At 39.8% G+C, this 144,179-nt stretch overlaps 3 protein-coding genes across 4 annotated transcripts; all 3 read right to left on the bottom strand.

Moving 5' to 3' along the window:
- Positions 1-40,060: 40,060 nt before the first annotated feature.
- On the bottom strand, positions 40,061-40,717 carry LOC149160719 (uncharacterized). Its single transcript, XM_089434694.1, has one exon. The coding sequence runs from the start codon at positions 40,715-40,717 to the stop codon at positions 40,061-40,063; it is 657 nt and encodes a 218-aa protein (XP_089290820.1).
- Positions 40,718-69,164: 28,447 nt separating this feature from the next.
- Positions 69,165-133,790, bottom strand: LOC149160717 (staphylococcal-like nuclease CAN2). 2 transcript variants are annotated; one of them, XM_089436782.1, is made up of 9 exons: positions 132,981-133,790; positions 131,565-131,620; positions 71,394-71,508; positions 71,226-71,300; positions 70,918-71,105; positions 70,050-70,100; positions 69,766-69,925; positions 69,603-69,671; positions 69,165-69,481 (listed from the first exon to the last, which is right to left on the bottom strand). In XM_089436782.1, the coding sequence occupies exons 1-9, from the start codon at positions 133,128-133,130 to the stop codon at positions 69,359-69,361; spliced, it is 987 nt and encodes a 328-aa protein (XP_089292908.1). In that variant the 5' UTR covers positions 133,131-133,790; the 3' UTR covers positions 69,165-69,358. The 2 variants fall into 2 exon arrangements, with proteins under 2 accessions (XP_089292908.1, XP_089292907.1); XM_089436781.1 differs by having other exon boundaries at positions 71,196-71,300; positions 132,981-133,787.
- LOC149160718 (uncharacterized) lies at positions 107,906-109,881 on the bottom strand. The gene is made up of 2 exons (XM_089435395.1): positions 108,757-109,881; positions 107,906-108,639 (listed from the first exon to the last, which is right to left on the bottom strand). The coding sequence occupies exons 1-2, from the start codon at positions 109,781-109,783 to the stop codon at positions 107,987-107,989; spliced, it is 1,680 nt and encodes a 559-aa protein (XP_089291521.1). The 5' UTR covers positions 109,784-109,881; the 3' UTR covers positions 107,906-107,986.
- Positions 133,791-144,179: the final 10,389 nt, after the last annotated feature.

Genomic DNA, 144,179 nt, shown 5'->3' with positions numbered 1-144,179 from the left:
TACAGTAAGTCTATTATTACAGAGAATCAGAAGGAGAAAAAGCTACAGGAAGGAGAAGGTGCAGATAGCATTGTCCACCTGCCTAAAATCTAGGGTCTTCTCTCGCATCCAATATTCTCAAACACAATTAAATCACCTTGGTTTATTTTTCCACAGTGGAGAAGCAGGCAAAGGCTAGTGTATGCAGGATTCTACATCGCCCAACAGGGGAGCAATGGGGGCCGAGTTCTAGGCACCGACTACATACAACAACAATAGAGGTGCAGATCAGGAAAGGATGCACGCTAAGTGTTTGAAAAATCAATTGTATAACAATTGAAGTAATAATCCTTGTTTGTGCGGTATTTTTACAAGACCTCTGATGGACTTAGACATGGACGTCAACCAATTCCTTGAAATCCTGTCAGAGCCTCTTGCTTCACCTGAACCCGTAGTAATAGTGGTTGAGGGTCAAGGGGTACAACTTGAAACTAGGGTCCATGAAAAAGCCACGAATTGAATTTCTCATTCTAGACAGCCCAAGTAAAACAAATGCTGCAGAAAATGGAATTTTTGGAAACTGAAAACAACAAGCTCCGTTCATAAATACACACCCTCTCTAGCAGAGTTTCAGAGGTGGAAGGGGATACTTTATCCCTTAAGAAGATATTACATGAAAGCAAAGAGCAAGAAAATCTCCATACTCCAAATGATACGTTGCATGCAGAAATTCTCGACCTTAAAAGCAAGCAAGAAGAAATATGATCCCAACATGCCACCTTCAAACAAGAAACTGAGACACACATCAATTCTTGGGCATAGGTGGTTCGGGCAAAGGATAAAACTCCTACCCCTCTTGCAGCAATTGAGGAGGTGGTGCAAGCAAAACTTGTGGAAGAACGCACCAGACGAGCGAGATAATTGAATCTCAAGGTGAGAGGTCTACCCTTACCTCACTCCTCTCCGAATCCTATGGAAGTGGGGCCTAGGTTCCTTCAGGATACCCTTAGCCTCCCTGATATAGCTCTAGATAGAGCCTGGCTAGGCTATGACTTCACTCTCTTCCTTAGGTTTCAGACTACATCCGATCGACTCCGCGCCCTCAGGGCTAAGTGAAAGTTGTTTTCTCTCCCTAACAGGATTTTCTTGGGAGGACCTCACTTGAGCACAAATTGTGGAACTTAAATAATCCAGAGAACAGGTTATGGTAGCACGACAAGCAGGGAAATGGGCAATTATTAGGAATCTTCGAGCAGTCATTCGGGACTCCTTCCCACCTGGGTGGGAACCCCGAACTGGAGGTTCCAAATGACGAGCCCGCTTAGGGAGACAACAGGGTACAGGCATCTCTACTTGTTGTTGGAATGGAAATGGATCTTTCTGGTCATTGTCAGGACTTTTGTATGACGCTCTTGAATCAGCGAACATCATCTTCCTGTTCGAGACTCATGCAAGCCTTGTTCGACCTCTACCAGATATCGCATGTTACTATTGGTTCTTAGTTTGCAGGCATGAGATGAGGCACTCGGGAGGGGTCAGAGGATCAGGTGGAGTTGCTTGTTTGGCTACTAACTCACTCCGGAACAAGGTATCTTTGGTAGTTGAAGATGAGTTTGCCAGGTTTATGTGGATTTAGATTAGTGTTGGAGTCTCTCCTCCAAGGGACATCTACATTGTAGTCTGTTACTTTCCTCCATTCTCTTCACCATTTTCCATCCATAATGGTTCAAATGGGGACCCATTTATAGACTTTTACATTGGCATCACCCAGTACTATGATGTTGGGGAAGTCATCCTCCTAGGTGACTTTAATGTTCGTATTAGAGATCTCCATATCCCTCTCCATGATCAATTAGAGGATGTGTTTTGTACCCAGGGGATAGATCTAGATGGTAGATGAACAACAAATTGGATATGGATGATCCATCTATCTTTAGAGATATCAAGTTGATAACATATATTAGTAGCTCATAGGGTAAGGATCGCTATACTGGAAACTCTGCCCATGAGTAGTACGCTCTTGTCCATGCCAAGTTGTAGTTTGTGCCTACAGTTGTACGTGACCTGTTGTATGTCACATGTTGCCTCTATTGGGCTTCATCGAATGTTAGATGATGCTTTTGGGCCCACTACAGTTTATGGTAATCATCTATTGCAGTTGGGGGAATCACGGGAGTTGTTAATTTTAAATGGTCTCCCCTGTTTCCTGGACTCTCGTTTTTTCACGCGTCATCCATATGGCAGGGGTGCGAGTGTAGTTGATTATGTCCTCATTATCCAGAACTTGCTCCCTTTTATTTGCCATCCCTTGGTCTCTCCCATCCCCCTTGCTGATCATGCACTTCTTTCCTTCTCTCTCTGATTTGACCCTCCCCTTCCACCCCATCCTTTCCCTCGAGGCCCACCTTGAACCACCTTTCGATTTGACAAAGGTGACCTTGACATCTTCTCTTCTACCCTACATAAGATGCTCCCATCAGAGACCTGGTTATCTTTGCTTGATTATGCTTCCACTAAATACACCCATCTTTCATCTGACATTTGGGAAGCAGCAATCAAATCCTTCCCTCACTCCACTCGTTCCACTTCCATCTCCCGAAAATTTGGATCTTTCCCCATGAACAAATGGTACGATGACGAATGCAAGACTCTACATTGAGAACTTCGATATGATTTCACAACCCTTCTACCCTGACCTTAAAGCTTCTTACCATCGTCTCCTTCGTCGCAACAAACGACTCTCTGTCTCTCATAGAAGACGGGAACTTTCTGCTCTCCTGGCCCACTCTCCTAAACAATTCTGGCATACAATCCTTCTCCGACGCTCCCCTCTTCCATCTGACCTCGACCCTACATCCATGTTCTCTCACACTTCCAACCTTTATGATATTCCAGGGCAGTTCAAGGGTAGGGCCAAATTCATATTACCTCCCCACCCCCTTCCGGTTACCTATTCTCAGACAAAGATATTAGAGAGGCCATTTGGGTGATGAATAACAGCGAAGCAACCGATGAGGAAGGCCACCAAGCAGAGTTCTTTAAACACGGTTTTCGTTCTTTGGTTAGCTACTTGGTTGATCTCTTCAACCATATAGCCCGTGAAGGTTTTCCACCGGCATGGTCTCACTACATCATCCATCTAATCCACAAATCAGGCTCCATCTCAAATCCCAATAACTACAGAACGATCATGGTGGGTCACACGTTCTCGAAGTTGTATGTTATTGTCCTAAATAGGAAGCTCTCGAGTGACCTTGAGCAAAGACAAGTCAGAGCTAGGGGACATGTAGGTTTTTGACCAGCTCATTAGACCATTGACCACATATTCACCCTTCCCGTCATGATTGAGGAGGCACGAAAACTCTCTTCGAAAGTCTATTGTTGTTTTGTAGATTTTCGGAAAGCTTTTGACTCTGTTTCGAGGGAAGCCTTACTCCAGAGACTCAGAGATATTGGCTTCTCGGCAACCCTATTGACAACTATTACGCGCCTGTATGAGTTTTTCCTTGGTCATCTTCGCATGACTCATGAGATGTTTAATTTCATCTAAAGCACTATTGGGGTTAAATAGGGTTGTCCTGTTTGGGATCTATATTGATGAGTTGGAGACGTTTCTACACGAGCATATCCAGGACATTGATGGCTTCCTTCTTCACCATGTTCTGATATCTATTCTACTCTTTGCTAACGACGTGGTCCTCCTCTCCTCATCTCTAGAAGGATTACAGAGGCAGATGGATGCCTTAAATCTATTTTGCGATCTTCGACAATTGACGGTCAACATGGGTAAAACCAAGGTTACGATCTTCAATGGGGTGAAGAAAAATTTAGACCTTCACTTCCTATTTAGAGGGGAGGAGGTTGAGATCACCAGCATGTATACGTACTTGGGGGTGCAATTCTTAGGTCCCTGCTTCAGTTTGCGACCAACGCTTCAGCCTAAGATCAACAAAGGATATGGATCCTTAGCCCTTCTCAAGAGACAATGCTTTCGACATCACTTCCAGGACATCTCATGCAAGATGAGCCTCATGGACACCTTGATCCGTCCCACTGTTCTATATGGCTCAGAGATTTGGGGACCGTCTTTACTTGAGTCAGATTGGGCTTCAGTTGACAGAGTCCAAATTCTTCTTCTCCGCCACATCATTAAATGCAAACAAACAGTACCTCAGCACATCATCCTTGCAGAGTTTGGAGCTCAGCCCTTTCGGCTTGAGACAGTCTTCAATTTGGTCTCATTCTTGCATCATGTCCGGGGATTTGTAGACTCGATAAAGAGTAGGGACCGTTACCCTTACTTGGCATATTTCTCTTTTGAGAGTATTGTCCGTTCTACTCCCTCGGGCCGGGCTAGATGTTGGTTTACAGGAGTTTCAGATCTCTTAGAGTCAGTGGGCATTCAGTTGGATCGTCTCCCTCCTTTCCGATATTCCTTGGATGCTCCTGGTCACCTTCTACCTACTAGACAGGAGTTGAACAAGATCATCAGAGAGGACATTTACAGGCAGTTCATCCAGGTCACCTGGTTCAATCCCCCGGGAGGGTTGCACCCAAAGATGGCCTTCTACACTGAGCACTTCTTGGAGTTGAGAGATGGGCTCATTATTCGACCCCAATATATGTTTCACCACTGGATGCATGCTCTTCACATTCCTCTAGGCCAGTTCAGAGTAAGTTCTCATAGACTTCGGGTAGAGACAAACCACCAGATTGATAGACCAGACAGAATCTGCCAGGTATGTCATTTACGGGAAGTAAAGATTGATATGCACTTCATTTTTGGATGCCCTATCTAGTACAAGATCAAAGGAAGGTTCCATTGCTTGTTTAGAGACTCTTAGACCCTCACAGATTTTTTCAGGTATCCTGATCAAAGATGGTTGGCCCTATATATGATCGCGACATTTTTCAGGTTACTACCTTCAGACAGGGGCACCAAGAGACCAATTGATATTGTTTCATATCCAGACTCTAGATCAGTGAGGATATGTGGGACCTCACCCCGCCACACAAGATCTCAACAACAAATTTTGTCTTAGATCCGTCCCTGGGAGATGAACTAGGTCCTCCAAACCTCAACAATGCGCAAACTCCCCCAAACAATGATTTAATGGATAGTCAACACCTCCCACTGGCCCTTCATCGGGCCAACAAACTTTGTGGAGTTTTTTTAGTGTTCATTAGTCAGCCTCAGATGTTAAGAGAGATGGGTTTGATCCTCATACCCATTAGCCCCTGGATATTCTCCATCAGGGCATTCCATACATTGTATCTTTTATGTTCCTGCATTGTACCTTTTATATTCATGCATTGTATTTTTTATAGGAGATCGTTTGGTTCTCCTGCATTGTATGGACATCATTGTACTCAACAGTCCCTTTGACCTACTTTGTGGTCATTAGTTGGACATAGATATAATTATCTTATCTTATATTATCTAATGATTTCTTGGAGGCTACAATAGGGATGCATTTTTGCAGGGAATCTTTCCAAATTTGTTAGTGAAGTGGGGTGTAACTTTCCCAAATTTCTATTGAGCAATGCTACAACCACTCTGGCACTTAAAACTACAGAATTTATTTTGGACTTGGGGAAAATCCTAACCCAATCACAGATGCTTTTACGTTTGATAGTACTAGGTTTTCATGAATGCGATCAAAGAATGTTCATAAAACCATAATTACAACATGCATAATGGATATGGCAATCAATTAATCACAATTATATACATAAAAGTGGTACATGAAGCATCATTTATTTAATATTAACCAGTAATTTGTGTTTACACATATATACCAATAAGTATGTATGGTGGAATGCAATGAAAATTAATATGAGAAGATTCTTAACCTCACATAATTAGCAACTGCAATTATATGTGCATACAATAAATACACACATCATAATAAAATGAGAATTATAGACATTGGTACACAAAACCCTGAAACTAGGGTTCAATATAAAATTGTATAAATGACACAGCTCATAAGATTGAATACTTATATTGCTAAAATACATTAATTGGCTATGGGCTTTCCACGTTTTGCCTAGCCATAGACTGTGTGGTTCATGGTGAAGTGGGGTGTAACTTTCCCAAATTTCTATTGAGCAATGCTACAACCACTCTGGCACTTAAAACTACGGAATTTATTTTGGACTTGGGGAAAATCCTAACCCAATCACAGATGCTTTTATGTTTGATAGTACTAGGTTTTCATGAATGCGATCAAAGAATGTTCATAAAACCATAATTACAACATGCATAATGGATATGGCAATCAATTAATCACAATTATATACATAAAAGTGGTACATGAAGCATCATTTATTTAATATTAACCAGTAATTTGTGTTTACACATATATACCAATAAGTATGTATGGTGGAATGCAATGAAAATTAATATGAGAAGATTCTTAACCTCACATAATTAGCAACTGCAATTATATGTGCATACAATAAATACACACATCAGAATAAAATGAGAATTATAGACATTGGTACACAAAACCCTGAAACTAGGGTTCAATATAAAATTGTATAAATGACACAGCTCATAAGATTGAATACTTATATTGCTAAAATACATTAATTGGCTATGGGCTTTCCACGTTTTGCCTTGCCATAGGCTGTGGTTCATGGATTTCAACCACAGGTCACCCCCAAATTGGGGTTGCAACTCCATAGGAAACCGTAAACTAGAAACAATTGTACCTCCAAAATGAAGGTGCCAACCCAATAATCATGTTCCTCTAGGGCTCTAGGGCAAATGCTAAGGTGTCAACCAAACAATCATGTTGCTCCAAGGCTATTCAAGCACCCTCTAGGCCACAAACCAAAACAACTCCCAGTAGTTATTAAAACCCAAACTCAAGGCTCACCAGTTGGTTGCTCAAGACCAAAAGTCCAAACCATCGTTTGAACAATCATCAACATCATAAAAGTCACCATCCTAATAATAATGTCTCCAAGTATATATATTCTGTAACTACATGGTCTCTCAAAGCCATGTGGCACATCGAAGCCACATGGGCCCCAAGTGTTCATCTATCACCACCACCTACCATCCAACATTGTTGCCCTTTGTCATTGTGGAGTTGCACGCCCCCAATACTCTTTACCATGGAGTGGGATCCGCAACCAACCTATTTTCTATTATTTTATTATATTAAAATGTATACATGAGTTACGTCATATTTACAATCTTGGACCTCTAACCACAACCAAAATCGACATATATGCTTGGCCACACTGGCACACAAAATGACTCTGGCTCACCAGCCTAATATCAAGGTACATATATTTTACATCATAAACTAGCAGGGGTATTACATTCATTCCCCCCTTATGTTATCTATTGTCCTCAGTGTCCAGAGGGGGGTAGAGTGTGTATGACTTCGTAGACTTAGCAGTCAAATCGTTGCGCGGAGGTGGGTCCCTTGTCCCATAAACAAGGGGGTGTCATACACCAATTTGGTGTTTGGCTTGGCCGTGACCTTAAAATTGGATAATAATAATATACATGTATATATAATACATCAATAAAAAATATGAGGGTACTCTTCCCTCATTACATCTTCCTGCTCTCATTTTGCCTCATCATGACCGAGTAGGGTCCATTTTATCTTTACTGTGTTGATGACTCGATTCTAGAGCACCTTAACCATCTTGTCTAAAATATGTTTGGGTTGTACTTGGAAATCATCCTCTAGCTCCACCTTGATCATATGCCAATCAATCACATGACTAGTAGCGGGAATATACTTTTTAATCAAAGGAACATAAAATACATCATGAACATGCATGGATGCAGGTAAAACAAGTATGTATGTAACTAAACCAGTCCTTTTTAGGATCTCAAACAGTCCATAGTAAGGTGTTGTTAATTTAGCAAAATTTTCGAACTTTAATGAGCTTTTCCATGGTCTAACTTTTAAAAACACGTGATTTCCAACTTTAAATTCTCTATGAACTCTATGCCTATCTAAATAACATTTCTGCCTTTCCTGGGTTGCTTTAAGATTTTGCTTAATTTTTACAACCTACTTCATTTCTTTGAGCAATTCCAGGCCAACCATGAATCTGTCTACTGGATTTCTCCAACTGACAAGAGTATGACATATCTTTCCATATAACACTTCAAACAGACTCATTTGTAGTGAAGCTTGATATCCATTGCCATATGCAAACTCTACCAGATGTGGGTAGTCCTCCCATTTGAAATGTTTATCCATGACATACATTCGTAATATATCTTCAATCACCTAGTTAACATGCTCAGTTTGTCCATCGGACTTTGGGTGATACACAATACTAAAATTGAAATTAGTACCCAACCCTTTAAATAATCCCATCCCAAAATTAGAGGTGAACTTTGGATCTTTGTTCGAAATAATTGCCCTAAACACACCATGCAGCCTGGAAATTTCTCTCACAAAAATGCTAGATATGTTAGCAACTTTATGCATTAAATTCATCAGTACGAAATGAGTAGCTTTGGTAAGCTTATCAAGCACTACCATAATTGCAGCATGCCCTTTTATTGTCCTTAGAAATCTAGTAATAAAGTCCATCGACACGACATCCCACTTCCACTTAGGAATGGGTATGACCTACAACAAGCATGATGGTGCTTGTGCTCAGCCTTAACTCTTTAACATTCCAAGCATCCTGCTATGTAATCCAATATATCCTTTTTTAATCTGAGGCAAAAATACTGCTTCTTGACTATTCTAATAGTCTTCTGACATCCTAGGTGTCCTACATAAGGCACCTTATGCATCTCCTTCAGAATCGACTCTTTTCCCCCCTGCACATTTGGCACATATATATGGCCTTTATATAGAAGAACTTGATCTTCTCCAAGCTCATAATCTAAATGTTTTAGTTGTTTTTCCTCCTGTTATAAACTATTTTTTATGGCCAAACACTGCTAATCCAAATTTATAAATTCTTTAGCTTTGTATATTATATCAGGCTCACATATACTTATTGTTGAAACATGCATCAAATGTACTATTTGGTTAAGAGCATTTGCCACTTTGTTCTCCTTTCCTTTAATGTACTTAATCTCAAAATCATATTCTACTAACAATCCAATCCATCTGATATGTCGAGCATTCAGATTCAGCTGCTCAAACAAATGCTTCAAACCATAGTGATATGTTTACGTTTCAAATCTTCAGCACATAAGATAATGGCTCCACATGTTAAGAGAATGAATAATAATTGTCAATTCCAAATCATGTGTAGCATAATTTTTCTCATGGTCTTTTAACTTACAAGACTCATAACACACCACTTGTCCATTTTGCATAAGCACTCTTCCCAAAACTTCTTGACACACATCAATGCATACCAGAAAATCCTCATTTGGATTTGCAATCTTCAACACCAGAGCGCTTGTTAACAAAGCCTTCAAATGTTAAAAGGATTCCTCACATGTAAAGGTCCATTCAAATTCCAACATATATCTCAGAGTTACCACCTCATAGGGAAGTGAACTTTTCTATTGAGTTGATGTCGAGAGTAACACTAGCATCAAAGGCACCTTACATGATGAACACTCCATAGTTGGTGGAATTGAAGTTGCGGCTTAAGGAAATGCTTGATAAGGGATACATTAGGCCAAGTGTGTCGCCTTGGGGTGCACCAATATTGTTTGTGAAGAAGGAGGATGGTACTGTCAGGTTGTGTATTGATTACAGACAGTTGAATAAGGTGACGATTAAGAACGAGCACCATTTGCCACAAATTGATGACTTGTTTGATCAGTTGAAGGGAGTAGCAATCTTCTTGAAGATTGATTTAAGATCAAGATATCATTAGGTACGTATCAAACAAGAGGACATCTACAAGACTGCTTTCTGGACTAGGTATGGACATTATGATTTTGTTGTGGTTCCTTTTGGTTTGACTAATGCTCCAGCTCCTTTCATGTGTTTGACGAATAGTGTGTTGTGTCCTTATTTGGAAAAGTTTGTGATAGTATTCATTAATGACATATTGATATATTCTAATAATGAGGAAGAACATGCAGAACATTTAGCAGCAGTGTTGAGATTGCTAAGACAACAACAATTGTATGCCAAACTTAGTAAGTGCAGTTTCTTTCAGACAAAATTTCATTACTTGGGGCATGTTGTTTCCAAAGAAGGCATAACAGTACTGGACCCGGAAAAGATCAGAGCTATCATGGAGTGGGTAACTCCTAGGAATGTGGATGAGGTCAGATCATTTATGGGGTTAACAGGTTATTACAAGAGGTTAATCAGAAACTTCTCACGGATTGTCTATTTTATTACATCCTTGCGGAGAAACAGGAAGAAGTTTGAATGGACAAAGGAATATGCAACTAATTTTGAGAAGTTGAAGCATTTGCTAGCAAATGCTCTAATCTTGAAGATTGCAAATCTAGACAAATTGTTTGTGGCATGTACAAATGCTTGCAAGAGGGGACTTGGAAGATTCTTGATGTAGGAAGGATAGGTGGTATGTTATGAGTCAAGGAAATTGAATGAGCACAAGCATAACTATGTGACTTATGATCTCGAATTAGCAGCCATCGTTCATGCATTGAAGATGTGGAGACACTATCTTCTTGATAGAAGGTTTGTTTTGATGAGTGATGTCAGTGGGCTGAGGTACTTGTTTGACCAACCTAATCTGAATGTCAAGCAAGCTAGGTGGTTGGCTACACTCAATGAGTTTTACTTTGAGATCATGTACATTAAGGGTAAGGAGAACAATGTTGCAGATGATCTTAGAAGAAAAATGTAGGTAAATTTCATTGCAGCTATGAGTTGATATGGGACAACGGATCTTGTAGGCAAGACAACAGGATGACAGGTACCAACAACTTAAGCACAAGTTACAACAGTAAGGTACATGTGATTAGGATGTGGATTATCATCTCATGACTGATGGTCTGGTTAGATTTAGGGACAAGATCTATGTGTCAGACAACAATGAAATCAAGAAGCTTAGATTGAGGGAATTTCATGTTAAGTTGTATTCATATCACTCGGGATATCATAAGACTTTGACAGCTATAAAGGAATTCTACTACTGGCCAAATTTGAATAAAGAGGTAGTTGAGTTCGTCAAAACGTGTTTTGATTGCCAACAGGTAAAAGTAGAGCGCCAACATCCATGTGGTATATTGCAGCTAATTTTGATTCTGGAATGGAAATGGGAATTCATTTCCATGGATTTCATCTTAGGTTTGCCTAGGACATCTAGACAACATGATTCCATCATGGTTGTGGTTGACAGGTTGACCAAGGTAGCTCATTTAATTACAGTGAAGTCTATTAACTCGGGTAGTGACGTAGCACAAATTTTGATCAAGGAGATAGTGAGGTTACATTGTATTCCTAAGAAGATTGTGTCAAACAGAGATGCCAAGTTCACTTCCAAGTTTTGGAAAGAGTTGTTTGTGGGTTTGGGAACAAATTTATCTTTTAGTACAACTTATCATCCGCAGACAGATAGACATATAGAGAGGGTCAACAGGATTCTTGAGGACATGTTGAGGATGTACATCATGCATCAACATGTTGTGGCCAGCAACACCCCCCGTTAGTTCATTTAAGTGTTGACCAAAATACTAAATGAATGGGGACCCCTAGTTAAATTTTTAGAAAAAACAAGAGTTTCCTTTCCTCAAAATAAGGTTACCATCATGGGCTTAGGTAAGTCTTTTGAATATTTTAAACCTAAGTCTACGATAAGGAGAAAATCTTTAAAGTCGCGTTGCAAAAAGATAGGAAATACCTCCATTTTTCTTTAAATATCGGTATGCGCAAGATCCTCGTGTTAAGAATAACATCGCGTCGCAGCAAAGTAATACTCATAAAGAAAAACTTAAAGATTCACCGATCTGCGATAACGCCGATCGCAAGATCGCATATCGCAGAAATGAGCCGGTAAGATTTGGCAAACATCAAACTTCTGCGATCTGCGATGTTGCGATCGCTGCGATATTGCACCCTTGCGATTTGCGATAGTGTGGTTTGCGATGGTGCGATTTGCAATCGCGCGATATGCGAGGTTACGTAAGCAAATCATAAATCACTTCATTACGAATCCTTCGGGCACGCCATTCAAAGAAAAGCCACTTACCATAATCTGACTCGAAATCATGCGCTTTTAATGATAGTAAATGAATTAGTTGTCAGTTATTAAATGAATTAAAGACGCGTGCCTTTGTAGAGATTTACTTCACGTAAGGTGGCATATTTGATACATCTGTTGCATTTAAAACTCTCCCATCACCTTTCTGGATCAGTCATTTCCATTTCACTCGTAATTTGCAGGAACGAAGAGCTAAGACGATTCAAACACAAACGCAGGAAGAAATGGGAAAGAAAAATAAAGCTCAAAGCTCCGAAGCAAAGGAAAAGACGAAGGAGATGACGCCTTTGTATACAGACACAGCCTGTAACAGAGACGCAGGGATATCAACATGGGAAAGCATGTACAGGTTGCTAGAAGAGGAAAATCCTAGAATAATGAAGGTTGTTGCTGCCGCGGGCTCACAACGCTCTTCTGAGGCGTCCTTAGAGGAGCTAGCATGTTCATTTCTTCACAGGATAGCGGCAAGACCCAAAATTCTACCATATACGGATATGATCAAGTGGATACTGGATGATGCAGACATGAACAACAAACAATTCAAAGTTCAAGGACACGGGCTCATCGGATCGTTTGCTGCGCAAGATTTGAAGCTTATGTATCATCTTCCTGAACCGCAGGCGACCTATAACGCACAATTCGTTAAGAAATTCGCAGCGGAGAACCCAGACCTATCAGAGACCACCAAAGATTGGTCTAGAAAAGAGGAGCCGCTCAAAAAGGACAAAAACGGTATGTACAGCACTGGTTCCCTCACCTCTCCATATTGTTTTGCTGCGGCCATGCTTTGTAGGTTATTTGGGATGCCGGATATCAACAAGTTTTCGTCTGAATGGCTACCATTAATTGATGCTGCCACAAACGCCGATATTATAGATTGGGCCAAAATCCTTTCTGATAATCTATACACGGCTGTTATCAATTACCGGTCTAAAAGATCCACGTCTCAAAGGATCTATCCTCCTTTTTATCTGTCTGCATATGTTATGGATTCTGTTTGTCTTGTGTCTAAATTCCCTATTATGGGTTAGAAATGGACTACCCAGGACCCATTGCCTATCCATGTTTATCATAAGGTGTTATGGGATTCTCAGTTCGTCCCTCACTTCTACCAGATTTGCCACGGGCTTATTTTGCCCTTGTATAGAATAATGTATGATAAAGACCCCCCGAGGTGCTCCCTCGAGGCACAAATCGACATCATCCCCATCGCGAGATGGTTCGGGGAAGAATGGTTTACTTATATTAGAGTTTTTGGAAGCACTGTACCTCCACATGTCCTACCTCTATATATCCCTGATAAACTTTTGGCTTAGGAAATTGCTTATCAAACCTGTTCAGAAGGCGGCCTGACCAAAGACCTAAAAGACAAGAAAAAGGCCATATGGCCTCAATTTCCTGTAGCTTGTGGGGCTTTCTCATTGTTCGATGTAGGACACGCTTTCGGCGAAGTGGAGAATGTGACGTGCCTTCAATTATTTAAATTCCCAGCAAGGCCATTTGACCCAAATGATGTTGCCCAAGAGTTCACAACGAACGTCAAAATAAAAGTGTTCTCTGAAAAAAAAGATTTGTTTGATGATCTGTTTCAGAATAGAAGTTCGCTCCAAGAAATTTTGCGGGAAGCTCGGTTGAGGTTGTCTCCAGATGACCTCCAAAGATTCATGCTATACAGGGAAAGAAGGCTGGCCAATATTCCCCTAGAGAAGCTGCGACTACCTGCTAGAGAACCAACTCCAAGCATTAGCCTCAGGGAAAACTCTAGCACTTCCAGATCTAAATCCAACGCTGCGCAAAGAGTGCCTGAGCATACTAAAGAGTCTGGATACAACCAAGGAAAAAACGAAGAAATAATTAAAGATACAGCTCAGTCAAGTGCAATGTCTCAACAACAAGTTATCGCCTCCCCGCCAAGAGATGTCCCCCCTCCTATCATCGAAGCACCGCTCGTCACAACAGAACTGGACAAAGAATGGGAAACCTTCAATGAATTGATCAATCTTGAAGGGAAAGCCCCGAAAACACCTGTGAACAATACACAGGTAGTGCAAGAAGTGGTTCCGACCATAGTCAGCAGTGTCACAGAAACGGAGCACATTCCTATCGCTCCACCTTCTGAGATTCTACTTAATGTAGAAGAAATTCCCCCACTGGATGTATTCTATAGTCCCCAACACAAAGCAGTTGTAAGGAGACAGAGGAAGAAAAAAAAACTAGAAAATACACTGTCGCAAGATGCTGAACATTTGGACGTCTTATGGAAAGACCCCAACAATAACCCGATTGAAAACCTTACTAAGCTATCTCAGATCGCAGGAGCATATGCTTATGCAACTATTGATAAGGCATCGGAAGTTCAGCAACTATTGAAAGAACAAGAAGATCAGATACAGCAGCTACAACAACAGTTGCAACAAGCCAATGCTAATATTGAAGCTTCCAAACAGCTCGAGAAGCTGCAGGAAGACTTTCAACAGATGCAGATAGGCTATCAAAGAAGTCTAGACGAGAAAGGAAAACAATTGCAGACTTCACAAGAAATGCATAAAGATGAGCCTAAGCTGGCAGAATTTATTTCAGAATCTATTGGCTTAAATGAACAACTACTGCAGCAACAGGAAGAGTTGGGACGTAAAATATCATAATGGAGTCACTATTGTGAGCTGAGCGATAAAATCACCAATCAAGTGGCAGACTTGCGGAGTGACTATGATCAAAGTGACAGAAGGGTGACAAAATACTTAACTTGGCAGGATGATGATGAAGGGAAAAGAGCAGGTGCACCCAGGATAAACGAAAATCATAAAGAATTGCTCTTTAATAAATGGGACGATCAAATCAGGCAGGCGGAGCGAGCAGCGGAGACAGCGGCTACACAGGCAAGCATTCTTATCGACTGTGTAAATGAGAATTTACACAGGGCCAATTTAATCGCAGAGACCACCCCGGGGTACCTACCAAATAAGTTACAACTGGAAGCAGAATGGAAGCAGAAAGCGCAGGCAAAGGGGAGAGCAATCCAAGCATTAGCCAGGTTGAATTGGGAATGTTACTGGACGTACTTGGTCAAGCCGCACAGCCAATGGATGACGGTGAAATGCATCACAAACGCGGCTGAAAAAGTAGCGCCAGCTCTCGTAGATGTTGTTTTCGCAGCCCAGCTCAGCGCCGAAATCAGTCAGCCGACTCTCCTCAAGCCCATGCTGAACACTTGCAACTTTAAGGACCAAGTTCAGAAGTAGCCTTGTTTAGAATGTTGTTTTTTCTTTTAACTAGATTAGAAAAAGGACGGTCATTTGAAAACCGCATCCTAAATTTTGTAATAATACTATTATTAGAATTAGGAAGTAGTATTTTAACCCTTCTCATGCATTTAGAGAAGGGTCCAGAAATTTGTCAAAAACTTGTCCTCGGAACATGCACTTCTGCACCCTCAGAGGAGGTTTTGATGAATGGATGGATCAAGATTTATTAATGTTTGCATTTAATGTCTGCTACTGATGTTGCACTTTTGTACTCTTAGTAGATGTTAGAACAAGTAGAGATAAATCGTTATTGCTTGAAGCTTATGAGTGAAACCAGTCATAAATGGTACTTTTATCTCTTGACCAATTTCTGCTTATATTCTTAAAGTGATATGCAGTTTTCAGTTGTTTATATGTTAATGCATGAATGTGTGGGTTACCATTTGGCACTTCTGTATGGTGGAGTCATTTATTTGTGCTTGATATATGAATAACTTATTATGCGATATGCTGTTCACAATTGTTTTGCTTAACTTTTTATGCAGAATGATTTATCTTAATTGATTTCTATTCTTATGATAGCTGAATGATCTTTATTACTAGTTATTGTTCGAAATCTCTTTAGATCGCATAATAGAAGAAATACACCCCGGGTTAACGTAGATTAGATGTGTTGTTTCTCATTAGATTACAATAACATAGAGTTAGTTTAGAAGTTTGAATTAAATTAGATTAAAAGACTCCTAGATCAACATCATCCAACTCTACACACACACACACCCCTTAGATTGGGAAACTGGTCCCATTATCCCCAGTCGGACCCGCTATACCAAACGGATAAGGAGTTGCCAACCAAGGTCCGGACCGGGTGGGTATTCCCCTTGTTGTCAACCCGATTTTCGGGGCTTCAAAACGACATAAGAAGTGGGAAGAGTATCTTCAACTCGTTGAGTTTTCTTATAACAATGGGTATTAAGAATATTTGAAGATGAGTCTATTTGAGGCACTTTATGGGCGAAGTTGTAATACTCCCATCAGTTGGCGTGATCCAATGAATATAGTACCGATTGGACCAGACATGTTGGCAAAGATGGAACAAGAAATGTAGGTTATTAAGAGGAATTTAAAGGTAGCACTGGACAGGAAGAAGAGTTATGCATATCAACACAAGGCATTTAAATTTTTTTAAGTTAAGGAGCATGTGTACTTGTGCATTAAGCCCAAGAAGAGCTCCTTGAGGATTGGATCATGTGCCAAGCTTACACCTCAGTGTTGCGGGCCTTTTGAGATCCTTGAGAGGATTGGACCAGTGGCCTATAGGCTTGCATTGCCTATGATAATGAAAGTCCATGATGTTTTCAATGTTTCATTGCTTAAAATATACATGAAGGATGTTGATCATGTGATTGATTGGCTTGTATTGTAGGTGGAACCAGAAAGACAATTCCAGCCAGAACCTCAGTGCATTTTGCAATGAAAGATGCTCATGCTTCAGAATCAAAAAATTGATCAAGTTAAAGTGCAGTGGAAGCATTTTGGGCCCAATGAAGCTACATGGGAGATGGATGATCAGATGCGGGCTATGTATGCTTCTCTATTCGCTTGAGCGGATGTATTCTAATATATGTGTTTGGTCTTGTATATACACACACACACACACCACGTCAAGTTGTGTTATTGTTGGGGATTTTATATGTCGTTGGATTCCCTAAATTAAATTGTCAACCGAAGTTCGTAAACTTCGAGTTGCAATGAATTCTGGTTTAGATTCAAACTTATCCTATATAGTTCTAGTGCGAAATTAAGTACAAAATGCTCAAACTCTATTCCTAATAATCACGCTTAGAATTGCTGAAGTGAGGAAATGATCCAGGTGGATGTTGGTGGCCACCCACCTATCCCATTTGGACCCCCACAACTATCTCTTTTAGGTTTTTAGTTTCCTAAATTGTAGCACAATTTACTATTTTTAGCTGTTTTTCAGGTCCTGAACTTTCGGAACCGTTTTGAGGCCCTAAACGACGTTTTCTTGGGAAATCTGGGGGCAACATGGGTCCATGGACTGATGTTGCCCTTCCCAAAGTGGTAGTGCTCGGATAGATCTTTCTAATGAGCTATTGTATGCGTCAATCAGAGATCGTATGCCAAAGTTACGACCCCGGGAAATTGATGTACCAATTTACCCAAATGGGGCCCACAATTTGGTGTTTCATCTTCTAGGGTTAGGTTTTGGAATGTTAAGGGTTTTCCATTGTTTCTCAACAATAAATAGGCCTTCGAGCCTCATTGTAACATAGTTTAGAGGCATGAAATGAAGTATTATTTCCGCTGCATCTTTGTGTATATGGTTATCTCTGTAATTTGTTGCGTTCTTATTTAAATCTGGATCAGTGGTATCAGAGCGGTCTGCTTTTTCTCTGTTTTTCTTTGCATGTCCCCAACGAGGTCGGGATATAAGGAGTTAGGGCTTGAACTGGTCGAACCTTTGCAAGACCAGCCTCGCAAATCCTGACCGCCTCCCATGGCGGATGAGAAGAAAGAGGAGGGGGCAGGAGATCCTATCAAAATTTTGCTCGAAGAAGCACTCGAGTGACAAAGGAATGCGATGATGGATAGCTTTGCGTAGATCCTTCAACGGCTACCCTGAGGCGACGCATCAGCTTCCAACGGCTACTCTGGCAACGCCACACCTTTTAAGGTACAAGTTAATTTTGAAATCCCCATCTTCGAGGGTCAAATAGACGCAGATGCTGTAGATAAATGGTTAAATCTGCTAGAAGGGTATTTTTCTGTTCATGAATTTTTGAGTCGGGAAAAGATTGTTTTCGCTCTTCTCAAAGCAGCCCCCCATGTCAAGGACTGGTGGGAAACCTACTACGAGCAGAAGAATGAAAGCACAGGCTCACTATTTTCAGCCTCACCCACTTGGGATTCATTCCGGGATGCCGTCAAGGAGTAGTACTACCCTGTCAAAAGCTATGAGGACAAATACATCAAATGGACCATGGTGCGGCAGGGACGAGACCAAGATGTGCCAGAGTTCACCAAAATTTTTCATACCCTTCACACACAGTTGGGTATCAAAGATTCTGATCTACATCTGGTACTCAAATACCGCGGCTACCTACATAGATACATCCAGGAAGAGATGGAGTTCCTGAACGTCTCCTCGCTCGGCACGGCGTACCAATACGCTGTCAAAATCAAGCAAAAGTTCAAACATAAGAAGTGAGACTTTGGATCTGCAAATCCGAAGCCCAGAGAACAAAGCCAAGGCGGGGTGACTGAAGACAACCTGTCGAAGCCGCAAGAAAAGAACAACACCACAAAGCCGAAGAAGGACACAGGAAAGTGATGTGAGTTCCACAAGAGTCCCACTCATAACACAAGTGAGTGTCAGACCAAGCAGTCGCTGGTGGCCGAGTTGAAGGCTTCCAAATCATATGCATGTTCCGACCTTAAGCCAGAACTCGATAAGGGGAATGGCAAAGGGAAGCAGATCATTGATGCGGAGCCCAGCGCCACTGTTGCCACCGCCAAGATCCAGAAGAATGAACCCGAAGATCCAGAGGAGGGGGAGCGTCTTTTCCACTCACAGATGTGGGTGAAGGGTTCGCTGCTGCAATTCATTGTCGACAATGGCAGCCAAAAGAACCTCATTTTAGTAGAGGTCGTGAAGCAGTTGGGCCTACCGACTACACCACACCCGCAACCGTACAGTATTGTGTGGCTTCATGAAGGACGAGATCTCAAAGTTCGCCAGTAGTGCCGCCTTCCCTACAGCATCAAGCCCTTCACAGATGAGGTATTGTGTGATGTTACACCTCTGGATGTTTGTGATGTACTATTAGGCTAGCCATACTTGTGGAGGTGACATGCTATGTATGAGTCAAGGCCTCGTGCTGTCATTATTTCTCTGTGTAATTCATTATATAGGATACCGGAGGTAGCCCCACCTACCACCACCTCTTTGATCACTGCCAAGAAAGGTAGAAAGCTCATCTCCCAGACTAGGAAATTCATTTTTTGTCTGGTTCGCTCCCAAAGTAAGGGGAAGATCGTCACCACATCCATGACCCCTGCGAAGGGTTCCTCCACGCAGCAGTAGCAACAGAGGGATACAGTCATGACAGAACATAGGAAAAACTTCTCCTCACCCACAGGTGCAGCACACAAGTTTCAAGTGGGCAATAAATTTTGGTTGCATCTGCAGAAAGAACGCCTTACAAGAGCCCATCAGAAGCTCTGACCACTCCGACATGGTCCTTACAGCATTACCAGGGCTATGGGAAAGAAGGCTTTGGAGCACAACATTCCTCCATTCCTTCGCTTGCACCGAGTGTTCAATATGTACTGTTTTCGACCACGCTTCCCACCATTTCTGGACACATCAGAGATTGCAGGACAACTCACCAGGGACCCAACTCAGCAGAAGCTTCCTCATCTTAGGGAGGAACTCAACGCAATGGGGACCATTGCTTCCTAAGGGGGGAGGAATGATCCAGGTGGATGTTGGTGGCCATCCACCTATCCCATTTGGACCCCCACAACTATCTCTTTTAGTTTTTTAGTTTCCTAAATTGTAGCACAATTTACTATTTTTAGCAGTTTTTCGAGTCCTGAACTTCCGGAGCCGTTTTGAGGCCCTAAACAACGTTTTTTTGGGAAATCTGGGGGAAACATGAGTCCATGGACTGGTGTTGCTCTTCCCAAAGTGGTAGTGCTTGGATAGATCTTTCTAATGAGCTATTTTACGCGTCAAACGAAGATCGTATGCCAAAGTTACGACCTTGAGAAATTGATGTACCAATTTACCCAAACGGGGCCCACAATTTGGTGTTTCATCTTCTAGGGTTAGGTTTTGGAATGTTAAGGGTTTTCCATTGTTTCTCAACAATAAATAGACCTTCCAGCCTCATTGTAACACAGTTTAGAGTCATGTAGCCGCCACATCTCTTCTTAGAGATAAGCTACCATCGCCCTAGCTGGTTTATTTCCATTTCTGGTTGTAAGCTTATTTCAGTATTTTCCATTAATGAAATGAAGTGTTATTTTCGTTGCATCTTTGTGTATATGGTTATCTCTGTAATTTTTTGCGTTCCTGTTTAAATCTGGATCAGGACACCTATTTTGTTGCAATCTAAATTACTGCTAATGAAATCTATTTTGCATTCAAAACTGAAATCACTATTCTATTCTTAACTATGATAAATTAACTCAAAAAGTCATTCTGAAATAAAGTGGACAATTATCACTAACTATGTTCTCAAACCAATTTAACATTAACTATATTCAAAACCTTTACACAAGTTAATCCTCAAGGTAATATGAATCAAAAGTAAACTCAATAATAACTCAAATCAATCCCTATGCACTACTTAATTCAAAGAAAACTCAACATTTAAAAGATATAACTTATGATTTTTTAACTTTGAACCAATCTGAATCAACACACACAGCTTCGATTTATCTAATGATGAACAAGAATAAATCTAACTAAGGCTTACTACGAAATCGAATAAATAATGATCGATCTATTCAAACGATTATTGCACTAAATTCAAGTAAATCTCACATAGGAAATCAAGCAACTACACTGTAAATGACAAGCAATTCCCTAAATGTTAACACACGACCTATACTAGAAATAACACTCTGTCTCTAATCGATTCTGGATATTCGAACAGAGCATAAGCTACAAGAGTCTCGTGCCACTAATATATAGATTCATAAGCAATGAAACACTTCCATCCAAGACAAGAAATTCAATTTAAAACATAATAATTTACTCCTTCAGAAATTCATTTTAAATCAAAACTTCATTTTCCAGCATTCATGAACTCGGAAGAGTAACATGTATAGAGTATGCTCATAACAATGTTCCATAGGCTCGCGAAGACTCAATAGCGTTACACTTGTTATCTTTAACTAAGATCTATGAAAACTTCAAAGGAAACTTGAGTACGGAATTACATGTAGAAATTTTGAAAGTCACTAATGAAAGCCAATGAGAATTTAAGTGCAGTTATATCTAAAGAATCGAAACACACTTCCTACACACTAAAATTGTTAGAAGACTCGATCAAGGTTTGTGGTGGGCCATTTTCACAACCTAGAAGAATCCTAATCTAATTCAATACTTGCAGATTAAAGAGACATAAATGCTTAAATAAGAGTAAAAGCCGAGACAGTAATTATATTAAAAACTTCAGTAAAACATTAGTTTAAGAGTTCAGTGCTAACATAACAGAATCAAAGAGTGTCATGCCACAATCACCATCTTAGCCTAAGTGTGTATCTCTGTGTTCATATATGTGTGTAACTTTACATACAAAACATTGGGTCTTGTAAAGAGTTCAGGCCAATCAATAGTTATACTCGATTGACTAAGAGAGTAAAAATATCTGGGATCTAAACTAAATTAAGCCAAGTGAAATCTTCAGGATTATTTCACCCAGATTGTAACCGAACTATCCCAATCATGGCACTATCCTTGAACCAAAGAAACTAATTCCATGTTCAAGAACAAGAAGGACTATTCTGGGATGCTAATGGTTGACTGGTTGCTCGATGCTGAGTAGAGTATTGAATTAAGTGCAAATCTGAGTGCAAAATGGTTGCTTGATGCGTTGTTGGACTGGGTGATGGATCATTGATGACCTATCCACGCACTTCAAATGTCTGCCTATATTCAAGAGTCCTTCTATAGATTAGTCAAACTAAATCAAGAGTTATAAAGTTATTTAACATCTACCTAAACCGATCAAATGCATACGAAAATAACACTTATTAATAAATCTTACCTCCAATGTAAAGTAACACAGTTTAACTAGTGTGGAGTGGTTTTAGGGTACTAAAAAGGAGTAAAGTAAGGTAAATGATAGTAAAAATAGTGGGATAAGATGTGAAAAAGGGTACAAAAGTAGCGCCCAACATCCCCCCATGCATGAGGGAATGCATGTCCTTATGTAGTTGCCCTTTTCAAACTTCAACCAATGATAAAAAATTAGGTCATCCCTTCCTTCAAATTTCGTTGCGCTTACTAGGACTTCCAAACCATGGTTTTCCTTCACTAATGGTCATTGAAATCTCAGGGCTCGCTCATGTGCACTAAGCCTCTTGACAGGACTCTATTGTTTCAACTTCCAACTAATAAGGCACTTGTTCCTCAGGATGAGCACATCGTTCTTAGAGACTAGGGATAGATTCTTGTTTCGATATTTCTCGTTAACCGTCCACACATAATGAAACAATGTCTTATACTTATGAGCCTTTTCCTTAAGCTTTGCATTCTGTTTCTATAACTTAGCCACAATAGTTGTAAATCTCTGTCACCACAAACCGAGGCATTTTCAGCAGGTATGGTATGTTGCCGTGAACTACTCCCTCTGTAAGTCGACTCATCAATTGTCTAGCTCTTCTTAGATTTAGATGTCTGCTTCTTCTTGCCTGGACACTTGTTAGATGGACCTAGCTGTGGTGCACTGCTCAGAAAATCTTGGAAATTATCTATTGGTCCATCTTCCTCAGGCGGAAGATCCCTTTCTTCTTCGACTGCCCAAGAGGGGCTCTTCATCTCCTGTTCCAGAGAGGATAGAATGGTAACAGGTTCTCAGTCTTGAGTACTAGAAATGGATAGTTTTTGTCTAAACATGATTCTCGTGTGCTGCCGACCTTGTGATGAGGTCAAATTCTCTGATGCTTTCTCGTTCTGCATTGGTGTAGCACGCACTGATGTCGCTTCCTTCTCTTCCTTGAGGAGTTTTCTCTTTCTATTCTTAGGGGTGACATTAGCTCCATCAAACTGCTTTTCTGTTGGTGAGACAACAGGTTCCGTAACCTCCACCTGAGGCTTTTTCGTTTGCTCAACTAGGCTTCTTTGACTGCTACTTCATTATTAACAGGTTCATTCTTTTGTTGCTTACTTCTTTTGCATTTCTTTCCTTTCGAAGCCAGGGTCAATTTCTTTGTAGATGAATTAGGGTTTACATGCTTCTTCAGGGGTTTCACCAAACGACTTTCCTCCTTTGTAGACACAGGGGTTATCGTAGGGCTTTGGCCCTATTTAGAACTGGAATCAGGAGGAGCCTCGGCTTCTTGAACCAATTTCTTCGATCAAGGGCTAATGAGTCTCTGTCAACCTTTGATTTGGGTTTCTTCCCCCGAAAAACTTTCCACCAAAAACTCTTCCCAAGACTTTTTTTGTCTACTCAACTCATGAACAACCAACATCTTGATAAGACTGTGACGGAACACACTAGTCTCAAGGTTTTTAACAATTTACTGAACACCCTTGGCGACCTTATACAAACTTTTATGCAGAAAAACGAAAAATTGGCTTCTCGACCATATGAAAAGTGCAAGAGCAATCTAATATGATAAAGGAAAACAACGATATACCTCCCCTCATAGGTAACAAATCTTTGTAATGCAGTGATGAGTGGGTTCCATTCCTCCTCCATGTAGCTTCATAGGATCCCCTTCGACCAGTTGATGGACTTGTATGCCGGCTTAAGGAACTTAACACAATCATCTCACTCGAGCGGCTCTCCTTTAAATATTTCTCATCAATCAATGGCAATTTGGTTGCCATGTTTATCGACTTCTCGGTCACTTTGATTTTCAAACTCCCGACCCTTACAACTTTCCCATCAAAACTTGGCACGAAGGCCATTGCTACTATGTTGTTATAACCCTGGAATTTCTAAAGAAAACCCATCCATCCCTTCTCCTTGAACAACGCCTTACAATTAGCATGTTCTGAGCTCTTGGAAAATTGGGTGAATGTGGGTTCATGGTGATCAGAGCCCATGCCCAAGGTGGAGAAATGTTGATGGTTAGACGGGAAATACAAGGCTCACAGGTCAGTTCTCGACTAAAACTTAGCAATGAGACAAACAATTTTCATGTTGGGGTTCACATAAATTTAAATTCGTTTGAAACGACAATGATGGAATTCTGAATTGTTTGGTGTGGATTCAATGTGGTAATGATGAATAGGTAGTTGAAATTTGTACCACACGAGTAGAAATGAATGGGAAGGGTAGTGGGATAGGATGGTTTAGGATCAAACAAATATGGGGAAGATATGTAAATCATTACAATGAGAGGAGGTAGATTATTACAAAGTTCTATCATTCATATACTTTGAATTAGTCTAAGAAAATGTAAATTTACCCATACCTTGATTTGACTGCACATTAATATTCAGGAACTCGAGAACAATAATGACAGGGACAACTTGGTCTTTGGTTGAGTGTCCTCTTCATTTTATGAATCCAAGATGATAGACTTGTTCATGTAATTATAAATAATCTAGAGTACTTACAATTTACCATCTTCGTTAATTTTAATATTGCTAGGCTAAAGTTGATCCCATATACCTTTCCTGAACTTGATACGCAGATTTATAAGAAATCATTCAGTACCCAATTCAGTCTAAGAGTAGTATTAATTAAGTTCATAACCTTTGCACTTGCTCATTGAACATGGAAATTGTGAAAAATTGTGATTGAACTAAAAAGTGAATAGAAGACTTCTTTGAAGTTTCATGTAAGCTAACTGTAGAAATTGTGACTAAAATTTGACTTCTGGTTGCTGTAGAATAATATGGTGCCATCATTCCATGGATTTTGACTAGGCCTAGGATGATCATTGCCTGAGGCATTTCAATTTTTGGGAGTCTAAAATGCACAGAAGAAGACTCCAAGGGGGATTTCTTTTTTCGTACTTATTCTGTTGAGCCCAGAAAATAATAATTCTATACTCAGCAGATCCCTAACTACTGCTTCCTCATAAATTTAACGAGCCTGAGTCAGTCGATGCTTAGGGTATTCATTTTTAGAGAGTCTAAAGCACCCAAAGTAGACTCCAGGGAGTTTCTTTTCCGTACTTATTCTGCTGAGCTGGGAAAAAAAAATTATGTACTCAGCAGATCCCTAACTACTACTGTCCCATTAATATTAGCAAGTCTGGGTCATTCAATGCTCAGAATATTCAATTTTAGGGAGTCTGAAACGTTCACAGTAAACTCCAAATTGTCCTTTTTCGTAAATAATTTGTCAAGTTCAGATAAAGGAATAAACTTACCCTTAATGGATTTCCTCATTATTCTATGTGAGATGTGGAGGAAAACAAAAGGTTAGCCCAATGTTATATATATATCAATTTGAAGAACCAGCAGAAGTTGGGTCCCCCTTTTGGACCAACTCCATTTCTGGATCCTGCATCACATTCTACAAAAATTCTCAGCGACAGAGCTGACGGTGGTAGACTTTCAATCTGTGGCCATTTACCACAAATGAGGTATGATCATCATCGATGGTTTTTATCCTGACTGAGCCATTATCAAAAACTTCCTCCACTTCATAGGGTCCCAACCATCTGGTTGAAAATTTCCCTTTGAAATGTTTAAATTTGCTATCGTATAGCAATGCCCAATATCTTGGTTGAAAGACCTTTATCTTGATGTACTTATCCTGCCATCGAGGTCTCTGATCCTATACTAACATGGTCCGTTGAAAAGAATCTTGTCTGATTTCGGTTCATTCAGCTAAAGTATTCTTTGTTTTTGGGCCACATTTAGATCCATTCATAATTGAGTAGCTCCCCAGAATGTTTTTACCTGAAACTCAATGGGGAGTAACACTTGTTTCCCATATACTAACTCATAAGGAGTATGCTCCATGTTGTCCAATAAGCCCATAATGCTTCTGTTATAGCGGCTACGACCACCCTCCAAAATTTTGGCTTGCACCCAAATTCAGAGCCTCCCTTGAGAGTTTCACTTGATGGTTGCATACACTTGAGTTCACTCCGTGAGCTCGTGTGAGCCATAACACCCACCTTGATTGTTCATTTCACCCAAGCTTTTGCATGTTGGTGTCTAAGTCATTCTTGCGACCATGTTCTGGTTATGCTCAAAGTCTTTTCTTCGTGTGTACTTATTGTGTTCATTATGAAAGCATCTGTCGCACTCACACACGGAGTCACATTCACTGTCGCACAAGCGTCGTCACGGTCGGTCAACGATCAATCACGAGTGTTGCGCTTGTCGCTTGCACCGTCGGTCAGTCATGTTGAACATGTGTGTCTGGATGGTTTGAGTCGTCTCGTCGTCGATTCATGTGAGTGTGTTTGCATGATCACCTATGCATCTTTCGATTGTTCACACACTTAGTCATTCTTGTTGAAGCTTTGACGACCGGACTCCCCTCTAATAGCCAGAGGATCACCCCGCCATCGACTCGATCTACTGTCACCCAGAACAACGCAGAAGCACCAAGAAATTCTTTTCAAGTTTCACTGCCCGCAAGCAATTCAATCAACTTTCATGTTGACCACCCGAACAGTCAGACCCGACAATCACCCCAGGACTGACTCCCCTCAAAAATTGCGGAGAGGCCACTGACCTTGCCTGCTCAGCTGACTGAGGAAATTTCGCAGACAGGCCGGACAGACATCAAGTGCCCATCCTTGTCTACCTAAGAAAATTTCACAGTTTTCCCAGTCAATCCTCCCGACAGTCGACCAATTGCTTGTCCAGGAAATTGCGCAGTTTTCATGAGCAGGCCTTCTATTGCCCAGCAGTCCGCTCAACTTAGAAATTGCGCAGAGATGATCAACAGGTCAACTTGTCAACCTCAATGCAGTTTCCCTCGCCAGCAGCTCCTAGCAGCAGACTGACAGTTCCCTCCAGGAATTGCGCAGTTTCTGCTGCCAAGCTCCGAGCAACTGATTGCTTGTTCCCCTTGGGAATTGTGCAGTTTCTGCTACCAGTGACCCAACAACCAACTGCCAGTTCCCTCTGGGAATTGCACAGTTTTGACTGCCAGGCTCCCGGCCAGTTCCTCCCAAAAACTGCGCAATTTCTGCCTGCTGATCCTCCTTGTAGCCCGACCTGTTCCTCCAGAAAATTGTTCAAATTTTGCCTTCCAGTACCTGTTGCCCGCTCGTTTTGGAAACTGCGCAGATTTTTCTTACCTTGCTTTCTTGCAGCCCGGACTGTCCCTCCCAAAATCTGCGCAATTTTGCCTTCTAGCCAAGCCAAACCTCGCGAACAGTCACTTCCGACTTGGATTGCCCATCTTCATCACTCAATGACCCTTGCACAATTTTCATCAACGTGCCCAGAGCCATCATCCTGCTTCACAACCTTGCTACCTCACCCGGTCACTTGCATCCGAAATGATCATGTGTCATGGTAGATTAGGAGGTTTTTGGATTTGATGTCATCTCATCATGAGTGATTGCAGGCACATGTACACTAACAAACATCGCACGACAATGGAAGGGATGAACGAAGGGAGCACATGCAGAATGACATGTTCACCAACAAACGAATGAAATATGCATGCGAAGAGATGTGATCGCGAATGGATGATCACGCAAAGATGTGTTCACGGACAGACGGATGATCAAACATGCAAGATGTGCTAACAAACGAACGAAAGGACGAACATGCACCTTTCGCGAACATAAGAGCCTATCAAGCCTTCCAACATGCAAGCAAGGAACAACGTGCCAAAGCATCATCAAGCGAACCAAATACCATCGAAGACTCCACACACTTTGCCATGCGGAGGTGAAGCTATGCTACACCATGAAGACATCCATCACCTAACAACACTGTAGCTCGACATGCACTCCAATAGCAGCACGAATGTACCAACACTGTCATGTCGAGTCATGTCATGAGTCATGTCGCCCACATCTCTACTATGGGCTATGTTGTCAATCAATGTAATGTAACGTGGAAGTCCAAGAGACCCACTTGTTGTACAAAGAGTCATGCAAAGTTGAAAATTCCTAGAAGTCAAACAGTAATGATGGTAGTCGAACAACCACAAGGGTCAGTTTCACCCTTGCCTATAAATACCCCCTCATTTGTACATGCAAAGGACTTTTCACCTCAGCTCCTCCCACATAGCCAAGAGAGTCTGTAATTGCTTCTTTGAGGAGTAAGTAGTGGCTCCAGCGCCCCGCACTCGGGGTTAATGATGTATGGTGTAACGATGTGTCTTGGAACTTTCACTTCATTCAGAGGACTGCTAACAGGCCGACATGTTTTCACACATGTATTGTAACTGTTGTAAGACTAATCTTGAACACTTGTAATGCATGTTGCTTTAACCTGTGTTGAACACTTGAACTATTTCACTTGTTGTAATACATAATATGTTAATGGAAATGTGTTGTATATGTTGTTAATGTTGTCTCGCCCATGGTGGCTATCTCCTCGGACATCAGACAGACCTTTCACATAAAGCTTGTTGTAACAATTGTTGCACTCATTCGGACTCATCCATTGAGTGTTGTACGTGTTATCTTACCTTGTGTGTTGTGACTGCCGCATCTGTGTGGACTGCTCCTCCGGAAGCTGTGCACGTCCTGTTGTGTTGTGTGTTCCTAGCCAAGTTGGGACTTCATCCCAACCAACTTGGGACTCACTCTCACCCTCTCCCCTTACAGTGAAAGAACCATTGACACAAGTACACTAGCATTCACCAGGCAAATCCTTAAGACAATGGAAACCGGGCCATCATAATGGATGGGACTCCCACACCAAATGGTGTGAGGTCTAGTTGGGACTTCATACCAGGGTGATCCCCTGAATGTTGGTGGGTCTAGCACCATCAACATTTCTGGCGCTAGAAGGAGGGAAGCCAGTTGTATATGGTTGAACATCCCCTCACACTCATTCATCAACCATCTGGTCAAGGCAGTAACTCGCACTCCCTCTCACCTACATGCGACTCTGCAGTTGGTTACTCCTCACCTCCCAGGATTGAACATGAGATTCTGTATCATCAACTTCACTCCATCCGTCCCATCACTCGCCAATTCACGAAAGCAATCGAACTGATCCCAGGCATACATCATCTTCCATACGCATCAAGGAAGCCAAAAGCCACTCCCACAGGAGTTGTTGTATCATCGGTGGAAGAAGCAGTCCTTGCCACACTTGAAGGTCTGGCAGAAGCTATTGAAGACAGAGAGGAACCTCCGTTCTCCCGGCAAGACGAACAAGACACCCTTGTGATCTTGGGTCAGACTCCAATACAGAAGGTGGGGGGGAAGGTAGCAAAGGAGGCGGAGGTGGAGATGAACCAACAGACTCAGATGCAGAACCATCAGACTATGAAAGAAAGGAAGATGACGAAGAAGAAGAATAGATGGCCGACCCAAATCTTGAATGGATGACTCAGGGACCATTGTCTCTCCCGGTTGTTCTGCACAAGATGCTGAAGCGAGCAGAGAGAATGAAAATCAAGTTCAACCCTGATAGTACGGTGAAGGCGGAAGACCACTTAGACAAATTCTACCTACAGTTGCAGACCCTTGAGGTACGATATGACGACGTAGCATGTAGATTGTTTCCATGTACCTTGGATGGTCGCGCAACTACATGGTATCACAGCCTTCCACCGAACTCTATACAGAACTGGGGTGCATTCAAATACATATTCCTTGAGAAGTTCGTTGATGACAAGATCCCAGCCATGCTACTCAAAGAGTTGGAAAGCCTCAAGATGGAGGGAAAAGAAAAAGTAAAAGACTTCAATAAAAGGTTTACACATTTTTTGAATGAGTTTGCAGTGGACACTAAACCTCATGACTCCATCACTATTGACTACTACACATCCGCACTGCCAACTAGCATTGCGCAATTTGTCAAGCGAGCTGCGAAACCAACACTCTTGGAAAGTTGCGAAGAGGCTATTGTTTTTGAGAAAGACCTACGCGCAATCGAAGTCATCAAGGATGACGAATCAATGAAGGACTCCAAGGATGCAAGTAGGAAGCCCCAAGTAATGGCGAGCAAGGGCAGAGACAAGGAAGCAACCGATATTGAGACCCTCACTTGCCTTGTCAAGAACTTGACCACGGAAGTGTCTGAGCTCAAGCAACGGAAAACAGACACATTTGCAAGCAGCCATCTGCCCAGACAAAGACAGGCAAACAACTCATCGAGCGACTCATCAAGCAGCAACCAGTTTGCTTCAAAAACTGCGCAGAAGCCTGTGTTCCAACTCGAATAGTGCGCAAATCCTAAGTTTTGTTCCTTCCATGAAGAACATCACCCTGAGAAATCTTGTTCGGATTGGAAGCGAGTCGTTAGCTCTGTCTGCAGTCATACACTCGATGCGGAAAGCAATATGCAGGAGTAGCCGAAAGACACTAACGATGATGAAGAGGTTGCACCTGATGAAACATCAAGTTCTAGGCATGTGGTGAATGCATATCAGTGCTCACAAGTAATGTCGAAGACGAACACTGAGAAGCAGCCCCAAAAGAAAAATGATCATTACAATCTTAGGAGTAAAGGGGCTCCCCCTACACTTGGGGAAATGTAAGAGAAGGTGAGACTGTTGATGAAGAAGGCTGATCCACCAGCCACCCCAAAGTAGAAAACACAAAACAAGTCCAGGAAGACAGCGGCAGATAAGAGTACATCCATGAGCAGCAAGTTGCAAAACACTCCGCCAAACAACACGAACATACGTTCCACTCCAGACACCTGGGTGAGTCTACCACCTCTGGACTACAACATTGTTGATGACATGAAGAAAACTGGACTTAACATCAGTTTGTTCGAGTTAGCCAAGGTCCAGAGTGAGCGAGATATCCTGCTGCCTGCATTGGGACAAACAGTAATGGACAGCGCAACCTCTACCGGCAAGGGAGCAAGCACACCTCTCGGATCACTTTCCATTGTGCTCAATACACTCTGGATGGAAGAAGCAAACTCAGGTTGCCCCCCATTCCTAATTTCATTCAAAGTTTTTAAGGACAATGTTCACAACTGCATGGTTGATTCTGGTGCGACAACCAACGTCATGCCACTCTCCATCGCTAGGAAGATCAATGCGCAATGGAGCGAGACATCCATGCGAATCATCCAACTTGATCGAACATCAATACCATCCATTGGTGAATTGCGAGACGTGATCATCTGACTATCTCATGACAGTCGAGTCCACCAATGCATCAACATAGTTGTTGTGGACATACCGGAAGCATATGGTCTATTACTCAGTAGAGACTGGTCCAACAAGCTAGATGGATATTTTGCTACAGACTGGTCTCACATGTGGCTTCCGTACAAGGGAAAATGCAACCAAATCTGGGTGTTATCTGAGAGGTATATGAAACACAATGTCACTCCCCTTAACGGTGAGAACAAACCGTTGGCCTTCGCAGAACTTATGTTTGGCAACTGCCTCCTGGAAACAACATTGGAGTGTTATCTTACATGGCCAGCTCCAACCCCATCAGACGCACAGTTGGGACTCCTTCCTTGCCCAACTGATGGTAATGAAACCTGTACAGTTCATTGTACCAATAGTAGCAGCAGTACAATCATGTCAAATAGTCTGTGTATAAACAAGCTGTTGGCCATGGATTTTGACGAATCAAAGACATATGACGGCTCAAGGACAAGGATCAGGTATAGATCAGTCGCCCAAAACAACAGAAAATGCATGATTTCAAGCTGCTTGAAGTTCGAATGCACAAATAACATCGCTGAGCACGAAGCACTCATGTTGGGATTACTAAGAACCCTCAACGTCAACATGGTCACACTCAAAGTGATACTACACTTCGTGAACAATGTTGATACTGTCAAGCACATAACAATTGATATAGGTAAACATGAGCAATCTTTGAAAAGTGCAGCTGAGAGCAATAAAGGAAACCCCATCCCCGAGGGGTTGGGTTCTATCAACAAGCTCTATGATTTGCAGAACTTTGGTCAAGGACCAAGAAACAGTAGAACCCACAAGCCCACCACTACGAACGAACAAAGCAACTTGGGGACCAATCACAATCTGAAGATGGTCGGTCTTGGTAGAAACTATATGCCGCAGCAGTGGTCATCTTTTGACTTCCTGATCAAACAGTACCAGGATGTGTCCACGAGGGTAGATGACAACCTGAGTACATACGACACATGAATAACCCAACACGGGATTCCAGGTAAAGGAGGAGCCAAACCATTGCAACAAAAGTCAGGTAAAACACATATGTCGTTTGAACTCCTTATACAGAGAGAACTGACTAAATTTTTGGATGGTTGGGTTACTTGCAAATTTCGTCATCATACTTGGGTTTTTAATTTAAATTCTGCATGTAGGAAATCTGGGAAAATCCACTTATGCATTGATTTCAGGAACTTGAACCGCTCTCGGAATAAGAATAACTACCCCGTGCCATCATCCGAGCCTATGTTGCACGCAGTACCTGAAGTAGTGATGTTGTCTTCACTCAAAGGTCTTTTGGAATACCACCAGGTTCCGATAGCAGAGCCTGGTGGACTTACACTGGTCCACGAGAAGCTTGGCCCACACACGTATCGTTTGCAATCACTTGATGGGAGGATTGACAACCTTCCTATCAATGGCCAAGATCTCAAGCATTACTTCCAGTAGGCCCGAGCCGTGCATGTTCCATGTACATAGTCTGCTTGCTGCTTGTTGTTTGCATCCTGTTTGCTTTGCTTACTACATTTGTTTTTACTTTGTTTGTTATTCTTACTATTTTTGTTCATGTTCGTTTTGTTTGTTTAATATATTACTATTTTTTTTTTTCGGAAATAAGTGCTGCCAACTACTACGTTCTGGCTTTTGAATAGAGTATGTGGCTGAAATTTGAAGAAACTTGTGACACTGCGACACTTGGCCAGTCTTGTGTCTGTATTCTCTGTGCTTGGTTGTAACCTTAGGCCAATGAAGTTTTGACGGGAAATACGAATCGTCTACAAGGGAAGTTTTGGTCCAACCATGAATTTGTGTCCACACTGGGAATCCCCATGCTTGTATTTAGCCTTCTGCTTTGTGTGTTCAAGCTCATCCAATTAGTAGAAACGGAGAAGGGGAAAATCTAAACGAGCAAACCTATGTCAAAGGTCTTACATGCTTCTCTGAAGGAACAATCTCTTCTACTCTCAATAAGTCGGGATCCCTCTTCCACCCCAAAAAATAAATAAGTGCCTATGCACAGTCCTCTTGAAAAATACAAAGGCGAAAGAAGAGAAAGGCCTTTTGCGCAGATAGGTTAAGCATGCAACTCCACCGGGGTACTACCAGGCTCGTTGGCAGTGGAGCAATGTGTGTGTTCCTGCGTGACTCCGCTGGGGTACTGTCTAGGCCTGCTGGCAGCGGAGAAACACCAAAGATGAAAATTTATACTCTGAAAATCTTCAACTCACGAGCTAAACTACCCTTCCCGGATTCGAAACACTGTGATCAAACTGAAATTTTGATTGTGTTTGACTGAGTTGGCAAAAGGTGAACCACGTATGTCCATAAGGTAAGTGGGGAAGCCGAAGTAACCCACACAACGTTTCAATACTCCTCGAAAGACCAAGGCTCTGTGCTATCAATGAACCAAAATAAAGAAGTTGGAGTTCTACCAGTGTGTCGCCAAGTGTTGTAGCGGCTACAACCACCCTCCAAAATTTTGGCTTGCACCCAAATTTGGAGCCTCCCTTGAGAGTTTCACTTGATGGTTGCATACACTTAGGTTCACTCCGTGAGCTCGTGTGAGTCGTGGCACCCACCTTGCTTGTTCATTTCACCCAAGCTTTTGCATGTTGGTGTCTAAGTCATGCTTGCGACCATGTTCTGGTTATGCTCGAAGTCTTCGCTTCGTGTGTACTTGTTGTGTTCGCTATGAAAGCATCTGTCGCACTCACACATAGAGTCACATTCACTATCGCACAAGCGTCATCATGGTCGGCCAATGATCAATCACAAGTGTGACGCTTGTCGCTTGCATCGTCGGTTAGTCATGTTGAGCATGTGTGTCTGGATGGTTTGAGTTGTCTCGTCATTGAGTCATGTGAGTGTGTGTTTGCATGATCACCTATGCATGTTTCGATCGTTCACACACTTAGTCATTTTTGCTGAAGGTATGACAACCGAACTCCCCTCTAACAGCCAAACCATCACCCAGCCATCGACTCAATCGACTATCACCTAGAACAACGTAGTAGCACCAAGCAAGTATTTTCAAGCTGCGCTGCTCGCAAGAAATTCAATCAACTTTCATGCTGACCACCCAGACAGTCGGTCCTGACAGCCATGTTTTGGGAAGTTTTAGTGTCTACGGATAAATGCTTAAACCCCTAGACTAGTAGCTAAGTCTAGAACAACAATTTAAAGAGTTCTCTACTTTTCCTATGATCGATAGATTAAATAAGAAGCAAAGAAGCCTACCTGTGGCTTTCGCTTATTCCTTATCTCCCTTAATCAATTCTATTGCTCCTCTCCGTACTTAATCTGCTTGAAGAGTACCTGCACACAGAAGACAACAACCGATCAAAGCATATGATAATGATCTATTGATTAAACATAGCATGGAATCAAGTACATGATACACATATGAAAGCATAAATGAATAACACAAGCATATGGAAAAAGATTTGAACACTTTATTAGTAAAAGGAAGAGTTACAACCCATTGCTCGATTCAACATCACTCCTCCAGTTCAATCCCATCCTCTCCTCATAACAAGTAAGAAATTTTGACATCATTACAATACTTGAAATCAACTCAAGTCTCATACTAACAACATCTCCCTATAATTCAATAATTTCTAGCCCCTGATCACTTAGATGAGTGGTCTTTTTATAGGTGAATGAAGGAAGTTATGCCATAAATGGTGATAATGAATGCCCTCCCAAACTTAGAATTTAGTTCCATGGAGGAAAGGATAAGGGATTGATGTTCCTTAACTCCCTTCCTCATCCAAATACGAGCTCAAAGGAGTAGATAGCCTTGAGAAACTTCTAGAGGCATCCAATGGATAAGGAATCTTTCAAACCCTCATGGAAATTCACTCAAATTCGCCCAGTGCAGGCCAAAGAGGGCTCAAGTGCGCTGCATAGCACCCTATCAATGTATGGTTTGCATTGCAGCACACCCTAATGAAGGCCTATCTACGTTGATCTTCTTAGAGGTAGTTTCTGAATGATTTTGGTCATGGGACTTCTTGGGAAGTTAGGCATTCTGATGGTTGACTTCTTTAAGGCATGTAATAACCGAATTAGGGTTTGATGGGCCCTAATAGTAATAATCTGTAGGTTGGGGTTGATGTGCCCAAATGGATCTGTAACAAGCCACCCTGGGACTAAATCCCCTCAAAAATTGCGCAAAGGTCACCGACCTTGCCCGCTCAGCTGACTGAGGAAATTGCGCAGATAGGTCGAACAAACACCAAGTGCCCATCCCTATCTCCCTTAGAAAATTGCGCAGTTTTCCTAGTCAGTCCTCCCGATAGTCGACCGACTGCTCATCCAGGAAATTACACAGTTTTCATGAGCAGGCCTTTTGTCACCCAGTAGTTCGCTCAGCTCAGAAATTGCAAAGATGATCAGCCGGCTGACCTATCAGCTTCAGTGCAGTGTCCCTCGCCAGCAGCTCCTAGCAGCAGACTACCAGTTCCCTCCAGGAATTGCGCAGTTTTTGTTGCCAAGCTCCCAGTAGTTGACTGCCTGTTCCCCATGGGAATTGTGCAGTGTCTGCTGCCAGTGACCCAGTAGCCAACTGTTAGTTCCCTCTGGGAATTGCGCAGTTTTGATTGCCAAGCTCCCAGCCAGTTCCTCCTAAAAACTGCGTAATTTCTACCTGCTGATCCTCCTTGCAGCCCGACCTGTTCCTCCAGAAAATTGTGCAATTTTTTCCTTCCAGCACCTGCTACTCGCTCGTTCCGAAAATTGCGCAGATTCTTCCTACCTTGCCTTCCTCATCCCAGACTGTCCCTCCCAAAATTTGTGCAATTTTTCCTTCCAGCCGAGCTAGACCTTGCGAACAGTCACTATCAACTTGGATTGCCCATCTTCATCACTCAGTGACTCTTGTGCAGTTTTCATCAGCAGTGCCTGGAGCCATCATCCCACTTCACAACCTTTCTGCCTCTCCCGGTCACCTGCATCCGAAATTATCATGTGTCATGGTAGACTAGGAGGTTTTTGGATTTGATGTCATCTCGTCATGAGTGACTGCAGGCACAGGTACACTAACAAACATGGCGCAACAATGAAAGGGATGAACGAAGGGAGCACATGTAGAAGGATAGGTTCACCAACGGACGAACGAACGATGCATGCGAAGAGATGTGCTCGCAAATGGATGATTAGGCAAAGATGTGTTCGCGGACGGACGAATGAGTAAACATGCAAGATGTGGTCACAGACGGACGAATGGACGAACATGAACCTTTCGCGAACATATGAGCCTGTCAAGCCTTCCAACATGCAAACAAGGAACAACATGCCAAAGCATCATCAAGTGAACCAACGAACATCGAAGACTTTGCACACTTTTCCATGCGGAGGTGAAGCTATGCTACACCATGAAGACATCCATCACCTAGTAGCGCTGTAGCTCGACATGCGCTCCAGCAGCAGCACGAATGTACCAACAATGTCATGTCGAGTCATGTCGCCCACATCTCTACTATGGGCTGGTGTCAATCAATGTAATGTAACGTAGAAGTCTAAGAGACCCACTTGTTGTACAAAGAGTCATGCAAAGTCGAAAAGTCATGGAAGTCAAACAGTCATGAGGGTAGTTGAACAACCACAAGGGTCAGTTTCACCCTTGGCTATAAATACCCCCTCATTTGTACATGCAAAGGACTTTTCACCTCAGCTCCTCCCACATAGCCAAGAGAGTCTGTAATCTTTTCTTTGAGGAGTAAGTAGTGGCTCCAATGCCTCGCACTTGGGGTTAGTGATGTATGGTGTAACGATGTGTCTTGGAACTTTCGCTTAATTCAGAAGCTTGCTAACAGGCCAACACGTTTTCACACATGTATTGTAACTGTTGTAAGACTAATCTTGAACACTTGTAATGCATGTTGCTTTAACCTGTGTTGAACACTTGAACTATTTCACTTGTTGTAATACATAATTTGTTAATGGAAATGTGTTGTATATGTTGTTAATGTTGTCTCGCCCGTGGTGGCTATCTCCCTAAACATCAGACAGAACTTTCACATAAAGCTTGTTGTAACAACCGTTGCACTCGTTCGGACTCATCCGTTGAGTGTTGTACGTGTTATCTTACCTTGTGTGTTGTGACTGCCGCATCTGTGTGGACTGCTCCTCCAGAAGTTGTGCACATCCTATTGTGTTGTGTGTTCCTAGCCGAGTTGGGACTTCATCCCAACCAACTTGGGACTCACTCTCACGCTCTCCCCTTACAGTGAAAGAACCATTGGCACAGGTACACTAGCATTCATCAGGCACGTGAACCTCACTTCTCAAAGGCAACGCAGACCACTCTCCTGTGCTGACAAGCAAGATTTGAGGCAAATCCTTAAGACAATGGCAATCGGGCCATCATACCGGATGGGACTCCCACACCAAATGGTGTGAGGTCTAGTTGGGGCTTCATACTGGGGTGATCCCCTGAATGTTGGTGGGTCCAGCATCGTCAACAACTTCCAACAATTTGTTAGCCCAGTCGCCATGGTGAAGTTGAATTGTCTTTGTGAGGATGGACTCCAACACTTTATTGGTAGATTCAACATGTCCATTTTCCTGAGGGTCGTATGAAGTAGATTTTTGGTGCTTAATCTGGTATTTTTCAGTAATATCCTTCACTAGTTTGGAAGTAAATTGTGTCCCCTAATCGGTGACAATCTCTCTAGGTAACCCAAACCGAGTGAAAATGTCTTCAAAGAGGAAATCTAAAACAAACTTCTTAGTGGAAGAATATAAAGCCTTAGCTTCCACCCACTTTGTCACATAATCAGTACAAACTAATATGTATCTCTTCTTCTTGGACATGGTAGAAATGGGCCCCACAAAATCCAAAGCCCATTTTTCAAAAGGTTCTATTGATATCTGAGTTTGAAGAGGCATTTCATCAATTGGAACAAACCTCCCCATTCTTTGGCAGGCATCACAACTAGAAACAAACTTTTTGGAATCTTTGAAGAGAGTGGGCTGGTAATAAGTTGCATGTAGGACCTTATAAGCCGTTATTTTGTTTGCAAAATTGCCACCACAGGGTTCACTGTGGCAAGCTCTTGGGACATCATACATTTAATTTTCCCGCACACATCTTCTCATGATTAAATTAGGACCTATGCGGTACAAATCCACCTCTACCAAGAATAGTTGCTATTTCACTGCACAATATTATGTTTCTCCCTGGTGGATAGATTATGTGGCAATCTACCTGATACCAGATAGTTAGCCACATCAACAAACCAAGGAGTATGTGTTGAAACAACAAATAAATTCTCATCTAGAAAGTCATCTGGAACTAGTATTGGAGCTATGTGTCATGCAATATTCAGTCGGGACAAGAAGTTTACAGTTGAATTATCTCGTCCAGGCTTGTCAATCATAATGATATTAAATCCATGAAGTAAGAGTAACCATCTAGTAATTCTTCCATTAGTAATTGGCTTATTCATAAGGAATCTAATAGCAGAGTGATCAGTATGGACAAAAATTCATAGCCAGTAATATACTGTCTAAATTCGTTGATAGCATGGACTACTGCTAGTAATTCATTTTTAGTAGCTGTGTAATTTAGTTATGAAGGTGAGAGATTTTTTATAACAAAATAAATAGCATAAGGATTGTGATTCCCCCTTTGTCCTAACACAACTCCAAGGATTGTATTTGTAGCATCTGTACAAATGTAAAAAGGGAGAGACCAGTTAGGTCCTCTCAATACCGGGGCGGTAGACAATTTGTCCTTCAGTTCCTGAAAAGCATTTTGACAATCAGTATCCCATAGAAAATCAACATCTTTAGTAAGCAATTTAAACATAGGTGCTGCAATTTTAGTGAAATTTTCAATAAATCTCCTATAGTACCCTGCATGTCCCAAAAATATTCTTACCTCCTTTTGCGACATTGGAACTGAAATATGTGATATTACCTCAATTTTTGCAGGGTCAAATTTTATCCCTTCTTGTGACACATGGTGTCCCAAAACAATTCCCTTAGTTTGCATAATTTTACATTTGATATTAATAAGGGTCAAATGAGCTTCTTGACAACGAATCAACATTTTTTCCAAGTTCTCCAGAGCCTGCTAGAAATCATCACCATACATTGTGAAGTTGTCCATATAGATTTCCACACATTCATGTATAAGATCAGAAAAAATAGCTAAGAAAACTCTCTGAAAGGTAACTAGAGCATTGCATAGGCCAAAAGGAAGAACTCAATAAGCATAGGTGCCCCAAGGACAGGTAAAAGTAGTCTTCTCTTGGTCTTCTAAGGCTATTTGAATCTAATTATAGCCGTTGTACCCATCCAAGAAAGATGTACTTTTCCCCCGACAATGTATCAAGCACCTGATCAATAAAAGGCAAAGGAAAGTAATCCCGCAAGGTAGCTTTGTTCAACTCTCTGTAGTCAACACAAATTCGCCATTTCCCATTTTTCTTGGGAACTATGACCAAGGGAGATATCCATTTACTGTCAGAGATGGGATATATAAAATTCGCACTTAAAAGTTTTTGCAATTCATCTTTGACAATTTCTTTGAGAGTTGGATTCATTCGTCTTTGTGGCTACTTAACAGGCTTGATTTCTTCATTTGTGTAAATGTGGTGTGTACAAGTATCAGGATGGATCCCTTTCATATCTAAATAATCTGAAGCTAATGCTCTGGACTGTTTTGAATCATGTTTATTACCTGTTGTTTCTGTTGTGTACTTAATTCTATACCAATGTACATCGTTTTTCCAACATTGATTTTAACAGGTTGAGCACTTGCTTCACTGTTTTCTTCCAAGAATGCCATAGTAAATGATGCAAACACATTAGGTTGAAAACGTGTTCTTCAGACTGTTCTTGAAGTCCTATTGATTGTTCTAGAGTTAGTAAGGGAAGCATATAGTCTTCTTCCCCATAGGGATTTTCCAACCAAAGAGGTACTTCAACATCTAATTGGGCAGGTGGAAAAATAATTAACGTTTGAATTTGTGATCCATTGGAAATAGTCATTTCTCCATTTCTGCACCCAATAACATCATCAACAATGGCCATCCAAGGCTGCCCTAAAACTATTGGATGTTCGGGTTTAGTACTCTTTGGAGAAATTACGATAAAATCAATTGGGTATTCCCAGGAAGCTATTGTGACCATTATGTCTTCTAGGACCCTCACGGGTTTAACAATGGACTTATCTGCTAACTCCAACATAATGGGTGTAGGCCTTACTTCTTTTAATTGTAATAATGTCATAGTGTCAACAATCATTACATTCATGGCTGCCCCCAAGTCCACCAGAGTATTGGGCAAAAAAATTCCATTGATTTCTATGGTTACCACAGGTTTCTCTGGATCATCATATTTTGGTGGTAATCCAGATATCATTTCTGACATTTGACTAATTACTTTAATATCTGATTTTTACTTTTCTTTCTTCCTGGATTTTTTATGCAAAGATCCCTAATAACCTTGGTATAAATAGGAATGTCTCTAATAGCTTGCAGCAAAGGAATTTTTATGCAGACATTCCTCAATTCAGATTCCAAGTCATATTCCATGGGAGTTTCAGTTTTCTTCACGAGCAATCTCTCTAGACAAGGAGGCTCCCTAGGTTCTAAAAGATCTTGTGGTTCTTTTATTTCAGTGTTTTTCTCATTTTTTGTTTGTTTATTGGTTTTATCCCCAGGTTTTATATGAGGATCCTCTTGAATAATTACAGCTGATTTATTTTTATTAACCATTTTCCTAGATTTTAATCGAATTTCGTTTGAAGGAAAAACAATAATGACATAAGTGGGAAAAGGTTGCAGCTCAATATTTTGTACCAGATGAGGAGGTCTATTATTAGGATTAACAATTTCTTGTGCAAGTAGCTGTGTTGGGCGAGGAGGGTTAAATGATTGTTGCACTTGCTATGAATATGAGTTAGTGTTTTGAGGTAAGGGAAAGGGTTGTTGTACTGGAGGTGGTAGTGACAATGAAGGTTGTTGAAAGTAAGATGAATTATATCATTGCTGGAATTGAGGCATATTGGATGCATAAGGCATGCAGGGTGGAAATTGATACGAAGGGTATGGAGATGCTTGGTTATGAGGCTAAAATGCATTCCCATAAGGATTTCCTCTCAACCCTTGGTTCCAAGGTGAACTTTGAGGTGGTTGTGCAGGCCACGAAGGATAAGGTGGCTGAGGATTCCATGGTTGATTTTGAGCAAAACCTTGCATATTAGGGTCTTGATAAATATTATTGTTTGGCCCCCTCCATGATGGTTTCCTAGTTGATTGAGGAAACTCACTAGTCTCAGCCCCCCCTTTGTAAATAGCTTGTAATCAAGGAAGGGACAAGCATTATCTTTCAGCATGCTTACATCTACATTTAGGACAAAAAAATGTCAAGATAACCTATTGACGGTTCTAGAAATCTGTCAACCAAGGGGATCTCCCCGATATGAAGTCCCAACTAGACCTCACATTGTTTTGTGTAGGAGTCCCATCCGATATAAAGGTCTGGTTTCCATATACATAGAGATATGCCTTGGCTCTAGCTATCAACACATGAGAGTGTTACGTTGGTATCTTCAAACAACAAGGTAAGTGTGCCTGGTGAGTGTGTAACGTAATTGTGTCAAGGTTCTCTTACTACAAAAGGGGGGAGAAAAGTGAACCTCTAAGTGAGAGGTAATAATACCACCCAAGAAGAGACACATGCAAACCAAGAAGGTTTGTCCAGCATGCAACGGAATAGTCCACAACAGATGTGACAATCATTAAAACCAAAGTACAAGGGAAGACCCGTCCACCATCCAGTGGAGTAGTCCACAACGAATGTGACGGTCATTATAACCAGTAAGCGAGGAAGGTTTGTCTAGTATCCTACGGAGTAGTCCACAAGGATGAGACAACAATGATAACCAATACAACACATTCCCAAAAAAGTAAGTACTAAAACAATCGAAATAGTTCAACTATCTTAGTACATGTGAAACAAACATGAATTACAAATGTTGAAAGAATAGTCTTACAAACATCCACAAGACATGCATGAAAACGTGTTGGCCTGAACAGGCTTCTGTATTAAGAAAAAGTTCCAAGACACATATGTACATCATACATCACTAGCCCTAGTAGTGGGACATTGGAGCCACTCCTCGCTCCTCAAAGAACTGACTGAAAAATCTCTATGCTTTGTGGGAGGAACCAAGGTGAAAATTAATTTTCTCATACAATGAGGGGGTATATATAAACAAGGGTGATGCTTGACCCTTGTGACTCTTCGACTACCCTCATGACTATTCAACTTCCTATGACTTTTCAACTGACATGAATCTTCATATTCATGTGTGTCCATTGGACTTCCACTTTACATTACATTTGATTTACAATAGACATGGCTCATAATAGTGATGTGACCTTTGACAACTCATGACACGACTTGACATGACACTGCTGACATGGACTAGCTTATTGAGGTGGCAATGCCAAGTTGTTGTTGTTGCTAAGTGATAGATGTGTTCTTGGATGTGCTCTCTCTTCTCCTCTGCATAGCTTGATGATGTAGGGTCTTCAATGATCTTTGGTCTTCAGAGGTGGTTGCATACATGTGTTCCCTTTGCTTGTGCTTGATAGGCTTCTTTGTCCGTCTAGTTGTAAGTGAGTCTTCTAGCATGTTCACCCCTCCTCCTTCTTCATCGTCTTGCCATGATCTAAGTTCCTGCAATCCACTCATGGCGGGACGACAATCCAAAAACTCCCTAATCTAAGATGATACATTGTTATCCATGGACTGGGCCCGAGATAGGTGACAAGATGGGAAAGAGGGCCCAATAACTGTGCATTGCGCAGTTCCAGGTGACAGGGAGGGAGATTGGTCATTGAGACTGTGCAGAACGTAGCTCGGGCTTGGTTGAGGAACTTTTAAGCATAGTCTTCACTGTCAGGAAAATTGCGTAGAGGCCATTGGGAGATAGGATTGCGCATTTGGGACAGTTAGTGGCTGCTGCAAGATGGGACCCTGGGAGGCAATTCTACGCAGTTTTCAGAGGCAAGGCAGGACTGGGAAGCAAAGGAGCCTAGGAGGACATGTTTGTGCAGTTCTGAAGATCAGTGAGTCTCAGCTGAGGGAGGACACTGGGGGACATTTCTGCACAGTTTTGGGAGGCAAAGCAGGTTGATTTCTCGGCCCATTACGGGGTTCTGATAGACAGGGAGGGGGCTTGATGGCTGATTTTGTGAAATGTGCAGTTCAAGTCAGGCTTGAGGCATCTTTTGTGCAATTCTAAAAGGAAAGGTAGGCTGCTCAACTCCGGGATTACACAGTGCAACTGCCCTGGGGGATAGTCTCTGTACACTGTGCAGTTCCAGGCAGCAGAGAAGCATCACTAAGGGATGAAACTGAGTAGTGTGCAGCGTAGTTGGGGTCCAGTGAAAGAGAGTTGTCTGGTCGGAAGGATTTTTAGGAAAATGGCTAAGTGTGGGAGGTAAGTGAACTTGTGAGGAACTTGACATTGTGATCACACACTTAGCATACTTCGACGACACGACAACATAGGCCACCGAATCAACAAGACAAAGCATTACCCTCTACGAGATTGTCTAGAACTAAAAGCGACAAGTGTGACACTTGAGATAGACTCTAGGGCGACCATGACGACACTTGTGTGACAGTGCTTAAAACTTTGTGTATAAGTGCGACAAGTGTTTACATGGCTAGGACAACTTGTATGCACAATGACCAACCTTCGAGGTCACCAAAAAGGTTCACAAACATGACATAACAAGAAAACATGCCAAAAGACAACAGTTGATCCAACAAATGAAAGGGAGAAAGACACTTAGAGGAAACCCATGGAATGAATTTCAATGCTCGCAACCATGCATGTCATTGAAGACATAATGATATGACGATGATAAGAGGTCCTTCACGCTACACTAAGGGGTGTATTTAGAAAGACGTGTTTTGTTTTCCATACCTACCCTCTAAAGGGTTATGCATCAAACGTAGTCTTCATGCGGTCCCAATCTTCTATCCTACCTTGGGTTCCTTTGTTTGCTTATCTTTCTCATCAACTCCTTGAGAGTCATCTAGCATGTCATCCTTCTTTGTGGCCACTAAGAGACACAATTGCGCAATTTAAGCCAACAATGTCTGTTGTGGGATAAAGCCCTGGGAAGGCACACCTGCATAGTTCAATGGGCAGTGACTGTTGTGGGATGAGACCCTGGGAGGACACATCTGTGCAGTTTCAGGATGCAAGGCAGACTGGGTAGCTGAGATCCCTGAAGGAAAAAACTGCGTAGTTTTTGGAGACCTTGGGTTTCGACTGAGGGAAGGCCACTGGAGGAAGCCACTACACAGTTTTGGATGCCAAGGAAGGCTCGTATTTCTGCACATTGTGCAGTTCCAATAGGCAAGGGAAAAGCTCAAGGTTACAGATGCGAAGTGCGTAGTTCAGGAAAGCTGGATGAGGCTAGGATGTTAGGGAAAATCCAAAATTTGACTAAGTGCGGGATCAATGGAACTGATGTGAACAGTGATAAAACTTGACTATGATCACACACTTTAACACTTATTGATACAACATAAATCATCCAAAACATGTAAAAACATACTTCGCTAAATGCAACAACCTTTGTGGCAGCTTACGACAAGTGTGGCTCCAATGATAGACTCTAGGAGGATAAAGGCGACACTTGTGCAAGAGTGCGTGGAATGAGTGTGAAACATGTATATGTGATGAGAACAAATCCTTCTCACAAATATTTCCCCTTGAAGCAAAACAAACTTCCCTTTGCATGACAAGTGATAATACCCATGCCCAAAGATGACATACTATATAAAGATAAAAACGTGAATGACTCTTAAGATCGAAGAGGGGAGCTTGAGATCATTAACTTACCAATAAGTGACTAAGGAACGATTGATCACAGGATCCACAACAGGCTCTGAAATTTAAGTGTAGGCCAAAATTTTGGAGGGTGTTGCAGCCGATACAACACAACCTTTTCTTCTTCTTGTTTCTTTTTAATTTTTAGAATATCTAGCAGGCCACTAATGGAGTTTGGAATATTTGTTTTAAAGTTTTCCAAGAGGTTCCCCAACTCAACTCTAGTGAAACCACCTTGTACTGGTTTCAAATTCCTAGACACATAATCCCTTGAGTTGTCCCAAATCCTTTTGCCTACCTTAGCTTGACTTCTAGAATAGGTTCTGCATAATTCAGTTATTTCAGCAAAAGGCTTCGTATAGATATCACCAGAACTTAAGAGATTTAGTGTTTCAATGCATTATTCCCTTAACCATTTCAAAAAGACAACCCTAAAGGTTCTCTTATCCAGATTACTCACTCATGATTTGTGATAGTTATAAAGGAACCTCTCAAGGTATTCCTCCAAACTCTCATCCTCCATCTGTTGCATCCTAAAATATTATTAACATCTATGCTTTTATAGTAATCTTAATACTTCTTAAGGAAGACAAACTTCATGTTGTCTCATGAGTAAATGGTATGTTCTCCCAAACTCATGAGCCATCTCAGGGTTGAATCTTTCAAGGTGGTAGGGAATAACTTAAATTTGTGCGCATCATCATAATAATTATAAGTTTTGCAAAGAATATCAAGGTCAAACAGGAAAGATTTAGGGTCTTCAGAGGATGTATCATGGAAAAGTGGAAGAGATGCCAAAGGTATATTCTTCATAGTAATATTTTTGGTGATGTCCAGTATTGGAAATCCGAAGGTAGTCTCCAAATATTCTTCGTTTTCCTCAGGACCCCCTCTTGGCTCATCTCTCTGTTCATTATTCTTGTTAAGTAAAGTGTGGATTATGTCATTATCCCTATCATTGGCCCCACCATTATTTTTGTCGTTGTTTCAGTCACCATTTTTGTTCTCCTCACCACTTCCTCTATTAGCCATCTTTATTACAGGTTCAAAAGTAAGCCCAAGCACAGCATTCTAGCTAGAAGAAGATTCAACTGGATTGGTCCTTATATATCCAGTTCCCAAATCCCTTCGAGGTCCTCTTACTGTTGATTCTACTTGTGAAACTACCACCAATTATGTGCTCACAGCAACCCCTAAGATGATTTGTTCTTATTGTGGTGTACTTTGAGGTTGTGTTGCCTCCCCTTGATGTGATACTTCTTTTACTGAGGCCACCTTTGTGGTAGAGATTTCTCCCTCGTCTCTGATACCTGCATAACGATTAGCGAGATTAGTTGGGGGTGTTTTCATGGGACCAAATAATTCTAAAAATGATTTTGGGCTTTGAATAAATCTACCCTTACTATCTTTAGGCTTACCTTTACTTTTGCGCATAAGAAAAGAAAACACTACAGAAATTTATTAAAGACAATCAAACTTTGGAGCAACCCCACCATAGTGGATGTGTGGCTCTTCACTCACGTCTTACCATACACTCTTCACCCTCTAATTTCCTTGCAAAATCCTTACCACACATAACTCTAAAAAAAATATTACCTGGACTGTTTGCAACTCCCTAGAAACAACGACAAAAATGTTGGGGATTTTATATGTCGTTGGATTCTCTAAATTAAATTGTCAAGAGGAGTTCATAAACTTCGAGTTGCAATGCATTCTAGTTCAGGTTCAAACTTATCCTATATAGTTCTAGTGCGAAATTAAGTACAAAATGCTCAAACTCTATTCCTAATAATCACGCCTAGAATTGTTGAAGTGAAGAAACATATTTTGTTGTAATCTAAATTACTATTAATGAAATCTGTTTTGCGTTCAAAACTCAAATCACTATTTTGTTCTTAACTATGATATTTTAACTCAAAAACTTGTTTAGAAATAAAGTGAACAACTATCACTAACTATGTTCTCAAACCAATTTAACATTAAATCTATTCAAAACCTTTACACAAGATAATCCCCAAGGTACTATGGATCAAAAGTAAGCTCAATAATAACTCAAATCAATCCCTATGTGCTACTTAATTCAAAGCAAACTCAACATTTAAAAGACATAACTTACGATTTTCTAACTTAGAATCAATCTAAATCAACACACACAACTTCAATTTATCTAATGATGAACAAGAATAAATCTAACTAAATCTTACTACGAAATCAAATAAATAATGAGTTGTCTATTCAAATGATTATTGCACTACAATTCAAGTAAATCTCACACAGGAAATCAAACAACTACATTGTAAATGACAAGCAATTCCCTAAATGTTAACACACGGTCTATACTAGAAATAACACTTTGTCTCTAATCGATTATGGATATTCGAATAGAGAATAAGTTACATGAGTCTCGTGCCATTGATATATAGATTCATAAGCAATGAAACACTTCCATCCAAGACAAGAAATTAAATTTAAAACATAATAATTTACTCCTTCATAAATTCATTTAAATCAAAACTTCATTTTCCAGCATTCACGAACCTGGAAGAGTAACATGTACAGAGTATGCTCATAACAATGTTCCACAGGCTCGTGAAGTCTCAATAGCGTTACACTTGTTATCTTTAACTCAGATCTATGAAAACATCAAAGGAAACTTGAGTACGGAATTAAATGCGAAAATTTAGAAAGTCACTAATGAAAACAAATAAGAATTTAAGTGCAGTTCTATCTAATGAATCAAAAGACACTTCCTACACTAAAATTGTTACAAGAATTGATCAAGGTTCATGGTGGGCCCTTGCCACAACCTAGAACAAACCTAATCTAATTCAATACTTGTAGATTAAATAAACAGATGCTTAAATAAGAGTAAAAATCAATACAATAATTATATTAAAAACTTCAGTAAAACATCAATTTAAGAGTTCAATCTTAACATAATAGAATCAAAGAGTGTCATGCCACAATCACCAGCTCAGCCTAAGCGTGTATCTCTGCGTGCATATATGTGTGTAGCTTTACATACAAAACATTGGGCCTTTTAAAGAGTTCAGGCCGATCACATAGTTACAACTAATTGACTAAAGAGAGTAAAAATATCTGGGATCTAAACTAAGTTAAGCCAAGTGAAATCTTTAGGATTATTTCACCCAGATTGTAACCGAACTGTCCCAATCGTGGCACTATCCTTGAACCAAAGAAACTAATTCCATGTTGGGGAACAAGAAGGACTATGTTGGGATGTTGATGGTTGACTGGTTGCTCGATGCTGAGTAGAGTACTGAATTAAGTGCAAAACTGAGTGCAGAATGGTTGCTCCAAAAATGGTTGCTTGATGCGTTGCTGGATTGGGTGTTGGACCATTGATGACCTGTCCACGCACTTCAAATGTTTTCCTATATTCAAGAGTCCTTCTATAGATCAGTCAAATTGAATCAAGAGTTATAAAGTTGTTTAACATCTACCTAAACCAATCAAAGACATACGAAAATAACACTTATTAATACCTCCACTGTAGAGTAATGCATTTTAACTAGCGTGGAGTGGTTTTAGGGTACCAAAAAGGAGTAAAGTAAGGTAAATGATAGTAAAAAAAATGGGATAAGATGTGAAAAATGGTACAAAACTAGGGTCCAACAGTTATAAAGCTCCAATAAGAGGTATAACTTTCAATCTGTGGCCATTTACTTGGGCGAGTCGAAGTGCTGGAAAGTTGTTGGGCAAGTCGAAGTGCTGGAAATTTTTTGGGAAAGTCAAAGTGTTGGAAAGTTGCTACGAAATTTGAAGTGGTGGATAGTTGTTGGGGGCAGAAGAAATTGTTGGGTCGAAGTTGCAAAATAAATTGTTGGGTCGAAATTGCAAAAGACAGTGTTGGGGTCGAAGTCGTTGAAGAAGTTGTTGGGATCGAAATCGCTGGAAAGAAATCTCACCAATAAGAAAGGTTGACTTGATCTTGGAGGGGTCTTTGTCAAGGGTCTCAGGTCTTGGAATTTGTCATTTGAAGATTATATAAGAAGAGAAGAATTCTTGTGGGTTTTTCTCTCAAGTGAAGAGGTTTTGGCCCTCGTTGATCCCTTTTATCTTGTGTCCTCTTGTATCATTATTTTGGTAGTTGTTTGATGATAAGAACACTAAATATAATCAAGAGAAAGAAGAACCTAACTAAGTAAAAATACATCACAAACAATTATCAAAGTAAGAGTAGACACCTAATCTAGTTACCTCTAGATTTCTCAATGTGGTATCAGAGCTAAGGTGACAAGACAAGGAAAGGCAACGTGAAGAGGGACCATCAAAAGGAGTATCAAAAAAGGTCAAGACATCAAAGAGGACATTGAATCATCAAGAAGGGATACATAAGGGTTGAACAATCTAAGGAGCATCAAGAAGGATTATTCATTTCAAGGATCACACCATCTAGAAGCAATAATAAGTAGAAGATCTCTAAATCCTAACCCATCTGAAGAAGGGTTCTACATTTGAAGCAATCTTGAGAAGCTTGTGCATTTCTTAATCATCATCACAAAGAAGATCTCAATGACCCTTCCTCCTCTCAAAGAAGGACTAGACATTGAAGGATATTGAAGCCTCTACATCCAAAGGGAAACAAGAAGAAGCACTTCCATCATCATCAAGGAATCAAGGTGATATCCCTCTTCTTGAGTGGAACGAACAAAGTTCGTACCTTAAGTCAAATACTCCAGAAGACTTGGAATATAAAGATCTCCAATGAAAGATACAAGAATATATATTTAAATGTATGAATAAGAATGATGATGATATAATTGACAGTGAGGGTCCTGTATATATAGCTAGGTAAGCACTCTTTCACGAGCGGTCATGTCTCCTTAGACATGCCTCTTTGTTTAACTAATTATTAATTAACTAATCATTATTACAATTATTTATATTTATATTATTTATATATATTTTATTCGTAACATTGCCTTCCTCCTCAAAAAAATTTTGTCCTCAAAGCTTGTTGATGCAAAAGGCTTGATCTCTTTTTCGGTTTCGAATGTCTTCTCGTCTCGACACTGTCATCTTTGTTGATACAAGTCGATATGATCTTCTAAGTGACAAACAAAACTGTAGAAGGGATCAAACCATCCTAGATTAATCTTCTATGGAATATTCTAATAACTGGAATTTTGTAACGAATTGTCATCATAGGATTGTATTGAGGCTACATCAATATTCTTTGGAACATCAGTTTTTTGTTTCTGTTCTGAATGGACCCAATATGTAGTTTGGTTGAGTTGTCTACTCTCATGATTCGAATGTTGATAGGGAACTTTTTTGGTTTGAATTTCCCTTATTAGGTGTGTGGAAATTTTTTGATTTTCTTTTTGTGAGGATGTTGTTTAGTTGGTTATAGAACCATCACTTGGGATGTTCATCGCCTGAATTACAACATCTAAGTGTGTATTTTCTTCAACTTTCTTGTCTTCTTCTTGAGTTGTGACATTCATTAGATTGGTGTCTACTCCCTTATCTTCAACCTGGATTGTTATGCCTGGAGACTTTGATACTTCTTGAGCAAGTTGTCCTAACTTGTTTGTTAATGACTTTTTGTCCTTTTTAAGCTTCTTGATTTGTGTCAATAATTTTTCACTATGGTCTTTCAGCCGAGAAAATTCTTCATTTTTGTCAATGGTGATCTTATTAATTTCTTTTTGCATATTTTGTAGTACTTTTTTACCCTCTTGAAAAATTATTTTCGAAATATCTTCTATGTCTTCTGGTATTACTGAATTTGGCTTCATCGTAAGATCTTGTAGCGTTATCTTTTTTTATTTTTGTAAGAAAATGTCAAAAACTTCTTCTTTGTATTCAGGATGAAGGAAATTAGGGTTTTCATCCATGGAGATCCCAGAATAATGTCACCTTGATCATTACATAGAGATCGAACAGAGAATTGCGATATAAAAGTATAATCGTCAATGTTTAAATGTAATTCGATTATGTCATATTGTTTTCTACCCGAGCAGTCTAAGTTATCAATTATATTTGACTCCAAAATCACCAATTGGTTAGCAAGATTAGAGTTTATATAATTTTTCCCTTCAATGGGAGAGATAGAAATAATAACAACTTTTCTTGCAAGAGTCCCTTTAATTCTAAATAGCACTAGAGCAGCGCAACGTGAAGCTCCTAGAAATCTCCCTTCCTTCAATTCTAAAGTAGATGCCATTTTTTTTGCTTGTCAAATATATTCCCTTGCCCGACCCCCCCTCCCCCTTTTTTCCCTAATAATCCTCTTTCTTTTAAAAGGAATCTTAATATCTTCTCACAATAGGGTATAACTTGGCATTTAAATCCCTTTCTAAAAGGTGTTTGAACCTTATAACTCCTTATGTATTTCAAAAAGACAATTTAAATATTGTTTCAGTTGACTTTATATATATATATATATATAAATATATATATATATATATATATATCCTTATTCCTCCTTCAAATCTGAGAAATGAATCTTTACTAAATCTTTTTCTTTAAATGGGCATGGGATACTTTTATTTGACTTTCTACGCTTAGCCCTTTAATATTTCTATAATTCCAAAAGCTATTTTTTTATTTTATTTTATTTTGACAATATGTTCACCATATAACTCAATGACTTATTAATAAATTTGGATTATGACCAATCGGTATGTTGTATAGGGGCGACCATTCAGATTAGAGTTTTTTTTTTTTTTAAATAATATTTGCACTGTATAGGTTGTACGGAGAAACTCATGCTGGAAACTAACGCAAAGGTTGTACAAATTGTTAGCTTGTTGATGTGTTTTTTCAATTCGTTCACCCGACTTCAGAGTTGTGTTTGCCCTTGGCTGTGTATTGTTTGTGGATATTGTTGATTCTGTGGAGCAAATGTAGTGACTGGGAGGCAACAATGATAGTTAAGGTATGTCGGCTCTCGACCAGGGATGGTCGGCAACATCGGCAACATCTATAAGCCGTCGAGTTGCTGCGACTATGTTGTGGCGGCATTCACTCTGGTGATGGCGATCTGCAATAATGACAAGGGCAGGGTTTCACAGTTGGCGACAACTTCAACCTATCTGTTGGCATTTTGGCACAGGTATGGCGCTATGGTGCAGGTGTTGTCCTTGATGGCAACTCTCTTTGAAGATAGATCTCAGTCCAGACTACAAGAATGAAGAGAAATTTCATATACGCAGGTTCATTAAGCCCAAGTTGTGTATACACGCTGGTACGCTATATACTAAGTCGCGGATACGCAGGCTCGCTATATACGAAGTCGTGTATACACGCAGTTTCATGAACAGAAAAGAGCGTACATGTCGAGAAGCTTTCTTTTGGTCCGTGGTAGTTAGTCCTCGGTACTTGAGCCTATGATTTTGGACCAAGGTATCTCGACAGTCGTGTTGATCCCGAGTTTTGAAGTTGATGGTATTGTGTTACTATGGTTTTGGACCGTGGTATTGTGAAGGGCCTAAGGCTATATAAGGAGAAGAAGATCATTAGGCAATTGTATCGAAAAGTCTTGAATATCTAATGAAGAAAGAGATCTAGTATGCAGGTTCTGGGTTGATGATACATTGCTTGATCTGAGCTAAGGAGAGATCACACTGGTTGATGGAAGACTAGATCTAAGGATAGATCGGGATCAAATTGTTTGAAATGAACTATCTTTATATGGTTGATTATGCGTAATTTTAGATCTGCATACTGACGCAATGTTATGTTCTGGGTATGACTGATGTCTGGTACAGCTGCGAAGTTTTAAGAAAATACTTTTAGATCTGTACGCATGTTGGCTTCGGTAAAAACGCGTGTATACGCGGGTTTGTTTCATTAAAGTAGCGTATATCTTTTGAAGCTTAATTTTTGGGGTTGCAGTTGGGTCTGACTGTTATTGCAGAGTTCTGTAGTCTGCTCTGTGTTCTGGTGACTGGGTGTTGACAGGGTTTCAGTGGTTCAGTGATTCAAAGATTAATGATGCTAGTATTGGTTGTTTTGTGCTTCAATGATTCATGAATGAATCGTGGTATTCAAATTGTAATGTTGTGCTTCAGGAGTATCCAGTCTGAAAATTGATGAAAAGTGGTACCTGAAGGAAAGAAGATTGTAGGCCAGCACCTACGTACTAGTATCTTAGCTAGTACAAGAGCAAAGGGGGTTGGAGCTCCCTTCCAGGAGAGTCTGGAAAACGAGAGAAGGTTGTAGCCTTCTGCAGGTTGTAGCCTGCGTACTGGTATAAGGCTGCACCAGTACAAAAGATTGTAAACTGAAGTTTCTGATTAAAGAAAGATAGAGACGACTTGCAGCAGGTGGTTTTCACCCACATTGGGTTTCCACCTTATATCTTGGTGTTCATGTGTGTGGCTTTTGTGTGATGATCTGTTCTGTTATACTGCACCTATTTACTGTTAAAATGGTTAATAATGTTCTGATGCATTTACTGAAGATAAGCTAACTGAATCATAAGAGTTCTGGATATACGCTAGTTGCTTTAGACACAGCAGCGTGTACACGCGGGTTCACTTAACTGAAGTAGCGTATATGTTTCTGAATATGAAATTGAAAAAGTTTTATTGATCTGATAATACTGATTCACCCCCCCCTCTCAGTATTATTTCCAACAATTGGTATCAGAGCAGGGCCTTCAGAGAAGCTTGATCGCTTGAAGGTAGATCGTTCATCATGAGAAACTACGAGAAAGAAGCATCAATCAGGCCACCGGTTTTTGATGGGACAAACTTCAATTATTGGAAGGTAAGAGTTACTGCCTATCTTCAATCTCTTGGTACAGAAGTTTGGGACATCGTAGAGACAGGTTACACTTTTCCTTCAGCTGCTACTACAGATTCGGCCGAGAAAAAGAAATATGAAACAAATGCGAAAGCAGTCAGTACTCTATTGGGATGTATATCCCAATCGGAATTCATGAAGGTAATGCACTATAAATCCGCAAAAGAAATATGGGACAAAATTGTCACGAGCTATGAAGGAGACGAACAGGTAAAGCGTGCTAAACTTCAAACTCTCAGGATTAAGTATGAGACTCTCAGAATGTATAATGATGAAAGTGTGGCTAACTATTTCCTTAGGGTGGATGAGATTGTTAATTGCATGAAAAACTTGGGTGAAGAAATAAAAGAGGCTATTGTGGTTGAAAAGGTTCTAAGATCATTGTCCCCAAAATTTGAATCTAAAGTGTCTGCAATAGAAGAAAAGGAAAATCTACGAACTCTTACTGTCTCAGCTTCACGGAATTCTAACTGCTTATGAAATGAGAAAGGGAGGTCCATCAGACAGAAGAGAAGCTGCTTTCAAGGCTTCAGGCAAAGAAGATTATTATGAAGCAAGTCACGTGCCAGAAGATGAAGAAGAAGAATCAAATTTTGTCAGAAATCTTCAAAGGGGTTCTGGAAGGTTCAGAGGTAAGTTACCTTTTAAATGCTTTGCTTGTGGAAGAGTAGGTCATTATGCTGCCAAATGTCCTCACAAAGATAAGAATGACAAGGGAAAGGAACCTGTCAAATGGAACAAGAAACAGAATGAAAAGAAGAAAAGCTATTACACTCATGAAGATAGTGATGGTATTTCAAATAGTGACGAAGATGAACAAGGTAATAGATATAAACTTTTAATGGCTTTTGAAGATGATGACTACATGGATGCTATAGATGTAGAAGGCTTTTGTGAAGAGATGAATAATCTCAAAGTTTGCTTAGAAGAGAAAAGTGCTATTATTGATTCTCTACAATGTCAACTGGCTGAAAAGGAAAAACATCTTGAAAAATTGGAATGTGAGATTGTTTGTCTTAGAAAGGAGATTGAGAAAACAAAAGCGATTAATCTTAAATTTGTTAAAGGATCTGAAACCTTGGATGAGATTATCAATGTGCAGCGTTCTCCTCTGATCAAGACAGGTCTGGGATATAATGGAGAAACATCTCAAGCTTCTACCTCTAAAAGTTATCTTGATGCAGCAAGGAGGAGTGAGCAAAGGCCAAATAAAAGTCATCAGGTGAATCAGGGACAGTTTACCTCAAGAACAAATAAAGACTATCGAGAAATTCGGGGACAAGCTGCCTTAAGGACAAACAGAAGCTACAATCAGCCACAGGTAAAATCTTCCCAATTTGCCCCAAGAATGGATGTCAATAGAAGCTACAAACGGTTGGATGATAGATCTGATTATCGCAGAAGTTTCTTTAATGGCCAATGTTTTTCTTGCCATAACTTCGGTCACAAAGCAACTCAATGTGTTGCCTACAAGACAATCATGACTAGAGAAGCTCAAAAGCAAAGAAGTATGACTGGAACCATGAAAAGGACTTATAACAACTTTTCGGTTCTTGAAAATGAAGTTGAATGCTCTATTTGTAATAACTTTGGTCATGAAGACTCTGAATGCAGGAGCAGGTTCAGAAAAACAACTCAGAAGGAACAAACCTCAAATGTCAGAACATGGAGAATAAAGGAACTGCAACCAGAAAGATGTGGGATAGCCTTTTATGCAGAAGGTCAAGAAAGTCTATGGTACATTGACAGCGGATGTTCGAAGCATATGATAGGGGACAAAGAAAAACTTGAATCATATACCGCATTAGAAAAGGGAAAGAAAGTTTCTTTTGGAAACGATATCTCTGCAGCCATAAAAGGAAAAGGCGTTGCTCCGTTAAAAGAGAAGGTCAAAGCTGGAAATGTTTTGTATGTTGATGGATTGAAGCATAATCTTCTGAGTGTCAGTCAGATGTGCGATCAAGGAACAGAGGTAATATTTAGATCAAATGGATGTTGTGTTCGTGATCTTGATACAGGTGAAACAGTGATCAAAGGAAGAAGGACTCCAAATAACCTATACATATTTGAAGAAAGACAACAACAATGCTATTTGAGCAAGGATGATGAACACTGGCTATGGCATCGGAGACTGGGGCATCTAAGCTTTTCACAAATAAGGAAAGCATGCAGATATCAGGCAGTTCGTGATCTTCCAGATATCAAAATTCCAGACAACACCATATGCAAATCATGTCAGTTTGGAAAGCAAACCAGAACTAATTTTCCTGAGAAGGAAGGATCAGCTAGCATGCCTCTTGAGCTAGTACATACAGATACATGTGGTCCATTCAGAAAAAGAACACCTCGAGGAGAAGAATATTTGATATTATTCATTGACGATTTCTCCAGGTTTGTCTGGTTAGGACTTATGAAGCATAAAGATGAAGCATTCGAAAAATTCAAATCCTTCAAGGCCTTGGTTGAAAATGAATCAGGACACAAAATTAAGTGCCTCATATCTGATAGAGGTGGGGAGTTTACCTCGAATGAATTTTTCGATTTCTGTGAAGAACATGGGATAAGAAGAGAATTCTCTACAGCTAGAACTCCTCAGCAAAATGGAGTTGTGGAAAGAATGAACAGAACAGTCCAACAAATGGCTCGTGCTATGCTTGATGAATCAGGTACTCCCGCAACTTTCTAGGGTGAAGCTGCACATGCTGCGGTTATTATTCTCAACAAAACAAATGTCCGAGTAAACAGCACTCAAACCCCTCATGAGCTCTGGTGTGGTGAGACTCCCTCGGTGAAGCACTTCAAAATCTTTGGGAGCAAATGTTATATTAAGAATACTGATGAGCAACTTGGCAAACTTGAACCTAGAGCAGATGAAGGCATTCTTCTTGGTTATTCTCCACATAGCAAAGCATATAAGTGCTACAATAAAAGACTTGGCAGAATTGTTGACAGCATTGATGTTGTGGTTGATGAGAAGGGATACATTCCTAGGCAAGTTCATCATGAAGACATTGAAGAAGATGAAGGCTACCCTCAAAGACAGAATGATGAAGAAGAAGAACCTCAAGAAGAAGAAGAACCTCAAGAAGAACCAGAGGAGCAGACAAGAATAGAAGAGAAGACTCCATCCAGATATGTTCAGAAGAATCATCCAGAATCTCAGATTGTGGGGCAGAAAGAAGCAGGAGTACAAACAAGAAGAACAATTGCAGAAGCTTCAAGCTACTTGGCATTACTCTCTTCCACTGAACCACAAAATGTGAAAGAGGCATGCAAAGATGAATGTTGGATCAAAGCAATGGATGAAGAACTTGAGCAGATCGAAAAGAACAACACTTGGGAATTGGTTCCTAGACCAAAAGATAAGAATGTCATAGGGACAAAATGGGTCTTAAAAAATAAATTGAATGAAAATGGAAAAGTAATTAGAAACAAGGCCAGACTTGTTTGTAAAGGGTATGCGCAGCAAGAAGGAATAGATTTTGAAGAGACCTTTGCTCCTGTTGCAAGACTTGAGGCCATCCGAATGTTCCTTGCTCTCTCAAGCTTTCAAAACTTCAAAGTATTTCAAATGGACGTGAAATCAGCCTTTCTGAATGGAGACTTAGAAGAAGAAGTATATATCGAACAGCCAGATGGTTTCATTCTTGGGAATGATCCAAACCTTGTATGCAGATTGAAAAAGGCTCTCTATGGTCTCAAACAAGCTCCAAGGGCTTGGTACTATCGGTTGGACAAATATCTTCACCAACAAAGTTTTTCAAAAGGGTCAGCAGATAGCAATCTCTATATAAAAGTTGAAAATAACAAATTGCTAATACTTGTTGTGTATGTAGATGATATTGTCTTTGGCAGCAATGAAGAGGCTATGAGTCAAAACTTTGCCTTGGTTATGCAGAAAGAATTTGAAATGTCATTACTTGGGGAATTGACATACTTTCTTGGATTGCAAATCCAACAAAATGAAGGAGGTATTTTCTTGTCTCAAACCAAGTACTTCAAGAAGATCTTGAAGAAGTATGGCATGGAAGATTCAAAGCCAGTTTGTACCCCCATGGTTACAGGATGCAGCGTCAGTGCAAATGATGAATCAGCAGCAGTTCACCAACCAACTTATAGATCCATGATTGGGAGTTTGCTTTATTTGACAGGTACCCGACCAGATATTATGCATGCAGTAGGAATTGTTGGAAGATTTCAAGCCAACCCAAAGGAAACTCATCTTCAGGCAGTCAAAAGAATCTTCAAGTATCTTCAAGGGACTCAAAACTATGGCTTATGGTATCCTAGAGATACAGATCTCACTCTTCATGCTTACACAGATGCAGATTGGGCCGGAAGTGTGGATGACAGGAAAAGCACAAGTGGTGGTGCTTTCTTCATGGGTTCCAGATTAGTATCTTGGTTCAGCAAGAAACAGAGTTCGATTGCTTTATCTACAGCTGAAGCAGAATATGTGGCTGCGGCATCTTGTTGCACACAACTTCTTTGGATGATGCAGACCTTGCAGGATTTTCAAATCACTTGCACTCCACCAGTCTCTATCTTATGTGATAATGCAAGTGCAATTAACATTTCAAAGAATCCAGTCATGCATTCAAAGACCAAGCACATACCAATCAAGTATCACTTCCTCCGGGAACAAGTGCTTGAACAAAAGGTCAAGTTGGAGTATGTTTCTTCTAAAGAACAAGTTGCTGATATTCTCACAAAACCACTGCCTAGGGAGACTTTTGAATATCTCAGACAAAAGCTGGGAGTAGTTGATGCTTCATCCTGCTTCTGAAGCTTGTCTGTTCTAAAGAAAAGTTGGTATACGCGAGTTGTGTAAGGGATATCCGCGTACATACGCTGATTTATGCAGGTGAAGTCGCGTATATGGAGTTCTGAACAGCAAGGGCAGATTCTGGTTGGAGAAGGTCTGAGATGGGTATGCCAGAGTCCTTCAGGCACAATTTCAGGGGGAACAGCAGGCACAGTTTCAGGGGGAGCAGCTTAAAGTTTAATAAAGCATTGTTGGCAATTAGATGCTTTTGGTTCTAGTTCACAACTGTTGTTGGTTTCAGGAGAAGGAGCACAGAAGGAAATCTTGGTTGTTGATCTAAAAGATGATTATCAGATGCTGCTGGTGACTTTCATAAGTCTTGGTCTAGATTTTTCGTCTCTATGTCATGTATCTCTTTTGTGATATCTCTTCTATGGTGTCAAGGTCATGTAACGGCCTATGTTGGTTTCCCCACTATGCCTGGGATGAATGATGTAATGTAATTGGTTGTTATATGTAAATTTCTGATGTATCTGCTCTTGGCTGGGAGTATGGATGTATATATTGTCTTTTGGTGATAGGAAGGTCCTTTATGATGTATAAGTCTTGGTTCTTTTGAAGAACATCTTTTGCAGATCTTGCCTACAGTCAGGGGAAGCATGTTCAGCACAGCAAAGCAGAGATATCAGCATATACTCAGGGGGAGCACAGCCCTTTGCCCTTGATGACAAAGGGGGAGAATGATTCTAAGGATCTTGAGGTTGCCATCAAGTCCAAAGGGGGAGATTGTTGGCATTTTGGCACAGGTATGGCGCTATGGTGCAGGTGTTGTCCTTGATGGCAACTCTCTTTGAAGACAGATCTCAGTCTAGACTACAAGAATGAAGAGAAATTTCATAGACGCAGGTTCATTAAGCCCAAGTTGCGTATACACGCTGGTACGCTATATACTAAGTCGCGGATACGCAGGCTCACTATATACGAAGTCGCGTATACACGCAGTTTCATGAACAGAAAAGAGCGTACATGTCGAGAAGCTTTCTTTTGGTCCGTGGTAGTTAGTCCTCGGTACTTGAGCCTATGATTTTGGACCAAGGTATCTCGACAGTCGTGTTGATCCCGAGTTTTGAAGTTGATGGTATTGTGTTACTATGGTTTTGGACCGTGGTATTGTGAAGGGCCTAAGGCTATATAAGGAGAAGAAGATCATTAGGCAAATGTATCGAAAAGTATTAAATATCTAATGAAGAAAGAGATCTGGTATGCAGGTTCTGGGTTGATGATACATTGCTTGATCTGAGCTAAGGAGAGATCACACCGGTTGATGGAAGACTAGATCTAAGGATAGATCGGGATCAAATTGTTTGAAATGAACTATCTTTATATGGTTGATTATGCGTAATTTTAGATCTGCATACTGACGCAATGTTATGTTCTGGGTATGACTGATGTCAGGTACAGCTGCGAAGTTTTAAGAAAATACTTTTAGATCTGTACGCATGTTGGCTTCGGTAAAAACGCGTGTATACGCGGGTTTGTTTCATTAAAGTAGCGTATATCTTTTGAAGCTTAATTTTTGGGGTTGCAGTTGGGTCTGACTGTTATTGCAGAGTTCTGTAGTCTGCTCTGTGTTCTGGTGACTGGGTGTTGACAGGGTTTCAGTGGTTCAGTGATTCAAAGATTGATGATGCTAGTATTGGTTGTTTTGTGCTTCAATGATTCGTGAATGAATCATGGTATTCAAATTGTAATGTTGTGCTTCAGGAGTATCCAGTCTGAAAATTGATGAAAAGTGGTACCTGAAGGAAAGAAGATTGTAGGCCAGCACCTACGTACTAGTATCTTAGCTAGTACAAGAGCAAAGGGGGTTGAAGCTCCCTTCCAGGAGAGTCTGGAAAACGAGAGAAGGTTGTAGCCTTCTGCAGATTGTAGCCTGCGTACTGGTATAAGGCTGCACCAGTACAAAAGATTGTAAACTGAAGTTTCTGATTAAAGAAAGATAGAGACGACTTGCAGCAGGTGGTTTTCACCCACATTGGGTTTCCACCTTATATCTTGGTGTTCATGTGTGTGTGGCTTTTGTGTGATGATCTGTTCTGTTATACTGCACCTGTTTACTGTTAAAATGGTTAATAATGTTCTGATGCATTTACTGAAGATAAGCTAACTGAATCATAAGAGTTCTGGATATACGCTAGTTGCTTTAGACACAGCAGCGTGTACAGGCGGGTTCACTTAACTGAAGTAGCGTATATGTTTCTGAATATGAAATTGAAAAAGTTTTATTGATTTGATAATACTGATTCACCCCCCCTCTCAGTAATATTTCCAACACTATCGACAACATTGTGGGACTTGCAGTTGCATGGGACCGTTTGATAGCTACAACGTTTTACAGTGGACGAAAGTGGACGATGACTGTAGAATAATGTTTAATGTTTATTTTTGTTTGATATATGATTTGTTTTTCTATTTTTATCATTATATTATTTTTTAAAAATAATTTGTGTGTTTTTTGTATATATATATATATAATTTAATTATTTATTTTTAACTTTAATTTTTTTTTCAATATTTTTTTTTTAATGGCCAAGGGTCAATTGGCGAAAATGTAGAAACTCCAAAGCTTGTAGCGACACGCTTCAACGACAACGAAGTTGACGAATTTCGATGGCCGAAGACCTGAATCAAAGAACGAAGCTCTTGTGCAACGATTGAGCGACCAGAGGATTGAACGACTTTGATACCAAATGGAACGAACAAAGTTCATACCTTAAATCAAATACTTCAGAAAACTTGGAATATAAAGATCTCCAGTGAAGGACACAAGAATATATATTTAAATGTATGAATAAGAATGATGATGATACAATTGAGAGTGAGGGTCCTGTATATATAGCCAGGTAAGCACCCTTTCACAAGCGGTCATGTCTCCTTAGACACGCCTCTTTGTTTAACTAATTATAATTAACTAATCATTATTACAATTATTTATATTTATATTAATTATATATATCTTATTCATAACATTGAGTCAATGATCACTATTAAAGCATACTTGAAGGAAGACATCTTCTATTATCAACATCATCAAGAAAGGCATCAAGGAGTATATTCACTTGACAAGTATGTATCTTTATATGTATCTTTGGATCCAGCAAAATGATTTCATTTTGCAAGGAAAGGAAAAAATTGGTTGGGTCATCAAACTTTCTTGCATGGAAGAAGAGGAAAAATTTGATCCTCATAGAAAATGAAGTCGTTGGACTTGCTAAGGGTTCAATCACTTAACCTCTAAAGGAAGAAGCTCAAGCTTTAGCAAAGTATATGAAAGGGGAAGTAAAGGCTCAAAGGATCCTTATAGAATCCATCAAGGATCCCCTCATACCTTATCTATCAAAGTTGGAGACATCAAAAGAAATCTATGAGAAGTTAGTAGATTTTTTCTCCATAAGCATTGCTGGAGAAGTCATGTCTTTGGGAACCTAGCTATATAAGATGAAGATATCCAAAGAAGAAGGGATATCCTCATATCTTATGAGGGTGTCAGAAATAAGAAACCAGCTACAAGAATTGGGAGAAAAAATATCCAATAAAAAAATGACCACCATGGTGCTCATTGCACTACTTGATGAATGGGGCAACTTGTATCAAGCATCTATCGAAAGAAGGAAGCCACCCCATTCAGTGAACTTTGGTCATTATCTAAGATTGAAAAAACCAGGTTAAAGGAAAAAAAGTGAGGTAGAACCAAGCGAACAAGTTCAAGCATTTGCTGCCATGGCTAAAAGAAAAGGAAAGTATGAGAAAAAGAAGAAGATTGATATGTCAAAGATCCAATGTTATGGTTGTCAAGAATATGGGCAATACAAGAGAAATTGTCCTAAACTGAAGGAGGACAACAATAAAAGGAAAAAAATAATTGAAGCCCATATCACTGAAGAAATAGAAGAACTTGATGAGAAGAAATCCAAGAAAGAAGGGTTAGATTTTCACTATTCAGGTTTCTGTAACAAGAAGAAGTAGGAGGTGAAAAGACCTCTACCATGGTCAAGGATTGCTATGAGGATAAGAAGCATCGCAAGAATGATAGGATGCATCATATTAGGAGATGGCATCATACGATTGAAGCAAGAGCTCATGACATCATTATGGAAGCTTGAAAGGATAATTGAATGAGAAGTCTACGTGAACAATAGAAAGGAAGTAGCTCTTGGTAACCTCATTGAAAGCATAAGTAGTACTTATGGGTAGAAGAAAGTCATCTAGCATAGATTTCATCATACATCATCATCATTAGGAGCATTTGTAGGATGAGGAAAATCAATATCTTGTGTTGGAATCTTCATTAGAAGGTTCACCTCTCTTGGAAGAAGCAAATGTTTCACTGATCATTTCACCTTTCGTGGAATCCATTGTTTAGAAGGATGATGGTATGATCACAAAGGAGTGCAACATGTCAAGATGGTTGAAGCACTTTCAATTAAGGAAATGAAGTTGCCGAAGGAATTCTAGATGACCAAAAGAAGAAAAGAGGTATGTATATGTATATAGATTTAAGTCATGTCATCATATAGTTGCAGATAACAAGGGTGAATGTTCTACCTCATGAGCATGATCAAAGAAAAATGATCTCTTCCTTTGGAAAGATGCATGAAGGCATGGTTTACATATTGACAAGATGAAATCAACATAATATGTCCTCATATGGAATATGAGGTGTGATTCGTAAACTATCGTGGATATTCCACTGGACAGTTTGTCACAATAGATATGACAATATTATATTAAAAAACTGAAGGTCTACAATTATTACAGATTCATTAAACTTTAAGATCTATAAGCTTAATTGAAATTAGTGCATACATGCGAACAGAAATTATGCAAAAAAGTAGAGAACGACAAAATAAGCTCACACACACACATAAGACACAATATATGCTCTCTGGGAAACCCTTTCAGGGGAAAAACTCAGCTGGAAAGTGAGGCCGCTTCGCTCTCTTTCTTTCTCTGTAAATATGGCTGTATGCACAAAGAAGTAACGCTTGTGGCCTATGGGATGCTACAATGCACAAATAATTTGTGTGTGTGTTCTACCTCATATCTCTCCTGGCTATCTTTGCTCAACTATGGAACAAAATGCTCTTGAAAGAATGGAATGCCTCTTCCTTCTAGTGCCCCGCTTATAACACAACCCAATAACCTACTAGTGATTAATTTTAACTACATCAACTCTTAACTAGAGTTACAATATAAACTCTTCTAGAGTCTTTTACATCATAATCATGTGGCTATCCCCTTTCAATGAATAAAGGGGGCCGACGCAACATCCTCCCAAACTATAGGTGTGAAAACATGAAGGTCAACTTTTGAGTGGCATAACTTTTGCATACAAACATTGATTGACGCGCTTCTTGTGTCGTTGGAAAGATCTTTGTGTGTAAAATAACATGAAATGGTGTTGTGATAAAGCGGAAAATTTTTACCCCCAAAAAACTTCGTTTGATGTCTTAAAACACTCCTAGAAGGCTTTAGACCCTATTTTGCCAAACTGGGTCCCGCCAGTAAAATGGTCCTGTGAGCTTATTCCACCATTTTTCTACTCCAAATGCACTGAGATGGATGAAAAAAAATATAATGATCAAATCCAGATCAAGGTGGTTGACAAAGAGCAATATGTGACAAAAAGAAGAAGAGATCGTGAAAGATGCAACTATAAGAAAAGGAAATCAATATCTGATTACTTGGATAATTGGCTATGATATCTCCATAAGAGAAGGTATAAAGGCCCTGATAAGGTCTATAAAGTAAGGAGACCCTTGACATTGAAAATCTTGGAGATGTGTTTATGAATGTGCAGGTTGTTGATGTTACAAGAGGCAGATATCGTGATGAAAGACTATCACAAAAGGTTACTTTGATTTGATGTTAATTTTTATTTTTTATTTTTGAACATTTGGATAGGTTGATACAAGGCTACTGAAAACAAGTTGTAGATTTCACCTGTTGAAGAATGTAACTAGGTTCGGCCTTCATAATTGTATAATGTAATTTATTTATCAAAAGAAATTTTATTATGACTTATTAAAGCATGGGTTTCATACTTGGGTCATCATGTTTATAGGTCAAAGCTTCCGTTGTAGGCTTTTAAGTTTTATATTGAGTCAATAAAGTCATTGTCAATTTTATTAGACCCTTCTTGGGATTTTGTATCATGTAAAAAGTTTTCTTTTAGTCAAATAGGTCATTTGGCACCTCCACACCAAGTCAGCTCTATGATGATGAAATCGACCTACATTAGGAAAATTCGACCCATAAAAGAGGTTATATATAGATAGGTAGCTCGATCAATTTGCTCACTCACTCAACAAGTTCGATACACAAGAAAGAGAGGCAATAAAAAGTGTGAAATTCCAAGAGAAGGAAGAAGATTGTAGAGGAAGAAAAAGTCGAAGTGTTTGGGATATCTTTCTCTCACACGTGTGAAGTTACTGGGCTATTGTTGGAGTCAAAGTTCTGTTGTTGGGGAGGCCAAAATTCTATTGCTACCAGATCAAATTTTTAGGTCAAAGTTGTTTATGGGAGAACATCACTTGGAGAAGAAGGAAGGGTTGTCTTTGTGATTGGGAGAAGTTTGTATCTAGGTTAAAAGAGTCTTGGATTATCTCATCTTGTCTTTGAATCCACTGAAGGAAGAGTTCTGAGGGTTTTCCCCTCATAGGGGTTTTTTTCCTAGTTGTCCGCCTACATCTTGTGTCTCTTGTTCTTGTCATCTGCATATACACATATATTGGTAATTGCCTGATGAAACATAATATAATAAAGTAAAAGAAGCCAGCATAACTCACAAGTAATTATCAAAGAAGAGGAATCAAACCCTAATTACTACTAGCATTGATTTCTCAACATCACCTACAACTAGCACACATATGGTTGGATGGAAGATCCTGAAGGAAGCATGACTTGGAAGAGGTAGTTGTATGAAGAAAAGTCGGATGTGGATTAGAATATCACTTTCTGATGAAAAGAAGGATGACATGACTATTGGTTTAATCATATGGTTTGTTGAAGGAAAGTGACGGATGGTCAATGCCCTACGAAGAAGAAATAGAAGATGAAGGCTCCATAATAATGAAAATGAAATTCATGACATCAAAAGGAGGAGCTCTACAAGCAACTAAAGGTACCATGATCTCCATCAAAAAGCAGAGAGTTGCTGGAAACAAGTCCCTAGTTAAAAGGGAGCTTGGACAAATTCCTGGATAAAAGGGAGCTTTGGTAAATTCCTTTATAGGAATGAGCATATCTTCCCTAGTTGAGAAAGAGAGATAGACACATCATTCTTGTCTTCACTTCGTGAAGAAAGAATGGATGATTAGGTAAGTATCTGGAATCCGATACTCTTTGAGGATAAGGTAGGGCATCCAAGATAAGAGTAGTCTAAGAGGAAATTCCTTGAAGATGTATCATTCCAAGATAGGAATTGTCCTAGAAGGACATACCCCGTGAACACTCGGGTGGGGTATGTGCCTTGAGAGACAATGATGATGATGTCTATCAGTCATTGGTCTCACTAGCATTGTGCTATGATCTTGTGGAGAGATATAGTTGTTAGTTAAGGCCTTGCTATGTCACAATGTTGGTTGGTATGATGCAAAGAGATGGCTTACCAATTAGAGTCTTCTTATGAGAATTTTTTAGATTGAGAATATCCACGTACCTGGTATGGATTATAAATACCTCCTTAATTAAGAGGGAGTGTTGAATTATGTAACTAGGTTCGATCTTCATAATGACATGTAATCATGATTTTATGCATTTATTGTAAAGAGAAATAAATTTATTATTGTCATTCTTGAGGCATGGGTTTCATGCTCAAGGGAAATTTGTTTTTGGTCAAGCACCCATTGTTGAAAAATGGCAACAAGAAATTCTAGTTTAATTTGTCCTCGAGTTAAACTGTGAATTAAAATCGAATTCTATTCTCATTGCAACTTGTAAATAGTTAATTAAGTTTATTAAACTTAATTAGCTTCAAAATTTCGAGTTGGAAGTCTTTCTGAAGTCATGTATATGTTACCCCTATATTATAGGGGTCCAGGATGAGTTAAGTATGATTAGTTAACTCAGTTTACTGAGTTAACTCCAATTAAATTAGTTCCAAATTGTTTGAGGAAGTTAACAGTCAATTGATGGATTAGTGCACTCAACTAGTGCTACTCCAGTTCACTGTAGATTCTCTCATCAAAAACTCACACATGTCAATTTTGAGAAAGACCCGGTTGAGACTAGAGTGCAGGGACAATGTGCTATTTGTTTTAGATTTTTTTGAGTTGCACTGATAGTGCATGCAATCAGGAACTGATCCTTGAAGGGATTGTGCAGTTTTGAGTGCACTGATTTCCCTTTAAGATGGGTTAATCAACCATAAGAATTGTGCAAGGAAATAGGGACTTGGAGAGCTTGTGAATTGGCTAAGTGTTGGCCTAGTGCTTGCTTGTGAGCTGGAGATTGATTTTATTGAGTGTTGGGATTGTTCTTGTGAGAACAAGCATTGTAATCTCATTTTGATTTTCCGATATATGCAATACAAATAGTGGGGTTTTGAGATGTGGTTTTCCCCAGATATTTATTGTGTTATGTGTATTTGATTCTCTTCCTCTTGTCGATTATTACTTTGCTCGATCTTTATGTTCTTCCGTTGTAAAAAGTAAAGGTAGATTCTTGTCTCTTGATTTAGCACATTGCATGAGCTTGTGAATCTACAGGAAAATCTACACCTATTGAGTGCTTTTAGGCCTTGTCTTTGAGTCAATAAGTCACAAGATTTCTTGTCATGTATGAAAGACCCTTTCGGGCATGTTACATATTGTAAAGAAAAAATTATTTGAGTCAAATTAGAGTCAAAGATCCTCCAAGACCTTGTCATGGAGCCTCAAGCAAGTCGGCCTCAAGGAAACAATTCGTACCCCTAAAAAGCCTATGAATAAGAAGGAACTTGACCTCATTTGGACACAAGCAAGCAAGTTCGATCTCCTCAAGGAAGAAGCTGGAAAAGGACGAAAAAGAAGAAGAAAAGCAAGATCGAAGTTTTTGGGCCTCTCTCTCTCTTGTGTTAGGGTTTCTAAAGTTGTTGGGCAAGTCGAAGTGCTGGAAAGTTGTTGGCCAAATCGAAGTGTTGGAAAGTTGTTGAGCAAGTCGAAGAGCTAGAAAGTTGTTGGGCAAGTCAAAGTGATGGAAAGTTGTTGGGCAGGTCAAAGTGCTAGATAGTTGTTGGGATCGAAGTTGCAGAAGAAACTGTTGGGTGGAAGTTGCAAAAACTGCTGGATTGAAGTTGCAAAAGAAACCGTTGGGGTCGAAGTTGCTAGGATCGAAATTGCTGGAAAGAAAGCTCATCGAGAAGAAAGGTTGACTTGGTCTTGGAAGGGTCTTAAGTCTTGGAATTCATCATTTGAAGATTCTATAAGAAGAGAAGAATTCTTGTGGGTTTTCCTCTCAAGTGGAGAGGTTTTGGCCTTGATTGATCGTCTATATCTTGTGTCCTCTTGTTTCATTGGTTTGGTAGTTGTTTCATTATAAGAACACTAAATATAATCAAGAGAAAGAAGAAGCTAGCTAAGTTAAGTAAAAATACATCACAAGCACTTATCAAAGTAAGAGAAATCACCTAATCTAGTTGCCTCTAGATTTCTCAACAAAGGCTACAAGTTTTGCCAAATTATAATGATTAAATAATGGTTGGTTCACTTTTAATTTTAAGGTAAGTCTTTAATCAAACCAAGAATACAAGTTTTGTCCAATCACTTTACTAAAATCATGTTAAAGAACTTATTCACATGAAATGATTGAATACTAGATTGATTTCATTTTAAATTCTAAACATATTAAGAAAACTATTTTGAAAAAAATGGGCAGGAAAAAATCATATGGATGTCTTATAGAATGCAAATCTTCGCAAGAATCATCCATTTTAAATTCTAAAAGCATTAAAAAATTTATATTGATATCTTATTAGTATGCAAGTGGGACAAGAATTTTTGTTTTATTTTCCAAGAAAAACATAATTTTTTATATTTTAGAGGAAATAAAAAGGTACTATCTTTTTGGCCGCACAACAGCACACTAGATAACTTAAAAATTAGGCTGAGAACAAAATTTCAGATATATCTTAGATCTTAAAGATATCTTAAAGTTTACCTAATTCCTATTTAAACTTGATCAAATGGATTAAAAATAAAATAGACAACACATCATTAATAAACATATGTGAGATGGAAACTAACCCTTTAAACATGATCAAATAGTTTAAAAACAAAATAGACAACACATCATCAATAAACATCTGTAAAATAGAAACTAACCCAACATCTAATAGCAAAACTTCCTTGAATAACATATCCACACAATTATCCTCAGAAAAATTATCCACACAATAATCATTCATTTTCATTTTTGGTTAATGTTGAAATCCATACCAACGTTCCCAATACTCAAGACTTTGAAAAAACAAGTCAATGATCATAAATAAATTATCTGTAAAAATACAGCAGCCCTATTCAGACTGTCCACAAGCAGCACTAAAAATTGAAACCTTAAAACTTCATTGTTTACCCCTCCTTAAATTGTTTTGCATTTCTTTGTGCGTTTTCCTCCACTCCCAAGGTTTCTGAGGATTGGATGAAGCCCATAATCCAACACGGGCAGCACGGGCCTCTTTCTCCCACTGAGTCATCCAAAAATTCATGCATAACATTATTCAATTAGAAATGGGATGCTAATTAATGCTAACCAATCCTGATTCCCTACTATTGATATAGGCCAGGATCAAGATCACAGATTCTTACCATGGCAAACTCTGGACGCTGATCATACTTTTTGTAGTGCCATGCACATCCTTTCTTTAAAAGAACTTCCTGACAAGATCGAATGCAAATGGTTCTGCATTAATAAAATTGTACGCCTTTTCCCGAAATCCAATTATTGGCCCATAGTAATGCCGAAATTCACCTGAATAAAAACGTCTTTGCTGTAAATATCTCCCACCAACCGATCATATTGGTCGTTGCCATAGACAACGACTCGCAATTGTTCCCCCTGTACCAGACTAAGCAATGCCTGTTTTGCCTCCTCCCCGTAAGGCATTTTGAGCTCTGGTGCATCAACTCCTCTGCAATTTTAAACAGTTTCTGTAGGACTTCAAAATTTCACCACCAGATCTATTAATCTTTGAAAGCATTGCATCAGCAAAGTTATAAACAAAAAAACCCAGAAATTCTACTTATATTTTCAACCTCAGCCGAATTCGATATATGTGCGCAAGTATATCTCCATCATCGAATATCCTGTAAATAAACAAAAACACAGATTTGACCTCACAGTGGCATTGTTTTTCGTCGCTAAAAATCAATGTAATTCTCAGCCTGGACTTCTGTTCTTGGCATTTTCAGAGAATTTTAAATTGAAAATTTTAACAGTGATGTTCGTTGACACGTTTTAATCATGGTGTCCACATTTGCCATTAAGATTGCACCAAGATAAGCAAGGTGCTTTTTACTCTGGTTACAAGTACAGAAAGAAGTGAGTTACATTCTACAGCCTGGATGGAGGTGAACGTGATTTATAACTCTTCGAGTGTGCCCAATGCATTGAGTGTATAGAATGTGGACAGAACTATTTAGATTAAATGTAAAATGCAGATTTAGATAACCAAGTTTGCAAATTATTTTATAAGTTTGCAAATTATTTTATTCTGTAACTTTGATATGCATTTTAGAATTTAAATAGGTTTAAATTACAATATAGATCCATCTTAACTCCAGATATAATAATTACATTTTAATAAGAAAAATAAGTTTATGCCTTGATAATGAAATGCTCGATAATAAAATAATATGTTCCTTGAGTTTCGAAGTTCAAACCTCCTTATGAGTCAGCCAACAGAAAAAATAAACACTGAGAAGGATCAAAGAGAATTTGATTGAAAAGCTTTAAAGTTAAATGGATATAGCTGGTGTGTGTTAGGCACCTGGCTTCTCTAAATGTAATTGGAGTTCCTAAAAATATACATTAATATCCGGAACAAAACAGGAAGTGGAATAATGGAAGCAACTCAAACTTCAAGTGTAAAATATGTGAGTTTCTAACAGAGGAAAAACAAACCGATATCCTTCATTGGAAATGCATTTCTTTAATGCGTCAGCTATCTCATAATCCCGTCTTGCACGAGCTTCGCGCCTTTGAATAGTTGCCTCGTGCACCGAGATAGGGACATCCGCTGACTCTCTAGGATTCCGTGTATCCACATATACAGTGAGGCCATCACCATCTCCAACATCTTTGGCATTTACCTGTACAGATTCACTATAAGTGTACAAGGAAATAATAGGGAAGGGAAGAGCAACATTAATAAATTGACAATGACTGTATTAACATCTCACTGGAAGAGTATACAGCTCAAACTTCGGTACATCGTCTGGCCGTTTCTGTGCAACCCTTTCTGGCACCGCAGTAGGGTATGGAAGCCCATAAAATGAGAACAGGCCCTACAAAATGTTAGGATCTGTGCTTAATTTACACTGGAGAAAAAGAACATAAAGAAAATGAGGACTAATGGCTTGAAACTGTAGGATATATACCTCTACATCGACCTTACGATGTCTTTGCAATGTTATTGCAATAAGTATTGCTGCTTCTTCAGCATTACTAGGGGGTGGTTTGGCTTCTTTCCATGCTGCTAAGATTTTCTTATACCTCCAGAAATAAATATCGAATAGTATAAGTCAAAATCCCATGAAGCAACTTCTATTTTGGCAAACTTTAAAGTGCAAAAACCTCAAAGGACATGATTCAGATTCTGCATGGTGGGTGTAGTATTTTGGTTAGATACCATGAGCAATATTGTTTCTAATGGCTTCAATGTTGGGAGCATGCTAGGCAATTAAATATAATCATTGTTTACCTTTCATAAAAACAATCAATGTTTTTAATGGAGTTATTTATTTATGGCTTGGCACCAGTGGGTAGCTTCCTACATCTAGTAGCTAGAATAGCTTAGCAGATCTAGGCACTAGTTGATAACAGTTCATGGACTTCTAATATATATTGAGTGCTTCCAACTGCTTCGCCATTAGATCACATGATGTTGCCCTGTATAGTAATTTTCATCATTCAAAATTTTATTTGAGCTCTACATGACACCCTTAATTTTCCCAGTCTAGGTTTTATCCTGCCAAACTTAATCTGTAAGGAGAAAACAAGTATTCTAATGCCAATAACAGGAATCTGACCCGGCAATCTAGCCATAGATTAAAGTTTTCCATGGCAGATGTGTCTACTGAAGTATACTTGGTTGTGGTATTCTGAAATGGATTTCTACTTATAGATAAATATTAGAGAATTTAGACAACTTGGAGCACTGATAAGTGCATGCGTGATGCTTCCTTATGAGATTAACAAACTGAATTTTTAAAATACCGCTTTAACTAGTAAACACTTGGATGGTGAATCTTACTGTTGGCATGTGAGACCAAGGATATGGAACTGCTTGCTGGAAGTTTCTGCAGTTAGATTTCTTTAGGCTATTCAAATTTCAGTCACAAATGTCAGTTTTATGAAAGATATACATACTCTTCACATTGGAGCCAAACTGAACATGATAGGCATCTTTGTTTATGTAGGAAGGGTTGTTGGCTTAGTGGGGCCTGACTCAAGTTCAGAAGTGATTTAGCCAAGCAAATCTTGGTCCTATTGGCCCTTTCAGCAACAATCCACGGGGCGTGGACTGAGGTCTCACCCAAAGTAGTATAGGAGGGTGCTAGAATCAGGTTTCCGCACCTTGGGGATGTCTGATATGAGGTGATTGGTATGCGGTCCAGCCTTCGCGCTTCCTATGCTATGCGCACCAGCGGGCACCCCGCGCCCTGCGATACTGTCTTCGCGCAGTTCTAGCCGTAGCGCGAGCCGTGTTATTTACCCAAATCCTCCTTAATTAGGCTTTGTTAGCTGATTACTTAGATTATTTTCACAGAGTAAACTTCTCTTTATTAACTTTCAATCCCAAGTACAAACCCAACTCCGCCTTGCGCACTCAGCTGCAGGGGTCCGCGCACTCAGTTGCGGACTCTACTAGGCCTCTGGGCACTCAGCTGCAGAGCCTCTTCCTACTATTATGACCCACTACACTTTATATCTCACTCTTCACCTTGAACCATGCCTTCACTATTCTATCTGTCTTCGACTCCCTTTACACTTAGAGCCTCGCTTTATTTATACAATCCCATAGTCCGCGGACCATGAGTAGGCCGACACAACTTTACCTTAATTTACAATATTTTAGGGCAGACAACTCTATGACTCATCCTAGACCTTGCGCTCCGCACCCGCAATTCGCGGAGTCTTACAATACAATTGACTAAAACTTGGGCTTTGAGCCCCAAAACATGCTGCGGGGGATCCCATGCCCAACAGGCCCCCAACACAATCATCGTGACTCGTCCCGAGTCACTGTGCTGGTGCAGCGATCTTGGCACGGAGCCTCTCCAACTATGCTTGTGTTGTGCGAAGGTCCGCAACGCACTGTTCTGCTGTCTACTGGATCTGCTCTGCTCTTTCTTCTGAATCCTCCACGTCTGACTCGTATCTCTTCGTTGGTGCCAGCTTCTGGTGCTTGTGTTTATAGTCTCGCGCCCTTGTCCGGCTCCGTGGGCCGCGAAGACTATACTTCGGCCAATTAGTCACAGAGTTGGCCCACCCATGTAGGGTTTCAAGCAGCTGCCGTTGACCTTGCCGAGGAAGGGTTCGCCATTAAGTTTGACCTCTTTTACCACATATGGTCCCAGCCAGTGCATTTTGAATTTTCCCGGAAATTTTTCAAACTTGCTATCATACAGTAGTACTAAGTCGTTTACCTTGAAAGTGCACAACTTGATATGGCAGTCGTGCTAGGACTTTTCCCACTGTTTTTGTACCTGCTGATGAAATCCTACCAGAAATCGTTCTTCCTCGAGTTCTTCTAATTGCGCGAGCCTTTCTTCCAGAGCTTCGCGGTCCGTCATGCCTGTGAGTGCTGCTATTCGCAGACTAGGGACAATGTATTCCATCGGCATGACTGCTTTTGTACCATAGACCAATCAGAATGGTGTATGTCCCGTCAATTTCTTGCATGTTGTCCTGTATGCCCATAACACAACAGGTATGCGCAGGTCCCAGTCGTCCCACTGCGTGTTACATACTTTGGTTAGTGCAGTCTCTAGTATTTTATTGAATGCTTCTATTGTTCCATTGGCCTATGGGTGGTATGGTGTACTTTTTTGGTGATAGACCTAGAACTCTTATGTGAGCGCGCTGATGGTTTCATTCATTCAAGAAATGCGTCCCGCAGTCGCTCATTAAGATTTTTGGACAGCCAAATCGTGTCAACACGTTTTCGAACAAAAACTTTGCAGTTGTAGCGGCCGTGCAGTCTTTGACCGGTTGTGCTTTCGCCCATCGTGTCAGGTACTCCGTCGCAGTGATGATGTAGCGTGCACCCGTTTTTCCCTGAGGTTTGATTGGGCCCACAAAATCGATTGCCCACTTCTCGAAGGGCTACAGTGTCATTTGGGGATTTAGTGGCATCTCGTCCCTTCGTGATGGTTTTCCCGTCCGTTGACATATGTCGCAGGCCTTACAGTGTGCTTTTGAATCCTGGTGTAGGGTCGGCCACCATAGCCCTGCGCGAAGAATCTTTTGCGCGGTCGCGCGTCCTGCATAGTGTCCTCCTGTAGCGCCCCCATGTGCTTACGCGAGGATTTGGCCTCGCTCAAATTCAGGTACGTATCTTCGCAATATGTCATCATTGCCCATCTTGTAGAGGTGCCCCGCGATGACAAAAAAATCCGCTGCGTGCACCACCAATTCCTTCTTCTGTTGGATTGAGTACTCCTTCGGCGCAGTTCTTGTTGTTAGAAAATGGATTATATCTTCGAAGTGTCTGTCCGCGACGCGTACTGCAAAGAGTTGTGCATCAAGTAGTCCCTCCTCCAGATTTGTTGGTTTCTCACCCGTCTCAATTCGTGACAAGTGGTCTGGTCCTACATTCAAGCATCTCGGCTTGAATATGACCTCAAAATCATATTCCTGAAATAGTAAAAGCCATCTGCATATGCGGCCCCCCAACACAGGCTTGTTCACCAGGTATTTCAACACGTAATGGTCGGTGTACATCTTGAAATGTCCGCCAAGCAAATAGTGTCGGTATTTCTGGAGCGCGTACACCATTGCCAACCCTTCGCGCTCAGTAGTAGAGTAGTTCTTTTCTGCTTTGGACAATCTTCGACTCGCAAATGCGATCGGGTGATCCACACCCTCTGCGCCTTCCTGTGTGAGTACGGCTCCCAACGCGATACATGACGCATCAACATGCACATGAAATTCCACGTCCCATTTCGGGAAGACCAAGATTGGCGCAGAGGCCAGTTTCCCCTTTAGGACATCCAAACTCTTCATGCAATCATCATTCTAGCAGTATGTAACATCTTTTTTCAAATGATTTTCCATCGGCGTTGTTATTTGGGCATAACTTTTGATGAAATTCCTATAGTATCCAGTGTGTCCCAAGGTAGCGCGCAGTTGTTTAACACTTCGTGGTGCTTCCAAATTGAGGATAACAGCAATCTTCGCAGGGTCCACCATCAGCCCTTGTTTGCAGACCACATGTCCCAACAGGTTTCCAAAGGGAACGAGGAATGTGCACTTCTTTAGGTTCAGCGCAATCTGGTGTCGCCGGCAAGTATCCAACATCAAATGTAAGCTTGCTATGTGGTGCTTAACTAATCCAAAGACAGTCCAATCATCCAGATAGACCTCCAAGAACTTGTGGATGTATTCTTTGAACGCCGCCACCACTATGCGCGAAAATATTGCTGGTGCGTTCTTCAGTCCAAAGGGCATAACAGTGTACTGAAAGCAGCCCCATTCTGTTGCGAAGGTCGTCTTGCTCCTATCTTCTGGCGCGATCTTGATCTGATGGTATCCCGAGAACCCATCTGTGAACGAGTATGCTTCTTGGCCGCCAACATTCTCTAGTACTTCATCTGTGAATGGTGTTGGGAATGGATCGTGTACACAGGCATCGTTCAACTTCCTTAGGTCTATGCATATTCTTATTTCACCCTTCTGTTTTTTCTCCTGCACTACCATAGGACTCACCCAATCAGATTCTTCCACTGGTTCAATAATTCTGGCTGCGAGCATTTTGTCTAATTCATCACGGACCTTTTCTTTATACTTTGGGTTCAAGCGGTAAGGTTGTTGCTTGACTGGTTTCGCGTCCAGTTTCAGAGTGATCTTCATCATCCCTAAGTCGCTAATGATCCCTTTTAAGTCCGTGATTTTGGTCGGGAACAAGTCTTGGTATTCGCGGAGTAACTCAGCGACCTTATCTACCGTAGCATCATCCCAATAGTCCCCAAGCGTTGCATACTTCGGCTCCACTTTTGTGCCAATGTTTACCTGCTTTGTTTTTAGCGATGCGGTAATGTCGAGGTCTTCAAGTGGCGGTCCGCGAACTTCGCGCGAGCCTTCTATTTTTGAAATGTTAATGTTCTGTGGGTCCTCATCATCTTCCTCAACATTCACGTTATAACACTCCAGTGCGCTACTTAACTGCATCGCCCATTCTGGCTGAAGCACTTCCATTGGCTCCTGTGGTATTTTAAAGATAGCAGCTTTCACCGCTTGTAGCGCATCATCCACAGTATCTGACCAACGATCTTCAAATGTGAATGTTAACAAGAAACCCTCGTGCAACACATCCCATTCGCTCGCACCATGGCAAAGCTCCGTCTCCGTATACTAATTCATGGGTATGACGTCCAGGATATGGTAGAATAGGTGCACCCACTCAGGCTGTGGTAGACCTTGGTCCATTTCGCGAGGTGCGTGCGTGGGTCATCTCGTCCATCATATTTGTCTTCTAATCGTAGTTGCGGTTTCCCAAATCGTAGGCGCATCATCCTTCTGCATCCGTGCCAGTCCTCAAAATTTCCTTGATGTGTACCCCACCATCGTGCGGGTGTTGCGCGTAGTGCCCACTTCAATGCATCGAACTGTTGTTGTTCCGGTATTGCGCTTTCAAACTTGTTCAGGAATTCATCCACCGCTGTCAATACATCATATGTTGGCAGTTCTCTTGCCTCTGTTGTTACGCAACGCAGTGATCTAACCATCATGTTGCAATTCAGCGTCGTTATTTCGTGCAACTGATTCTGCCATCGCTCTATTGCTTCGTCTGAGTCCGAAGTGCAGTAGCTTTCGTGCTCCCACGAGATCCTCCCATCTGCAGTCGGATTTACCCAATCCTGATCTTGTGTAGTTATCTTATAAATACAATCAAGATCATCATTGCGCACTGGTTCAGTGTAGCGCGCTCCTTTGGCTGGGTCCAGTGGGACTACTATGCGTAGTGCCTTTTTCTCAAAGATCATTTTTCACTTCTTCAGGTTGATGACTCCGTTCATATCGGTGGCCCAGTGTATTCCTAACAGTGCGGGATAGGGATTGCTGTCATCGACAATCCCTATTACTTCAAAATCCCCTTGCGCGCTCGCGCCTTCAATATCGACTGTTACCCCTTGCAACCTTCCCATGGGCAAAATCTTTTGTTGGTTCACCATTCATAATTGAATAGGGGACCATTGTAACGTGGGCCTGCCCATGCATTCCCATGTCTGCTTCGGTAATACATTCGTGTCCGAACCTAGATCTAGAATTACCTGATCCATTTCATACTCACCAATCTGTGCAGTCAACCTCATTTCCCTTCCAGTGCGCAATGCATGCTTCCCCAATTTTCGAACTACGCGTGGTTCTCCTGACCCCGCACACCTAGTGATCAGTTCCTGTAGTCCTTTAACTGCCTTGTTGTCACGCAGTAGTTTCATGCATGTCTCCAGAAAGGTAGTGAGCATTGAAGGATCCATTCCTGGCTCTGGTTGATCCTTACTTCCTGAAGTGGAGGCCTCCGCGAAGCTCTTCTTAGCTTCCATAAATGTCTCCTTTGCGCGTTCTAAGTCAAACTCGAGTTCCTTTGCAGGAGCCTTGCGAACCCACGTACTTTCCTCTGGCTACTTCCCTGTATCCTCTCCCATGGTCGTACCACTTCTGAGCATCATGTTTACATTCGGGTCCTCTTCGCGTGGTTCAGACCTCATCATTTGTATATTCTGAGTCGGGGGAGGTTGGAATACCCCCTTTTCGCACATCCTCGTGATCAACGTAGGACAATCTATTGTTTCATGATCAAACTGAGCACAATACGTACAGGATATCCTTGTCGGGTTGGTACAATCGCAGGCATAGTGCCCTGGTCCTCCGCAATTGTAACAAATTAATTGTCCGTGACCCCTTCCTAGTCCCATTCCACCTCGTCCTCGACCTCGCCCCTGAAATCCAGCACGTGCCATCCCCGCATTTGGGTCGAGGGCTCGTGTTTCGGTCTGCATCCTATAGGCAGGGGTCCGATCCATCATTAGCTCGTAACTGCGGCAAGTGCGCTCATCGTGGCCTACCGACCTGCAGAAATTACAAAACAATTGTTGGGGTGTCTGTGTATACTTCTACAACAAATGACAATTATCCATCGTGTGTTTCCCTCCTATCTGACAGATTGCGCACCATAAAGCAGGTGCCGCACTCAGCCCTGCTTGTGCCTCTGGTCTCAACGGCATTGGCCCTCCTCCTGCCAAGTAGTTTGTGAATACTGGACAGTGATCCTTGTCATGGCCCTGGCCCTTGCATTTTATGCACCATACTTCCTCGCGCGCCTCTGGTCGCGATGCCCTATCCTGCTTCAAACTTTGCATTTCCAAACATAGATTCTGTAGTTGCACGTGGATTTGTTGAACTCCCAACCCAGGGTCTCATGTAATCTCATTGCCATTTCCAATGCTTCGACATGGGTAGAAAGTTTCTGCTGTGACAGCGCTGTCCTCAAGTGCAGTGTCAGAGATGCTACAAACCATGCGCGATGCTGTCCATCTGTCAACGTCATATTGGCTTCGTGGATTGTACTCTTCAACCGTTGATCCAGATCCCATGGGGTCTCGCCTAGGAGCATCGCGATCTCTTTAAACCTGATGATCGATTGTGTTTCTGATTTTGCCCTACTAAATTCCCTGTTCAACGCGTTCTGGATCTCTGCTATCCCTGCGTTTGGGTGGTCGTTGGAGTGCTTGATATACCATGTTAATGTGCGATCCTACAGCGCATTCACCAATGTAGCCTTCTTAATATTGTCGTTTGTAACACCTTGGGCTTCCCATACTGCTCTTACCACGAACCAGAATTGGTCCGGATCTTCATTCCCTACCCCTCTGAATACTGGTAGTTTGATCGCGCTTGCCATACTGAACTGTGGAGGTGGCAGAGGTAGAGTGGGTGGACATGGAGGTGAGGGCGGTGAAGCAGGTGGTGATGTGGGTGGAAGTGGTAACCGCGGAATGTGTTGCCTTATCAAACTGACCGCGCTTCTCGGAGAGACCTTCGTGAGCTCTTCCTTGCTCTCTCGCTTCCCAAACATTAATGTATTCACATGACCCTTTTTTCACACAATAGCATCTTAATCTAAGTATTCAAAGATTTAATATACTTACCTCGCGGTCCTTTGAGAAAGCGTCGTTCTGCCTTGTTGTAGCTCACTGTTGTATCTACCACAAATTCAGTAATGAATCCCCCTATTATCCGGTCGAGCCAATGGTCCACAGCTCGCGTGATCTTATCTTCTGATGCTTCTAATCTGCGCATTGATTTTGGGATCTACACTATCAGTTTGTCGAGCCTACACCTTCCTTGGCTGTCGGCTAACTTCACGATCCACTCATACAGCTTAGAAGGAAAGGATGCAAAGAAAATCTCGTGGATTTCCGTATACACATAGCGCTCCAACCGCTTTTCCTTGGATACTTGCGGAGTTCTATTTTCCTGTGTCGCGAACTCGTTAATCTTCCTGTCCAACCACTCTTCAATTTCCTTCTTTGTTAGGTTCCAGTGGCATGACATCAGACATCTCTTATGCAGATTCCAGTCCTGACAACGAAACCATTTGTTGGCTTAGTGGGGCCTGACCCATGTTCAAAAGTGATTTAGCCAAGCAAATCCCAGTCCTACTGGCCCTTTCGGCAACAGTCCGCGGAGCGCAGACTGAGGTCTCACTCGAAGTAGTATGGGAGGGTGCTAGAACCAGGTTTCCGCACCCTGAGGATGTCTGATATGAGGTATTTGGTACGCGGTCCAGCCGTCGCGCTTCATGTGCTATGCGCACCGACGGGCACCCCGCGCCTTGCGATATGTCTTCGCGTAGTTTTAGCCGCAACACGAACCGTGTTATTTACCCAAGTCCTCCTTAATTAGGCTCTGTTAGCTGATTACTTAGATTATTTTCATATAAAAGCATTCATACAAGTATTTATCTAGTGCACGCCATAATTAAACAGAGTAAAAGTAATGCATGACATCAAAATACAGATTCAAGAACAGATGCATAGAGTAAACTTCTCTTTATTTTCTTTCAATCCCAAGTATAGACCCGACTCCGCCTTGCGCACTTAGCTGCAGGGGTCTGCGCACTCAGCTGCAGACTCCACTAGGCCTCTGCACACTCAACTGCAGAGCCTCTTCCTACTACTATGACCCAGTACACTTCAGATCTCACTCTTCACCTTGAACCATGTCTTCGCTATTCTATCTATCTTCGACTCCCTTTACATTTAGAGCCTCGCTTTATTTATACAATCCCATGGTCCGTAGGCTAACACAACTTTACCTTAATTTACAATATTTTAGGGCCAACAACCTTATGACTCATCCTAGACCTCGCGCTCCGTGCCTACAATTTGCGGAGTCTTACAATACAATTGACCAAAACTTGGGCTTTGAGCCCCAAAACATGCTGCGAGGGATCCCATGCCCAACAAGGGGGTTTTTGTGTGACCACTTCTCTCATCCCCGGATGTGTGCTGACTCCAGATTGATGATGCATGTGTTGAAAAGGTAACTAGTGTCGGTCTTCATAATGCAATACATATCATATTCATTATTATTATTTTTGGTCAATGCATGTTCTTCACGTTTATAGAGCTAAAAGAGTAAAAAATAATTTATTATGAGTCAAAAAAAAGTATTTGAGTCAAGTCCCATTTGGATTTTTGAAAGAAAAGAAAGATAGTTTTTATTTTGAGTCAAAGAGTCAAACAAAGACCAAGTTGGCCCTCCTTGGACAAGTCGGCCTATGTGGCAGGTATTCGACCCTCCTGGACAGCTATATATAAGAGTCAACTCGGCCCCTTGGATTCATTCACTCACACATCACATCAATCATCAATTTCTGTGCCTAATCAAGAAGAAAGAGAGCCAAAGTAAGAGGAAAAAGAAGGAAGTCAAAGGAGAGAGAAAATCAAGTTTTCTACCTTGTTTCTGCTCACACATACAAAGATTGTGGCATTTCTGAGGCAATTACAGGGCTGAAATTCAGCCTACACTGCAGGTCTGAAAATTCTGCGATTTTGACCAGATATCAGAGAATTTGACTAGTGTTGACTTTCATTGACTTTGACTTGTTGGAGGAGACTTGGAGGGTTGACTTGGAATCTTTGTGGCTGTTTTGGTCTTGGTATTGGGTCTTAGATATCTCATTTTGATCTGATTCTATAAGAGAAGGATTGTTGGGTTTTCCCACTTGTGGGGTTTTGTCTTGGCTTGGAGCCTAATTTCTAGTGTTCTTTGTCTCTTTGTGATTTTTATGATTTGAACATTCATATAATTGCTTGATGAAGAGAACATAAAAGTAATAAGAAGATAGCTAATATTCACAAGTAATTATCAAGAAAGAGGAATCAAGCATTAAACTATCTCGCACTTGGTTTCTCAACAACATGCACCTTTGGCCAAGGCCCCTGCATGTTGATTGCAAGACTGTATTTTGGTTCACTCGTATATTACATGCCTGGGATGACTTGAGGACCCAAGTGGTGCCTTTTCAGGTGATAATAGGTAACTGATTTTTACCTTGTATATCCGTTTATACTTGGATATGCCATTGCTTTTGGCAATTCAGTTGAGAGCTCTATCACACTACAACAGTTATTGATCTTCATCAGCTTTCTTTACAACCAACATATATGTATATTCATTGGTGATATTCTAGTTTGTTGTTTATTTGATGCTTATGCACATCAGAATCGAGTAATGGATGTGCAGTTTGGGGACGTTTATCTTTATCATTGTATTCAAATCCAGCATAGTTCTATCAATTAAATCTGTCAATGTTTTGATTTATTTTAGTGTTCTTTGAGTTGTGTTTCCCCCTTGATATGTATGGTTCATTTTTCATTTTCATGGACCTTTATTCTCTCACCAAGCACAACAAAAGGCCATTGGAGTTCCATAGCAGTAACATATTGATGGAGGCTTTTCCAAGTCAACATTAATGGATGATATGAGCAGGAAGGGAACCCTAGAACAGGAATTCCCTACCTTATTGAGCTCCAAACATGGCACCTGGCAAGACAATTTCCAGAGGAGCAAAACACTCTACCTCGAGGGAGACCTGAGCATGACAGGGGGCAAGGAAAGAACCAATGGAGGAACAACCTAGCTTGTACCACTGTTTTGGTTGAAGAGATCACTTGATGATGAGCATTCCACTTCTAAGTGAGCATCAGGGCTGCTTGATCGGTGTCTACCCCTTGCAAACCGGACATTTTGTGCGAAAGGGCTTTACAAACATAATCAACTTTATGGGTCATTATACATTATTCGAGGCATATTCCACAGATTTGCAAGCGTCTTTCCTCTTTGAGGAGAACTTTGGAGGCAAGAACACATTATTTAAATTTTAATCCACTTTCAAATATTTGAAGGCATGCTTTAGCTTTTGGGATATTTGGGGGTAAGGACACATTGTTCAAGGCCTTTTCTACATATTTGGAGACATGTTTCACCCAATGTTGCACGAAGCGCCCCCCTCCCCCCCCCCACGGTTCCAAGCCCCGAAGCGCGTCTTTCCGAAATTCGGAAGCGCCGCTTCCGAATTTTTTGCCGCTTCCTAGAAATTCGGAAGCGTGGTACGGAAGCGCCGAAGCGCGCTTCATACGGCACTTCGGGCGTCGGAAGCGTGGCGCTTCGGAGGAGGAAGCGTACGCTTCCCGTACACTTCCATACGCTTCCGGAAAAGCGTTTAGAAAATCGTTTTTTTTTTTTCAATTTTTTTTTTTTTAATTTTAGGTGAGTTTGCTTGTTGGGAGTGGGTCCACCTTGGGTTAGGGTGACGAATGAAGGGGAAAAAAAATATAAATATAGTAGATGCTCCCTCATGGTAATGTTAAATTCTTAAAGTAAAAGTGACATTCTCCTTTATTTTTCATTTTCATCCTTTTACTTAAATTTTTAACATTACCATGAAATGACTCAGAATGTTTGAGAGTGGTTCCAGCCTCATTGGACTTCATATGGAAAAAATAGAATTTCATATCCTATTCAAAATTCAGCAGACTTAACAGTTTTCAGGAATTCAGGATCAATGGGATTGTGGCATTTCATTAGATTATATCAAGTATGAAGGTATGCGATTAGCATTTAATCAAGAGCACCAAGCCCTATATGTACCCTAGTGTTGGTGGTGTTAACTGTTGAACTCCTTTGTCACGCGGCACGCCCTTAGCAAAAAATTACCTTTCAATCAAGTCAATATCATCGATCAAGCATGTTAAGTTTTTTCTACCATATTTTAAGTCTTGAATTAGGTAGTTTGATCAAAATTGGGCAATGTTGACTAATATCCCTAGACAATCGAGGTAGAGGCAAAGGCTAGACAAGAGGAGAAGAATCTAGATTCTAGATGGTTGATGCTCGAATAATTAATCATTAATGTACAATGGATGTTATATCTATCTTGATTTATGCAAAAATATGCATGTTTTCATGTCTTCTACAATTAATTTGCTATTTGGGATGTTTGTTTTGAGTATAAATGCAAAAAAATATAAATATATATATATATATAGCAGACGCTTCCGCGGACACTTTGCTTCCTAGATTTTTGGAAAATGACGCTTCCGCGTCCCCGCTTCCAAAAAACGCTCCGCTTCGCCCTCGCTTCGTGCAACATTGGTTTCACCTTTGAGAGGGGCTTTACAGTGAGAACACTTTGTTCAAGGCATTTCAATTTTCTACATATTTGAAGGAAAGATATTTGCATGAAGAGATGCCATGTGGCATTATTGACCCTCAAATGAATAATAAAAACATGTTTTAAAAGGATCTCAGGAAATAGAAAGATGACGAGTGACAATATGGACCCATTTTATTCATTCATAAGGAAAAAAGGAATGCTACACTCAAGGAGGATTATAGGGCCTTTTAAAAAGAAATATCAATTTATGAATTAGGTTTTGATTTGAAAAATATAAATAAAGGATAATCATTGTCTACAGGCATGGTTGGAATTATGGGAGTTCCCCTCTTTAGTTGAAGATATTTTTGGAGGAAGAAGTTAAGGGACATTTCAATGTGAGGTTTTTTTTTTTCATTTTGATGGCTGGAAATTACTAGTACAAATCTATTGGAATAATATTTGTAGAAGGGCTATTTTGTGCCAATAAGAGAACATTAAGATTGAGGTGACGCCCCCCCTATAAAATCTCAATTAGGGCTGTTTAATCTATTTTGAGGGCTTCCCTAGTTAGGGTTTAAAGATTAAGAGTGGCATGTTGTTAATTTTAGGTAAGAATGGTATGTTCTTTGCTTAAGAGCAATTTACTTCAATTTCTTTACTAGCCCAATATCAATATTCAGTTTAGCAATCACAACAGCATGATAGTAACATAAACATAAACAATAGAAGACAAGCCAAGACAAGAGGACACAAAATGTGTCACCAGCTAGGGACAAACCCCAATGTGAGGAAACCTTTGATCAATTCTTCTTATATTCTTCAATAGTTCAGCAGAGAGATATAGTACAAATTTACAAATGTGATAATTTATGACAGCAGCAGAATGTTGGAAATAATACTGAAAGGGGGGGGGGGTGAATCAGTATTATCACATCAATAAAACTTTTTCATTTCCATATTCAGATTCATATATGCTACTTCCACAACTTCTTATGATTCAGTTAGTTGATCCTTAATGAGTGCATTAGAACATTATCAACTATATTAACAGTAAACAGGTGCAGTAAAATAGAACAGATCATCACACATAAGCCACACACATGAACACCATGATATAAGGTGGAAACCCAATGTGGGAGAAAACCACCTGCTGCAAGTCATCTCAATCTTTTTCTTAATAAGAAAATCCTTTTACAATATTTATGTACTGGTGCAGTCTTATACCAGTACGCAGGCTTCTACCTGCAGAGAGCTACAACTCTCTCTCGTTCTCCAGTCTCTCCTGGAAGGGAGCTACAACCCCCATAGTTCTTGTACTAGCCGATCCATTTACTAGTACGCAGGCTGCTACCTGCTACAATGCTCCAAAGTTTTCAACTGCTACTGGAAGGGAGCTACTACCCCCTTAGCTCTTATACTAGCTAAGATACTAGTACGTAGGCGCCGGCCTACAATCTTCTCTCCTCCAGATACCACGTTTCATACATTTTCAGACTGGATATTCCTGGAGCACAACACATAATCTGAAAGGCCACGTTTCATCCAATTTTCATACTGGACCCATTAATATCATTGAAGCACATAATCAATCAATCTTCTGAATCACCCAAACACCAGATCAATACATATACAAGAATAATATATGTGTTAGCACCCAGATCTAGTCCATCAGATCACGCAAATATGAGTCATTATGATCCTGATCCAATATTAGTTCTCATCCATCAATACTGAAGCTAAACACAATCAACCAAACAGGATATGCAGAATACTGACACCTTTAAATTGTCATCAGAACCCATCAACAACCAGAACCACCTGTGACTTCAAATATCATAGCTCAAATTGTATACGCTACTACAATGAACCAAACCTGCATATATACGCGCTTACACCAAAGCCAACCCACGTACAGATCTATAAATATTCAAACATGACTTGCAGCGATTTCAAACTTAAGTTATACCCAGTTCAAATCATTTTTCAATATACAGATCTAGAATAAGCATAATCAAATATATAGAGATAGTTCATTTCAAACCATTTGATCCCGATCTATCCTTAGATCTTGTTCTCCATCAACCGATGAGATCCCTCTTTAGCTCAGATCCAGATCTGCACCATAACCCAATCACAGTATTCCAGATTTAGCACTTTATCAGATATTCAATAATTCAGATGATGCTTTGCCAAATGATCTCCTTCCTCTTTTATAGCCTTAGTCCTTTCTCAATACCACGGTCCAAAACCATAGGATCAAAAAAACTGTTGGACTAATACCATGAACCAACCATGAAAGTGCGTGAGATCAACACTTTTGGATGCAATACCACGGACCAAAACCATAGGATCAAAAACTGTCGAACTAATACCATGAACCAACCATGAAAGTGTGTGAGATCAACACTTTTGGATGCAATACCACGGGCCAAAACCATAGGATCAAAAACTGTCGGACTAATACCATGAACCAACCATGAAAGTGTGTGAACTTTTCTCTTGCATGAAAGTGCGTAAACTTTTCTCTACATGAAATAAACTTTTCTCTGCATAAAAGTGCGTGAACATTTCTCTACATGAAATAAACTCTTCTCTGCATAAAAGTGCGTGAACTTTCTCTACATGAAATAAACTCTTCTCTGCATAAAAGTGCGTGAACTTTTCTCTACATGGAATAAACTCTTCTCTGCATAAAAGTGCGTGAACTTTTCTCTACATGGAATAAACTTTTCTCTGCATAAAAGTGCGTGAACTTTTCTCTACATGAAGGAAACTTTGTTGCACTATAATTTATCAAATAAATTTGCTGCACTATAATTTATCATTTGCGTGATTTGCCATCAAGGACAACATATGTATCATAAGGCCAACAATCTCCCCCTTTGGACTTGTCATACTGAGAATTGTCATCTGATATCTCTTCCGTAGATTCATCTAGATATATATAAGTGAGTTGATCTTCTATGAGTTGTTTGCCATCAAGTACAACACATACATCATAATGCCAACAATCTCCCGCTTTGGACTTGATGGCAACAATACCAAATCACTCTCCCCCTTTGACATCAAGGGCAAAGGGCGAACCAAGATATTCTCTTTCCTAGAAAGGCATTCCGCTGTTCATACTCCCCCTGAGTACCTGTTGAAATCTCTGAATGAGCTCCCCCTTTGTATATGCCAAGGTGTACCAATCTGTCCGTGCTACATGCTGAAAGCTCTACTCTTGCGGAATTGTGTTGTTCATGCTCCCCCTGACTGTAGGCAAGATCTGCAAAAGATGTTCTTCAAGAAGAACCAAGACTTATACATCATAAAATACCTTCCTATCACCAAAAGACTCAATACATACATCCATCACCCAACCAAGTGGGGATCATCCACCCAACCAAGTGGGGATACATCAGAAATATGACAACCAAATACATTACATCTTCATCCCAGGCATAGTGGGGAAACCAAAATAGGCCGTTACATGACCTTTGACACCATAAAAGAGATACATGACCTAGAGACGAAATATCTAGAGCAAGACTTATGAAAGTCACTAATAACTGATAGCAGCAGCATCTGTCAATCACCATTCAGATCAGCAATCATGATTTGCTTCTGTTCTTCCTTTGCATTTGTTCCATCTGAAGCCAACAACAGCTGTGAACTAGAACCAAAAGCTTCTAAGATAATGTCAACAATGCATCATTAGAAGTTTATCTGCTCCATAGCATCTGTCACCAGCAACTTGTATTAGTGCATGAATCATCAAGGTATGTCCGTATCAACTCATCCTTTTGAACAGAATTCTGTATATACAGAATCATTCTATCATATGTGAGAAACACCATAGCCATCCAGATCTGCATGGACCAAGTATCATCAATTGGGAATATCAATCAACATATGTACGAAACAACCTATCATCATATAGGTAAGAACTCATCATCATCAAGTCTCCAACAATGCAACTTTGAATAATCATCCATGTATACAACCAACAATCCTCATCCATATATGTGCTAAGAACAATAGGAATCCTGCATCATAACTGTAATATATGATCTTTATGCATATGACGACAACAGCATATGAGTGACTCATCATCAAGTAAAGAAGATGTGAATTCAAGCTATGTACTTCTCCTTATCCATGTAAGCACCATTAGAGGATCAACCACAAATCTGATCTAAATATCAACTATGTAACCCCAAGAATCATCTGAACAACTCATAACCATATCATAGCAAGATGAATCATTTATCCATATAAGCATCATCACCAAGGACTATTAACCATAATGCCAACAATACATTAAAAGCATATGCTCCCCCTAAACCTGTGCCATCTTGTTTACTGTCAGATCTGATCATTCATATCAGCAAGAAGTATCAATACATCATCATTATCAAGTTAGAAACAAAACACTTCTAACCATCAAGTCATTTCCACACATCATCAGCAAATTGTAACCATTATCAAACAACGCAAATAATAAACCGAATCATGACTGATCCTTTTCCTAAACCTGTCCCTACTGCCTTTCCTCAAACAATCATATACGCGACTATGCCATAACCAACTCGCGTATATACGTGACTTTTCTTTAAGAAACTTGCGTATGAGATTTAGGACACTGAAGTTTTACACTTCCAGCTCCCTCTAATTCTGTTATGTCTGTATGTTGTGCTGTGCCGCCTCTTTCTGACTGTACTTCTTTCTTCTTCCACATCTTCAAGTGTGATGATGATGTTTTCTCCTTTTGGTATGGTGCCCATACTTTGTTCCTACATTCCTTAGCTATATGTCCAAGCTGGTTACATGTGTAACATCTTACATGTCTCATATTTCTTTTATAGCAATCAACAGCTCTATGACCAAACATATTGCAAGCAAAGCAATATCCATTAAAGTACCTTGAATGTGATGATCTTTCTGCATGATGGTCTTGAACCCTTCTTCTTCTACATCTGGCTGCAACATGTCCAAGATTATGACATACATAACATTCAACATTATTCATAGGAGGAGTAAAAGATTTTCTTTGAAGAATTTATTTCCTTGGTTGATGATGAGATTGACCTTTCATATCCTTATTGAGCATTTCAGATTTTGCAGTAGAGTCCCTTGTCTTACTTTGTGAACTAGATTCACCTTCAATAGATTCATGAAAACCAAGACCAGTTTTGATAGCAGGAGACCTTTGACTACTAAGAATATCATCCAAGGCTTTAGTACTATCTTGAAATCGTAATAGTTTATCCTTTTCTTCTAATTTACCTTTCAAGATATTTACCTCAACTTAAAGTTGTTCCTCCTTTTCTAGACATTGCTTCTTCATGTCTTCTTCAACTTTCCTTCCTTCTTCCAACTGATGCCTTAGTTTGAGAATCTCCTTTTCTTGTTCTTCATTCAGATCCTGCTGCATTTGACGAGTTCTGAAGGCACATTCCAGTTGAGATTTTAAGCTGATATCTTCGTTTACCTGTTTTTCAATAGCTTGGAGTAGATATTTATTCTGCTTCTTTGATTCTTCAAGATCTTCCTTTAGCGAGCGGATCGTGGCTTCAAGACTTTCATAGTAACTGGATCTATCTCTGAGTTTCTTGATGGTTGTGCTTCTTTCATTGACTTCATCTCTTAATGATGTCACTTCACCCTGCAACTTTTGACATTGATTTTCCTTGTCCTTGAGTAACTTTCTTACCTTGTTTCCTTCCTCTGATTGAGCTTTTAGTTTGGTAACTTCTTCTTTGAAAGCACATTCCCTTTTGTTCAATAGATCTTGTTGATCTTTAATTTTGTCTGTAAGCCTTCTAAATACTTCCTCTATTTGATACTTTTCTTGCTCACCCATAAAAGCAAATTCAGTTGCTTCACTATCACTTTCATCTTTTCCAAATGGATAGATAGCTGGAACATCAGAGGATAGCAAATTCATACCTGATAGTTCATCTTCATTATGAAATGATTCTGAATCTGATTCTGAACCTGAAGAGCTTCTTATACCTAATCCCCAATCGATTCTCCCACTGTCATAGTTCTTTTGAGATGTCTTCTTCTTCTTAGGTGCTTTCTTCTTAAGCTTCTTTCCCATAGTTCCACGGATCTCCTTCAAGCGATCAAGCTTCTACCAAAGGACCTGCTCTGATCCCAATTGTTGGAAATAATACTGAGAGGGGGGGGTGAATCAGTATTATCACATCAATAAAACTTTTTCATTTCCATATTCAGATTCATATATGCTACTTCCACAACTTCTTATGATTCAGTTAGTTGATCCTTAATGAGTGCATTAGAACATTATCAACTATATTAACAGTAAACAGGTACAGTAAAATAGAACAGATCATCACACATAAGCCACACACATGAACACCATGATATAAGGTGGAAACCCAATGTGGGAGAAAACCACCTACTGCAAGTCATCTCAATCTTTTTCTTAATAAGAAAATCCTTTTACAATATTTATGTATTGGTGCAGGTCTTATACCAGTACGCAAGCTTCTACCTGCAGAGAGCTACAACCCTCTCTCGTTCTCCAGTCTCTCCTAGAAGGGAGCTACAACCCCCATAGTTCTTGTACTAGCCAATCCATTTACTAGTACGCAGCCTGCTACCTGCTACAATGCTCCAAAGTTTTCAACTGCTACTGGAAGGGAGCTACTACCCCCTTAGCTCTTGTACTAGCTAAGATACTAGTACGTAGGTGCCGGCCTACAATCTTCTCTCCTCCAGATACCACGTTTCATACATTTTCAGACTGGATATTCCTGAAGCACAACACATAATCTGAAAGGCCACGTTTCATCCAATTTTCATACTGGACCCATTAATATCATTGAAGCACATAATCAATCAATCTTCTGAATCACCCAAACACCAGATCAATACATATACAAGGATAATATATGTGTTAGCACCCAGATCTAGTCCATCAGATCACGCAAATATGAGTCATTATGATCCTGATCCAATATTAGTTCTCATCCATCAATACTGAAGCTAAACACAATCAACCAAACAGGATATGCAGAATACTGACACCTTTAAACTGTCATCAAAACCCATCAACAACCAGAACCACCTGTGACTTCAAATATCATAGCTCAAATTGTATACGCTACTACAATGAACCAAACCTGCATATATACGCGCTTACACCCAAGCCAACCCATGTACAGATCTATAAATATTCAAACATGACTTGCAACGATTTCAAACTTAAGTTATACCCAGTTCAAATCATTTTTCAATATACAAATCTAGAATAAGCATAATCAAATATATAGAGATAGTTCATTTCAAACCATTTGATCCCGATCTATCCTTAGATCTTGTTCTCCATCAACCGGTGAGATCCCTCTTTAGCTCAGATCCAGATCTGCACCATAACCCAATCACAGTATTCCAGATCTAGCACTTTATCAGATATTCAATAATTAAGATGATGCTTTGCCAAATGATCTCCTTCCTCTTTTATAGCCTTAGTCCTTTCTCAATACCACGGTCCAAAACCATAAGATCAAAAAAACTGTTGGACTAATACCATGAACCAACCATGAAAGTGCGTGAGATCAACACTTTTGGATGCAATACCACAGACCAAAACCATAGGATCAAAAACTGTCGGACTAATACCATGAACCAACCATGAAAGTGCGTGAGATCAACAGTTTTGGATGCAATACCACGGGCCAAAACCATAGGATCAAAAACTGTCGGACTAATACCATGAACCAACCATGAAAGTGTGTGAACTTTTCTCTTGCATGAAAGTGCGTAAACTTTTCTCTACATGAAATAAACTTTTCTCTGCATAAAAGTGCGTGAACATTTCTCTACATGAAATAAACTCTTCTCTGCATAAAAGTGCGTGAACTTTTCTCTACATGGAATAAACTCTTCTCTGCATAAAAGTGCGTGAACTTTTCTCTACATGGAATAAACTCTTCTCTGCATAAAAGTGCGTGAACTTTTCTCTACATGGAATAAACTCTTCTCTGCATAAAAGTGCGTGAACTTTTCTCTACATGGAATAAACTTTTCTCTGCATAAAAGTGCGTGAACTTTTCTCTACACGAAGGAAACTTTGTTGCACTATAATTTATCAAATAAATTTGCTGCACTATAATTTATCATTTGTGTGATTTGCCATCAAGGACAACATATGTATCATAATGCCAACAATCTCCCCTTTAGACTTGTCATACTGAGAATTGTCATCTGATATCTCTTCTGTAGATTCATCTAGATATATATAAGTGAGTTGATCTTCTATGAGTTGTTTGCCATCAAGTACAACACATGCATCATAATGCCAACACAGAAAAGCCCTAACCAGAAAAGTCAACGCTGGTCAAATAGGGCAGAATTCTTCCTCTAATAAACTTGGTCAAACCCAGTCAACTTTGGCATCCAACAGCAAACCCAAACAGTCCAAAATAGTCTGAAAAAGTCCAGTCAAATGCTGGTCAACGAAAGTCAAACTGTAGCCAGATCTAGGGCAGTCAACGCTGGTCAAATGGGAGGTCAAATCACCTCGATTTCAGTGCCCAGATTTGCAGCCTGCCAAGGAGAAGGTCCTCACCCAAATCCGCAGTCAAGAGGAGGTAAACGCTGGTCAACGCAGTCAAACAGAAAATGTCTTCCTTTCCTTTGCACGTGTGAGAGACAACTGCTAGATTTGCGTACCCAATCAAGTGAGGAGAGAGAGATGAGTGAAGATGAGATGACAATAAAATGACTTGAGATCTCCTTTTATACTATGTTACCGGATCTGTGGAGTTTGGCCCTAGTTGCCAATTTTAACACTCCCTCTCAACTAGGGAGAACTCCATCTGCTAATCCATCTGCCAGTCAGTACTATCTCTGCCATCAATGCACTGCTCTGCTCTGCTGAACTATGAAGAAGAAGAAGTGATCGAGAATGTATCATACCATTCTCTATTGACCCAAAGTCAGTCCTAGAAAAGAGAGTGTCTCATACCACTCTTACTGACCTGAAGTCAGTTCCAATCAAAAGAGAGTGTGTCATACCACTCTTACTGACTCGAAGTCAGTTCCAATTGATCCTAGATCAATATCGGTCATCCTAGCATAGGGAGTACAGCAGTACACGATGCGTCTATCGGTAGTACTATGGTCCCTATACTCATTTCCCTACTCATTGGCCAGATGAGAGGTACTTCCCATGAGTCTCAGACTGCATGCGTAGGATGTCTTAGCAGGATAAGGATGAACCACTCATCCTGTGTACATGTCGCCATAGGGTATCACAAGGGAAGGTTGAACCACTCACCTTGTACACAACAAACCACTAGGGGAAGGTTGAACCACTTACCCTATGGTTGCTCATCGCTCCAAGAAGCACCCCAATCCCCCCGGAGCTCCTAGAGCTCAATGTCCATATCATACAGGACCCTCAGAAGAGGGTCTCTCCACGACTCCAAGTCGTTCTCAGAAGGCCAAGAACTTGAACTTCCCTAGGGGCTTTGTCAGAATATCGACGACCTGCTCATCAGTCCCAATGTGATGGAGCCTTATTGCTCCTCAATGTACCATATCCCGGATAAAGTGGTACCTGATATCTATATGCTTGGAGCAATCATGAAACACGGGATTCTCTGATAATCGGATCCGACTCTGGTTGTAGCAGAGGATCACGGTGGTATCTAGCACATGTCCAAAAAACTCACTGAAGAGCTTTCTCAAGCAGACAACTTCACATGAGGCCATACTAGCAGTTATGTATTCGGCCTCGGCGGTGCTCAAGGCAACAAATTTCTACTTCCTGCTCATCCAAGATATCGAAGCAGAACCCAAAGAAAAACAACACCCAGAAGTGCTCTTGCGATCCACCACATTGCTAGCCCAATCAGCATCAGAATAACCATGCAGCCTCAAATCTCCGACAGTGTATCTCTGTCCATGAGTAATTGTGCCCCGAAGATATCTCAGAAGATTCTTGGCACCAATCCAATGTATATGATGAAGCTCAGCCATATATTGGCTCAACGTATTAACTGCAAAACATATGTCCAGACGGGAGTTCACTAAGAACATCAGTGCTCCTATGAGTTGACAATACTCAGAGGCATTTCCCAATTCAGGTCTAGCCACACTACCACATAACTTCTTGAAGTTAAGTTCCATCGGGGTAGTCATATGCTTGCGTCCACCATCCCAAATCTTTCCAATATCTTCACAAAATATTTTCCTTGAGATAGGAAAATTTCTTCTAGGTTTTGCCAGACCTCCAACCTTAGGAAGTCGTGCATCAATCCTAGGTCCTTCATCTCAAATTTAGAAGCCAACTCCCTCTTACATTTGTGAATGAGAGGGCATGCACCTGTCAGAAAGAGGTCATCCACATAAAGTACTAGTATGAGAGATTTATCATCTTCAACCTTAAAGTAAAGGTTCGGATCGGATTCACTTCTAGTGAATGTCAGCTTCATCAGATAGCTATCAATCCTCTCATACCAAGCCCAGGGTGCTTGATTCAAGCCATAGAGAGCTTTCTTCAACCCGCATACATGAGATTCCTGGTCATGAACCTCAAACCCCTCGGATTGTTCCACATAAACTTCCTTTTCGATCGAACCATGCAAGAAAGCAGTCTTGACATCCATCTAATGTAGGTTCCATCCTTGCGAGGCAGCAAGGGCTATGATCGAGTGGATGGTGGTGTATCGAGCAACAGGTGCAAATATCTCATTGTAATCTACACCTTCCTTTTGAGAGAAGCCTCAGGCAACAAAACGAGCCTTGAACTTTTTTGCACTTCCATTAGCTCCACGCTTGATTTTGTAGAGCCACTTAGAGGTGACAACTGATTTTTCCTGGGGTCTAGGGACCACATCCCAAACATCATTCTTCATAATAGACTCATATTTTTCATTCGTAGCATCCTTCCATACTTGTTGCTTCACAGCTTCTTCAAATGATGAAGGCTCATTTTGAATGATAGTGCTCATGACGGTCAAGTATCCTTGATACCTGTTCGGCTTCTTGCTCTCATGGAAAGTCCCCCTTGGTGCAATATGTCTCTCGGCATCTTCGAGAGTCTCCCTAAGCCATGAGGGTCTCCTCTTGGAGGAGGAGGGCTCTTGGGGAGGAGGATCAATAGGATCCATAGGTTCATCAACATCAGGCATCGTCTTGTCCTCTTTTTCACCCTGTTTTCCGGTGTCAGCTTCTTTGTCCTTCCTTGGGATAGGAAGGTTGTTGATCTTGCTAAGGGCCATATCTTCGTCAAAGGTGACATCATGACTTATCTCAACTTCCCTTTGACCAACCACATAAATTCTATAACCCTTAGAATTTTCACTATAGCCCACAAAGATTCCTTTCTTCCTTGATGCACCCAATTTGCTTCTTTTCTCTTTCGGCACATGAAAATATACCAGACTTCCGAAAATTCTAAAATGAGAGACATCGAGTTTCTTACCAGTGAATATTTCTTCGGCAGTCTTGGAGTCCAACGCTTGATGAGGGCATCGGTTTTGAACATACATAGTGGTATTTGCAGCTTCGGCCCATAGAAACTTTGGAAGCCCTTGATCATGAAGCATGGCACAAACAACTTCTACAATAGTACGATTCTTCCTTTCAGCCACACCATTCTGCTCAGGAGTGTATGGTGTTGTAGTCTCCCTCTTAATGCCAGCTTCTCTGCAATAATCATGGAATTCATTTGATTCGTACTTAGTCCCATTATTAGTCCTCAATATCTTGATTCTCTTCTCAGATTGATTTTCGATCATGGCTTTGAAGTGACGGAACCAGGTGAACACTTCATCCTTCTTTTTCAAGAAGTAGATCCAAGTCTTGCGAGAATAATCATCCGTAAAGGTGAGATAATATAAGTATCCTCCCAAAGAGTTTACAGGCATCATACCAGATATGTCGGAGTGGATCAACTGCAATATATCTGTGGTCTTGCTATTACTTGAGGGGAATGGTCCCCTTGTAAGTTTTCCTTCGGCACATCCCGGACATACACCTTCATGCTCTACTTTGAACTCGGGCATACCTGTCACCATCTGTCTCACATCAGGTAGGGCCTTATAATGAAGGTGGGCAAACCTCCGGTGCCATAGTTCAGATTGTAGAGATGAGTCACAACACATGGCTCCCAATGGACTTCCTCCAATTTGATATAAAGTGTCAACCCTGAATCCAAGAGTAAAAGCATCTTTAAAATTCCTTTTCCAAACACGTACCTTTCCATCGATGAACGCCACCTTGTATCCTTTGTCTTCCATCGCCGAAATGGGCACCAAGTTCTTCTTGAGATCAAGTACATATAGAACTTCTTGTAAATGAATAGTGTTACTTTGATTCAATTGAAGGGTAACATTCACTACTCCCTTTACGGGATAGGTGGCATTGTCTCCAAGGATAATCTCCAAGTTTGTCTCCTTCTCTATCAAATTAGAGAGAGCTTCCTTGTATCCAGTGAAGTGCCTTGAGGCGCCACTATCAATTAGCCAATTCCCCAAAGTGTCCGTGGAGAGGTAGTGGAGAGGGTCGATATAAGATAGTATTCCTTTTGTTTATTGTTAACAACATTTGATTCTTCATACCTGGAGTCCCTTGCTTTCTTGGAGGGTTGACCATTTCCTTGATGTCCTGCATTCCTTTTTCCTTTGAAATTGAACCTACCATTCCTTTGATTGTTGTTGAAGTTGCCCCTGGAATGATTGTGATCATCATCATGTGATGTGTCCCTTCTATTTGGACACTCCCTTGCATAGTGCCCAAACTTATTGCAAACAAGCATATGCCCTTCCTTCCACCCTTAGATCCAATCTTTCCATTGAAATGACCTTTAGACCCTGCATTGTTTCTCCTTTTGGCATGAGCAGAGAAAACAATGGGGTTACTTCAATTAGAAGGCATTTCTTGCTCCACCATTCTTGTTTCTTCTTGAATGCATCTCAACGTCAATTCTTCAAACCCTGGAATTTGATCATTATTAAGAATAGTGGTTCTAAATATATACCACTCGGGTGGGAGTCCTCCAAGGGTAGTGATAGTAAGTTCCCTGTCAGGAATGACCTCTCCAATCGAAAGTAGATCATTCTTGATCTCAATGATCCTTAAGAAGTAGGATTGAATATCCTCGTCCTTGCCCTTCTTAATATCCTTCAACTTATTTTTGAGAAATAAAATTTGATTTGCATCACTAACCTTGAACATGCTGACCAACCTGTCGTAGATCTCCTTGGAGGTGTTCAAATCGGAGATGTAGGCCACCAGACGCTTGTCAATGGAATCTCTGATAATCTTCTTCGCTTTGACTTCAGCTTTATTGTACTTGGTCTTTGTAGCAGCCAATGCATTTGAAGGAGGCTTAGGGATTTTACCCTTCACATAATCCAACACTTCTTGTTCTTCCAAGGTCAGATCAAGAGACATCTTCCATCCATGATAGTCAGACTTTTCACGGAGCTTGTCTTTAGCCGGGAAGTGGGATGAGGAACCCATTGAGCCTTTTGTCCTTGTCCAACTGTCTTCAATGATTGCTCTTTCACTCTTGCTTGGGCTTTGTCTTCACCTCAGCTTTGATACCATGTTAATTTTAGGTAACAATGGTATGTTCTATGCTTAAGAGCAATTTACTTCAATTTCTTTATTAGCCCAATATCAATATCCAGTTTAGCAATCACATCAGCATGATAGTAAAATGTAGATAGAACATAAACATAAACAGTAGAAGACAAGCCAAGACAAGAGGACACAAGATGTGGCACCAGCCAGGGACAAACCCCAATGTGGGGAAACCCTTGATCAATTCTTCTTATATTCTTCAATAGTTCAACAGAGAGAGATAGTACAAATTTACAAATATGATAATTTATGACAACAACAGAAAAGCCCTAACCAGAAAAGTCAATGTTGGTCAAACAGGGCAAAATTCTTCCTCTAAGCAGCTCGATCAAACCCAATCAACTTCGGCCTCCAATAGCAAACCCAAACAGTCCAAAACAATCTGAAAAAGTCCAGTCAAATGTTGGTCAACGAAAGTCAAATTGCGGCCAGATCTAGGGTAGTCAACACTGGTCAAATGGGAGGTCAAATCACCTCGATTTCAGTGCCCAGATTTGCAGCCTGCCAAGGAGAAGGTTCTCACCCAAATCCGTAGTCAAGAGGATGTCAACGCTGGTCAATGCAGTCAAACAGAAAATGTCCTCCTTTCCTTCGCACGTGTGAGAGACAACTACTAGATTTGCGTACCCAATCAAGTGAGGAGATAGAGATGAGTGAAGATGAGATGATAATAAAATGACTTGAGGTCTCCTCCTTTTATATGCAATGTTGAGGATGAGCTGGGGGTTTGAATGTCTGTTTTGCTCGCTCGCCGACCTTGACAATTTGTCAATAATACAAATAAATTCATATCTTCATTTTTACATGTTGGAATCGGATGATTTTTAGATCAATTCTACACCTCTCGGAGAGAGGAATCCAAGAAAAATATCAGCTGTCATAAATAAGATGACCTGTTGGGTCCCTATAATACTAGTGATTACCCCATTACTATTGTAGTTATACCCCTTATTTATATTGTTGTGCCCCTATTATCCCCATATTGTTATTTATGTGCCCCATAGAATCCCTCTATTGTTATTTTTGTGGCTTTATATTATTATTGTTAGGTCGGCTGGATTATATTGTGACTCCTTAGACTCCTATATATAGAAAGGAGGTTTTGTCATTTGAATCATCAAAGAATTGTTCATTTATGTAATGTAAAGGAGGTTGCCCCCTCGAAGAGGCTGAATTCTAAGGCGTTGATCTATCTTTTCTATCTTTTCTTGAGCTGGTTTCATAACATTTGGTATCAGAGCTTTGGATTCTAGGGTTTCGCTGCTCCAAACAGGTCATCGTGGCATTTTCGCTATAAATTTTTTCTGTGACGTTTCAGAAGTCGCAAAAAAAACCCATTTGAGAAGAAATCGTGCTGAACCTTGGGTCCGAATTTCAGAGCTTTTACGCGATATTTGCGGAGATATGATCTGAGGAAGTTGGTCTTTTTGCAGACTCCTGAATTACATTCAAAACAGGTGACCTGGGGAAAATCGTCATAACTTTTTCTCTGGGGATCGGATTGAAATTTCGTAAGAAGGTACAGAAAGAGGACGGACTGTAGTTTCTTGTATGCGAGTTTTAGATCCAAAGGTTGAAACAGTGACTCGTGGCACGTCATACAAGTTCGCTCTACTGAACTAGTCTAAAAGCAAGTCACTGTGGGAGATTTCACATAACTCTTCCTTGGAGAATCCAATTTGGGTCAGACTTGTGGCATTGGAAAGAGGACACAGAGGGCTACTACAGATCACAAATTCAGAACTAGATGATTGGAAAGTACAGAGATACATCAGAGGCAATATCGAGCTCCTACAAAGTGAAAAAAGGTGTGTAGATTTTCTTAAATTTTTGCTTAAGCTTGGTTTGAAAATTTATTTTGAAGGAATTCAAAGGGCATAGTAGAGCATTATTATCGGTAACTGATGCCCCGAGGAAAGAAAATGCAAACACCTAGTAAGGAACCTGAAAGCTCTAGCATGACTCATGAAGAAGAGGAAAAAATGCAACATGATATATCAAAATTACAAGACCAAGTGCAACAACTGTCCCTTGCACAAAAAGGAACAGAATCTAAGATGGATGGTTTAAAGAAAGATGTAGAAGCTAAGATGGATGGTTTAAAGAAAGGTGTAGAAGCTAAGATGGATGTTTAAAGAAAGGCATAGAAGCTAAGATGATTGACGTGGAAGCTAAGATGGATGATTTGAAGATAGATTTGAAGACAGACATGGACGAATTGAAGATAAATATGAATAAGTTGCTACAAGAAATGGTCCCTAAGGGTGAAAGGGTACTAAAGGAAACTCATGATGAGAACAAAAGAAATGTTAATCATGATTCCATAGATGCTAATGTTGGATCGAAGAATCACCATATTCCAAAAATCGATATGAGGAAGTTTGATGGCAAGGATCCCGCCACATGGATATTACAGATGGAGCAATTTTTCGATCTCAATAATGTGCAAAACACACAAAAGGTACGTATGGCAACTGTATATTTGGAACCAAATCAGTTTGTATGGTATCAATGGCTTTGTTCTCGTAAACAATTTATCACTTGGGCAATTTTTACGGAAGAATTGATAGCACATTATGAGGATACAAAAAGCAACACTTTTTTTAGCCAATTGATAAGTCTCAAACAAAAGGGTTCAATAATGGAGCACATTGAGGAGTTCCAAAAATTGAACATAAGGGTAAAAGATATTCCAGAGGAGCATAGGATTGATGTGTTCATAGGGTCTTTAAAGGATAATATCCAACATGATGTTCGCCTTTGGGAACCTGATTCATTAGAGAAGGCATTCAGGTTAGCAAGAAAAATGGAAAGCAAAATTATGGCAACTAGGAAGCATACCACTCACAACTATAAAGACGGAAGTGTTGTTGCCCCTAGTCTTCCACAACCTACAAGGTTGACACCACAACAATTGGAAGAAAAAAGAGCAAAAGGGCTTTGTTACAATTGTGATAGCAAATACACAAAAGGTCATAAGTGTGCTGAGAAGAAATTATTCTACATAGATTGTGAAGAGGAAGAAGAAAAGGAGCAAGAAAGGTCAAAAGAAGAGGATATACTCCAGGAACAAAGCCTAGATGAAGAACAAATAAATCCGACCATATCTTGTAATGCATTGGCGGGAATTACCACTCCTCAAACCATCAAGATAGAAGGACAAATCAAGAAGAAAAAGGTAATAGTGTTGATTGATTCAGGAAGCACCCACAATTTTATTCATTGTAGGGTAGCAAAAGAATTGAATTGCTTCCTATATCCAGCACCAGAGTGTCAAGTGATGATTGCAAATGGAGGAACAATAAATTGCTCTGGAAAGTGCCATAATATCAAGCTATCCATGGGAGAATATGTATTGACTAGCCCAATGCTTTCCATTCCAATGGGAGGTGCTGATGTTGTACTAGGAGTCCAATGGCTACAATCCTTGGGTACAATAGCTTTTAATTTTCAAGAACTTTTCATCAAATTTTCTACGGAAGGAAAGGAAGTTGAATTAAGGGGTATTGCAGGGAAACCAGGAAAGATAATCAGCTCTAATGGCATGACAAAGCTTCTAAAAAAGGAGCAAAGAGGTGTAATTGCACAATTATGTTCGCTAGATGTTTCCACATTGGAATCATCTATTTCTCCAGATCTCCAAAAAGTCCTGGACAATCATTCCAAGGTATTTGAGACTCCCAAAGGTCTCCCACCTATGCGTGATCATGATCATGCTATTCATCTGATTCCAGGAAGTGTTCCTCCAAACATCAGGCCGTACAGATATCCCTATGTCCAAAAAAGTGAAATTGAACGTATGGTTGCAGAAATGCTAGAGGCTGGTATAATTCAACCGAGTCAAAGTTCTTTCTCAGCTCCAGTAGTATTGGTGCACAAGAAGGATGGATCATGGCGCATGTGTCCAGATTATAGGGAGCTCAACAAGCTCACTATTAAAGATAAGTTCCCCATTCCTGTCATTGATGAATTACTGGATGAATTGCATGGATCAATTTACTTCACCAAGTTGGATCTTCGTTCGGGATATCATCAAATCAGAATGAAGATTGAAGACATTCCGAAAACGGCATTTAGAACTCATGAGGGTCATTATGAATTTTTGGTCATGCCTTTTGGCCTTACCAATGCACCTTCAACATTTCAAGGTTTGATGAATTCAATTTTCAAACCATTCCTTAGAAAATTTGTGTTAGTATTTTTTGATGATATACTAATCTACAGCAAGTCTTGGAAGGATCATGTTGAACATGTTGACAGGGTGCTACAACTATTGGAGGAGAAACAATTATATGCAAAAAGATCCAAATGTTTCTTTGGAGTCCAGGAGGTGGAATATTTGGGTCATATTGTATCTCATGAAGGAGTTAAGGTAGACCCTAGCAAAATTAAAGCCATTAAGGAATGGAAAATCCCCACATCCATAAAGCATCTGCGAGGATTTCTTGGGTTGACAGGGTATTATCGCAAGTTTGTTAAGAATTATGGGAGAATAGCAGCACCTCTAACAACATTATTGAAGAAAGATTCATTTTCATGGACTCCGGAAGCAACAAAGGCCTTTGAACATCTTAAAGAGGCAATGTGCCAAGCACCGGTCTTAGCTACACCGGACTTCACAAAAACCTTTATTGTGGAATGTGATGCTTCAGGAAATGGAATTGGTGCTGTTCTAATGCAAGATGAAAGACCCATTGCTTTTGAAAGTCGTCCAATCAAGGGAAAGTTTTTAAGCAAAGCTATTTATGAGAAGGAAATGTTGGCAATACTCCATGCACTTAAGAAATGGCGACCCTACCTAATGGGAAGACACTTCAAGGTAAAAACGGATCATGATAGCCTTAAATACTTTTTAGAACAAAGATTATCCTCTGAAGAGCAACAAAAGTGGGTCACAAAGATGTTGGGTTATGACTTTGAAATCATCTACAAAAAAGGGAAGCAAAATGTGGTGGCAGATGCACTCTCAAGAAAGGATGAGGATGTGGAAGCATTGTTGTGTGCCATTTCTATTATCCAACCAGATTGGATAAACGAAGCAAGGGAGGAATGGAAGAATGACGAAGAAGTGTGGGCACTTATTCGAAAGCTACAACAAGATTCCAGTACTTCTGATACATTTAGCTGGCAAAATGATTCGTTATGGTACAAAGATCGCTTATACCTCTGTAAGAATTCCCAGCTAAAACAAAAGATTCTTATGGAATTGCACACTTCTCCCTTAGGAGGGCACTCAGGATTTTTAAAAACTTACCACAGGGTTAAGAAGGAATTTTTTTGGGATGGCCTTAAATCAGATATTCAAAAGTTTGTGGCGGAATGTTTGGTTTGCCAACAAAATAAAGTTGAAACAATTAAGACACCGGGTCTATTACAACCTTTATCCATTCCAAGCCAACGTTGGGAGGAGGTTTCAATGGATTTTATCACAGGTTTACCCAAGTCTGAGGGAAAGAGTGTCATCATGGTGGTAGTTGACAGACTTACCAAGTATGCACACTTTTGTGCATTATCACATCCATTTAAAGCCAGTACAGTTTCTACTGCATTTATGGAAACAGTTCAAAAGCTACATGGAAACCCAAAGATTATTGTAAGTGACAGAGATCCCATTTTCACTGGAAATTTTTGGACAGAATTATTTTCTTGTCTTGGTACTCAGTTAGCTCATAGCTCATCTTATCATCCTCAATCTGATGGGCAAACTGAGATAGTAAACAAATGTTTGGAAGGATATCTTCGTTGCTTTGTATCTGATAAACAGACACAATGGGTCAAATGGTTGCCTCTGGCTGAATGGTGGTATAACACTTCCTTCCATACAGCAACAAAAATGACCCCATTTATGGCACTTTATGGGTATCAACCACCATCCATCACATCATATTTAAGAGAAAATTCTAAGGTTCAGGCAGTGGAACATCACATCGAACATCAACAACAAGTCCTCCAACTCTTAAAGGATAACCTCGTGTTGGCACAAAATAGAATGAAACAACAGGCAGATCAACATCGCAGTGAAAGAAGTTTTGATGTAGGTGATTGGGTATTCCTACGGCTACAACCATATAAGCAAATGTCCCTAAAGCAAGCTAAGAAGGATAATAAATTATCACCAAAGTATTATGGTCCGTACAAGGTGTTGCAAAAGATTGGTACTATGGCATACAAATTGGAGCTTCCTGCAGCTTCTCGATTGCACCCAGTTTTCCATGTTTCATGTTTAAAGAAGGTTATAGGCGACAAGCTCCCAATTCAAACAATATTGCCAGAACTTGACGAGGAAGGAAAAATTATATTGGAACCGGAAGCAGTCACAGAAACAAGAACTCGACAGCTACGAAATCGATCAATTTCAGAGTATCTTATCAAGTGGAAGAACTTATCCGCTGAAGATTCCACATGGGAGGATGAGAATTTTATGCAGAAGTATCCAGAACTACTCAAGCGTTGAGGACAACACTTTTTTGAAGGAGAGGGGCATGTTGGGTCCCTATAATACTAGTGATTACCCCATTACTATTGTAGTTATACCCCTTATTTATATTGTTGTGCCCCTATTACCCCCATATTGTTATTTCTGTGCCCCATAGAATCCCTCTATTGTTATTTTTGTGGCTTTATATTATTATTGTTAGGTCGGCTGGATTATATTGTGACTCCTTAGACTCCTATATATAGAAAGGAGGTTTTGTCATTTGAATCATCCAAGAATTGTTCATTTATGTAATGTAAAGGAGGTTGCCCCCTCGAAGAGGCTGAATTCTAAGGCGTTGATCTATCTTTTCTATTTTTTCTTGAGCTGGTTTCATAACATGACCCATGTGGATTTTGGCCCTAGTTGCCAATTTTAACACATGTCATGGCTCTGTCAATCTTTTGGTGAAAATTGTTAGACTAAACAAAGCGCAGCTGAAATAATAGAAACATACACAGCACAAACAAAAACCTCACAAAAACATAACACAGAGATTTAACGTGGTTCACCCAACCAATCTGGGCTACGTCCACTAGAACAGAGGCATCGGCAATCTTATTATTCAAAGGAGATTACAACAATCTAATAATTCACACATGCTCTCAGCTCTCCCCTATTTTGTTGAAATTTGGTACCGGAGGACAGGTGGTTCCCTAAGGCTTTGATCTTTGGCCTAGGGAAAAGTGTCCAAAAGAATTTAATTTTTCTCCTAAAGTGACTTTATAATTTTATAAAATTAAATCTAATTTAAAAGTGACTTTAAGTGATAAAGTTACTAAGTCTAATTTTAAAGTGACTTTTATAAAGTTAATGAAAAATTAGAAAGAAAAAGTGACTTTGGAAATAAATGACTAAGTGGGTCTTTATTAAAGTGGGGTGAATTAAAAAATAGAAAGTGAGATTTAAATGAGCATTTAATCTCAGCCATTGATCTAAATCTATTTCAGCCATTGGATTTAGAGATCACCCAAAAGTCACTTGGATCACCCAAAAGTCACTTGGAGTTATATTAAAGGAGGAAAAGGAGGAAAAGGTCATTCATTCTTTCATGAGCAGATTGGGAGAAGGAGAGCAAGAGAGATTTCTGAGCAGGGAGGAGAAGGAGACAGCAGCTTGGCACACATTCCAAGGCAGCAGTTGAACAGATTTGTACAGCTGATTCAGCACATAGTGAAAAGCAGATTTTTGCACAAAAATCGAGGAGCAGTTTGCTGATTTTTCTGCACACAAAACGGAGGCCGTACAGCATTTATTGCTGTCCTGTTTGCTGTAATTTCCAGATTGCTGTGAGGCACGGGAAAGGAGATAAGTTGTAAATTTGCTTGCTAATTTTTTGTTGAATAATTCTCACTGTAAAAAGGCAATTTTCAGAAATAAAAAAGAGCTCTCAAACTGGTTTTCCCCAAGAGTTGTAAGGGGTTTTTCCAGGGTCAAGTTGACCAAAAATATCAGTGTTTTAATGTGTTTTAATGGCTGTTTTTTATTGCTGATTTTTAATTCTGCAATTTCCAGCATTCTGAAAAATTTCCAGAATTTGTGTTTTCAGCAATATTTATTTTTTTCAGTCTGTTAAATGTATGGTTATGGGAATGGGCATTTAACTACATGGGAGAAATAAGGAGAAACTGAAAACCGGGGTGGGAAAACATAAATTTCTACATGGTATCAGAGCTTGAGTGCTGAAGGGCAGTTTGAGACAGCAAAAGGAAAAATTACAGTTGCTGATTTTTCACTCAGAAAATTCCAGCAAGCTGATTTTTTTATAAACAGCAGTTTTATCTTTACTACAGCAGTGCTATTTTTTCAGTTTTAGGATAGCAGGATGTCATTGGGATTGAGGGTGGAGGATAGGCTGGATGGGCATATAAATTACAGTGTTTGGAAGGAGAGAATGCAGAGTATCTTTGAGGAGGCAGAAGTCTGGGATATCATGGTGCATACCGCACAGAACCCTGTTGTTGTGCCCACTGATGTTACTCAGTTGGCTGAGTATAAAAAGAAGAACAATAAGGGTAAGAGGCTGATTCTAGACGGAATCAAAGACCATTGCTTTCCTCATGTGAGAGGAAAGAGCAATGCCCATGAGATGTGGACAGCATTGTCCAATCTCTACCAGAGTACCAATGAGAACCGGAAGATGGTCCTGAAGGAGAAGCTGAAGAACATTAAGATGGGGAATGATAGTGCAGCTGGATATCTCACAAAGATTACCAATGTGAGAGATGAGTTGGCAGCGATTGGAGAGGCCATTCCACCCACTGAGTTGGTGCGGATTGCAGTGAATGGCCTCCCCCGTTCATGGTTGAACTTTGCTGATGGGGTTTGTGCACGTGAGACCCTTCCCACATGGGAGAGGTTTTGGGATGATTGCATTCAGACAGAGATCAGGAAAGGTCAGCTTGGGGCAGCCAAGCCAGATGAGCAGGATGAGGATGTAGCACTGGTGGCAGGAGGCAAGAAAGGCAAAGGGAAGAAGCAGGCTTCCACAAGCAGTGGTGGAGGCAAAGGCAAAGGTAAAGGTAAACAGGGGAACACACAGAAGGACTATTCCAAGGTGAAGTGTTGGAATTGTCAAAAGATGGGACACTATGCAGTTGTGTGTCCGGAGAAGAAGAAAAAGAAGGGGAAGAACCAGGACGTGGCAGCTTCAGCAGAGATTGAGGACTTTGCTGGTCGTTTTGACCGAGAGTTTGCGTTCACTACATGTGAGTCCTCTAGTGCAGGATCACCTGCTACACAGGTTCAGATGGAGCATGCTTTTCCCTCGATTAGCGGAGCATCTTCAGGTATCTGGTATGTGGACAGTGGGGCTTCACGTCATATGACAGGAGTCCGTGAGTACTTCTCAGAGCTTTCAGAGAGTGGCACTGATATTGAGGTAGTACTCGGTGATGACAGAGTTGTTAGAGCAGTCGGGGTGGGGGCAGTGACATTTCAGAGGGAGTCCAAACCTCCCTTGAAGGTGTCAGAGGTTCTTTATGTGCCAGGGATGAGGAAGAACTTCATATCCGTCTCAGCTTTGGAGGACAGAGGATATGAGGTACTGTTCAGGGGAGGACAGGTGTTGATGTATCCCAGGGGCACTCCAGCTGATTCAGCTAGAGTGATAGGTGTACGCCATGCAAAGGTGTACAAGTTTGCATTCCAACCCCTTTTGGCATTGAGCAGTAGTGCCGACAGCAGAGCTAGCAGTTCTAAGCTGTGTGAGATTTGGCACCGCAAGATGGGACATATGTATCATGGAGCCTTGAGGACATTGCGGGAGGTCACTACAGATGTCCCAGATTTCAGTACTGATCACTTTGATACTTGCAGAGGTTGTGCGATGGACAAGTTTGCCAAATCCCCTTTTCCCAGCAGTGACAGCAGAGCGACGGGGATACTTGATTTGATTCATTCCGATGTGAGCGGTCGGATGTCTCATGTTTCCTTGAGTGGATATGAGTACTATGTTATATTCATTGATGATCACTCCAGGAGAACCTGGATTTATTTTTTGAAGACCAAGAGTGAGGTCTTCAAGCGGTTTCAGGAGTTCAGAGCTCTTGTGGAGACTCAGACAGGTCGAAAGATCAAGTCCTTGAGGTCGGACAATGGAGGAGAGCAATGTTTTACAAAACGGACTCGGATTCGGACTCGGCCGAGGATCGACTCGGAAACGGAAACGGAAACGGCAATGACTCGGCCGGCTCGATTTCAATGACTCGGTCGTTGTAAAAAATACATTAAATATTTATTTTTTTTATAAAAAAACATAATTTTAAATATTTTAAACATAATTTTAAAGATTTTCATTCAAGTTTCCAAACACACAACATTATAATATACATGGAAGACAACATATGATCAAAGTAGGCTCATGAACCAATCCATTATATCAAAATGGTACGGTGTACCCAATGGAAATAGTAAATACATAGTCAACTGTAGTCTGTCATACATGATCAAAGACTCAAGAGTCAAAACAAAATACAAATAACCAAGGAGGCTAGTAGCTACTGGCTACTGCCAGAGGAGCCAAGATCATCTCGACCAATCTCTGGATCATCATCATCAGAGCCAGACAAGGGGCCCCATGGCTCCTCCTCATCATCATCGTCTCCAACTGCAACTGTAGAAGTGGTGCCAGTACCAGTACCACTAGGCTGTGAAGCAGATGCAAGCTGAGATAGAGTACAAATGCGGCTGCGCTTCTGTCGTGGCTGAGCAGAGGAAGGCGAAGCACCTACAACTGGAGTCCTACTAGCTGGCTGTGAGACTGAGGCTGGTGGATTGGGATCTGCATTCAACTGAACACGCTGCAGTGGATCTCCAACATCAATTTCATCAAGATCCTCATCAGGATCAAACTCTGGTAGACGACTCTCCACTACCCAATCTGATGTTGGATCAATGTCTTCCAACACAATGGGATCTGAATCAGGTCTTTTGTTCAGCAATTGGTTCCGTCTGAGCCGAAGGTTGTATTGGACAAAAACTAGATCATTCAACCGTTTTTGCTCCAAACGGTTTCTCTTCTTTGTGTGAATCCTCTCAAAGACAGACCAATTGCGCTCACACCCAGATGCACTGCAAGTTTGACTCAAAATACGAATTGCAAACCTTTGCAATTCAGGGCACTGGCCACCAAAGGCCTCCCACCATTGTGCTGCAAAAAACATAGGAGTGTAATGAATTATGAGTTAGATGAAGGCTGAAGCTCAACAAAATTACAAATTATATCTAACTTGAAATTGAGAAATTGAAAATTGAAATTTTTGTTTACCTGGCTCATCTGCTTCTCTTGCAATCTTTGCTAGGTTCTTCCCAAAGGTACCTGTTGCATTGCTGAAGGATGTGACCTGCTGATGTATCAGTAGCTGATCAGACTCCGATGGGACCATGCGCTCAATGCAATCAACCAGTCCATCTCTGACCTCCCCCCTCAAAGCTCCTGACTCCTTAGCTTTATAATGATACCGTGGGTTCAAAAAATACCCAGCTGCATGTATAGGGCGATGGAGTTGATTGTTCCATCTTTCATCAATGATTGCCCAAATGGGCCCATACTTTGCCACTCTATCCTTGTATGCTGCCTTTATTTGCTCCTTTGCTTGATCCATAGCCTCATAAATGAAGCCCATAGCCAACCTTTCCCCATCCACCAACCGCAACACCTTAACTAGTGGCTCAGCAACCTTCACAATCTCTGTTGCCTTTCTCCAAAAAGTTTCATCATGGACTTTCCTTCTCAATTCTCTGCCTTCTGGTTTGTTAGACCAACTGCTATTATTCCAATCATCACTGGAAAACATCTTTTGCAAGTTTCTATGTTGGGAAAGCATAGATTGCAATGTCAAAAAATGTGTAGCAAATCTAGTGATGGCAGGCCTAATAATATCCTTGCCTCCAGTGTGTTTCCTCATGATACTCAAAACCAGTGTATGATTGTAGATAAATTTTGTTATGCTTTTGGCATTATCTACAGTGTTTCTGACCCAATCTAATTTCCCAATATCCTCAAGCATGAGGTCTATGCAATGTGCAGCGCATGGGGTCCAAAAGATGGTCTTGTGTTTTTCCTCTAACAGTCTACCAGCAAGAACATAGTTAGAGGCATTGTCTGTGATGATTTGAACAACATTAGCCACCCCCACACCCTGAATAACCTCATCCAATAGCTGAAACAACAAGTGGCCATCTTTTACCTTATCAGATGCATCAACTGATTTTAAAAACATGGTTCCCTGTGGGCAGAAGACAAGAAAGTTTATGATGGTACGGTTTCTTTGATCAGTCCATCCATCTGACATGATGGTACACCCTGTTCTTGCCCATGATTCCTTGAAATCTTGCAAATACTCATTAATTGATGTAATTTCTTTCTGCAAACGAAACCCCCTTAGCTCTTGCATAGCAGCATGTATGGCCTCAAACATAGGCTCATAATATGGTGAACGAGCAGCATTAAAGGGGATATCAGCATCATACCACCATCTAGCTATGTAGTCACAAGCAGTCTCCCTCAATTCTTTCTTCCAATGGTCATCTAAAGTGGGCTGAGAAAGACCTTTACTAACTTCAGGACCATGTGCATCTGATGGAGAGGAGCCTGAGTGAGTGAAAAAACTTTTGATAGTCCCATCACCCTTCATTCTACCCTTTCCCTTATCTTGAACAGAAGCAAAAGAGGGAGGAACATAACGGAAAGGGTTTGATGCATCAGTTTGAGGGATAGAGGAAGAACCCTCAAACTCATAGTGGGGGTTGGCAGCCATCATTCTTTGTATCTCCCTCTTCCTCCCAATTTCAGCCTGTATCTCTTTTTGCCTAGTCTTTTCTTCTTGAAATTTTTCAAAGCTTTCCAACAAAGTCTTTCTAATCTCCCCAATTTCGGGGATTTACATGCAGTAATATTGCCTTTAATCCCTGCCAAGTGTTGTTTCAGCCTATGAATCCCCCCAGGACCTGACTTAATTTTCCTATGGCAAAACTTGCAACACATCTCATCATCAACCATTTCAACATATGCCCAAGCAGCATCTTTTGCTCTAGGTGCCATTTTTTGACTAGGAAAACAATCTGAAAATGAAAAATAAAAATAAAAATTGATTCAATGTTCATTTATTTGACTAAAAACACTCTCTAAGCTATCTTTATATGCACCTAAAATTTAATAAGTAAAAACAGATTTATAGAGGTGGAAAAAAATACCTCCAGGCACAAACTGCCTCCTCAAACTTGCTCCAAAAATCAGCTCCTCAATGCTGCTCCAAATGGCTGCCCAAGAAGCTCCTCACTCCAGCTACAATGCTCCTCCAAGACTCCTCACTGCTGCTCCAAAACAAGCTCAAGAACTGCTCACTAACTCTCAAAGAAGACTCTCACTCAAATGCATAAGACTGCTGTGAGTGAAATGAGAGCATTTGGCTGTCTTAAATAGAGTTTGGGAGGGGGAAATGGACCCCAAATGCATTTAACTAATCACATAAACCTTTTCATGTCCACAAACCCTAACTAAATCAGCTCCAAATCAGCAAAAAAGTAATTTTTTTTAACTGAAATCGCTGCCCAGCCGGTTCCTATTGGCTCGGCCGTTTTTTGACGGGACCCGGCCGGGTTGACCGGGTCAGCTATGACCCGGCCGAGTCATTGGCTGACTCGGCCGGGTCATAGCTGACCCGGTCACCGAGCCGGGTCAAAGGGCCGTTTTGAAATTTTTTTTATCAACCCGGATCGAAACGGCCGTTTCCGTTTCGGTACGGCCGTTTCGTAAAACAATGGAGGAGAGTACACCCTTGGAGAGTTTGCTGATTATTGTGCGGAGGCAGGCATTAGGAGGGAGTTCACTGTTCCTTACAACCCCCAGCAGAACGGGGTTGCGGAGAGGAAGAACAGATCCATCATAGGGGCTGCCAAAGCTATGTTACATGATCAGGGGTTGCCATTGTTCTTGTGGGCAGAGGCCTGCAACACAGCTGTTTACTTGCAGAACAGGAGTCCGCATCGTGCCTTGGGGCACATGACTCCGGAGGAGGCTTTCTCTGGGAAGAAGCCTGATCTTGGTCATCTTCATATCTTTGGATGCATTACATACTCCTATATACCCAAGGAGAAGAGGACCAAACTAGAGCCCACCGCAGAGAAGGGTATCTTTGTGGGCTACAGTGAGACCTCAAAGGCCTTTCAGATTTACATTCCTACACAGAGGAGAGTTGTTGTCAGACGGGATGTGAAGTCCGAGGAGGACAGGGCCTTTAGGAGGTCACGGGAGTTAAAGTATCTGGATCAGCCAGACCCTCAGCAGCAGTTGAGTCAGTCGCAGGGATCCAGTGGGCAGGGATCAGGAGGATCCGGAGGTACATCTATGAGGATGTCAGGTCCATCAGTGAGCAGTGGCTCGCCGAGCCAGAGGGGTGGTGCTCCGGGCAGCATGCAGAGCAGTTCACTAGGGAGTCCACTAATGGACAGTTCACACGGTACCTCAGCTTCTACAGGTTCAGGTGCAGGCAGGAGGACAGCAGACAGACAGTCAGGAGTTCAGGCTACTGATGGTGATGAGGAGGAGGAGTTTCATTCTCCTATGGGAGAAGCATGCTCAGGGAAGAGGAAGCCCAAGTGGCTTCAAGACACCTTGAGAGATGCCACATCTGTTGCTGAGCCGAAGAGGCCGGTCAGAGAGAGTAGACCACCTGAGAGGTTTTGTAGTTATATGGCGATGGTTACCAGCATCCTTGACTCTGAGCCTTCTAGCTATGAGGAGGCAGCTAGCCAGCAGGTCTGGAGAGAGGCCATGCAAGAGGAGTATTCTTCTATCATGAAGAATGATGTTTGGGAGGTGGTGCCGAGGCCTGAGGGCAAATCCGTGGTTACTTCTAGATGGCTTTACAAGGTAAAGCATGCTGGAGATGGCAGCATTGAGAAATTCAAAGCGAGGTTTGTGGCTAGAGGGTTCTCCCAGGTAGAGGGAGTTGATTATGAGGAGACCTTCGCTCCCGTGGCTCGATATACTTCGATCCGCTCCATTATATCGATCGCAGCAGAGATGGGTTGGAAGATCCACCAGATGGATGTGAAGACCGCATTTCTCAATGGCTTCATACAGGAGGAGGTGTACATTGAGCAGCCACAGGGCTTTGAGGTGCATGGGAAGGAGTCCCATGTGTGCAGACTGAAGAAGGCCCTTTATGGCCTGAAGCAAGCTCCCAGAGCTTGGTACTCCAGGATAGATACATATTTGCAGGGGATGGGTTTCACAAAGAGTGAGGCAGATCCGAACCTTTACTTTATTGTGATTGGTGAGGAGCCTCTCATTCTGGTGCTGTATGTGGATGACTTGATCATTACAGGTGCAGAGAGACTCATAGAGCACTGCAAGAGAGATCTTGCGGCGGAGTTTGAGATGAAGGACATCGGTTTGATGCATTACTTTTTGGGTTTGGAGGTGTGGCAGGAGGAGGGGCATTTCTTCCTGGGGCAGGGGAAGTATATTGTGGACATCCTTAGCAGATTCCACATGGAGGCTTGTAGACCCATGTCGACACCGATGATCACCAACTGGAAGAAGCTTCATGCTTCGGATTCCGAGTTGGTGGATCCCACATTGTACAGGCAGCTGATTGGTTCCTTGATGTATTTGGTCAACACTAGACCAGATATCTGTTTTGCAGTCAACACGATGAGTCAGTTTATGTGTGAGCCTAGGAAGGTTCACTGGGTGGCTGCAAAACACATTTTGCGGTACTTGCAGGGGATAGTGGATTATGGTCTGGACTACAGGCAGGGAGATGGAGTGAGATTGGCAGGATACACTGATTCTGATTGGGCAGGTTGTGCTTCTGATAGGAAGAGCACTTCAGGGTGTTGTTTTGGGTTGGGTTCAGCAGTAGTGTCATGGTTCAGCCGGAAGCAGCAGTCAGTAGCACTGAGTTCAGCGGAAGCAGAGTATAAGGCAGCCAGTCTAGCTAGTTGTGAGGCTATCTGGCTTCGCAAGATGTTGTTTGGCTTATTTGGTCAGCCGTTGAGACATTCAATGATTTACTGTGATAATCAGAGTTGCATTAAACTCACGGAAAATCCAGTATTTCATGACAGGTCAAAGCATATCGGGATCAGATATCATTTCATCAGAGACTATGTTCAGAAGGGAGCTGTGAAGCTTGAGTATATTTCCACTGATGAGCAGGTTGCAGATATTCTTACCAAAGCCTTACCACGGGGCAAGCATGTCTACTTCAGGGACAAGATGGGTGTGGTGAGGAACACCTTCCTCGGTAAGAGGGAGTGTTGAAATTTGGTACCGAAGGACAGGTGGTTCCCTAAGGCTTTGATCTTTGGCCTAGGGAAAAGTGTCCAAAAGAATTTAATTTTTCTCCTAAAGTGACTTTATAATTTTATAAAGTTAAATCTAATTTAAAAGTGACTTTAAGTGATAAAGTTACTAAGTCTAATTTTAAAGTGACTTTTATAAAGTCAATGAAAAATTAGAAAGGAAAAGTGACTTTGGAAATAAATGACTAAGTGGGTCTTTATTAAAGTGGGGTGAATTAAAAAATAGAAAGTGAGATTTAAATGAGCATTTAATCTCAGCCATTGATCTAAATCTATTTCAGCCATTGGATTTAGAGATCACCCAAAAGTCACTTGGATCACCCAAAAGTCACTTGGAGTTATATTAAAGGAGGAAAAGGAGGAAAAGGTCATTCATTCTTTCATGAGCAGATTGGGAGAAGGAGAGCAAGAGAGCAAGAGAGATTTCTGAGCATGGAGGAGAAGGAGACAGCAGCTTGGCACACATTCCAAGGCAGCAGTTGAGCAGATTTGTACAGCTGATTCAGCACATAGTGAAAGGCAAATTTTTGCACAAAAATCGAGGAGCAGTTTGCTGATTTTTCTGCACACAAAACGGAGGCCGTACAACATTTATTGCTGTCCTGTTTGCTGTAATTTCCAGATTGCTGTGAGGCACGGGAAAGGATATAAGTTGTAAATTTGCTTGCTGATTTTTTGCTGAATAATTCTCACTGTAAAAAGGCAATTTTCAGAAATAAAGAAGAGCTCTCAAACTGGTTTTCCCCAAGAGTTGTAGGGGGTTTTTCCAGGGTCAAGTTGACCAAAAATATCAGTGTTTTAATGTGTTTTAATGGCTGTTTTTGATTGCTGATTTTTAATTCTGCAATTTCCAGCATTCTGAAAAATTTCCAGAATTTGTGTTTTCAGCAATATTTATTTTTTTCAGTCTGTTAAATGTATGGTTATGGGAATGGGCATTTAACTACATGGGAGAAATAAGGAAAAACTGAAAACCGGGGTGGGAAAACAGAAATTTCTACATATTTCCTCTACTTTCTCTACATACTCCTACACACACTTACAATCCTTTACGGATTACATTTTTATATAGCTGGAGCATAAAACTGAATCATAAATTCCCTCACAACAAATATAAGATGCATTAACTCCTCCTCAAAAAATACTGGAGCTAATATAGCAACTAATCCTATTGTTGTCACATACATGAGATTTCTGCCCAATTTAATAAAACCGAAAATCTCAACAATCTCCACCTTGACAACAATTAGCCTGATGCCTTGTTCATTTATTATTTTTATCTTTTCTGCAAGCCAAGAGAAGCCAAACACCAACGCAACTTCTCTAACAAAACTGGTTTCGTGAACATGTCTGCACAGTTTTCCTTCGTATGCACCTTTTCAAGAGAAACACCCCTTTCAGTGATAACCTGTCTTACAAAATGGTACTTGATTGGTATATGCTTTGATTTACTATGATAGGCTGGATTCTTAGCCAAGTGAATTGCACTTTGACTATCACAAAATAACTTGATGTTGTCCTGTAACCTCCCAAACTCACCAATCAAACCTTTCAACCAAACCGCTTCTTTGCAAGCATGTGAAGCAGCTATGTATTCTGCTTCAGTAGTAGATAAAGCAACAATATTTTGTAGCTTTGACATCTAGCTAATAGCTCCACTTGCAAGAGTAAAGACATACCCTGAAGTTGACCTTCTCTTATCCAAATCACCTGCAAAATCGGAATCAACATATCCACAAACAAATTCACTACTTTTATTATAAGTGATACAATAATCACTTGTGCCTCTCAAATACCGAAGCACCCATTTCACTGCTGACCAATGTTCTTTTCCTGGATTTGCCATATACCTGCTGACAACCCCAACTGCATGTGAAATATCTGGTCGAGTACAAACCATCGCATACATCAAACATCCTACTACATTGGCATACGGAATTCGAGACATATATTCCTTTTCTTCATCTGTATTAGGACATAAACTAGAAGAAAGCTTAAAATGGGAAGCTAAAGGGACTGACACAGGATTCACATTGTTCATACCAAACCTCAAGAGTATTTTCTCAATATACTTCTGTTGTGATAGCCACAGCTTACCATTGTTCCTGTCTCTGAAAGTCTCCATGCCCAAAATCTGTCTTGTTGCTCCCAGATCTTTCATATCAAATGTCCTTGCCATCTGAGCCTTTAACTTGTTGATCTCCACTATGCTTTTGCTTGCTAAAAGCATATCGTCAACATATAACACTAAGATAATGAACATGCCATCATTTAATTGCTTAAAATAAACACAATGATCATATTCACTTCTTATATATTTCTGACTCAACATGAAAGAATCAAACTTCTTGTACCATTGCCGAGGCGACTGCTTCAGACCATACAATGATTTCTTGAGCCTGCAGACAAATTTCTTATTGCGATGCTGAACAAACCCTTCCGGTTGTTCCATATAAATTTCCTCATCTAAGTCTCCATGTAAAAATGCAGTCTTAACATCTAGTTGCTGCAATTCTAAATCAAGCAAAGCGACTAATGCTAACACAATTCTAATTGAAACTATTTTAACAACTGGTGAAAAAATCTCATGAAAGTCAATGCCTGCTTTCTGAGAAAAACCTTTTGTGACCAGCCTTGCTTTGTACCTGTCCTCAGTATCATTCACACCCCGTTTCAACTTGAAAACCCATTTACATCCCACAGTTTTCCTGTCTTTCGGAAGTTCAACCAGATCCCATGTGCCATTCTTGTGTAATGCCATCATCTCGTCCTTCATAGCTTCTTTCCACTTGTCACTTTTCGAACCTTCTACAGCTTCCTGATAACACAAAGGTTCATCATCGTTAGCAGTTAAAGCGACTGAAGTAACATAATCATCATACCTTCTAGGAGGACGTTTAATTCTCGTGGACCTCCTTAAAGATGTTTCTGGTGCTTCCACAATTAGCTGACTACCATCTGTAGGAACTTCTTCATGATCAGCATCTGAGACCTGTTCATGATCTACATCTGAACCCTGTTCATGATCTGATTCTGAAACCTGTTCATGACTAGTATCTGAACTATGGTCATCATAACTATCATTAGAAGTGATTTCAAACTGAATGTGTTGAAAATCAGATACATCATCCTGTTTCAATCTATTATCTACATCTAACTGTACAAGAGAGGATTCATTAAACTTTACATCTCTGTTGATGATGATCTTGCGGGTAGTAGGATCCCACAATCTATATCCCTTTGTTCCATCACCATATCCAACAAAGATATACCTTTTTGACTTTGGATCTAATTTAGTTCGCTGATGTTTAGGCACTAGAGCATATGCATCACAACCAAACACTCTGAGTTTAGAATAATCACAAGGGTGACCTTTCCATACCTCTTGAGGAATCTTGCAACCTATCGCCATGGATGGTGATCGATTTATCACATAACAAGCTGTAGCCACCGCTTCTGTCCACAATTCCTTCTGCAAACCGGCGTTACTCAACATACTCCTTGCTCTCTCTAAAAGAGTCCTATTCATGCGTTCAGCAACTCCATTTTGCTGAGGAGTATAAACAGTGGTCTTATGTCTCTCGATCCCTGCATCCTTGCAATAGTTTTCAAACTCCTTGGAAGTAAACTCACCACCATTGTCAGTTCTTAAACATTTTATAGTTCTACCAGTGATGTTTTCTACCAATGCTCTAAACTGTTTGAAAACTGTAAAAACATCAGACTTCCTTTTCAACATGTAGACCCACACTTTCCTAGAGAAATCATCAATAAACGATACAAAATATGACGAGCCACCATATGAAGTTGTAGGGGCTGGACCCCAAACATCTGAATGGATATAATCAAGTATTCCTTTACTAGTATGTTTGCCTGTTTTAAACTTTTGCTTACTTTGTTTTCCAAACAGACAATGTTTACAGAAATCTAACTTTCCAGACTTTAGATTAGGAAGTAACTTGCGATCAGCCAAAATCTTTAACCCTCTTTCGCTCATATGGCCCAACCTTTGATGCCATAAGCGAATGGAACTACTGTCATGTTCAGACACCGTAGACACATGATCTGACCCTGTTCTTCCTTCTAACTGAAATAGATTTCCTACCTTCTTAGCTTTCATTACTAGTAAAATACCTTTGTAAATTTTCATTACTCCACCTTGAATTACAGTTTTATATCCATTTGTGTCAAGTGCTCCTAGTGAAATTAGATTTTTCCTTAAATCTGGTACATGTCTTACATCAGTTAACATTTTGGTTGTCCCATCAAACATTTGCAGCTGTATGCTCCCTATTCCCACAATATTACATGTGACATCATTACCCATGTACACGACTCCATCATTAATTGATCTATATGTCTTAAACCATTCTTTATGAATACACATGTGGTTTGATGCACCAGAATCTAACAGCCAATGTTGATCATGATTTGACAAATTAACTGATAACACTTCATCACTCATACCTGAACCAGATGCCGAACCTGTATCTGTCGTGTTTGCTTCTTGCTTCGCTGTCGAAGAGTCGTCTTTGGATGCTTGCTGTCTCTTCCAACAGTCCTTTTTCAAATGTCCCGATTTGCCACAAAACCAGCACTTTACCTTACTCTTCTTCCCTTTCGATTTTGATCGCGAGTCGTTGTGCTTACCTGAGCGTCTTTCTCTAGAACGACCTCTAGCCATCATTGCCTCTGATGTAGAGGATTCTGCATTTGACCTCTTCCTTGTCTCTTCGGACAACAAAGCTCCAACAACATCATCAAATTCAATGGTTTCTGATGAACTAAGACTTATAGAAGTAACAAAATGATCCCATGACTCGGGCAACGAGCACAATAAAGTTATAGCTTTATCTTCTGATTCAAATGTTACTTCTATACTTTCTAATTGCACCAGGAGAGTATTAAAGACATTTAAATGATCAGCAATAGCTGTACCTTCCTTCATACGCAGACTGTACAATTGTCGCTTCAGAAGAATCCTATTGGTCAAGGATTTTGTCATGTACAGCTTCTCCAGCTTTGTCCACAAACCAGCAGCAGTTTTCTCTGACACGATGTTAAACAAAACATCATCCGCCAGACACAGTCGAATACCGCTCAGAGCTCTTCCATCCATTTCATTCCATTCATCATCTGTCATGGGGTAAGGCTGTTTGGCTCTTCCCAACAGCGCCTTCGCCACGCCTTGTTGCACAAGCAGATCGTGCATCTTCACTTTCCAGATCTTGAAGTTATTTTTGACATTAAGCTTCTCGATCTCAAAACGAGCACTTTGAGTTTTTGCCATGTTGTATCAAACAAACAATCTCCAATTCCGAATTAAAAAACGCCTCTGTCGTACTGTGTAATCACAATTTTAAAAGAAAAACCAAAAAATTGCAAATTTACCAGAGGGAAAATCTGTCGGGCGCTCCTGGACAGCGCAAAAACCGCGCCTAAAACACATCCACTGCTTGGCACTCCACTGACAGCCGATCAACCGCGCCAGAGCAAAATCCGTTTAAGTGCCGCAAAATTGGCGCGCTTAATCCCGTCGATTCCGCGCCAATCTGAACGTTGGATCTCTGGCGCGAGTATCAGATTCGGATCCGCGCCAATTGGCGCGTCTGTTCAAAAATAAAACGCGCCAACCCGTTCACTGCTAAATTTGGCGCGACTGTCTCTGCTAAAACCGCGCCAATCGCTGAAACTCCACCTTCAGCCGATCTCTCACGCGCACCAGCTCCACAACCAGCGACTTGTAGATTATGGGCCCTCCACGCTCCGCTGCGCCGCTCTGATACCACTTGTTAGACTAAACAAAGCGCAGCTGAAATAATAGAAACATACACAGCACAAACAAAAACCTCACAAAAACATAACACAGAGATTTAACGTGGTTCACCCAACCAATCTGGGCTACGTCCACCAGAACAGAGGCATCGGCAATCTTATTATTCAAAGGAGATTACAACAAATCTAATAATTCATACATGCTCTCAGCTCTCCCCTATTTCCTCTACTTTCTCTACATACTCCTACACACACTTACAATCCTTTACAGATTACATTTCTATATAGCTGGAACATTAAACTGAATCATAAATTCCCTCACAACAAATATAGAATGCATTAACTCCTCAAAAAATATTGGAGCTAATATAGCAACTAATCCTATTGTTGTCACATACATGAGATTTTTGCCCAATTTAATAAAACCGAAAATCTCAACAAAAATTGAAATCATACTTGAAGACTAATGCATTGTTGGTTGTCCATTCTATAAAGAAGGATTCCTACTCTTATCTACTTCATCTATGGTTTCATATGTGGCTATCTTTTGATTATTCATGGTTACACATTATTTTTTGGATGATGTGAGGAGCATCTTTGGAAGGGCCCACCTCCAGTTTTCTACATATTGAATATATGTGGTTAGTTTGAGCATGTTTCTATCAACCCTACTACAACTTCTTCCACATTGTTCAAGCCCTCTTGATTGTTGGTCCAAACACCATCACCATAGGTATTGATCATGGCAATCCGCTATCCCATTAATTCTAAAGTATATCATAAATGTTATTACCAGAGAATCGACCCTTGTACCAAACGAGAGATTTTCTAAAGTGAAAGGAGGAGTTGTCGTGGTGACATTGAACCACCTTCATAAGTGCCTCTATGGTTGCACTTAGTTTTGGAACTTTGAATATCTTTGGTTGTAGGTCTTGGAGGTAACACATTGCTTACCATATTGTTTTATCAATCTAATCATTAAATATATTGCACCTAACACCAGTTTCATTGCCAAAGGAGCATTGTATCCTATAACACATCATATGGATCTTTATGACTCCTCATAGAGGTAAATGTATGGGGCACCATCATTCAATGGCCGATCCTAGCTACACGTCTTTTCCCACAATCCCTAAGTGATGAATTGAGTGCTTCCGACACTAGACAAAAAAGAGGAAGATCTACAAGAAGCACTTTCCATGTTCCTAGAACCCTCATCCAAAGTCTAATGAAGCTACTCACAAGGGTGCATAGTTTGTGGATTATCTCCTAGCTCACAATTTAGATTGTTTACTCTAATCCAACCGAGAAGTTTCTTGTTGAGGAGGATATAGTCGTGGTATCTAAGAAGTTGGTGATAGAGGAGCACACCTTTGAACAAAGTATATCCAATTTTTTCACGTCTTTGTGCACCTTTGTGACTCCTTTTATGCTTATTGATCTAGAGTTGTACTCTAGTTTGGATCTTTCCCAATTCTTCAACCAACCCACAGTGACTTATTCCCACATAGTTGCCGCAATAGTCATGGCTTAAGTATCTCCCATGGTGATTAGAATCCCCCTTCCTCAAGCCCCATTATACCATGACTCGATAGATGGGAGGCTACACATGCTCATAGTGGAAATCTCCCTCAGTGTCCTACAACCACTACAATGGACCAATGCCTTCAAAAATACCTATTCTATTAGCACATTACACAAAAATGCCCTTTAATGATGGGAAAAGTAAATTCCCCACCCTATAGTGTTTCAAAATGTTCAAGACAAGTTTTAAAAAGAATGGAGTGAGATGGTCCAAACTTATATGGTCAGTTTTCCTTGATCAACATTTGTTTGAAATTAGGTAAATTTTTAAATGATTGTTACCCACCAAAAAAAGAGCAACCCATAGGAGAAAACTTTTCTCCTCCTTAGACAACTAGCCAACCAGCAACCCTATAATCAACACATGACATGATGCTAGGATCCTCCATTTTTTATTTTCCAGTCAGATTTCTCTCTCCCGTCTGGCATTCCTTCTTGGAGGAAGATGGGTCATCCATAGGTAGGTAGTTTAACCATTTTGTAATCATGTGCTTTCACTTAATGTTTGAGGCATACTAATATGGGTCAAGGGGTGAACTAGATGATTGAATGATCTTGATTGTATTCTTGTTCCCTCACTTCCCTTGGGAGGTTAGTCTTTGACTCTAGTCTAGTGAGACCTCCTCTGAGACCTTAGGGTTTCAGTAGGGACACTACTGGGGAGTTTTTGATTGAAGTAGCATGTCCATGATATTCCATACTTGCCACTTTCCATCTTTCCCATTATTCCATCTCCATTCCTCAAGTTTTCAGTCATTGGTCATGGGGATTGGCAAACTTTCATCCTCATCCTTGAGTCCATGCCAAAAAACTTTTCCCTAGAGGTTGAGGCAACTAAAAGAAAAGTTAAAAGCATAAGATAGCCACAATAAAAGAGAAAGATAAAATGAAAAAGATGGTTGGGACATTTGCTTAACGCATGAGAAAAAGCCTAGCATGATCTCTACCCCCTCATTAGCCATCACCCAATTCCTCAACGCATGATGCTCCATCTATAAAAGGAACTCTTGTATTGTCCTACCTTGATGAGCGATACACTGACTCATCATTTAGGGGTATTAAATGTTAAATCTCAAAATGAAAGCTTAGGCTCTTGAGCTATCCACCCAAATCAAAGCAAATCATAAAGAAGTAAAAGGCACACCAAAGGGGTGGAAAATGCCTGCTGAGGAAAGGGGTAACTCATGCCTCCACGATTGCTCCCTCCTTACATCTATAGACTCAAGATGTTTGACCACCATTAGTTGGTCAATTGGCTATGGCACCCTGCTTTGAAGTCATTCCCACTCTTCTGCCACCATTTCACACACCCTACAGATTGATGAACGAGAATCATCTCAAGAGGCCTCTACTATTGTGATGAAAACACTTGACAAAACCCTCTTAAGATCAAGCGAAAATCAACATTCATTAATTAGAATAGCCATAAATGCTTCAAAGTTCATAGTGGGCCATACTTAATGTTGGGATCACAATAATACTTCATAGAAAGCTCACCTTCAAATATCTAACTAGACCAAGTCCCATAAACAAGTTACCTCCTTATGTTGGGAATGGTTAGATGTATAACCCTATTAGGGGTTTCCAAACCCCTAATAGGGTTATACATCTAACCATTCCCAACATAAGGAGGTAACTTGTTTATGGGACTTGGTCTAGTTAGATATTTGAAGGTGAGCTTTCTATGAAGTATTATTGTGATCCCAACATTAAGTATGGCTCATTTGAAGCATTTATGGCTATTCTAATTAATGAATGCTGATTTTCACTTAATCTTAAGAGGGTTTTGTCAAGTGTTTTCATCACAATAGTAGAGGCCTCTTGAGATGATTCTCGTTCTTTCTCAACAACATTGCAAAGGTTGTTTTTAACCTTCTAGAGAGAGAACATGACTTTTTGATGCAATGTTGCCCGTCCAGAGCAGAGCATTGGGTTACTTGATGACCCCACATGATGCCTAACACTCTGAGGTACCTACAGATGCTAAAACGTCGAACCCATGAAGCTTTGTTTTGGAGATATTATTGATGTGTCTAGTGGACCCAGGATGCCCTCGGGCTGGTCTTGACACTGTTTGATGGTCATCCTTGTGATGACAGGGGATGACTTGTACATCACTTTTGAGCTCTAATGTTTAAGTAAGAGAGAGCCACATAACCCCTCTTGCCCTTTGGAGGGTGATGTTGGGCACCATGGAGATGATGTCTTGGTATGGAGGCACCTTGAAAGCATGCCCATGATCTAGGAGCTACATCTTAGAGTATGGAGCACTCATTAGCCCACATGACACTTCACTATGGCATTTAGAGCTCATTTGGAGGATGACGTCATGCTTGAGGAGGTTTTTCTCCCACACGTCTGGATATTTATGGCATCTTTGTTATGTTTTTGAGCTATAAAGTTGGCTTTAACCTCTATCTTGTGGAACACTTAAAGTAAACCTATAATAAGGACTTCATTACTTGTATTGTTGTAGAAATGAGTGGGATGAGTCTCATATAAAAAGAGATTCACCTCATTTCATTTTGTCATCATGACAAATTTGATTATTTTCCTCTAACAGAGTGTGAGCTAGCCTTTTTCGCAACTATGGGCAAGATGTAGTCTTTATTGGTGTCACATTCTTGTGGATGTGATTTTTGCATGGAGACGTTACTCTAGGATTGAAATAAGTCCCTTTTGTGGAGAATTTTGCAAGTTTATTATCTTATCACTGATATGTTTGCATGCTAATTGTTTAAAGTAGGGTTTCTATTGTGCCATGACTAAATGCTCAAATATTTTATTCCATATAAAATTGTTCTCTCTAAGGCCTATAGGGAAACTCTTAATGCGCAGACCCTATATTTAATTTCTTCCCTCACAAGAATAATAGTTAGGGCCCCTACTCAATCAAGATATCTCCCTTGAATTTTAACCCTAAAGACTCCATTAAACCCTAGCAAGATAGGCACACATGCTTCTTCCAAGAGATGAACCTTCTAATGAATATTCCAATGGAGGACCTTGATTATCCTCATCCTGCAAATCCTCCTTTCCAATGATGTATGATGAGCTCGATACTAGATGACTTCCTTCTACCCATAAGTACTACTTATGCTTCTAATGAGGTTACCAAGAGCTACTTCCTTCTAATGATGACTGCCATAGACTTCTGCTTCAACTATCTTTCAAGCTTCTTTTGATGTCATGAGCTCTTGCTTCCATCGTATGCCATGATGCCATCTCCTAAAATGATGCATCCTATCATGCTTCTAATGCTTCCTACCATGATAGCTATATTTTACAAAAATTGAAAAGAACTTGGTGAAGAAGATTATCTCAATCATAGTAGAGATCTTTCACTTCTTCCTTCTTTGACTTCTTCTTCTCAGCATCTTCCACTTCTTCGGTGATATGGGCTTCTTCCCTTCCTCTTTTGTTGTTGTCCTTCTTGAGTTTGGGACAATCTCTCTTGTAGTGCCCATATTCTTGACATCCATAGCATTGAACCTTCGCCATATTCTTCTTCCTTTTCTGAGGACCAAATTTTCCAAACTTTCCTTTTCTCTTTGCCATGGCAGCAAATGCTTGTGTTTGCTCATTTGATCCTACATCACTTTTTGCCTTTAGCCTAGTTTCTTCAATTTTGCACAATGACCATAGTTCATTGAACGGGGTAGCCTCCTTTCCATAGATGCTTGATGTAAAGTTGCCCCATTCCTCTGGTAGTGCATTGAGCACTATAGTTGTCATTTCCTTATCAAATATTATTTCTCACAACTCTTGTAGTTGGTCTCTAATTTCTGACACCCTCATGAAGTATGAGGCTATTCCTTCGTCTTTTGATATCTTCATCTTGTAGAGTTCTTGTCTTAACGAGATCACTTCGCCTACAGTGCTTACAGAGAACAATTCTTCAAGTTTGTCAGATATTTCTTTTGATGTTTCTAATTTTGATGCACAAGGAATGAAGGGATCCTTGATAGATTCTATGAGAATCCTTTGAGCCCTTACTTCCCCTTTCATGAATTTCGCAAGAGCTTGAGCGTCTTCCTTTAAAGGTTTAGCGATTGAGGCCTTAACATGTTCCATGACTTCATTTTCTATGAGGTTCAGATCTGTCCTTTTCTTCCATGCAAGAAAGTTTGAAGCCCCAACCAACCTATTGCTTTCCTTGCAAAAAGACATTTTGATAGATTCAGAGGTGGACATAAAGATACTTACTAGAGAAGATACTCCTTGATGGCAATATCTTCAACGTGTTGCCTTCTTGATTTTGATGATGATATTGATAGTGGAAGATCTCTTCTTGATGAAGATGTCTTCCTTCAAAAGTGATCATTGACTCAAGGAGAGGGAGATCACCTTGGTTTGATGATGACAACACCTTCTTCTACTTCCCTTGGATGTGTAAACTTCAAGATGCTTCAAAGTCCTTCTTTGATCGAACTAGGGTTTGTAGGTCTTCTTCTAGTGACTTTCTTCAAGATGATAGTGTAATCCTTGTCCTTGTAGTGTCTTTGAGAGGAGAGGTCCCTTTGATGCCCTTGATGATCTTTTGGCCCTTGAGTGTCTTTCTTTGACCTGCCCTTTCTTGACTTGTCACCTTAGTTTTGATACCATGTTGAGAAATCTAGGGGCAACAAGTGTAGGTGATTTCTCTTACTTTGATAACAGCTTGTGATGTATTTTTACTTTATTAGCTTCATCTTTTACTTGATTATATTTAGTGTTCTTTTCATCAAACAACTACCAAACCATAAAGAACAGAAAAACAAGAGGACACAAGATATAAGAGATCAGCGAGATTAGTAAGTTATGCACCGAACTTACTATGTGGACACTAGTTTCATCACTGATGTTTTTCATGGTTTTATGGGACTGTGATCGCCTGTAGTTTTGACTTGTGGCAGCTTGTAATAGTTTTATGGACTGAACATTAGTTGATACTACTAGTTTTTGTAACATGTAACTGATCTTTTAATAGAATAGTTACGAATTTTTTCTTTGTGAAAAAAAAAAGAGATCAGCGAGGGCTGAAACCTCTCCAACTGAGAGGAAAACCCACAAGAATTCTTCTCTTCTTATATAACTTCAATTGACGAATTCCAAGACCTATGACCCTTGACCTAGACCCTCCAAGACCAAGTCAAACCTTTCTTGCTTTCCAACCACTTCTGCAATTTCGATCCCCAGTAGATTCTTCTGCCCAACAAATTCTTCTACAACTTCGACTTGCCCAACAAATTCTTCTGCAACTTCGACCTACCCAGCAAATTCTTCTGCAACTTCGACTTACCCAACAAATTCTTCTAGAACTTCGACTTGCCCAGCAAATTCTTTTAGAACTTCGACCCAGCGATTTTCCAACACTTCGATTTGCCCAGCAAATTCTTCAACACTTCGATTTGCCCAGCAAATTCTTCACCACTTCAACTTGCCCAACAAATGTAGAAACCCTAACACGAGAGAGAGAGAAAGAGACCCAAAAACTTCGATCTAGCTCTTCTTCTTTCTTTTCATCCTTTTCCAACTTCTGTCTTGAGGAAATCGAACTTGAGTGAGTGAGTGTCCAAATGAGGTCAAGTTCCTTCTTATTTATAGGCTTGTGAGGGGTACAAATTGCTATCTTTAGGCCAACTTGTTCCTTCATGTAGGTCGACTTGATCTTTGCACCATGACGAGGTCTTGGAGGGTCTTTTGACTCTATTTTGACTCAAATAAATTTTCATTTTACAATATGTAACATGCCCAAATGGGTCTTTTATACATGACTATGACTCATAAGCCCTAGAAGTTCTCAATGGGAGCTTGACCTAAAAATAAATTTTCTTGAGCATGATGTCTCAAGATCAACAATAATAAATTTATTTTTCTCATTACATCAAATACATAAAATCATGATTACATAAGTCATTATGAAGACCGAACCTAGTTACATATTTCAACACAAAGGAGGATCTTACGATTGACCGAGGAAGACAATATAGGGAGTTGGTTCCTATATCCCATTTACTCTGTAATGAGGATGTACGGTTTTGAAAAGGAACCCTACTGATTACCTAAATTCATCACACCCATAATATTAGCTTACGAAGCTTTAAGGCAGAGAATCATTGTGAATGGGCTTCATTTCACCTCAAAAAATAAAAATACACTTTTTAGTAATCCATGTTCAATTCTTTCTGTTATTGCTAAAAACAAGGATGCTATTGATATTATTGAGAAAGAGATGATTATGTTTGGTTTGGTACATGATGATAATTGGCACTATAATCCTCATGGCATAATTTCTAGTCTGAGAAAACAAGCAGGTCTTTCGGCTTACATACACGAGACTAGGAAAGAGATTGAAAAAATGGCTAATGCTCTTTCCCCACCTCCAAGAGGTCAAATTCAAGTGGTTGTGCAGACAACTATGGAGCAGAGACAAGCAGAAGCAAACAACAAGGAAAAAAAGAAAATCAGGCTCTGATATAGGTAGCAACCCATGCTTCCAATACAGAACCTGCTCAACCTTCAACAACGATACTGCCCCTTGTTATGAAAAGAAAATCAGATTCTCTGGAACTAGAAGAAGTTGGGTGTAGCATTAAAGCCAAAGAGGGCCAGGATGTAGACATCGAAGCCTTCGAGGAAGCAATAGAGCAATTAAACAAAGAAATGCAGCAGACTATTCATGAAGTTCAACCCAGAGATTCTGGGGGACAAGCTTTAGATGTGAGGCATAGTTTCATTAAAGAGAAGTCACTTGACACTATGGGGAAAGAATTAATGTTATTGCCTCAACAAGCCCATATGGTTGAGAAAGTGGTATTAGACGAGATGGTCCCCACTGCTGGGCCAAGGTTTATTTCATATGTCAATTTGAAACTAGTACTTTCAATCTTATGGTGGTACAACCCAAAGTTGACGAGAAACAACAATTGTTTGGTTCCAGGGCTTCATCCATGGCCATTAATTTGGGCAAGCTATCCAATTTCGATATGTTGAACTGGCACAAGAAAACTAGTGAAATTGTGGCCATACAGTTATTGAACTCTACCGCCAATAACAGGAAGATGCGGGCCATGCTTGAAAAGGTCTCAGAACAACTCTATATTGCACGAGTGGCCTTGAAAACCAAAGCTAACAGGATAAAGGAGCTCAAAGACAGGATAGTAAAACAATCCTGGCAACCCAAAGATGTCAAATATTTTAAAAGATTATTAGAGGAGAAAGAAAAGGAAATAAGAAGTCTAAAAGCAATCGCCGAAATCCTGGATTACGATGCTAATGTCCTAATACAAGCATTTGAAAGGCGAGAAGTTGAAAGCCAATTGCAGACAATGCCAATCTCCCTTTAAGCAAAAGATAAAGAGCTCAGGGAACAACAAAACCAGATGAAAAATCTAGGGGAGGAATTTGGAGCCAAAGAGAAGCAATATCTTAAAACAGTCACAGAATATAAAGCGACTATTGACAAAGCTCTCACCGCCCCCTAAACCTCAAATGTCGAAGGCTTAAGCCTCCTCCAGCTGAAAACCTCACAGTTGGAACAGGGACTAAATGATCTGAAGCTTGAGAAGGAACAAGCTGAAAAAAGGGGGGCAGTACAGGTGCAACATAAAAATGAAATGATTGAACAAATACAAAACACCCTGAAAGAGAAGCAAAATGAAATCATGTCCTTGCAGGAGGTCATTAAGGTAACTTCTATTGGAAGACAGGTCCTCATTCAAGCCAAGGAAGAAATATGGAGGGAAATCAATCAAAAAATTTCTACAATTCATTCTTATGTTATGATCTTGACATATTGTGAAAAGGTGGTAATAAAAAATGCTAATCTAGAGGCTAGAAATATTTCTTCCAAGCTCGACAAGAGATTTAAATATGTTGACCAACTCATAGATTTTATCAATACTCTTGAGGACGAAACACTTGCGGACATGAATTTACCTAAAAGGGACAAACGTATCTTCTCTTTGTGCTTGACAAAGGAAAACACGGGTGCATGCTACTCATGAAAGAGGAATTCGAGAAGGCCAAGAAGGAAATTCAGAAATTCAGAAATGAATGGAACTATTTGGGTGGTTTTGGGGGAAAAACAACTGGCTGATCTCATATGTAGAGCTTCACAAGAAGCTGAAAGCCACTCAACAAGATCTTGGTTGCCTGTTCATTATTAGCGAAGAGGCTATTTTGCCTCAATTAGTAATCAATGCTTTATGCAGAAAATTCAACATATTAGCTGGGATAGATCAACTAATACAGAGCCTCCCCACAAGTCAAGTTGCAGTTAATGGTGGTGGTAACCAAATTCAGGAATGTACCATGGTTATCACCAGCAGAGTGGGATAAGATTGCTAAAGTCAGGAGGCACCTAAATCGGAATGTCATCTTAGAGAAAATTGTGTCTAGCACACAAGCAGTTCAGCCCATGCAATCAGTCACTGATCAACTTGAAGAACAGGCCGAAGAGGGTCTTAATATTCCCCAAACTGCCTAAATCTAAGATGCACGGAGCTTAGAGCTCGTCACCAGCCGCCATGTCTAAGAAGTCAAACGCAGCCAAAGTATCCATTAAAATGAGGAGGCGCTCGTAGAGACTTTTTATCATTCAAGTTATTTAAATTTTGATGTTGTTAATTTAAAAACAATTACCATTGAACCGTTATTTTTTGGAAGGCTCTTATAAATGACCCTGTTTCTCGTTTAGAGGGGGTGGATGATAGAAGGATTTATTTTTTGATACTATAAGATCTGCATGTACTCGCTGCACAGATCCATTATTGACTAAATGACTCATTTCATGCACCTTTAATGAATGAATCGTTTCCTTTTTCATGTGTGTGTTTGAAGCAGTGTATGATGCTATGAATTTCTGAATTTGATTCATAATTCCATAACATCTCTTTTATTTAATCGCCTTGGTTTCCCAATATTATATTATTGAAAATTAGGTGTTTAAAGTGTTTAGTCTTTGCCTTGCAGGCTGAAGCTTCATGAGTGTGCCTCTAGAACTTCGCATCAGTCGTTTACTAGATAAATTTTAACTGCTGAATGTTTGTTGTTATTTTATGGTTATGTTAGTTTTCTGTGCTTATGAAACAAGTCTCGCACCAAACTAATTTGACTCATCCAGTTTTAACTCGAAGTGGATTATCAGTGATATTCCTGATTCGATATTTATACTATTGTCTCTGATCTTATTACTAGATTGATCCAGAAATCGGGAAAGTGACTACACTTGCTGTATCGTTACCTGTAATTATGTTTGTTAGAATATTAACTTGATTCTTGAGCACGTGTTTTGTCTTTTGATCTTCTTTTTATGTCTGTATGTTTTCCTTTTTCCTTTAATCATTACATTTCCTCTGATATTCATTTCAGATGTATGAACTGTGTCTTTGGGTCAATGATATTTTATCTTAACGAACTGTAATCCTTGTCTATGGCATTTAATTACTATGACTTTTCTTCTTTATTAATAACTGGTCCAATTCAATTTGCTTATTGAAAATCCGTATAATTACAATCAGGGAATACCCCCTGTGGTGTGTGGGAGAACAGCCCAAGACACCTAAAGTGGGAGGACAAGGTCCTCATCGAATGTGTTCTTGAACGGTTTCTGCAAGGGAACAATTTGAGAACCAACAGCATCTAAGCATTAAATATATTGCAGTGTACTTGTATATTGAATTATTATCAAATATATGATGAATTTGTAAAAGAACAGAGGATAGGGAGCTGCTGAATACCGGTGAAGTTAAACAACTACTAGTGGAGGCCCAATTTAAGGCTTAAAAATTCCAAAATTCACTTGCTTGAGCTTAACATTATGTTAGGCAACAGACTTGAAACAAAATCCTCATATCTAAAGGGCTTGCACTCGGTCTAATCTACTCCATCGGGGGTCCACATCTTTTGTTAAAATAAAAGGATACAACTCAGAGTAACCAAAGGGTAATATGATCTAATCTAGGACTTGGAACATCTCTTTTGATTAGAAACCGCACTTTTGTCTTACAAAAGTTTGTTTGTTTGTTTGTTTTTCTTTTCTTTTTGCTTGCTTATGGCAATGTTTATTGATCAGCTCGGTTACATACATAGGTGGAACAGTCTAGATTTGTTTTACAAGAAGAAGCAGAAGTTCCAACCTTGAGGAGCATAAAGGATGAAAAGAGCTAATGTGCCCCTTGGAAGAAACTAGTAGTAATATATATTTCTGGAATCTGAACCCTAAAGCCTTGGATATTGTTGGTCATAATGACCCACAATACAAAAAAACTCTCTTGGATGTGCAAGAATAAAGCCAGGTCTATTTTCTCAAAGTGTGCTCCATGAAAATATAAAAGCAGAGTTTAAATTATTTTGCAAGTCTGAAAAAAAAAAATCATTTGTAAAATTAATCTGTCATTTGTAAAAAGATGATAGGCATACCAGTTAGCCTGTGCTTTCCTTGATGGCTCTACATGTTGACTTAGTCCTTCAGGTACCTTGAACAATATAATGGCCAAATATCAATGGCATGCATATTTTATATTGCAAAACTCGCTAATAAAATAAGCCAAAAAGAAAAAAGAGCCATGTTTACCATTATAATCTATTTTTAGGCTTTTATGCAATAAACCGTGAACAAATATGGAGTGAATTTGAAAACAAAAACCAACCAAATCAGAAAGCTCAAAAAGGGAAAAATACCAAATTTTAAAACTCGATTAATTTTTGAAGAAAATTCCCAACTAACCAAATCACAAATGTAGAATGCAAAATACCTCAAAAACAAAACAAAAAAATATAGCGAGGGACAAAAATTTACTACCTCAATCACAGAATCCAAGGAAAAGATGCCATGTACTCTCTTACCAGGGAGTAAAATTATCAATGAAACCAGCCAAACAGATTCACAAAATTAAAATGCAAATGTTATCTATGTAGTCCTTTATTGGGGAATAAGATTATGAACAAATCATAGACAAGCATAAAAGAAAATGCCAAGAATAGCATATACTTGCCTCTGTTTTTACTACAATAAAATTATGAATAGAAACTGACTACCCAAAGCACAAAATAAAAAAAGGGAGTAAATGTCAGCTGTGGCTTCTTGGTAGGTGAAAGTGGAGTGTTGTTATTGCACTCACCGGGGTTCAAGTCCTTTCGATGATTTGTTTGTGCTTGTGCTCCAGCTTACAGCAGCACTACAGACCAAACGGTAGTGTAGGGGAATAGATACCCCTACTGGTGACCTCTTAGCAAATGGCATGTCTATTAGGGAATGAATTGTGACATAAAATCTACTAATTCAAATAAATAAATAAAGTCAAAACTAAAATGCCATCTGTGAAAATTTGTTTTTGGGCAATAAAATTATGATGATAGATCACCCACCCAAATCCCAAAATGTTAAGCAAACATTTTATACCCGCTTGGCAACAAAACTGTGATATTAGACATTTAACAATAATTGACCAGTGGTTTCAAACTGAAAGGAGATCATGGGCCAGGGCAGAGAATCCAACTGTGGCCAGAGCCACTCCATGGGGTTCACTTGACCCTTCTTCTGAAGCTCGGGGACTACAGAAAGTAAGGTGCAAGTACTGTGCGACTTTTGGGCAATAAATACCCCTACTGGTGACCTCTTAGGAAATGGCATGTCTATTAGGGAATAAAATTGTGACATAAAATCTACTTATTCAAATTAATAAATAAAATCAAAACTAAAATGCCATCTGTGAAAATTTTGTTTTTGGGCAATAAAATTATGATGATAGATCACCCACCCAATTCCCAAAATTTTAAGCCAAGTTCCCATACCCACACTGCAACAAAACTGTGACATTAGAAGTTTAACAGTACCTGACCAGTTATTTCAAACTGAAAGAGATCACGGGCCAACGCAGAGAACCCAACTGTGGCATGATCCACTCCACGGGCTCCAGTCGACCCTTCTTCTGCAGCTTGGGGACTACAGCAATCCCCACATAGAAATCTGAGGGCATTTCCCATGGGAAATCAATGTATGTTCTCTGTTTGTGATTTTAAACAGAAACCTCCAATCGCAGATCTTGCAATTATCTTTTATGCAACATATATCATGGGGATTGAAAGAAATGCAGTCATGGTTGACAGAACTCGGGCAGTCTGGTTTGCGAGACTGCACTTCCTCAGTTGATGTTCACCTCAGACACTGTCCGCGCTAAAATTCTTCATCCTGTTCTTTGAGGGCGTAGACTCACTACAGAGTTCGAGGAGCAGTGCCAGACCATTGGATCATTGATACTGTGGACTGATCGTGATAATCTCTGTCACATCATGGTGAAAGATTCCAGGTAGGCAACATCGTCATGATATTTTGACACAAACCTGTGCATTATGAAAATAGCTGTGTCCGGATTTCCATGAAATTATTGCTTCGGAGTGGAGGGTTCTACTTTCCATGAAATTACTGTTTCAGAGTGGAGGGCTCCACTATCAGTTCGAGAATCAAAACACTTTGACTTACGATTGTTTTATCCAGAGAGACTGCTAACAACGATACAGCTTTGACTTGCGACAGGTTTTATCTAGAGCCCGACCGCCAACAAGTATACAACTTTGAGTGCTATTGGTTTTATTGAGGCCAACTGCTAACAACATACAGAGCTTCACTTGCAATTGGTTTTCTCCAGAGCACGACTGATAACGATTATAAATAATGTGTAGCATATATATTTTTCATAGGAGTTAGAAATTTGATTTGTATTATTTAAATTGTTTTTTAAACGGTATATTTGAATTGTTGAAAAAATTTTAGGATACTTTGATTGTGCGGGGATTACCCATTAAACTTGTGATTTCAATAAATTGTTTTCGGATTTTAGAGAAATTTAACGGGAAGCTTCAAAAAAGTCGCACTAAACACAATTTCTTTTGCATTTGGCATTGTCAGGAAGCTTCAAAAAAGTCGCACTAAACACAATTTCTTTTGCATTTGGCATTGTCGACCGAAGTCTCAATTTGGGTGGGATGACAGGTTAGTTTCTTTTTTTTAAATTCAAAAAGATTAATGGTTAAAGTGTTGGAATTTTTTTAGGGTGGAAATGGGTTCAATATCAAGACATTCAAAATCTTGAAATTTGACATTTGTAATTTGGAAATTTCAGCTAAATTTTATCAAAATATTGCCAAATTTTTCATTCTAGGCGAAATTGTTACTTCATTAGACTACTCTTTTGCATTTTAACATTGAAGTACCTTTATCAACATTACCCATCAAAGCACAATTTCTTTTTAATTTCTTTTTGGTCTTTGGTTATGGAGCTTTTATCCAATAAGGTTCTCACTGCAATATAATTTTTGTTATTATATTTTTTTATTGGATTATTTATTTTCTTTTCTTTTCATTCTTGATTGTTGAATTGATTTAATTTGAATCTTAAAGTATTCATTTGGAGTATTTCTTAATTTTGTGGATTTCATTTGGGGCACAAAATTTTAACTAGATTTAGAGTTTCAGAACGTTGGCTTTTGTGATTCATGATTAATATTCAGTGTTTTTCGGACTAAATCACATAGAAATTTTTAATCCTAACCATCAAAATAATTTATTAATTAATTTAATCAATTTTCTATTATTTAATTATGAAGAAGCGATTAACCCCAACAAAGGCAATATTTTATTAAAATGTTTCTTTATTTATCTATTATTTAATTAAAGAAATCTCACAACCAAAAAATAAATAAAAGGAAATGGAAATTTAAAATTATTAAAAGAAATTAAATATAAGTCAAAATATATAAGAAGAGTGATATTTATTTAATAAATTAAATATTTAATCAAAATGAAATTTAGATAGAAATATTAAAGTTATAATTAATTAATTAAAAAAAATCAAAATAAAATGGAGTAAAATTATTATAAAAAAATGAATTTTACTAATGGTAAAACACTACTACAATAGAATTAAAACTCTGGTAAAGTCTATATTTGTGTCGTTGTGACCTTAAAATTAGATAATAATAACATAAATAAGAAGAGAGAAAGAAACATAATAAAAACAATAAAAAAAGGAAATTTATTTTTTTATTATTATTTTTTTACAAAGATAATTTCCTTTTTATTATATATATATATATATATATATATATATATATATATATATATATATATATAAAAACTTTATCGTTTTTATTCAGTTTCCTTCTCTTCTTATGTAGTAGTACTTTACTTTTGGTAATATTCCTTTTTTATAATAATTTTACTCCATTTTATTTGATTTTTTTAATTAATTAATTATGATTCTAATATTTCTATCTAAATTTCCTTTTGATTAAATATTTAATTTATCAAATAAATATCACTTTTCTTATATATTTTTGGCTTATGTTTAATTTCTTTTAATAATTTTTAATTTCCATTTCCTCAATTTAATTTTTGGTTCTAATAGAAATATTTTAATAAAATATTTTATTTCATGATTAAATAATAGATAATTGATTAAATTAATTAATAAAATATGTTCAAATATTGGTTAAATATTCTCTAGTTTAACTACCCATTTATGTCTTTCTAGTATATATTTATTATCTAGTTCAACCACCCATCTATGTCTTGATGATGAATCACAGTAAGTGGCTCTAAATGCATTGACTTAAAAAATTCTATGTGATTTAGTTCGGAAAAATACTAGATATAAATTTAGAGTTATTTGAATGCCTCATTACAAAGCCTATGATAGGCTAAAATATGTTGACGTTATTTGAATGCCTCATTACAAGCCTATGATATGCTAAAATATATTGACTGTTGGGATTAGCCGTTGCATTTGTAGCATATATTTATTCTCTAGTTCACTTACCCATCAATGTTTTGATGATAAATCACAGTAAGTGGCTCTCAATGCTTTGACTTAAAAATTTCTAAGTGATTTAGTCCGGAAAATACCCTATATAAATTTAGAGTTATCTGAATGCCTCATTACGAGTCTATGATAGGCTCAATCCATTTGGATTAATCAATTACGAGATTAAATGAGTCAAAATCTTACTTACCCTCCTTAATCTCAGAGCACCAAGTAAATCATGGATTTATTGATTAAACTACGAAAGTGTTTTGCTACTCATGTAACAACTATCTTCAAAAGGACAAACACAACAGATCGCGAAGCTAAGATACCAATGTCCCAAGAACCAAAAGAGATGAAGGAGATGCAAGATAAAGGAAGTTGGAAGACCGAGAAAGCTACAACACCAATCTCGCCAAGAAAGACGAGAAGCCAGACAATTAAGAACTAAGAAAATTATAGGTCTGATAGACCAATTTGGTCTCAGTGGACGTTAACCACCACCACCATCATCATCATAAAACCTATTTTAGGGAAAAACCTCTAAGGTGTTACTCTAGGGATTCATGGTACTTAGTCAAACCATTTGGTTTTGACTTTTCCATAGAAATTTCTTTCACTAACAATTATTTATTTCTTCCTTTATGCCTTAGGGTCATTTATTTCCCTATTTATATCATTGGATTCCTCTCTGTTATCTTCAATTCTTAAACACTTTATCCCAAAAACTCTATCTAAATGGGACATGCGTAGCATCAAATGTTAATCTAGCTTCATAGTTGTCTTATAAAGCCCTTACCTTGCTTGCATTTGTGTTCTCTAGCATTTCAAGAGGGATCTCGTGTTGTTAGTTTGACTCCAACCTATGAGGGTTGTCTCATCATGGGGCATCTCAAATGCTCTAGTTCTCCTGTACCTTTGATTATTTAACATTACAACCACAATGAAGGTTTTAAAATAGCTGGGGCAAGGGAGTTATCAAACCCTTCCAAGAGCACATGAGTCTCCATTCATTTCATATCATTATACTATTATTTGTGCTATTAAAGATCAATGCAACTTTGTTTTGCATGACAACCAAATTGTGGCACAAGAAATTTAGTGCCTACAACAACAGTCATGGATGTGAGTTCTTTCATTTCTAACATAGTTTAATTAGTTCACCAAAAAAATAGGGAACTAACTCTAGATTATTTATATTTCCTTTCTTAATTTATTATTAATTTTAATTTATTAAATTAATTATTGTTTATTAAATTAAATTAACTATACTTAATTAATATGATGATAAATATATAAAATATTAAAATAAAACAAATAATATATATATAATTATTTATAATGTCCCCAAAAAAGAAAACCACCGGATTGAAGGCTAATATCACCTCGGAAAAAAATACCCAAAGATTTCACTTAGAGCCCCATGAATCATGCGAGAGTATTTCCCTCGAGATGACGTGGAGCACCTCGTGGTCCCCTCCCCCTTTTCTTCTCATCCATACATATGAACCTGCACTTCATTATTTATACCCATTGAACAACATAAGTACATGAACTCTTTTTTTCTTTTAATTATATCATTTTTTTCCAATATTTTTAATATATTAAAATTAAAACATTAATAAAACCTGTATTTCTTTTCTTTTCTTTAAAATATATTAAAATTAAAATATTAATAAACCCTGTGTCCATGAGGGAGAGCTTATTAAATTTTGTGAATCCTCTCCCATTTGACTTTTTAACTTGGGACCTTTTCTTGGCCATTTCACAACGCGCCTCACTCAATAACCTCTAGGAAAGCAAACTCTGAGGGTGACATGACATGGAGTGCTATGTGACATGGGCATTGAATTAAAACAATATAGGTTTTTTTCAGTGGGGGAGAGAAGCATCCGCGCTGAAGAATCAACATATATTATATATCGCTGAAGCAAGCAGATTTTACAAATCGCTGAAGCGAACAAATTACGTCATAGCCGAAACAAATACATAGTAAGTAGGTCATCAACGAATCAAATGTGCTGCAGCTGCAGCTGCAGCTGCAGCTCCCGCAAGAATCAAACATGACTGGGAGGTGCTAAAGCCAACCACCCCAACCAACATATCATGCACTCACGTGCTAAACAATATAAAACTTTATATATATCAAATGTTGAATTTATATATACAATCAAAAAAATCTATTTAAATAATATAAATCAAAATATCACTTGAATTTTTCACCGGAATTTGACACTAAAAAATCTAAAAATTCACACTAAAAACAATTCATAAAATAAATGATTAAAATGTGTGAACCCTCCCTTTTTGACTTTTCAACCTAGAGCATCTTCCTTGACCATTCATAACACGTCTCATTCAAGAACCTCAGGGAAGCAAACACCTGGGTTACATGGCATCGAGTACACATTTTGTGATGTGGGCATTGAATTGCATTAGCATAGAGTGTTGAGTTACATATAAAGGGGAATGTGTGTAGTGAAGTGGAGGGTCCACTCTCCACTTATGTAGGCCCTCCCTCTACTCATTAAACTCTCATTAATGTCATGGGGAACCACGTTGACCAACCCCTTTTTAAATATTAATCTTATATTTTATTTTATTTTATTGGAATTTTTTATTTTGTTTTTAAAATATTGTTTTAATTTATTTAAAAGAAAAATTGCCTAGAATTTTTATAACTCAATAAATTGTAGCTAGTTTGGATCACTCAACTTTTGAAGGTGATATTTCAATTTCTAATCCACCAAATTAGACAAATAAAAGCTCGTTGAAAAGCTAACTCACTCGAGAAGAACCTGAAAGTGGTTATTTGACCCAATATAGTTATTTAATGTCCCAAAAGTTTAGTATAAGTCAAGGTTAGCAATATTCAACCAAAACTGATTTTCTGAGTTTGTTTTGGAAAAACTTTCTTTGGTTAGGAAGATTTTCTATCACTAATTCATTCTTAATTTGTTTTATTGCTAATCGTATCTTCGTAGGAAAGCAAGGGAAAGCATGATTTTGTTTTTATTAATTTATTCAATTGTATTTTAATCCATTTGTTTGTTGTCGACAGATTTGGAAACTTGAGTTTTGTTTTCATTTTTAATTGGTTTTTAATTTGAATTTTTGTTATTTTTGGAGAATTGGTTCCAATAGATCATAATCTAAAGCTTCAAAGCAATAAGATTGGAGCAATATATTAATAAAATTGATTTATAGCTCTAAAATTCAATGATCAAAACTGCGTTACAACGAACTTCCACTTTGGGAGATTTTATTTGTAAATTATAAATGAGAGCTTTGGGGAAGATGAAGGGGTTCATTTTTTCTGCAAGTAGGGTATTCTTTGCACTATTGTAAAGAGGATTTTACTTGTAGATTTAGTAGGAATACTCAAATTTGAGTTTTATGGGTTTTCCTTCTGAGACCAAATCTTTGTTGTAGAAGTAGATCCTGCACTATTGTGACTCCATTCTCTATTGGCAAAGTTGGTTGTCTTGGGCAGATTGTTGGAGAAATTCATTGTAAAGATAGAGCACAAGATACATAGGTTTATGATTGTAATTTAAATACTATTGTTTGTGAATATCATCTTATCCTTTCATGGCAGATTTGTGCTAGTTATTTCATGTTTTAGCACTATTGTTAAATATACGAAATTATGTTTTCTTTTATTAGCTATATGATTCAATAATTACATAGATCAACCATTAATCTTCTCATTTTCTCTTACATTTAAATGAATTTCTTAGTAAATATTTACTCATAAATTTGTTATCATAAATCGATTTAATTGTCATTAAAAGTGTGTGAATTAACTCTTTTTTTAATGGCTCGTATTTTATCATTTTAATCTCTAAACATAACATGTCTTGCATTAATATTATCAGTGGTTAGAACTACTTCAATAACTTGATATTATCATAAAACACGTGATAAATCCCCATTATTGTTAAATCCTTGCACTTGGTATATACAAACTATTTCCTAAAGTTGGAGAATGCAGTAGGTAGCTATTAATTCAAATTCTCCTTAACCTTAATAATTGCTTGTGAACTTTAGTTTTCTTTTTATGTTTCTTTATTAGATATTTTCATCAAACAATTATCAAGAGCAAAAAAAATAAAGAAAATGGACACAAGTATTAGGCTCCAAGCTAGCACAAAACCCCTCCAAGAGGAAAACCTAGAAATAATTTCTTCTCTTCTTATAAAATTTGCTTCAAATGAGAAAACCAAGACCCAAAACTCTAGACCAAGTCCTCGTCCAAGCACCAAGTCAACCCTCCAAGAAGCCATTTCAATTAGGTCAAAGATTAACCAATTCCACAAGGGACTTTTCATCTACAGTAGCTTCCAGCTTCAACTTTGGCCCCCCAGCTTCAAACCTGCAACTTCGAGCTTTAATCCTTAACCCTGTAGTTTCCGTAGAAACCCTAATTTCCAACACGTGTCAACCCTTCAAGAGTTTCTCCTTTGAGCAAGTTAATGTCTCCAAGGTCAACTAGATCAAATTAGAGTATTCAACCCTCCTAAAACTTGGATCTGCATTTCAGCCTCCTACAATTCAAACCTGTGATTCTCAGCCTCCCAGTAGTTGCAGAAGCCCTATCCTTTTCACATGTGAGAGAATATGGCTCAAAAACATATTTTACTTGTTCTTTTTAACTTCTTCTAGTTTCCTTGACCTTCGCTCTAGCTTCCTTGATGTTCCTTGCTTCAGATCAAACTTCTAGCTTGATATGATTGAATTAGGTGTTAAATGAGGTCAAAGTTGCTTCTATTTATAGGCTTTCCATGAGGCCGAATAACCTCTTCTATGCCGACTTCCGCCTACCAGGGGCGCCTTGTGCTTTGAAGCTCATAAGACATTCTAGACTCAAAATTAATATTTTTTCATGTTACAACTTTCCCAATAAGGTCTTATACAAATGATAAAGATTATTTTGACTCAAGAAAAGATATTCTTTTTACATGACAAACCCTAGAAGCATGAAGAACATTCTTGACCTAGATGATCATCAAAATGGAGCATGAAACCCATGCTTAAAACAATATTTTTCTTTCTTATTTTTCTTGTAACATAAGATATACATAATGAATTGATTACATTGACAATTATGAAGACTAAAACTAGTTACATTTTCCAACACTCCCTTCTTCTTTTTTTAACAAGAATGAGTACTTTTTCATTAAATTTGTGCCCAGTGCGGAAAAATCCCGGGAGATTTACATTGCAGGAGAGTTCTAAATATCCAAACTAACTTGAGTTGGTTATAGGAGAGTCCATGTTACAAACTGAACTACATGACTTATTGGTACTTTTATTCTTGTATTAGTATATACCTGACAAAATTGAGACATAAAAATTAAACATTTAAAACTAGACATCTATCATCAAGATCATGCATGAAGGTCAACAAGACGGTTCAGGTCAATTTCCATGCTCTCAACTTACTTTGGGTTGCTCGATTCATTCTTTTGAAGCTGAAGATGTTCTGTGATGTTACGAATTGCTTCCATTTCGTCCTCCGAGCTAGCAATCTTTTGGTGTTGGTTCTCCATCGTGTATAGAGTGTTGTTCTAAGAGGTGCTTTGTTGGTGGATCACGAACTAGAGGTCGAAAATATCTGCCCGTAACTCTGCAAGATCGATCATGCATTGTTCACAAGTTTCCTGGGTCCATGGTCCACTCAACGAATTGGACATTTTATGCTCCTACCCCTTCCCATGGTTTGTACACAACTGACGATGTCCCCATGAACCAACTGATCTCTTTTATCTTGTGTCCTCTTGTATCATTATTTTGGTAGTTGTTTGATGATAAGAACACTAAATATAATCAAGAGAACGAAGAACCTAACTAAGTAAAAATACATCACAAACATTTATCAAAGTAAGAGTAGACACCTAATTTAGTTACCTCTAGATTTCTCAACGTGGTATCAGAGCTAAGGTGACAAGACAAGGAAAGGCAGCGTGAAGAAGGACCATCAAAAGGAGTATCAAGAAAGGTCAAGACATCAAAGAGGACATTGAATCATCAAGAAGGGATACATAAGGGTTGAACAAACTAAGGAGCATCAAGAAGGATTATTCATTTCAAGGATCACACCATCTAGAAGCAACAATAAGTAGAAGACCTCTAAATCCTAACACATTCGAAGAAGGGTTCTACATTTGAAGCAAACTTGAGAAGATTGTGCATTTCTCAATCATCATCACAAAGAAGATCTCAATGACCCTTCCTCCTCTCAAAGAAGGACTAGACATTGAAGGATATTGAAGCCTCTACATCCAAAGGGAAACAGGAAGAAGCACTTCCATCATCATCAAGGAATCAAGGTGATATCCCTCTTCTTGAGTGGAATGAACAAAGTTCGTACCTTAAGTCAAATACTCCAGAAGACTTGGAATATAAAGATCTCCAATGAAAGATACAAGAATATATATTTAAATGTATGAATAAGAATGATGATGATATAATTGAGAGTGAGGGTCCTGTATATCTAGCCAGGGAAGCACCCTTTCACGAGCGGTCATATCTCCTTGGACATGCCTCTTTGTTTAACTAATTATTAATTAACTAATCATTATGACAATTATTTATATATATTTTATTCGTAACATTGCCTTCCTCCTCAAAAAAACTTTGTCCTCAAAGCTTGTTGATGCAAAAGTCTTGATCCCTTTTTTTTTCGGTTTCGAATGTCTTCTCGTCTCGGCACTGTCATCTTCGTTGATACAAGTTGATATGATCTTCTAAGTGACAAACAAAATTGTCGCACTGAGAAGGGATCAAACCATCCTAGATTAATCTTCTATGGAATATTCTAATCACTAGAATTTTGTAATGAATTGTCATCATAGGACTGTATTGAGGCTACATCAATATTCTTTGGAACATCAGTTTTTTGTTTCTGTTCTGAATGGACCCAATATGTAGTTTGGTTGAGTTGTCTACTCTCATGATTCGAATGTTGATAGAGAACTTTTTTGGTTTGACTTTCCCTTATTAGGTGTGTGGAAATTTTTTGATTTTCTTCTTGTGAGGATGTTGTTTAGTTGGTTATAGAACCTTCACTTGGGATGTTCATCGCCTGAACTACAACATCTAAGTGTGTGTTTTCTTCAACTTGCTTGTCTTCTTCTTGAGTTGTGACATTCATTAGATTGATATCTACTCCCTTATCTTCAACCTGCACTGTTATGCTTGGAGACTTTGATACTTCTTGAGAAAGTTGTCCTAACTTGTTTGTTAATGACTTTTTGTCCTTTTTAAGCTTCTTGATTTGTGTCAATAATTTTTCACTATGGTCTTTCAGCCGAGAAAATTCTTCATTTTTGCCAATGGTGATCTTATCAATTTCTCTTTGCATATTTTGTAGTACTTTGTTACCCTCTTGAAAAATTATTTTCGAAATATCTTCTATGTCTTCTGGTATTACTGAATTTGGCTTCACCGTAAGATCTTGTAGCGTTATCTTTTTTTTTTTCTTTTTGTAAGAAAATGTCAAAAACTTCTTCTTTGTATTCAGGATGAAGGAAACTAGGATTTTCATCCATGGTGATCCCAGAATAGTGTCATATTGATCATTCCATAGAGATCGAACAGAGAATTGCGATATAAAAGTATAATCATCAATGTTTAAATGTAATTCGGTTATGTCATATTGTTTTCTACCCAAGCAGTCTAAGCTATCAATTATATTTGACTCCAGAATCACCAATTGGTTAGCAAGATTACAGTTTATATAATTTTTCCCTTCAATGGCAGAGATAGAAATAATAACAACTTTTCTTGCAAGAGTCCCTTTAATTCTGAATAGCACTAGAGCAGCGCAACGTGAAGCTCCTAGAAATCTCCCTTCCTTCAATTCTAAAGTAGACGCCATTTTTTTTGCTTGTCGAATATATTCCCTCGCCCGACCCCCCTTCCCCTTTTTTCCCTAATAATCCTCTTTCTTTTAAAAGGAATCTTAATATCTTCTCACAATAGGGTATAGCTTGGCATGAGGAAGAGAGCGACGCGGCGGAGAACCTAGGGTTTCCTCGGCCCTGGTATTTGCCTGAGTTTGCGGCGGCGGGGCTTCCGCGGGTGGGGGTCCTGGGGGCCTTCCGGCTGCCATCAGGTGTCTTTGCTTCTTCGTCGGGCGGCCAGCATCTTCTTTGTTTTCGGTGCAGGGACACGTTGCTTCGGGTGGGCGGATCCGGTTGGTTCGGCCTCGGCTCCCCTATTCCCCTGC

The sequence above is a fragment of the Pinus tabuliformis genome, chromosome 5_2, assembly GCF_031772625.1.
Source record: "Pinus tabuliformis cultivar Carrire ecotype Pingquan chromosome 5_2, CPIR1, whole genome shotgun sequence".
NCBI classification, from domain to species: domain Eukaryota; kingdom Viridiplantae; phylum Streptophyta; class Pinopsida; order Pinales; family Pinaceae; genus Pinus; species Pinus tabuliformis.
The sequence above is the reverse complement of the archived record's forward strand: the minus strand, read 5'-3'. Positions and strand labels throughout refer to the sequence as shown.

Bases quoted from the DNA above. Each gene is read 5' to 3' on its own strand.
- LOC149160717 (XM_089436781.1), bottom strand. From the start codon at position 133,130: ATGGGAAATGCCCTCAGATTTCTATGTGGGGATTGCTGTAGTCCCCAA. The intron at 131,621-132,980 runs GTACTGTTAAAC...ATATTGTTCAAG, and splicing joins AGTTTGAAATAACTGGTCAG to GTACCTGAAGGACTAAGTCA. The intron at 69,482-69,602 runs GTAAGAATCTGT...TGGATGACTCAG, and splicing joins AGCGTCCAGAGTTTGCCATG to TGGGAGAAAGAGGCCCGTGC.
- LOC149160719 (XM_089434694.1), bottom strand. From the start codon at position 40,717: ATGATATCTGGATTACCACCAAAATATGATGATCCAGAGAAACCTGTG.
- LOC149160718 (XM_089435395.1), bottom strand. From the start codon at position 109,783: ATGTCAGATGGATGGACTGATCAAAGAAACCGTACCATCATAAACTTT. The intron at 108,640-108,756 runs GTAAACAAAAAT...TGTTTTTTGCAG, and splicing joins AAGAGAAGCAGATGAGCCAG to CACAATGGTGGGAGGCCTTT.